The sequence below is a fragment of the Heterocephalus glaber genome, unplaced genomic scaffold (assembly GCF_053883595.1).
Source record: "Heterocephalus glaber isolate CG9 unplaced genomic scaffold, H.glaber_assembly_v1.0 deba00000738, whole genome shotgun sequence".
NCBI lineage: Eukaryota > Metazoa > Chordata > Mammalia > Rodentia > Bathyergidae > Heterocephalus > Heterocephalus glaber.
This window is the reverse complement of record NW_028258161.1, coordinates 8,279,399-8,423,577: the sequence shown is the minus strand read 5'-3', so window position 1 is coordinate 8,423,577 and position 144,179 is coordinate 8,279,399. Positions and strand designations below refer to the sequence as shown.

At 43.4% G+C, this 144,179-nt stretch overlaps 1 protein-coding gene and 1 long non-coding RNA gene across 5 annotated transcripts; both read left to right on the top strand.

Moving 5' to 3' along the window:
* Positions 1-27,458: 27,458 nt before the first annotated feature.
* Positions 27,459-38,990, top strand: LOC147829137 (uncharacterized). Its single transcript, XR_015449556.1, has 3 exons — positions 27,459-31,117; positions 31,231-32,540; positions 33,730-38,990. It is a non-coding gene; the product is annotated as an uncharacterized LOC147829137 (long non-coding RNA).
* A 52,715-nt stretch (positions 38,991-91,705) lies between these two features.
* On the top strand, positions 91,706-143,313 carry Itgb1 (integrin subunit beta 1). 4 transcript variants are annotated; one of them, XM_087206943.1, is made up of 17 exons: positions 92,201-92,334; positions 108,856-108,922; positions 111,013-111,098; positions 113,969-114,191; positions 116,742-116,912; positions 117,938-118,176; positions 120,041-120,196; positions 121,157-121,252; positions 121,555-121,644; positions 122,984-123,124; positions 123,388-123,587; positions 125,429-125,667; positions 125,855-126,077; positions 127,938-128,170; positions 136,192-136,358; positions 137,590-137,670; positions 142,095-143,313. In XM_087206943.1, exons 2-16 carry the CDS (start codon positions 108,856-108,858, stop codon positions 137,662-137,664), a joined length of 2,406 nt encoding a protein of 801 aa, XP_087063069.1. In that variant the 5' UTR covers positions 92,201-92,334; the 3' UTR covers positions 137,665-137,670; positions 142,095-143,313. The 4 variants fall into 4 exon arrangements, with proteins under 4 accessions (XP_021097753.1, XP_087063069.1, XP_004861939.1 ...); XM_021242094.2 differs by lacking the exons at positions 92,201-92,334; positions 137,590-137,670 and adding an exon at positions 91,706-91,828; XM_004861882.4 differs by lacking the exon at positions 137,590-137,670.
* The last annotated feature ends 866 nt before the right edge of the window (positions 143,314-144,179 follow it).

Below are 144,179 nucleotides of genomic sequence, written 5' to 3'. Positions count from 1 at the left end.
CAGTTTGTACCCTCATACAATAGGAGTAACGGAGAATCAGGTGTGTTGGCAAAGGCGGTCCTATTTCTAGGCTGACCACAGAAGGACCTAGCTGAGGATTTGTTGTCAAGAGGAAAGAGCAGCCGAAGACGAGTGTTGGCTGGAGAGCAGTGGTGGAAGTAAGAAAAGAGAAGGAAGCAAGAGGAAGTGGAACGGGGCCGGGAGGGATAGATTAGCTTTGACACATGTGAAGTTTTAAAGACTGAGGAGCCTTTGGGTCAACATTCCCAACGGACAATGAGGATCACAGAACTAGAGCTCAGTGGAGCAAGAGCTCTGGGTAGGCAGGTTAGGAAGTTAGCCACCCAGAACTGAGTTGAAACTCCAGGAAAAAACATCAATGCCCCCACCAAAAAAAAAAAGAAAAAAAAAAACATCAATCCGAGAGAGAGTGGTGTGGGAGGGAGAATAAAAGAAGAAGAACATTCCATCAATGGTTGAATGCTGAGAAACACCCACACCTGGAAGGTGAGAGAAGAAGGGAGACACGGACTGGGCAGCTGCAGAAAACAGGGCAGAATAAAGATACGGTGGGCAGCTTGACCGATTCCGTCTCGAGCTGACCTGCCACTCTTGGGCCTGGTGGGGCTCCTAGATGACTCATTTCATGCCTCGTGGGTTGTTTATGGACACTCGCTGCCTTGGCAGTGTTTCATCTGCAGTAAAGACAAGCCTGGAACTTTCTTTTTCTCCTCCTCCCTTCTTTTCTCTAACCTCGTGGGGTAAGAAACAAAGTGCAAGTTAGAGAAAAATACGTCTACTGTTCCCCACTCCCAGTAGCAGCTGGGAAAGAGGTAGAGCTGGAACCTTGAATAAAGTCGAAAGCTTTGGCTAAGACTCTGAATTAGACATCATAATTACTGATCAGGAGACTTCTCATTTCCTGAATGTGACCATACCAGTCATGGTCATCCAGGAGCAAGAGACTAATTAACTCCAAAGGAGCTATGGGAAATTGCTTAATAATTATACCCCAAAGTTGCACTCATTCAATAGAATGATGATAAGGGGCCAAGGATATTCAGACCATCGCCTTTTTCTTAGGTGGCAGGATGTTGAAGGTATATTTTTTGTTGTCTGGGAATTGCAGCTAAAATCCACAGTTGAAATAATCATGCTGGCTGTCTGCTCACCTGACGCCCCAAGTCCGCTTCCAAGTTCACATGATTGACAACAAAACCTCGTCCCTTGTAGCTATAGAACAGAGGTCTCCACTTTCTTGCTGCCTGTCACCTGAGTGTGGCTCTTCAAAGTCACCACGTTCATCACCACATGCCCCTCTCCATCTTCAACACCAGCAACAGAATTCCCTATTGAATTCCTCTCACACCTCACATCTCTTTCCAGGACGAATCAGCCCTTTCTAGGCACTGTCTTGACTGGCCACACCCTTCTCAGGCACTCTCCCTTTCTTACAGTCAACTGTGCCATGTGACATGACTTAGTCTTGGGAGAAAAATCTACCATACTCACAAGCTTGGGCTTCGTACAGGGTATGCATACCAGGGGCAGGAATCCTGCCTTTCCATTCTGCCTGTCCCAGATACTCCCTCCAAAAGCCAAGCCCAAAAGGATCCTTTGAGGAGAATGAGAGTGAACACAAGAGAATTCCAGGTCCCTCTGTGAAAAAGCTCCTGATGTAACAGCTTTGCTGCTCTGCCCCTAGTGCCTTCAGGACAGACAGACAAATACATCCCAGGACATGTCCAAGAAGCCAACGTGCTATGGGTGAGCCAGAGGGGTGGGTTGAGGGGTGCGGTCAGAATATATCAAGCCAGGTAAGGTCCCCACCCCAGGACACTTCCTCCACAGCACCCATTCTGTGGCCTTCCAGAAAAGAAGCCTTCTGATGCCACCACAATAGAACCATGCATAGCCAGGAAAGGACCCAGCAGCAACAGCAGACTAAAAGCACCAGCCCCTTTGCTCTGATCACACTGCCCTCTCATTCATCTATGCAGGGCTACATGAAGGAGGCAAAAGAAGAGAAAGCCAACCTTAGCCGCTCCCTGCTGTAAGTCCCACAGTGCCTGGACAGCTCGGAGAAGGAGTGATATGAGCCCTAAGTGTGATCATATATTAATTTTAATTGCCCAACTGCATCCTTTTGACACCTGGTAATAACTGAGAAGCTATGGGATCTATGATTGAAAGAAAGCAAACCAAGATTTCACAGAGTCTATTGGAAAGTCCCATTTGGAGCAGAAATTCAGACTACTCCCTGTATCTTGTCCACCAAGAACGTACGGTTTCATAATCAGTTGCATGTACAGATACTCCAGACTCTCAGAGAGAGGTCTGAGCTCTCTGAGGAGTGGACATGCTTGGTTTCAGCTACTGAAAAAGGTGAGAAACATTCAGAGAGTGGCCTTGTCACCACAGCAATGAACGAGGAATCTCAGGAGTGTGTGTGGGAATGTGTACATGTGCACACACCTGGTGTGTGTAAGACAGTGTGTTCACATATGAATGTGCGTACACGTGCATGTGAGGAGTGTGTGTACTTTGGAAAGTGAGTGTAAGTGAGGATGAATGTGTACACAGACAGGAGATGGCCCAAAACAGAAGAGGAAAGAAATGGAGTAAGCAGGACTGTGAATGGTGAGCTCTAACCGGCAAAAGAAAAATTAAAAAAGGAAAAGTGATAGCACTAAATTGTCCCCCAAAGAGCACATGTTCAAAGGATGGAATTTTTGGGATAGTGATTGTGTCACAAGGGCTCTAACTTCATCGGTGGAGTAATCCAGTGATGGGATCCGATGGCATTGCTGGGAGGCGATGGAAGCAGGACCTGGAACCTAGGGCAGTTGAAGAAAAGGGACCGGGGGGAGAAAGCTTTGGAACTATCTCTAATTCCTGGCCTTTTCTCTGCTTCCAAACTGCCACAGAGTGAGCAGTTTTCCTCAGCCACACTTTTCTGCCATGATGTTCCTGCCTTGCCACAGGCCTTTAGCAATGAAGCTGATTGACCATGGACTGCAACCTCCGAAACTTTGAACCAAAATGAACCTTTCCTCCTCTAAGTTGTTTTTCTCGGGTATTTGGTCACAGCAACAAAAAACAGAACTAACACAAAGTTCTAGTGGGAAGAAAACAAACATAAGGTACTATTATGGAGATCTCCGGGGTTACCCACTGTGACAGTTAAGACCACTGTGATTGTCAGCTTGTTTGGCTTGAGAGCCACCTAGGGGATTTGTAAAGCACACTTCCGGTTGTGTCTGTGTAGGTCATGGAGACATAACTTTGGGGACCATATCTAGCTCCTCACCCCTTCCCCTTTCCCTGCTCTGCTCCTGGCCCGTGAACTACACAGCTTTCCTCCACCACACCTTTCCACTGTGATGTGCCTGCCCTGGAGCCTGCTGACCATGGACTGAATCTCCCAAAGGCATGAACCAAAAAAGCCTCTCCTCTTTTAAGTCGTGGATGTCTGGTTGTTTGTCCAACAGTGGGGAAACCGACTAACGTATTCACTTTGTTCTCTCTCATGCCATTTGTCTCTGGTTTTGTTTAGTAATTTTGCATGGCTATTGTGTGCTGGAATAACTGCTGTACTACTGAGCCAATTTCTTCCAGCCGTCCTGCTTCCAGGGAAGCTAATGAAAAGAGACAACACCAGAGTCTTCCCAGCAAACCTGGGGGAGCTTACCCACTGGGTCCCTGTGCTCTCAAGCTGACAGGGCAGCACAAGCATGATCTCATCTCCATTTATTTTTTTTTTTTTCCTTTTCTTGCAAAGAGCACACTGTTCTCTTTGACCTCTGAAAAAGCTTATTTTTCTATTTTTTCCCTATTTCCCTGGATCTTTATGGGAAAAAATAAAGATCTAAAATGTATAGGTACTCATTTTAGGCACAACTCACACAAATGGCTGTACAGCAGGTTTTGATTCTATGAAGAGCACAGCTTCTGTTTCTGTCAGTCTTACATCTCACTAAAACCATTTTTACCATTATTTCTTGTCCTCTGCCTTCCCACCTGGATCACTTAAACACCACTCCTGAGAGGCAGCTGTTTCAAGAATATTGCACTGTTTATTGAGTTCAAGAGAATTGCGATCGTCGGCAGCACTGACCTTTGCAGACAGAATTGGAGGCACTTTAATTCCAATTCACTGACTTACAGAGGAAGCAATTTCTCCTCTTCAGGTCTCTCCATCCAGGAACACGAGCAATCAAAGTGTCACCGACTGGGAGCTGCAAGCATTCTCAGCTACCATTTGCGCCTATCCTCTTGCTTTACACTTGAGGAAACCAGAGCCTAGAGAGGTTAGTTGTTCATTAACTAGTCACCCAGGAGCAAAGCTGCTAGTAACTTTCCTCAGTCCTGATTCCCTGCTAATGCTCTTCTGGCCATGCAGTCTTCCAGACGCAAGTCAGCTCAATCACAAAACACAGCTCATTCATCCAGATGTTGGCCTTGCCAAACATCCTCATTTTTTGCCAAAATAATTTCTAGATTGTCTTCACTGGATACATAATTCAGAAGTAAGATTCATTAAGCTCTAACCAGGTGCTAAACACTGCGCTATTTCATGTCCATGGCCACATGTAGAATCACATTACCAGTTATCCTCTTCCAAGAAGCTGTAAACTGTAAGGTAGTATTGAATGGAAAAGTGGTAGAACACTGATAGAAGAATTTGTTTGTTTTTGCAGAGAACCTGTCCTTCCTTAGTATAACCTTAGAGATTAGCAGTGAACAAAGGATAAAGAGGGCTTAGAGAAATTTTTTCTTTCTTTTTTTTTTTTTTGCCACCAGGGATCCAACTCGGGACCCTGCACTTGCGAGGCAGGTGGCAGAACCACTGAGCTAAATCCCCAGCCCAGAGAAATATTCTTGAAAGCTGAATTAGGTGGCTGGCAAGTGAATTATAGCATAGGTGTGCGAACTTGTGTGCTGGGCGTGTGTTAAATGAAAAGCTAAGTTGCATAGAACAAAGGTGGAGGGCAGGGAAGTGCTGGGGGTAAAAGCAGAGTCCTTCCAGGAGTGCGGAAGAGACAGGGCACAGATGAGGACAAGTGACTCATGTGTGAGGTGTCTTCACCCGGACACACAGGAGGCAAGCCAGGCTTGGACAACCCTCCTACCCTGCTATTGCTGTTTCTCTCTGTAACTTCAGCAAAGTATCTCACCCTTAGGACACCCCTGAAAAATGCTTAGCGCATCTCTTCGTTTTTAGGAACTGGGGTGAATTTTCTAGTTTTGGTGAGTTTGACCAGTCTCAGGGAAATTGCTACTTTCTAGTCCTACCCTGCATTCACCCTGACCCTAGACGTGGAAAGGAATGAGTACCCAATTCATCCTAGAAGGAGGGAGAGCAGCCGCAATCAGAGCCCACCCGCCCACTGGATCCCATGCACCACATCTGCTGTTTAAAGTAATCAAAGCAGCACACCAAAGACGAAGGAATGTCGGCAGGGCCGGGTGACACAGCACCAAGCAGAGAGCCCCTCCGGGAGGTGTGGAAGTGAGTCTGCCGAATCAAGGTATTCTAATTAAACACGTAGTTTGAGAGATGTGTGAAGTACTTGGCAGAGAATCACTGAAGTAGGAAATTAATAAGGTTCAAACCTAGTGTTAAATGAGCCTTCTGAATTCCAAAACCCAACAAAGTCTTTTCAGTTTGTTCTAATTTAGCAAGAACCATATTTGAGGGCCAAGGAGAGGCGAGGGCTCTAGCTGCAGAGATTCATGGGGCTGTTGCCTGGGTCGGGTCCCTTGAGTGAGTATCCGGCAAGGCAAAGATGGGGTGCGGTGAGAGAGGCCAAGTGTGTCAGAGGAGGATCTACTCTTGCTTCCACTGAAAATGTCGATCTTTTGTTCATTGTGGATTTTTTTTTTCCATTACTCTATTAAAATGTCATTTATTTTGCTTGCTGGATTATTTTAGGTCTTCCCCCAAATTTAGCAACCCATGGCTTGTTTCACTCTTGCCTCGTGATGGTGAGGAGACGCACGGATGCGAGTGACAGAAATCCACATGTATTGCGCCTTCAGCTGTGCTCCTGTGTCGAGCAACTTTCTGCCACCGTAACAAACTCCTGAGTAGATCGACTCGGCCCTGTTGCTTCCGGCCGGGGGCCACACAGGGCGCCACAGCAGAGGCGTGAGGCAGAGGAGGTCTGCGTGCTGCATGGTGGCCAAGAAGAAAAAGAGTGACAGGAGGGGGCTGGAGTCCCAAATCCCCGTCAAGGGCATGCTGCTCAGCCCTGGCATGCCCAGTGATCTAACTCTCCCCAGGCCTCACCTCCCAAGGGGTCCACCACTTCCTACTAGCGCCACAAACTGGAGACCAGTGTCACACCACGGGGGCCCGGGCAGACATTCAAGCTCCAGATTATAGCATCCTGTAAAAAAGATGTCGGGGTCCTAACAGGCATTTTCTCCCTCAGAAGTGGCCTTTTTTTGGAAGTAGAGTCCTCAATATGAGGTCATAATGGAGTCAGGTGGATCCCTAAGCTCTTATAATGGTGTCCTTAGGAATGGGGGAAATTGGAATGGGGGGGGGATGTTATCCGAACTTGAAGGTAGAGATCAGAATGATGAATCTATAGCAAAGATTGACAACAAACTACTAGGAGCCAGGAGAGAGACGTCAAACAGTCTTCCTCCCAGTCCCCAGAAGGCCCAACCCTGCTGATACCTTAAACTTGGACTTGCGGCTCTCGACCTGTGAGAACGGTGCCTTCCCATTGTTTACACCTCTCAGTGTGTGGTGTCTGTCATGGTGGCCCTAGGAAGCTACATCTTTAGCGTTTGGTTTTGGTGGTGGTGGTGGTAGTGGCTGTTGTTTATTTTGAGACAGAGTAGGGCTAGTTTCCCAGAATGCACTTGAGCATACCATCCTCCAGCCTTGACCACCCAGAGTCCTGCATTACAGGCTTGTGCCACTACACCTAGCTACCCATGTGTTTTGAAGATTGAGCAGACTGTACGCATCCAACTTTGAGCCCTGCACCAGACTTTGTGCTTTCCCGAAGCTTCTACTGGGTACTGAGCTCCATAGCAGTTGCTCTTATCAGGAAGAGTGTGTGAGTATTGAAATGAGGGAGTAAAGTGACTTGAAGCCAGGCTTGGGTCCAGTCAGAACAAGCCAAAGGTGCACAAACCAACCTCCTGAGCACATCTGACAGCTGGTCTTTATGGGGAATTTGTACTTGATTTTTTAAAAGAAAAAAGCACAGAGGGAGGAAGAGGGGAAGAAAAAAGGGAGAAACAGAGGGGAAGAAGAACAGCAAGGAGGAAGATTTGAAAGGCAGTGTTTTTCTCCTTAGTGTCTTATTTCAGATTTTGCCTGCCCAGGAGCCAACTCCAGTCCACACATTGGAGTCTTCCCGCCCTGACATATACAGATCCCGAGGAAGGAGCCTGGTCCTACAGTGAAAGCCAGGCTTGCAGCACCAAAGTTCAGTTCCCTTGTGAAGCAAGGGAAGCAGCTTTTATCTTCTCTTGAATTTTCTAGATTCCAGATCCTGGTGGGAAAAGAAGAGGATCATTTTCTAGGCTCAGGGAGGAGGGCCTCACACTTACTCTCTGTGCCAGGGGGAGGCCAGCGCTGCCCGGGCTGTAAGCTAAGGGGCCCAGATTGGCCACAGCCTGTCATCGACGCTGTGCAAGAATGAAGTCAGCCAGCATGTGGCAGTTAATTCATTAGAGTCACTTATTTTACTTGCAAAATCTCCTTTTCTCATCTCTTTAAGGTTTCTCATTAATTGCTTGAAACTTGCTGTTGGTTCTACTTTTTACCTTGGAGCACCACAAATTGGTCTCTTGCCTACTTGTTCCTCTACTAGGTCACTAGTGTGTGTAATGGATCGCACTGCATTCACAGGACCCTGCCTCCCATTTCTTTTAGAGGAACAAGCCAGAGATAAATAAGCAGAAACTCAGAGAGGAGGAAATCAAAGGCTAGCCTTTGGGCCCAGCAAGGCTGCCACAGATGTCTGTGCTGGGATACAAGGTCTTGTTGAACAATTAACAATGCCACACTTTCCTTTTCGTCTGGAATATATGGCATGGATATCATTAATTAAAACCTGGGCTAAGTGGTGAAAGAAGCTATGACTACTAAGTGTGAGTCCTCGCTCACAATGGACAGCTGTAGTTTAAATGAAAATAGAAATATTGTAACATTTTCTGAAAAGCTATTCAAAGACTGTTTTTGTAAATTGAACTCAAAGAGTCAGAATCTTCTGGGGTGGAATTACTTAAAATGTACACATCTGCTCTCACTCCACCAGATCAACAGAACTAGAATCTCTGAAAGTAAGTTAAACAAAATTGTACTTTTTTTTCTAGTGCTGAGGGTCACACCCAACAACTCTACCACTGAACTGTATCCCCAGGACTTAGTAAAACTGAAAGGTCAACAAGATCCCCAGGTCATTTTTATGTAGCCCGAAGCTTGTGCCAAAGAAACTATGTAGCACACTACAATATGAGCTGATATTGCTGTAGTTTGGATCTTGAATGACTCTCAAAGGGCTGTAAGGTGAAAGCTTGGTCTCCAGCCCATGATGCTATTGGGAGGTAGTAGAACATTTAGGAGGTGGGGCCTAGCAGGAGGAAGTTAGGTCATTGGAGAGGACCCTTGAAGGGGAGGAAGTTAGGTCACTGGGACTCCAGACCCTGTCTGGCTCTTTGCTTCTTGGCCACAGGAAGTGTACAGATGTCCTCTACTGCATGCTCCCTACCATGATATTCTGCCTCTCCCTACCATACCTCTGTGAACTTCTTTTTGTTTCTATATTTGGCTAACTTAGATAATTTTTGTTCTCTCTGCCTCAGTCTTCCCTAATCCTAGACAAAGGCCTAATATTTCCAAAATTTTAGGGTAGATCCTAGCATTCATGATATTACACAAGTGAAATAATTACTTAAAGCTCCTCAGAGTTAAAAAAGCTTCACACCTAGAGATAGAAACTCAATACCTAAGAAGTTAAATTTAATCATATAGCATTGCTTTGTAAAACTAAAAGAGCGTCATCTGCCTTCTGTCAAAATATCAGTGACCAATAAATCAATATGGGGCAAAGATGGTTGAGATCTCATTATCCTAGAAATCAGTGATTCAACTGGGAGCCTCCCATGGGACAGTTGGTGATGGTCTGAAGGTGTTTTTGGTTGTCATACCTGGGAACCAGGTATGGGTATGGGTATTGACTGGGCACAGGATGGGGGGCTGCACAGGGACACAGGACCCAGGACACCACTCAAAATGAGGAGTTATCTGTTCTGAAATGTCAAGTGCCAAGGTTGAGAAACCCTGCCATAAATCATAAGGCAGTTTTTTAAAAGGTCAACCATATTTTCTAAGATTAGATGAGGACTGGGTGACATTACAAATAAGAAACAAAATAGAAAAACTCTGGGAAACAAGAAGTAGAAGCTAGAGAGAAGAAACAAGAACTTGAGGTTCAGGCTATGAGTATAGCTCCATGGTAAAATGCTTCCGCAGCATGCAGGAGACCCTGGGTTCAAAATGCAGCAAACCACCCCCCCCCAAAAAAGAACCGAGAGAGTTTTTTGGGTAGTTTGACACTCAGAAAAAGGGAAATGAAGCTTATACTAAACACTAACATTATGGGCACTGTTAGTTTTGAATTCATTCTTCCCTTATCCCAAAGTGTAAGGTTTTAGCTGGATGTCTGACCACCCCACCATACACTATATATCCCAGCTGCCCCTGCATAGACATTCCCATGTGACCAGATTCTCACCAATGGAATGTGAGCTGAAGGACATGTGTAACGTCCATCTTAATAAGTAATTGCGTCCTTAAATGTCTTCCCCTTCTTAGAGACCCAAACCACAGAAATGCTCTGACCCAGCCTCGGCCATGCAGATAAGAACAGTGCTCTAGAGCAGAGGTCTGTGAGCTTTTTCCTAAAGATCAAGATACAATCATTGTAGGCTTTGTGGTCCATTTGCTTTTCATTGGAACCACTCAACTCTACCTATTAAAGCAGCTGTGGATAGCTTGTTACCAAATGGGCCTGGCTGTATCCCAATAAAATTTTGTTTACAAAAAAAATCCAAGGGTCATCTTTTGCATAACCCAGCCATCAGGGATGACAGAAGAAGAAGATGAAAGGGTCACAGGTCTCTGGTGCACTTCACTGAGTAAGATACTCCATCCAATTAAACCTTTATCAGGGACTTTTAGCAGAGCAGAAAACTGAACATCTCTGTTTAAATACTATATTTCTGGGAATCTTTGTCACAGCCGTATAACCATTACCCTGGTGGACTGTAATTTTGAGACTGAGTTAGAAACCTTACATATTTTTTCATTTAATCTTTATAAAGACCTGTTGAGATAAGTATTATTCTACTTTATAAATAAGAAACTGAGACTCAGAGAACAAGTCTCAACGTTGTTCAAAAAGGTAAGACCTGACAAACTTGGGATTTGTGATTTTATTTCAGGTCTGTCTTCAAGATCATGGACTCAAAAAAAGGCAAGATCTGACTCTTACCATTTTTGTAGTAGTTGATCAAGACACGTTTGTGGATCTCAGATGGTTTGCATCTTCACTTCCTTCAAAGGAAGGCAACTGTGCCACGTAGGGGTGAATTCTCTCCATGAAGCATGCAGGGACTGGACTTCCAAATCAGACACTGTCACCTCATCCTGCTGCCCTTCAATATAACGAGCACAAATATTGCACAGGTCATGGTATAAGATGCAGACAGGTAGTCAAATGCCTTCTAATCAAGCTGGATCATGTAGCTGAAGTCAAAGATTCTGAGTGTTCTGCTATGTTAGCTTTATATTTAAACACTTAGTGACTACCTGCCCCTCTGTGTGCCTTGAATCATGCAGTGAACAAGTGATTTAAAGTAACCACTAGATTATGCCCAGGAGGGCCTGTCAATATGGCTTCCTATCAATTGCCACTTTATATCAAGGCTAATGGAATGAAATGTAATATGAAATTCTAGTCTGGAGGAAAATAAAAGAGTGGTTGTCCATTGATTAAATCTACCTGAAAGTCTGATGTATTCATTGACCAAATGTTATATTTCCGAATGAGTCATGTGATTTGAAGAGGTTGCCAGTAAAACGCTGCTTGAATTTTAGATGGAACACTGAAAACATTTGTTCTCTGGCTTGGTCCTTGTGATCCTAGGAACAGGCACTACAGGAGCTGCAGGCAGCCTAGGCCATGCTGTGGGCCCAGCTGAGCCTGTCTGTCCAGAACTCAGGACCCCCCAGCCTAGGGGGCTGAGATCACAGACCAGGAAGATTATGGGAATAAACTGGCCCAGCACTCACATTTCCCAAATGAGGAGACCTTTCTGCTGTACCATCTCTATCAGATCCTGATGACCACACACTTAGCGCCTTTAAACAACACTGATTTGTTAGCTCATAGTTCTGGAGTTCCCAAAGTCTCAAATGCATCCACAGGGCTGCTTTCCTCCTGAGGACCCCAAGGGGAAATTCCTTTCCTTTCCCTTTCCAGCTGGAGACCACCTGCACCTTTCCACTTCCCTGCGTCTTCAAAGCCAACAGGTTGGCACCTTCTTTCTCTCTAACATCCTGCCTCCCTCTTACAAGGCTCCTCTGATTGCATGGGGGCCAAAGATAAATGGGGATAAGCTCGCTATCTCTGTCTGGAACCCTAAGTGTCACTTTCAAAGTGCCTTTGGCCACATATGAGGTGGGATTGAAATATACCACAAATGCTTAAACTAAAAAATTTATTACAATGAAAGATACATTACCATTAACTGCCCTCAAAATATTCCCCTCTGCTTTGAATACACTTACTCCATCATTCTTGTCACTTTTTGACACAGTACTGGAAACCCTCTTTTATGAGTGTCGAGCGAGGTATGATATATATATGGTGAATGCTGTTGCTGAGGGCCATCCAACAGAAAGGCAGGTTTGTAAAAACATAATACTGAGCCCTCATTCACTTTATTCACTGGATCTGGCCCTGTGAGACTTCTGGCTCTTCTACAAAGTCAGAAAGGCCATGAAAGGTGAACATTCTGAATAGATTCAGAGTACAGGCAGCCAAGACAATGCAGCTAAAGACTCAAGAAGGAGGATTTCCAGAACTTCTTCAGAAAGTGCCGAGAACCATGGGATAAGTGTGTTTGAAGCAAAGGAGAAGATTTTGAGGGGGACTAATGGCAATGTGTCTTTTACTGTCATAAGGAAGATTTTTTAATTTAAATATTCGCCTTATGTTCCCATCACACCTTGAAAGGTAACAGGTGCATATGTTCTGGGCATTAGAACATAAACATCTTCAGAGGAACATTACTCAGTCTACCAGTCTGTCCAAAGCGGTTGTGCTGTAAACAAACCACTGAAAACATTTGTCCTCGACATCAGTTGACAGACACTCAGGTATCTCATCAATCTCTGGCAAATGAGTAGAGCTCAGGGCATGGGCACAGGGGTGGGGCCTGAGTCTGAGTCTGGCTCGGCCATTTACCAGGTGTGGGCTGAGTCAAACCATGGAAGAGTTGCTGATGTTGCTAACGCATCAAAACCTTAGAGCCATGGCAGGAAATGAGGCAGGGGAGACAGTAAGAAGTGAACTGTCACACTGTGGAGCTGCATGCAAAATGTGAAGGCAGGGCTTTCTTTCCTTTGCCTTGCTCGCCCTGCGACTTTATGCCCAGAATAGGGGCACCGTGGTAACTGTGTGAAGATTGGAAGAATGAGTGTCCACCTTCGTGAGCAGGGTCATGCTAGAACTGACCTTGGCAGAGAAAGGATTCAGTAAATATTCGTAAGTAAGTGAATAAATGAATTCTGCTAGAGATGTGGTTTGTGGTTTTTCTGACTTCCTCTTCAATAAAGATTGCAAACTCAGATGCCTGTGGAGCTGGAAGGCTCTATGAGAGAAGGTGTGGCTGGGCTAGGAGACCAGTTAGTCCTATCGTTACTGCCATGGGGAATTTTGGCCTGGTGCTGTCAGGTTTTCTGATTTTTTTATTTAAAAAGACACCTAAAATCCAGATTTCCAGAAGAGACCACCGGATTTTCAGTCTTTTCTCAAATTATTTTAAAGGCCAACTGTAAGATCTGCCGGCCAAATTCAGCTTCAGCTCTCCATTCTTCCATGTTTCCTCTTCAGTATTTCATAGTTTTTAGAGGTGGGTGATGAAACAGATTTGAATTACTGGCTATCAGAAATAAAAACGGTAAGGGCTGGGGATTTAGCTCAGTGGTTCTGCCGCCTGCCTCGCAAGCACAAGGACCCAAGTTCAATCCCCAGTACCAAAAAAAAAAAAAAGATCAGAAATAAAAATGGGAGAAAAGTATGATTTCAGGCACCCATAAACACACACACACACACACACACACACACACACACACACACATGTGCTCACGCACACAAGCACACCACAGTAAAAATATCCTGTTGGCTTCTTCCCTAAAATAAATGCTAGGAAACTGAGAGGAGAATGATGAGCCTTTGGAGCTGGCAGCTCTGCGATCAGTCTCAGCACCCAGAAACAGGGCCCTCGTGAGGCTGGAGGTGTTGCTAACAAATAAATTAAGCAATGTCCCAGGACCCAGATTCTAGAACTCATTCAAGTCTTCAACCTGCCCTATAAGGTAAGAAACAGCTTAAAATTTGTGTAATCTTCATAAGTGAGTGCACATTTAATGTGCATGGATATATTTTATTCAACTATACATTTTATACTTCCTGAAATTTCTGAAGACAAAGTGTTACCAATCCTCCCATCTGGACTCTCTTTGTACTCTCAGATTTGCAGGCTTATTATGTGGTGGCCGCTCTTTAGGGTACAGGGTTAACCGGACAGAAATTCAGAAGATGTGAACTTCTGTGAGCTGATACCTCGGTTGGAATGGCAGTTCCAGGCTGGAATCTTTTCTTTCTGGAAACTTTCAGTTGACTATGGATGAGGCCATGAATGTGTAGGATAAGGGAGCTGGGTACGAAACAGCTCTTAGGTCCTCCCTGATGTGATGGTATCTCACATTATGACTGAGTCTCACTGGATGAACCCATCCACCTCTTCATGTGTCATTTATGGCCTTTCATGATGTCTCACAGCGTCTTCCAAAAGTGGAAAAACCAGGAGTGCAAAGATCCAACCAAGGAGATGAAAGAATTTGCTACTTCCACATTCTCACTTGATCTGGTCAGGATTATGGGGAATGGCTTCTGCAGCAAATCACCCAACAGATGCACCCAAATATTGGTACCATTTCTGCCCAGTTCTGTGCTCTGGGAAGGATGCTGAGGAAGATTATTTCTGATCATAGACAAACTCAGAAATCTCTTGCTCCTTCATCTTCTGAATAAATGATTCATGGAATGCATGCTTTTTAAGAAATTGAATGCTTCTGGGGGTTTTTTCCTGGAACTCCCTGTTTCTGAATAGTCTCTAAAGACCAGTAATAAATATACTGAGCCATATAGCTAAGTGATTATCAGAATACCCTTATGTGTCTGTTACATTTGTTTCAGGAAAATTCATTAATAAATAATCATATTCCATAAATACGCCAGATAAAAGAAAGGTAATGAGGCTCACATGTAACAAGTCAATACTAAGAATAACAAATGATGACTTTTTATGGGATTTTCCTGCAAGTTTTCTGAAAGTGCCCATAAATCTTTTCCTTCACCTACTTTTATCCATCACTATTTTCTCCTGATTAAAAATTTATCCTCCTAGGGCCAGAGATTCAGCTCAGTGGTTCTGCCACCTGCCTCGCCAGCGCAAGGTCCCAAGTTCGATCCCGGTACCAAAAAAAATTAAAAATTACCCTCCTACAATTAAAAATCAAGTCAATTACCCAGGTTTACAAAAAGGTGAGTCTCCTGACAGTGCAAGTTCTCTTGCTTAGTCAAAGCTGCCACCCTATTCTCTTCTCAGGGCCACTGGGTGTGGCTGAGGTTACCGGGCAGGGATCCGGTGTGACTGGAGGAGCTGGTAAGGCATTATGCTGAAATGGCTCCCCATTGGCTTCCGCTTCCATGCCTTGCAATTCCCACAGGGTCTGGCACATAGGAGGGATTCCAGTGACTTAGCTGAGTCATGATTGGCCAGGGACAGGTCACATTCGTTTTGTACAACAAAAGCTATCCAGCTATCCAAGACAGAGATGAGAATTCACTGGACTTCCACAGCTTGTTGAAAATATCCCCTAAGCTGAAAAGGTATCATGGGAAGTAAAGGAGTTTTGAAATCTTACCGACCTGGTGGAATCCAAGAACCACATTTGCAAACCAGCCACATGGCCTTGCACAATGTACTTAGGAGTAATACCCCTGAGTCCCGGATTTTATTTGTCAAGTGGCTACCATAAATACACTATAATGCAATACAATACCCTACGAGCCGGTTAACAGAACAGCTAAGAGGTAAAATAAAATATCATGTGTAAATAGCCTAGCATAGAACTGTAACCCATGTCCCCTACTAACTCTTTGGCTCTGATTATTTTTACTTCAGATTCCTAAGTAAGACAAGGAGGAAAAAATGTCCAATAAACACCTCAGAACATTTTTTTCTGATTATTGAGTACATTACACAGTGATTTCTCAAAATTGGGTGCTGGGGGGAAAGGACTGAATGGTTAGAAGCTGGAAAATAAAACATTCTAAGCTGCAAAGAGTTCCTATTGGGAATAAAGAGTTGGAAATTTGCATCCATCTTTTTCATAAACTGACTTTTGTTTTAAACCCTTGAATTGTATGGATCTGAAAGAAAGTCCCCCACTCTCCTGCCTGGAGATTTGAGCTGACCACTGACCTGAATGCAGTGTTTTACATTGAGAAGCTAATTTATTTGATTTAACTGAGTCAAAGCCATTTGAGAATTTTTTACATTTTTAACTGACACAATAATTTACCTAATATTGATGGGGTACAGGTGATATTTCAGTACATTAATGCTGTTAGATATGTCTGATCCTAATGGCATAAACAGGCGCCGCTATTTACCAATAATAATAATTCATTTTTGGTTGGTTTTTTGAGACAGGGTCTCACTTTGTATTCCAGGCTGAACTGGAACTCACTGTGTAGCCCTGGGCAGCCTCAAACCCGAAATGATCCCCCTGCCTCAGTCTCCCAAATGCTGGGGTTACAAGCGTGAACCACCAAGCCCCACTACTAATTCATTATTCTTTTGAAACAAAAGTCAAAACTGAGAATTAAGTCTTGCTAACTAGGAAAAATAAGATGTCTTCCCTTTCGATGATTCTGGGGGAGGGTGCAGTGCTGGTGTCTTTGCACTGTGAACGCGAGAGAGCATTGTGCATACTCTGGAAATTATGGACCTAGCAGCGTACAGACAGGACCTGAGTTCTTACCAGAATATTCTTCAAACCAGAGCAGTAAATGCCTCAGAAAGTGAGGCTTGAGCTTCACACAGACCAGCTTCAGCCTGGAATATCAACTATCACGTGCACTGTTATACATGAATAAGCGACCCACCAGGTAATGATATCCAACCATTGGGTTCCCATGTAATTGTCCTGTTGGAGTCACAAAGCAATGTCACACACCCTGTGTGTACAGGAGTGGAGTTCCCCAGGAGGTGTGGGCACCCCTTTGTCAGTTGTTGAAGGAAGAAGTAAATTCTGAGAGAGGAACCAAAGACTTGCATGTGGAATCCATACAAGGCCGCGGGCAAAGTGTTTCCCCCTCTCTGGGCCTCATGAGACCTTCAGCTGACCTCAAGTCTGTCCTGTGTACTCCACAGAGGAGCTCTTCTGAAGGGGCAATGGAAGAGCATGGTGGCCGTGAAGAATCACTGTGCCTGGAGCAATGGCCGCAGTAACCACAGTATTGGGGCAACAGGTAGAAAGACAAGGACCAGTTCAAGAGCACAGGTCAGATGGCACCAGGAGACATCTCTCAGCCACAGTGAAGTGCTTCGTGGACAAGGCTCAAGTCAGCACTGAGTAATACAGGAAGTCCAACCACGTCATATAGTCTCAGATCCCTTAGGACTAAATGCTTTGTTTATTTGTGAGTTGTTTCCTTAACAATGCTCATCTCAACTGACCTAGTTAAGCTAGTTTCCAAACCACCCATCCTAAAGAGCAGAACCTGAACAGCGTAGAATATGTATACAATACCTAATCAACAGAATCTGGCATCTGTATCAGCCTAGTGAACCAACCTTGAGATTTTATACTTGCTTAAAAGATTTATTTCTACATTGTACCTTTTAACACAAAGAGTTAGAAAGGGGAAACATGTGTGGAGTCCAGGGCAGTCATGATATTTATTCACCAGATACCAATTATGTCTTCACTATAAACATGATCCTGAATTATGCCTCGGTAGCAAAACCGGCTCTGTGTTTTATGCATAGAAGAAGCCCGTGAGATTTCCCAAGCTCAGCTCCATTGAAAGGAGGGTTACCCTGTGAGGCTGCTCACTCTGTGCCTGATCACATTTCCAGACACCAGCCCATCAAAATAAGCAGAGGATAAAATGACTCAGAGGCATGGCTAATGCACAGGATAAACACAAGCTACTGGGATGAAGAGCAGGATTAGTAAGAAGCGGGAGGGAGGGAAGAAAGCAGGCCCTGTTGGAACTGAGGAAAGGAATCACGTACCACTCAACGGGGGGACCACTGCTGCTCAACAAGGCAGGTGCATGGGGCATGTTCAGGTATTAAATCATTACTAGGGCTTAGGGGCCTGAGTAAGAAGGCATTTCCACAGACTGATTCACACACTGCTTATAATTCCCTAACAGTGTTTGGTGTTCTGCAGTCAGAAAGATCGTGGAAATAGTCCATTGGAAAAAAAAAACAAAAAACTAAGCATATTTATTTCTCCCCACTAAATGAAATGGCATAACCACCATTTATATTTTTTCCAGTGCCATCAAAAGGTCTTTGTTGTTTCACAGGACATTATATAAAACATGGTGTAAGGAGGATTCTGGCTTATGCAGGCACAAGCTTGGAGAGATGGACGTCAAGCTTCCCACAGACCATGTTCTGAGGTCTCGTCCAAGAATCTGGGAGGAAAAACAAAGAGCAGGGTGATGAGCCTTAGAACTTTCAGTCCCATTCTTTACAGAAGTCCTTGAATCTGGGAAGGGGAGATTCTCAGATTGTCCTTAGCCCTTGTGTCTGAAGGACTAGGCCTTCAGTCTTCAAAGGCCATCTTGGGAATAGAAGGGAGATATTGTTCCTGTGTATCCTTGAGCCCCTCCAAAAACCAGAAGCTAAACCACAGGCTCTGCTTCTAGTGCCATTTGGATCACCAGGCAAGAATTCCTGTGCCTTAAAGAGGAGTCATGTGGGAGGTGCATCTTTGTAATTTTACAGAGATGCACCTTCAGTTTTTTTCCCATTGCTTTGGAAAATGTGTTAGAGCTCTGTACCATGAACTAAGAGCTAAATATGTTAGTCAGCTTTGTAATACTGTAATAGAATACCTGAAACAGTCGATATTAAAAGAAAAAGGGTAATTTTGGCTCATGGTTTCAGCAGTGTCGGTCCATGGCTGCTTTGCCCTGTTGCTTTGTGCTTTGGACAGCACAACACATTACAGTGGCAGCACATGGTGAAGGAGGCTCACCTCACGACAGTTGGGAGGCAAAGACAGTGAGGAAGGAGCTTGGGTCCCCAAATCTCCTCCAAGGATGCACCCACAATGCCCTAACTTCCTTCCACTAAGCCCTACATCTTAAAGGTCCCACCACCTCCCAATAGTACCACAGGCTGGCAACCAAGCCTTTAACACATGGGTCTTTGGGGACACCCATCCAAACCATAGCACTGTTTTCCTATCACTTCTGAAGAGAGAGAGAAAGAATCCCTGCAGTGGTCCCTAGCTCAAGGAGAGATAATGATGTCCACAGATCAGAGCAAGATTGGGGGAAAGCATTTGCTCTGTGTACAAAGAACCACTGCAAGCACCTCCAGTCCCCTTTCCTGGGCCTCTGTGCTGCATTCAACACTGGTTGCCTACTTCTGCTAAGTTACTTTGCTCGGGGTGGAAGAAAACAACCCCAGCCCTCCAGGAGCTCACAGATTGCAATATAAAAGGTAAGAGTAAGCTGTTAGGATCACAGATTAATGTAGGAAAGAAATGAAGAGCTCCAAACCAGGAAGAGGAGCAAGGAGTCAGAACTTAGCAAGGACAGGGGTAGTAGATTAACACTTATCACAATGCCCCAGGTAGAATGTGTACCTACTGTTCACAATGACCTGCACTGAATATACACAGTACAGACCAGGAATATTCCCCTGCCTAACACCTTCTCTTCACTGAAAGTACCCACCTCCTCTCCACACACTACCTCCTAACAATGTCCATGGAGACATAAAAGGCGTGGTTAGCAGAAAACATTGCTGGGATGTGGGCTCAGATTATCAAGGTTTTTGTCTCAGCTGCCACCTTCCCTTGTGAACTCAAACAAGTGATTTACCTTATCTGGGTCCCTTTTTGCCTCTACAAAATGAAAGGAATTTTGGAGGATCTCTGAGTTTCCTTCCAACTTTGGAACTCTGCATTAGTCAGCTTTCTATCACCACTAGAGATGATCAAATTTAAAAAGGGAAAAGTTTATTTTGGCTCACAGTTTTAGCGGTTTCAGTCCATGGTTGGTTGGTGTCTTAGTTACTTTTCTCATTGCTGAAACAAAATACCCAACACATAAAGTTAAAGGAAGAAAGGTTTCTTTGGCTCACAGTTTGAGAGGTTTCCGTCCATAATCAGCTGTCTCCAAGGCAGGGTGGCATGGCAGACCAGGGAGGATGCAGAAGAAGACAAGCAGCAGAAGCAGTAGCAGCAAGCAACTGCAGCAACCCTCTTTCTGTCCCTTATATTCTATCTAGATTACTCGTCCTTAGGGTGAGTTGCACTCACACCCAGGGTGCAGCACCCTTAATCCCAGCATCACACCATTAATCCCAGCATCACTTCCTTAATCCCAGTATCACACACAACCTAAGTCCAGCCACCTCCCCCCAAAGCCCTCCCATGAGGCTTTGGAGGAACATCTAGATACAACTATAATAGTTGACATGCTGCTTTGGGGTCTGTGGCAAGGAAACAGATCATGGTGAGAACACAAGACCAAGAAAGCTGCTCACCTCATGGAAGCTGAGAAGGAGAGAAAGGGGAAAGGCCCCACAATTCCCTTCAAAGCATAGCCCCCAGGATGTAACTTCCTCCCAACAAGCCTAGTCTTAAAGTTTCCACCAACTCTTAGTAACACAAGCTGGTGATCAATGCTTCATTTAACACATGAACCTTTTGGGAATGTTTCAGATCCAAACTACAGCATCCTCTACATGTTAATGTAAAATAAGTGATTTTGAAGACTTTTAAGATCAAAGACATGAGGAATATAAATATGCTTTATTAATCACTGTCCAAGTGCCAGGAATTTCCATGGAGACATAGGCCACAATACAACAGGAAAGAGAAGTAAAGGTGATCACTTCTTCTTTAGGCATTCAGCCATGAGTTCTCCATTTAAGAACTTCTATTCACTTGCAAGCCCAAGGACCCAAGTTTGATCCCTGGTACCAAAAAAAAGAACCTCTATTCAATTTTATTTTGAATTCAATCACATTTTTCATAAGTTTCAGGTTGTTCCGCACATATTTTGCATGCACTTATATAGTTATGCATTTTCCATTAGGTTCTTAGTAGTATTTCCCCCACATACTCTTTGGTGCAGAAAATTAATACATAACTAGAATCTCACCACTGGCTGCCTTCGAAGGGAGGCTGCCTTTGGGGATGATCAGAAGGTGTCTACTACTGCTGCTTCCTGCTTGCATGGCTGAACAAGCACTGCAGAAGCAAGTCTGAATGTGTGCCCACTTTCCAGATGAAGAGAGACAATAGAATCGATAAGCCAGTAATGTCATTCAGAGGGATAGTTTAAAAAAATGGGATGTTTAACTTTATTTAGACAATTATTGCTGGCTGACTTTTTCAGAGTGTTTTTGCAAATGTTTTCTAACCTCTTTCAGGACGATGTCCCACAGAAATGATATTCACCAATTCCAGGCCAAGTCTTTCAAGAAGTAGCCCTTGTTTTGTGTCATTTAGTTGTTAATACGTTTTTCTTGCTACGGTGAATAATGAGATACGGTCTGTGTAGCTGGCACCAATAGTATCTTATTTCATACCACATTCTAGCGATGGTCATTGCTAGCACAATACAAGCCTCTTACCATTATGACCAGCACTAAGCTATTTGACATGTACCAAATTGTAATAATTTTTGTTGTGCTCTGTGGGAAAGAAAGTATTTTCCTTCTGGAAGTGATTTTAAGAAGCCAGACTAAATGTAGTGACCTTGACATCCAAATCAGTGGCCAGAAAGTAAACAAAGCTCTTCCCAGAGGGGACCAAGCTTGCTATTGTTGCTCAGCACTAGATAAGCCTATGCACAAATCTAATTACTTGCTATCTAATCTGCCAGCCTCAATAGGTCACCCTTCATTACTTGGGAGCATTTTAAATTTACAAGGCATTTGGAAATGCTGAAGTCTTGAACATCATGATTACTCACAAAATCCTTTATCACAACATACTCACACCTGAACAACTTGAACATTTCCATTTTCAATTCTAATCCCTCCACTTTCAAAGGAGAAACAGAACATTTCTAACCACAGAGGCCTCGAGTGCAAAGACTTTGAAACACAAATTTGACCTCAAAATCACACATATGAAAGTTGAAAATATTGTTACTTGAGCCAGGCATGGTGTTACATGTTCACCATCCCAACACTCTGGGAAGTCAAGTCTGGAAGATTACAAGTTCAAGCCCAGCCTGGGCAGCTGAACAATTTAGCAAAACGCTGTTTATAAGTAAATGAATGAATGAGTAAACAAATAAAGGTGGCTGGAAATGTAGTTCAGTGTAAAGAGCCTGGTTTCAAGGCCCATTATTCAAAAATAATTTTTTACTTGAGAAATCGTAAAAACTACAACATTAAAAAATGATGAGGGGCCAGGGATTTAGCTTGTGGTTCCACCACCTGCCTCACAAGCGCGAGGTTCGGAGTTCGATCCCCGGTATAAAAAAACCAACAGCAACCAAAAAAACCACAAAATGATGAGCTTAGTAGTAGAGCCTAGAATGTGTGAGGCCCTGGGTTTGATTCCAAGTACCCACAAGAAAGGGGGAGAGAGAGAGAGAGAGAGAGAGGGAGAGAGAGAGAGGGAGAGGGAGAGGGAGAGGGAGAGGGAGAGGGAGAGGGAGAGGGAGAGAGACAGAGAGGAGAGAGGGAGAGGGAGAGAGAGAGAGGGAGAGAGACAGAGAGAGAGGGAGGAGACAAAGCCAAGTAAATGCTAATTCCCCCTATGTCATCAGTGCACACGCTGTGCATGTGTTGAAACTGCACACTGAGCCCCACTAATATGTACAATTAATGCATGTGAATAAAAAGATTTTTTAAAATTTTTACATCATAAAAACTGCACCACAATTGCATCATCCATTTCTCTTTTTGACCTCTGATATAGTCCACTTTCTCAAATACAAAAGAGGGGAAATTAGGAAATTTTCATCAATATTTTATAACAGAAAAGAATGAAACTTAAAATTAAAGGGCATAGGTTAAAATCTGACACTTTTCAAGCTGTAAAGCTGGGGTGCAGCCTTGATCATGTGTAGACTTGTCTTGCTTGTCTATAAAATCCGAATAATAATATCTACCTCATAGGATAGCTACGAAAGTTAAATAATAGGTGTGGAAATGATTATTAGACATAAACTGCAATTATTACACGTGTTGGCCATTATTATCACTTTTCTTCATTTAGAAAGTCATAATGCCAATGTATGTATGGCCTCAAATTAGGTACCTCAATAGATCGGGAAAGTACTCCATTAGGAAGAGCATTTTTTTTTAATATATATATGTATTGGTACATTTTAGGTATAAAATACATTTACATTTATCACTGGGTGTTTGTACCAGAACATGATGTATCTTAGTTTTTATTTTTTCTCCCATTACCTGTGCACCCTTCACCCCCTCCACCCTTCCCTATTAGGAAGAGCATATTTTAATTAACACATGTTATAGTTCCTTGGAACTCTGTCTGTGACACTCAAGGGCACTAATTTTAGATTAACTCATATGGTTCAAACATTAAAAGCCCCAGGAGCCCAAAAATACTGTCGAGAAATCTTGCCATGGTGACTTCAGAATAATTAAATGAATAAGCCAAAGTCCAGCCCAAAGAGGTGCCACAATTCTGTAGAGAGACAGGCTTTGGGGCTTCCTTTCTTTTTTTTTTTTTGGTACCGGGGATCGAACTCGGGACCTTGTGCTTGCCAGACAGGCGGTGGAACCACTGAGCTAAGTCCTCAGCCCCCACCCTGGGCTTTCTTTGTTTCACTGATACTTGGATAAAGACTTCCTACTCCATGAGGAAAGCCCTTCAAAATTATTGAAGAAAGAGGAGACTGATATATATCTTTTCAAAGAAACACATTTTGCATCTTCATTGATGGCACATGTCAAGGTAAAGCAACCCAATATTTTAAGGAAACTGCTCTGTACAACTTCTTTAAGAAATTCCATGAAAGAATAAAAAGAAACTATGTCTCAAAGGAGGGAGGATAAAGGGAGAAAGGCTGTATAATCCATGTTTGGGATAATTTTTCATACAGAAATTTCGGAATAATTTTAATTACAGTGTCTTCGTTTGGGTTATTTTTACTTCTCTGATAAGCTATGATGGTGTCTTTCTAAAATTATTTTTTGATAAGGAGAATTTTTAAGGCATATTTTCCATTACCTCATTTAGGTCAAAAGAGAAAAAATAGCAAGTCAAAGACTTATGGGAAGAGCATGGATAGCAGTTAAGCATCTGCAGCGGTCGGATAGGCTGTTCAAAGGCATATTTTATTTCATTCTGTTGATTATTATTGGGCTGTTAAAATCAGCACTATTCCAAAAACAAAAATGGAACAAAAACCAGAAAGGGCCAGAGATATAGCTCGGTGGTAGTGTTTCTCTAGCATGTGCAAGACCCTTGATTCAGTCCCCACCATCACCAGAAAAACAAAACAAAATAAAACTAAAACCAGCACTGTGTGTTAAATTGGGTTGTACACCATCACAATTCAAGGAAAAGTAATTCATAACCAGCTTTACCATTTATCACTGACAGAGGGACAGGCAGTCCCTTAACATTTTTATATTCACTGTATCCTTAAATCCCCCCCAAAGCCCTTTGAAATGGATGCCATTCATATTCATACTTCCTAGTATCAAAAATTAAGGAATTTGCCCAAGGTCACACCCCCAACAAGGAAAAGGCTTCAGGTCATCTCAGGGGCCACGCAAATGACCTGTTAACATGCACGGATGCTAAAATGCATGTAGAAAGTGCTGATCAGGTATCAGTTGATTGTGGCTTTGATAGAACACTATAAAAGTGTATTTATCTATAAAAGTCATCTGTAGTATGTATTTTTATAGATTTGGGCTTAGAAACTACCAAACATTTAGGCTAAGTTGCACATATGTTATTTGAGTAAATAATGTCAGATAGCCAAACAAAACCTAGAATAGGAAAATTGAGTCTAGGTGTACTTCTAATAGGCGATCTGTTTTGTAACATCACTTTATCTTGGAACAGCTAAGTTACATAGAGGACTGGTATCTAAGACAAGGTAGTAAAGAGAATCTCTCCTATGTTTAATACCTGGTGATTTAAGGGCGAAATAGCACAACCTCCAATTCACTCACAAGCTTAGGTTCGGTCCTGGATGTTACATTTATGGTATAAATTTTTTCATTTTGATTTAATGAAAGAAACTCTTATGGGCAATGCCTTACTGAGCTGGTATGGTCAAATATTTATTTTTAAAAACCTATTGATTTGCAGATTAAAACTGACCACACATGAACTTTTCTTTCCAATGACATTCTTATTTAAGATATTGATTAAAGACTTTTCATGCAGAAAGCATTTTTCTTGTCAGTTCAGTTATGCTGGCTTTTGTAATAAGCTAATTTGATTTCCTTTTTTAACCTTTGTTTGATTAGGGGAACAGACATTTGCATTAAAATTCAAGAGAGATGAAGTCTATCATCGATCTTGACTTCCTCACGGACCTCTTGTACTCAGGGAAAGATGATTTAGAGAATGTCAAGAGTCTTGGAACAACCGTAATGAGATAGGAAAAAAATCACTTCAGACTTCTAAACCAGTGAGGGCTTATTTGACAGAAAGGGCAATTGCATTTGGTAGATATGTTTTAGAGAAATCAAATTCAGGAAGTTTAATTTTGTTCTCAGGCCAAGTCATTAAAAGATCTATGAGATAAGCTACCATTAATAAAGTATTTGCTGGTTAAACCAAAACATTTCATAACAGTTGAAGAGATTAAACAAAACATGCATGTTCTTATTCCTCTTGAAGTGTGTTATTTATTACAAAAGAGGAAAAGTAAGTAAGTTCTTAATTTTTTATAAACATACTTCTGGTGAAACATTAACCTCAGACAAGTTTGTGTGTTAATCCTCTATTGCTTTTTCTGAGAACTGTGGGGATCGAACTCATGTAAGCCCGAGTCTTTCACCAGTGCACCAGAATTAATCCTCTTTAACAATGGGACTCAAAGCTCTTTGCAAATTCTGTAGAATTTGCCCTGGCCTCTGTATCCTTTTCCAAGACTGAAATTGATGTATCTTGTGGTCTGAATAGCATAGATCGATTGCTCATTCTTACAATCACCCTCAAAGATCTCTGTTTGTATGTTTTCCTAAAAGTAGAAGGTCCTTTCATTTTCTGAGGACTCCCTTTGGAATTGGGATTTCTAACTCAAGGGGGATTGAGCGCTTGCAATGAACCCAGTGACATGTGAGATGTCACATAGACAGGGTGTTAGATGCCCCCCCCCTCATTCCTTTTGCTTTATCTGCTCAGAACAGTCTTCAGGGGGTCCCCGTAGCAGGTAGGAAAACTACAAGTTGAGAAAAAGGAACAACTTGTTGAAATTCTATCAAACAATTGGTTGCAAAATTTCTGGTCCCTGGTATAATTGGACTATTCCTTCCAACTCGAATGAATAACTTCTCATGACTCCTGGTTACTTGGAAGAATATTTAGGAGCAGCAGGCCATTGTCAGTTTCTTTGTAACTCTGGATAAATCGTGAACTTTGTTTAATGAAAGTAACTTTCCAGTATCCATTATTCTGAGAGAGATGACACACCTTTAGGACCAAATTTCTAGATTTCACAAGTTGCAGTTGTGGTTAGACCATCTTTTTATTAGTTCTTGTGTACGTGTGGTGCTGAGGACTGAACCCAGGGTCTTTTGCATGCTAGGCACATGCTCTACCACTGAGCTACACCCTCAGCCCTAAGTTTTAAATTAATATAAATTAGTGTACTTCCCCTTTAAGTTAACCCAGGCTAAAGTTCTAGGAAACTTTTTAAAAACTCAGTTAAATCTGGAAGTAGAAGATACTCATACATGGCATTAGACGTCAGTCTAATACTTCATTTCTTCTGTGGGTAATGTTTTAAAATTATATATGTTTCAAGGACAGACTATGAACTAGATTATGCATATGTAAAGTAATTTTAAATTAAGAAAAATAATACAGCTAAAGGTACTTGGAAATTTTATGAAGTTAGGCTCTTTTACAATAAGGATGGCAGTTTTTTATGTCTAACAAATAACTGAGGACAAATATTCCATTTATGGTCCCAAGTTTCCATGCCGGTAGTGGAATAGAAGTATCCATAAAACATGGCTGAGGAATTTAAGAGAAGTATTTTCATATATTCCACATGAGCAAACCATTAACTGTTGTCTGGTGTCCTGCATCCAAAAGTATCTATATTGTTTTATATTGTGTTAAAATCGATATAAGATCATATAAAATTCATCCAGAGGATAATAACACATTTATGTATACTTAAGGCAATTTCAGTTGAGACATTTATTTGGACTTTAATTTTAAAAATAACGCTGCTAAGCCTCAACCCACATTGTTCCTCCAGTCTCGTGGCAGTGTGAATGGTTCCAGGCACCTGGGAAATCCATCAAGCTCATCCCGCTGGAGGTTTAGAGGGCAGGCACATCATTTGCTCAGTCTTTGCTTGCCCTTCAAATCCACTAAACAGAATTCCTTATCTCATAACACAGAGATTTTACTAGAGTGTTTTACGTGCAATTTATCAGCAGAGCTGCCAAGATGTTCGAATGTGTTTTAAAAAGATGGGAGCTGGTGGCAGCCAGGCGGGAGGTTTGGAAAAGCACCTCCTTTTGCGAGCTCTTGTTTTCCCTGCGGTCTCCGAAGTTCTGTTGATTGCAAAGCACCACGTGGCTGTTCTCGTCTCAACCAGCTCCTCGTTACTCAGAGCCAGTAATAATTGCTAAATATGACAAATGTCCCGTGGAAGGTCACAGAGTTCACTGCAACCTTCGTTCCGGCTCCAAATGTTTTCAAGGTTAATAGATTGATTTCGAGCTGAGATATGATGCATTTATGAAATGGAAGAAAATGAAAAATTTGGCATTGCCCACAAGCGGGTAGTTAAATGATTCATTTGTTACATTTGGACGGTAGCCATGAAATTCATTTGATATATATCACATGGTTATATTCTAACCTAGACATTGGAAAATAAATTAATGATACATTTTAACATTAGGCAATTTTACACACACACACACACACACACACACTCCTCACTATTAGGGCTCAGGGATACCAGGAATGGAAAGTGGAGCCCAGCCACTTTCTAAGACTGAGACTCCACACAGATACAGTTAAAGCTGGATTGCTGCTCGTGTTGGCTGCTGATGGCTCCCCTTGGCCTTCTTGCCCAGAGCGGGGACAAATGCAATCTCCGACCTAGTCCATGTGCTGTGTTTCCTGGACTTCGGGGAGCTCAAGTTCCAGTCCACAGAAGCGCCTGTTTTGTCCACCCCCTTGACGGGACCTGAGGAGGACTCTGGATCACAGATGACCTCTCCCACAGCCTGCCTGACCTGCCCGACGCCTGCTCCTGGGCCCACATCTGGTGAGGTTTCTGAGCTTGACTTTCAGGTCGGGTTTGGTGAATCCGGGGTCTCTGCCTGCACTGCTGGCCTGGCCTGGAGTCTCGCCCAGCTTTGCCTGAAGCTGGCCCACAGAGTAGAGGGCAGGGCTTCCCGGAGAGGCCTCCCAAGCTCGGCAGGCTCAGGGCCCTGACACTGACAAGTGACCAAGGCCTGAGCTTTCTTCTTCCACCTGTTCAACCAACTCACTCCTCTATTCCACAGGCCTGGAAAATCAACTTCACCCTCCGGCTTGGTTGGCTTTAGTTGCATGTTCTTCTTGTCTCATTTCTTCATTAATTAGCCCAACCACAGCAAATACCATGCCCATCTTCTTCCAAAAACAAATCCAGTGACTTGCAGGTCCCCTCCCCCCCAGAATGCACACAAACCTGAGGCTGGGGGTTTCCTGCCCATTGTGCTTGTCCCTGTCTCCGGTCCTGCCTTTCCCCGCTATCTCCAGCTTCTTCAGCTGCACAGCTCGGCCAGGCCACTTAACCCAACCTCCGATTTTCACCTCTGTCCAGTGAAAAACAAAACCTTCCTTATGGGTGACTCAGAGGACCAGCCACACATGACAGGAACTTCCTAAGACAGTCCACAGCGACAGCAAGGGCTCTGCGTGCTCGTGAGGAGGCGTCGCTAGCAGCTTCGGGAAGACCCTGTGCCTGCCCAAGTCCTGTCACTTAGGGTCAGGGCAGGTCTCAGAGACTCAGAGATCGAGGTGAATGTACTCTGAACATTTAGGGCTTGGGCACACCCTCTATTTTACAGCTTCCTAGTTTTTAGGTTATGATCATCTTGTTTTCCCGACTGGATTAGAAGTCCCAGGAGAGCAAACAAAAACCTTGGACCCTGTGCCCAACATTAGGGAGATTTGGGCCTCGCCTGCTGTCTTCATGCCGTGAGACTTTCTGGGGGTCCCCAGGGTATTTTCCTCCTGCGGTGGTGAGATCCGCCAAGCTCAAGGCTGATGAACACAGCCTCCTCCTCAGGTCTGCCTGCACCAGCCCCCCCGAGCCGCTCTGCGGCCACCCGTCACCTCGGTCCCTCTGCCCAGCACACCTGCTCCTCATCCTGAAGCTTTCATGTCCTGACTGTCCCCTCACTGCATGGGGCCCCTGAGTCCTGCTCCTTGTGCTCCCCAGGGTCCGGGAGAGCTTTTAGGAGACAGTCCTTATTGAGGAAAATGGTTTTGCTGGGATTTCACCCCATTAGAAGGGACGCAGGAAAATAATCAAGAGTGACAGATTCCACACAACCCAGGCACCCGAAGCCAGTTCTGTATCCCTGCTCTGGTCTGAAAGGGACCGAAAAAGAAATGTGAGAAGAGATTCTGAACTTGAAATGTGAGAATGAGGAGGGAGTTGGAGGAAATTTTAAAATAAAGGAGCAAAAGGTAGGTACTATATTGCTTTCAGACCGATCCTGTGGTTTTTGGTCTCCAAACACAATGGCTTGATTTGGGTACCTTAAGGCTTTTTTAAGCATAAGAGTCTACAGACATGCCCCTACATCAGGGATACATGTACATTCACATAAACTTTCAAAATTGAAAAAATTAAGACAAACCAACAAGGGATCCATTTCACAGTGGCCGCCATTTTCCAGGGACATAAGGTGGAGCAGTGACTCTGGAACTGGTTTTCTAGATGATGCCACAGAACACCAGTCCCAGGAGTGACCTTGGGGATGATACAATTCAATTTCCTCATTTTACAGATTAATAAAAATGAGGGCTTGAGAGGCGAAATAATTTGTTGGGTGCCAGAGAGATGTTCACTGTTAGACCTGGAGTTAAGACCTAGGTCTTTCTAAAATAACCTTTCTTTCCATTCTGAACAGCGATCCTCATTTGCCTCAGGTGTGAGCTTAAAGCAGAATCTGCCCTCTTGAACCCTACTGTTTGTAGCCGGCTGTCTACAAAGAGCCAGCTGGCTTGGGTATAAACATGTTTTGTGGTGTCCATCCCTTCTGTGCTGAGTATGTCACAGGATGACTGAGAGATCTGAAAGGAAATCAGTTACTACCTTCCATCTCTCTGGTATTCAGTACTTTGATTTTAGGATCTCTCTCTATGCACCCCCTGCCTTGGTCCCAATTTCATCCAAGGGCCATTTCTAAAACTTGAAAATCTAGTAACTGTAAGCTACTGTGGAAAGCAGTACAGAATTCTCCTGTTGCAAAACTCAAGTAACAATACAGATTGGTGTCGCTGCCTGCTAGTGCTGTTAAATTTTACGCCTGTTGCTTTCTTGCTGTTTAATTTCATAAGATCACTCACCTTGGGCAGAAATTTATGGAGACAATAGAGGATCTTGGCAGAAATGGAAGAGAAACGGTGGCCAGCAGGTGGGAAACATGGATATAGCTGACAAATTACAGGATTGCCTATTCAGTCATGAGAACAGAAGCACGTTTGTGAATGGATGTATGGGAAGGATATTTAACGGGATGGGAGAAGTCACTTTAACGCCTGCTTCTGCTGCAGTCCGATGCACTGCGCCAGTCGCTGACTATCTGGATTGGCTCTCCAAGCAGAAAATGACCTCATCTCTTATTCTTTTAAGGGCTGGAGCAGCTGAACGGGGTCTCTTTTTAACAGTTCTGGGAGCAATCACCATGGTATTGAGTGCCAGAAAAGTTTGTCTTAGCAGGTCTGGCCTGAGGCTGTGGGGAACCCGGAGCCAGGTCAGAGTGAAGCAGAGAGACTGTGAGCTTGTTTGAGCACAAACACATGAAAGGAGGGGTGCAGACAATGGAAAGGTCTGAATAAAAGGTGAACTTGTTTCACTCTGAAAGTGACTAAACTTGGCGTCATAAATGGCGAGATGATGAGGAAAAGCTCAGCCGGTGCTTGTATTGCAGCCCATTATTACAGGAATGGAAAGTTCTCTTTCGAACTGTAGCTGCCTGAGTGGACTTTGGAAAGCTGGGGATCCAGGCTCGTTTCCTGGGAAAGAAGAATGGAGAGGAAGCCTCAGCTCTGGTCTTGCTAATTCCCTGTGCCAGGATGCTCTTTGTCCGACCGGACACTGAAGTGTTAAATGTAAGCTTCTCTCTCTCCTGGGTTTCTCCCAAACCCTAGGCTTCCTCCGTGCAAGTACTAGGGATCGCATTTCCTCAGCGACCCTCACTCAGCTCAGCCTCCTTTTCTCCTAGGCATCTGCACCCGCACAGGAAGAGGCGTCCAGAGCCCACGGGCCAGGCTGCGTTGGCCTCAGACTTTCTGTGAGCCTGTATATTTCTCCAGGGATGAATGGTGCATCTAGAACATGTTTCCAAATAGCTTTCAACTTTTCTTAAATAGAACTCAGGAGTTTTGCTACACTGTAGATTTCTGGCTTGGTTCATATCCTGCGGGACTCCCCGAGGGTCGATCTCACTTAATTATTTCCCCAGACATTTTACAGCTGAGGGGGCGGAGACAGGAAAACAAATAAAGAAGGTGCCCCACAGTCAGCTGTAAAGAGAGCAACAGAGGGAACATGGAGGGAGCATGAAGGGGGCTGTGATGAGTCTGCCTGGAAGAGGAAGTTCAGGGTGAGCCCTGCAGGAAAGCAACATCTGAGCTGGCTCTCGGGGCGAGGGGAAGAGAGGGGTTTCAGACAGGAAACGACATTTGCAAAGGCCCAAAGGTGTGAACATTTGTGACACATTCAAAGAATAGCCAGGAGTTTGATCTGGCCAGAGTGTGAAGTACCTGGGGGCAAGATGCAAGAGGCGGAACCGGAACTGGAACCAGAGAGGCAGGGCAGGGCTGGGATGTGAGGGGCTCTGCCTCTGGCCCCAAGGACCTGGCTCTTCTTGTGCTAAGAGTAGAGAAACTGCTTGACTTCACAGCTCCCTTCTTCTTCGCAACAGGAGGACGTGCCTGCTTCCTCCTTAGAGGGCTTCTGACTTCCATAGATCTCCTTAGCATGTTCCTCCAAGCCATTCCTTTTCCACTTGGCCACCTGGAAGAGCAGATGGCATCACTTCCTGTGATGGGATCTTGATGACTAAGTCTTGGCCACAGAAATGAGCAGTGTTGTGGACACCACTTCCAGAACCCTTCACTGAAGAGCTCTGAAGCTCTAAAAGCTGGGCCTCCCAGATGGGAGAATCATTGGTCCGGGCTGTCCACCAAGACCCAGTCAGACCTGAGTGAGGAATTCGCACACTGTCAACCTAAGAACTGGAGAGTGCCTGCTACAGTGTTAAAGATCAACAAATTAGGGTGAAGGGGCTCTCAGGGGAGAAGTGGCTGCTTGCCTGATGGTTCATTCCAGGGCACAGGCAATCCCAGCAGCTCCAGCCTGTGAGCCTCGGCGCCCAACTCTGTCTGGCTCTTCGGTGGCAGGTGTTCTGTGGTCCCCTTGGGGCTGACCACCTCGTCCAGGCAATGCAGAGCCAGGTGTCCAAGTGGAGCTGCCCAAGGTTGAAGAATGCTCAGATCCTATCTGCATCAAAAGCACAGTTGATTCCTTCCCGTAAGTGTCCTTAGGGAGTTTCTTCCCGGGTTTCATGCCTGAGGGCAGGAGCATCCAGAAAGGGGCCTACGTGCATATAGACACAACTGAGGCTGAGGTGGGTTGAAAACACCCACTGCTGGGGTCCGGACTGGTCCTGGAGAGAAGGGGCCCTAATGTGACCCGGAACTCATGTGCTCAGGCTGTGTTCCTCCTCCCGTCCTCCCCCACTCCTTACGAGTCGCTCAAGGGTTCACTTGTGCTGTGTGGCTCTTTCCTCATAGCTACTGTTGACTTCATCCTCACTTGACTTCATCTGTGGGTACAAATATTTATTTAGGAAGCGTCTGGGAGCTATAGTATAAAAAAGGACTGAGCTTTGTTTCTCCCAGGAGAGAAGCCTTAATGTAACTTACAGAAATTTCCACTGCCTGGACAATCAGACCGAGTCAGTTCTGAAGAGCAGTAAAAGAATAAAATGTCAAGGTGGAAAGGGAGACCTCATTTGGAAGCTTAACACGTGCCTGTGGTGGATGTGTAACGTGGCTTCGATGGCTGCTTTGCTGGCTGCGTATTTAATAAGAGCTGAGTCCTTTGTGAATCCAGAGACTTAGGCCACTAATGAGAAATCTTTCAGGGCTAGTCCTAAAAGATTTCGTTCTGTGGGTGTAGGAGTCAGGAATGTGAAGCTCCTTCACAACGTGGTGCGTCAGGTTTTCATGTCCCCAGTTCTGGCGCCTGCGTGACGTGGCAGCTCAGAGGACCCAGGCAGCCCTCGGAGAGGAGCCTCCCTATCTGTAGTGCTCCCGCCCTGTGCTCTCTGATCTCACGGCTTACAAAGCATCAATTGAATGAGTGCTTTCTTGAAAAAACTCATAACATCATTCTACAAGTTATAGTATTGCCATATTGTAGTCTTCTACTTCAATTTTTTCATTATTGGTTGTTGAGACTTTAGACAGGAGGGCACCAGTAATTCCATAAAAACAAGAGTTCTGAAGAAGGAATCTGGCCAATGCCTTCACATCGAGGTGTCTGACTCCTTAGAGAAAATCCTACCTCTCCTGCTGAGGAGTTGAAGAACCTTAAGGGACTCAACCTCTGTGTGCCTCAGTTTCCTTCTCTATCCAGAGTTATAACAGTATCTACCTCACGAGGCATGAAGATTGTATCCCTTCTTCAGAATTATTCATTCCCTCCTTTCTTCCAGGTTTTCCTGTAAACAGCTTCACCTCTCTGACTTGGGCATGGCCGTGTGAGTTGCCAGAATGGGGCATGTGCAGGTGGCTGCCTGGCTCATCTGAGCAGAGATGTCTGGGACAATTGCACCTTCCCATCAGCCCTCGGGGTATGACCCTCATCCTGAGACATCAAGTCTCATGAGTGGTGACCTTTTCCACCGAGGGTTCCAGAAAGAGAAGATTTTCGGCAGAGCTGCAGAACATTCAAAACTTTCCGAGCCAAAAAACATAAACTGTTTCTCATCTTTCACAGGTAAAGAAGTTCCAAATTAAGACAGATATTGGACACAGATCCAGACATACCCGCTGTTACGTCTTCTGATTAGATTAATATGCCCCTCAGTAAATTACTCCATTGAGACCAAAGGGCTCAGGGAAAAGAGACTAAAAGTCCATTCTGTCTGCTGAGCAATAAGATCAAAGTACCCCCAATTAAATCCACAAATGGAGTCCTTTCTCACTAAGTGGTGGGTGTGGCTATGTACACGTAGTCTCAAGTTGATTAAAAACAGCAGTTATGTAGAGACGTGGATTGCCGGAAGCACCACCAACCAGGGTTAGAAGGGACCAGAAGGATTCAAGTCAAAAAACCGCTTTGGGATCCCAGGTTTCTACAGGTGCGAGCAATCCCAGATTTTACCCCAAAACCCCTGTCATTACTATATCACCACTCACCCATCAGACCTCTATGAGCACAATTCTCATTCTTAAGTATTTATTGAATGATTGATGATCAATTATTGAAATTTATACCTTGCATAAAGTTAAATATGGTGACCGAAATAGAGACTCACTTCTCCCGTCCTTATAAATCTTAGTGAGATGTCTTCTAACTTGTAAGGGACCTGCTTGTTTATCTGGATTTGAAATCTACCTGGATGAGGAAGCATAGACTGAAGGAGAGTTTAACACAACTGGGTCATATTTTGCCCAATATTCTTCCTCCTTCAAAACAGAAGAGACAAATTTTCTGGCAGAGACGGTGCTAGAACTACAAGAACCTCCCCAGCATCAAGGGGCTCCATCTGAACCCCTTCCTAGAGAAAGGACAGAGCATCCTTCCCTAGCTTTTTACAGTGTTCCTGCAGGCTGACTTTTGAATTCTAAGATAATTTATTTTGGAATTTAAAAGGTTCCTACAAATAATGGAGAGTTGATTTTATAGCTGCAGTAATGAAGATGGAAAGGTGATAAAAATCGTCAGGAATGTATTTGGATCTCTTTGAAAAGAAAGGGCAGATGCTTTTAAGATCTGAAATGTCCCCTTGGAAAAAATGCAAGTCCTAGAATGAGCACAGGTCCTTCATAAACCCCCTCATTCTGATTCCTATAAAGCTTTAAAGCAGCACTAGGATGGGAATTAAGAGTTGAAGAGTTTTTTTTAAATATTATCAATAGGGCCAGGGATTTAGCTCAGTGGTGCCGCCACCTGCCTTGCAAGTACAAGGTCCTGAGTTCGATGCCCGGTACCAAAAACAAACAAACAAAAAAAGAGAACGGAAGAGACCAGGCTGTATGGCATCTCAGATGACAAAGTAGAGGCTCAGAGAGGCCCAAGGACTCCCTCCCCCCGAAAGGTGGCTCCTCACGCCCCAGGACCATTGCTCTTTTATTGGTTTTACCAAACCTTCATAAAAACATACCTATCAACTTCCAATATGTAAATGGAAGAGTGAAGATATAATTACCCCTCTCCTTCCCTCCAGGAACCTGGCAGGCAGAGCTGAATAGTGAATCACCCTCATCCTGTCCACCCAAGGCCGGGACCATGCAGGGCCTCAGCAGTGCTACTGCCCATCTCTCTGGGCAGGGAGAGAAGAAGGGACCCAGCCCACGCCTTAGGGACCGAGACGGTCACCACCCACACTCGTGGCCCAGGAAGCCCACCCGGGGGAAGGCGAGGGCTGGACAGGCAGCATGACCATGGGCTCCACACGAAGATGTGAAAGGCAAGAGAGAGGAAGATGGAGGAGGAGGCAGGGGGAGGCAGGACAACTGCAAGCATCAGCCAAAATTGATGTCGCAGACCAGGTCCGACTGGCATGGAGTAAACCAGGGAAAGGCCCCAGCGCAGCTCTCAGGGGAGATGGGGTGAAATGTCGGGAGAAATAGGAAGTGACTTCCAGAGCTGCACAAAGAACCTGCTGAAGGCAGAGTTAGGGATGGGGGTAAGGCAGAGAAAAGTGAGAATGCAAAGAAACAGACATGAGCGAGAAAGGATTAGGGAAGAATGAGAAATGCAGACGGTGTATTAATGAGAACCAGAATCAAGAGAAGACTTGAATTTAAATTTTAAATGGTCTGTCTTCTCCCAGGAAGTGCATTATATCAAATAACAACCCTAGCAAACTGCTGGGTACCAAAGTTAAGCTTCCAAGGCTGGGGATGTAGCTCAGCGGCATGGCACCTGCCTGGCCACTGGGGAGTCCTGAGTTCTATTCCTGGTACAAAAAAAAAAAGTTAAGCTTCTGGACAACAGAAACATAAAGAACAGAATTCAGAGGAAAGAGGGTTTCAGAGAGGAAGGCTAAATAGGTTGAAAGATTTCCTTTTCTTGTATAGGCAACCATCAGAGCTGGTAAATCAACTAATTTATTTAAATAAACCTCCTCCACAAAAAAAAAAATAATAATGAAAATGAAACCAAATCAAGTAGAAGGAGGAAGTCCGCGGGCACAAGGAAAAATTTACTAATTTCCACACTGATTATAGTAAAGAATCAAAGAATGATGATCAAAAAAGTAGAGGTACTGTATAATTTAGGCCATAGTCTTAGGAATACAGACTTCTAGTGATCTTTTACATTTTCAGAAAGTTTTTCACATCATCAGAAAAAAAGAAAACACAGGCCACATAGTAAAAGATAGAAATTAAAGCATGAATAAAATCAGGTAGTGTATCGTTACTTCCAACAAAAGCAAGATGTCATCTCTACTTCTAGAAATGGATATTATAGATATATTCAGATTGTGTGTGTGCAAAGAGGTGGACTCCTGAGTAGGCTGCGGGGTCAAAACACTGAGAACAATTTAAAATTCCACCAGTAGGAGTTTGGCTCCATGAATATTACATGTTCGTAAAACAACACCATACAGCAGTCAGAAAGAATGAGGCCACTTCAAATTAAGATTGTAGAACTATGTAGAACTATGTGTATAATATCTAACCATTTGATGAGAAGTTATATCCACCTCTAACTTCTGTGTTGTGTGTTGCTGATGTGGGCATAGACAGCCTCTCAGGACAAAGAACTGGGTAAAAACAGATGGAAACTGGATCCATGTGGGATGAGATTAAGAAAGTAACCTTCCCAACATACTCTCTACATTTCCTGAATTCTGTCCATGTGCATATTTTATCTAGTCAAAACCATATACATTAAGTAATTTTTTTTTGGTACCAGGGATTGAACTCTGGAACTTGCGCTTGCAAGGCTCGCACCAGAACCATACAGTAAGTAATTTGTAAAAGGCAAAAACATCCTTACCACCTGGTTGAACTATTGTGCAAGACCCAGTTTATAACGGATTTGGAAACAGAGTGTTTGACTGTGAATGATTCCCCGCCAGCACCATCTGCAAGTACCTTCTGTGTGAGCTGGGCTTCCATGTGGTTGGGTGTTGCTTAGATTTTTGACGCACAATGGACTTGGACAGAGGCCACCATCTTAACAAGAAGTGGCCCAGTCCAACGGCCAAAAGCTTTCTTCAAGAGAAAGGTAGAGAAGGCCCAACACTCATGGCCGTGCCAGTCAGAGTGAAGCACGAGACAAGGGCCTGGTGTGCTCAGGAGGCCACCGACCCAGCCCACAACGCTCCAACCGAACACTCTTCAGTTTTAAACTTTTCCAACTGAACATCCACTCCCATTAAGAGAGCTTGCCTTGCAGATGTCATTTGAAGTTAGAAAACATTCTGGCTTTGCTTGTCATTGTGGATCTGTTCAGTTTATCCCTTCCTGCTAATAGATGATAGTCATTAAACCCAGGCCCAAGGAACAGTTTACAGGAGGCCACTCACACACTGCGATCTCCCTCAGTGTTATTTCAAGACGTGAGAAAAAAGTCACAGCTGCCAGGGGAGAAAATAAAATTAGAAGGGCAGCCTCTCCCTGGAGAGCTGAATTTTGTCCTTTAAGGCCAGCAATTCAATCTTTTGAAAAGCACATCTCTGATCTAATCAATGAAGCTTTCATTTCTCATGGCAATACCCTTGCCTGGGCACTCAAGAAATCAGAAACTAGAGTCTTGTACACAAGAAGTCAATATGGTATTTTTCTACCAAGTTGACTTGTTCTTACAAACCCACTCAGTTTTCTGTCGGTGGGGTGATGTTACATTGTACCACCGGGTGGCCACACCGTCTATCTGTTTAAGTTTGTCCCACTAAGTAGACATTGTCTCGCCTATCTGTGGCTCGAAGATAAGCAGCAGCCTCCAGTGTTCCGACCTCCCATCTCTGTTTGTATCATCTTGTGACTTCCGTTTCCAAGGTACGCCAAATAGATGTTCCAGGCCGTGGGGTTCTGATCCTATTTACTTAGAATAGCAAGTGACTTTGCAGATGTTGCTGGCCAATAAATGGGTCAGAAATCATGAATAAGACTCGATTCTTCTTCTTCTTCCTCTTCCTCCTCTTCTTCCTCCTCCTTTTCCTCCTCCTCCTCTTCCTCCGTATGCTGGAGAATCAAACTCAAGGCTGCGTTCATGTAGGCAACCAATCTGTCACTGAATTATATACCCAGGCTCCCAGTCTTTCCTCTTCTTCATCACCTAAGTTTTATGTAAAATGATAGAAAGATTCAGTAAAATCTGAGTAACTACATGGTAGAGATATAACCCAGTGGAAGGGTGCTTACCCAGCATGTTCAAATCTCTGGGTTCCATCCCCAGAGCCACAAAAAGAGAAAATAAACTAGCTAACTTGTATACAAGGAAATCCACAGCACAAGTGTTTTCTATATAATTTCTTTCTAGGAAATTCATTCAGAGACCACGGAAATATCCACAGGACCAGATGATCGCATTTTAAGCTCACACATTCCCAGGGCTGAGTTTGCAGTGTTACCATGAGTGGTACAGTTTGCGTCGCACGCAGGGGAGTCTTGCCGTCCACAGACAGTGGATTCACAAGGCCTGAACCCTCCCCAAGTCCCTCCTCAGCCCAGCTATGGCCTTTGACTCGGGGCTATGCAGCGGTTCTCCCTCCCCACGGCCCTCGAGTGCAGCGGAAGCGGGCGCGCCCTCATACGTGGAGTTGGCAGCTGCATTTGCCAGTCATGGTGGTGACCACGTCAGACTTTTCATGAGGGCTCTGCGCCTGCCACAGATCGTGGCAAGTTCCTAGGCGACTCTCTCAGTCTTTTTTATTTTAACCTGCTGCAATTATTATCATGAAACTTTTCTGCAGTTTGGTTGGAGACCAGCCTTCTTTGCAGGTTAATTGTGTTATAAAATAATATTATTACAGTGTTTGACACTGTTAGATTTATTCTGATCGTTTCATTAGACACGATTATAAAAGTCACTTGTCACTACCACACGTTTAGTTTTTTTAAAGTCTCCATCTACTACTGTTTCATTCAATTAAAATATACAATTATTCTAAATGAGTAGCGTGGCTCAACAGTCTCGTTAGAGTCTCACTATCTAACAGGACCGCTTTCCTCCCTCCATCCCGCTGGGCCGGTTGACCGAAAGTCGGCCTGATAATCTCACGGCTACGGTGCTCCCTCATAGCAGCCCAGGGCCTCAGGGCTCCGCGGGCACTGCAGGATGCAGGGATCCTGGGGGGATTTCGGCCTGCTGCTTGCTGAGCACATGCTCTGCCCCTCGCTGACGGGATTCCATGCTACTGTTCTGCCCAAATGAGCAAGTCCAGGACAGTGGAAGAAAAATGAATCCATCCTGTGGCCAGAGGAGGAACTGCCTAGAAATTCTCCCAGCTCCTTCATTCCTTTCAGGGGATGGCCGCCCCCAAAGCTGGGTAGTACTTGTCTCTCAGAAGCAAGGAGGGAGGAGGCGGTCAGATCCAAAGCCGTCTGAAGGAGTCAACAGCCTAGCGTAGCCGTTTAATCAGAGGACTGTGCAGAAGACTGTCATATCTGCCAGGGCACCAGTTTGTGGTTTTCAAAAGGGACAAATGGGCGTGGGCTGAGCGAGTGGCATAACAACCCAGGAAGAACTGAAATTGCCACGAAGATCATAACCACACACCTGACGCTATCTGTTGCCTGGCCGTTCCCTACATGAGCCACATCGGCAAGTCCGTCTGCAGATCAAGGACTCAGCAGTGCCTCGCTCTCGGGCCAGTCTGGTGGGTGGGGCACAGGGAAGAGCACTAGACAGGGAGAGGCAAGGAGCTCTGTCCCACTTTATGAACCTGGAGGCCGAGGCCCAGAGCATTCTTGAAACCTAAAGTAGGAATAACAAGCCCCATCACGAGGGGCACTGAGCCGAGGACGGAGGGTTCCAGTCAACAGTGATTTTCCTGAGATCAGTGTTCCCAGGACAATAGGGGCTTGGCAGGGACAGGAAGTGGCATCTGCCCTGGGGTATTTCACAACAGATTTTGGATGAGGCGAGCCCAACACCTGTGTGACAACGGAACCATGTGGCCGTATTTGCAGACTCTCATTATAGACCAGCAGCTGCAATCTCTCCAAGTTTCACCGACAGCAGAGCGGATACGGAGGGGCTGGGTCCTGCAAGATGAGGGGGAAAGGACGAGCATCCCTGAAGGAGACCAGGGCCAGCCGGGAGCAGGGCTTACCACGGCCACGAGGTGACCGGGAGAAGTCCAGGCAGAGTGGGGAAACAGAGCTGCAACAGAAGACCAGCCCAGAGTCAGGCTGCAGTGAGGCCTGGCAGAAGAGAAGGGAGGGCCCATGAAACGCGGAGGAATAGGGTTCTGAGACGTTTTCACCCCATTGAGACTCAGCGCGAGCGACAGCGAGGCTGAGAACGCTATGTGACCTGGTAAGACGATAGAAGATAATGCGAAAAAGTGTCTATGAGCCACTCTTGGGAGTGGGAATAGAGGAATTATTGCTCTGCAGAGTGTTCCGAATCAGCGGATACATTATTGACGGCGTTTGCTCACCACACGCAGCTGTTCGTCATAAACTTCTAAGTGTGGTTTTCTTGATTCTTCCCATCAATTAACATCAACTCCTCTTCTATAGTTTGCAATAAATGTTCACTGTTGTGTGCTTGGTTAGGTTTTTTTCTCTTGTGGTGCTCTAAAGCTCCCGGAGTACAATAATTTGTAGAATCTACCTTATTTGAGTCAGTACGGTATTTTTCCTGAATTTTAGTTTCCGCAGAGCAGCGGAAAGATGCAATTCTATTTTAGTCCACTAGATGGCAGAGAGCAACTGCTTCCTCTCCATCCCGATTCAAAAAAAAAAAAAAAAAGAAAAGAAAACCACGTATGGAAAAATTAAGTACAAGATTCGTACATTTCTGTTTGTTCTCTGACCTCACATATTTTCATACTTCAAATCTAAATTCCAGTGAAAATGGTGTGGGAAGAGTTTTCAGACTGAGACAAGAGTACATGTTCTCTTGAGTTTGTGTGTGTAGTTTTGTCTGTTTGATTGACTTTATGTCTTATGTATTTCCCAAGTAGGAAATGGTGGATGGAACAGATAACGAAAGTGGTAAGCATGGTGTTATGAAATGAGACTATACTGATTATAACGTGTGGATTCATTGAAGCCTTTTAGTGAGTCGCAGTTAAGTAGGGTGTGGGTGGGGAGAGGAGTGGAAATGTCCCGATGTAAGGTGTCCTTAGAATGCACGGCAGTGACGCTGGCTCTCTGCTGTCTTGGTCGCTCTTCCTAAAATGCCCTGGCACCCCAGACAGGGCTGAGGAACATTGCTGAAAGTAATGTTTAAAGGAGGCCTCCTGTTTGTTCAGCTTCTGGATAAGACGGTACTTAGATCAAGTAGGTAGAAAGCACCTGGCTGTGGACTTCAAAGCGGACTCTAACATTGCCTGGCCTTGAAAGGCAATGAGGCTTGGTTTAAGTCGCTGCCCTCTGAGGGTCTGTTTGTTCACCCACGGTGAGCATCCTCCCACTGGAGCATTGTTACCATGCCTACCCTAAGGGGACTTAGAGCCCCAGAGCTTGTGAATACCACGCCTTCTTAAAATAATCTGACCTTCAAATTCTTTCTCCCATTGTCAACCTGTATCTAGAAGGTAAAATAAATATTATTTTTTGAATATGAAATTTTATCTGAGTGTTTCCAATTCCCTCGGTAAAGTCTCTACTGTTTTTAGGTAGCTACCCTGGGGGTGTGGCTTCTGCCACCAAAAAAAAACCCAGAAAGATACAATTATTTAAATCTACTGAGATCATAATCAAAGGATCCAATCTACACACATTTTTGAATTTCTGGTATTCTCCATCACTGGGTTTTTTTGTCTGGTTTGGTTTGGGGTTTTTTGGCGGTACCGGGGATGGAACTCAGGACCTTGTGCTTGCTAGCAGGCTCGGTGCCACCCAGCTACATCCCTGGCCCTGTCACTGGCTTTTTTATGGTCAACCTCACTAGAAAAAACTCTATCGGTTATCTGGAGTCGTGTTTCCACACAGGGCCTCGTGTGCGTGCTCCTCCCTCCCCTGAACCTCCCCTTTGTTGCTGGGTATATTCAGAGTGGAAGGAGCCTTTATTATGTGAAAGCAGAAGGTACCTGGCCCTAGAAAAAGAACCTCAAATGTAGCATGGAGTGGCAGCCCCTGGGTCCTCCTGCTCCACATTTCCGCCCATCTCAGCTTTGTGGCATAGCTGTGTGAGCCTGGGGAAAACAGGAGCGCAAAGCTGCCCGCAGCTTATGGGGTTTGGCTGGGAATGGAACCGGAAGACGGGAGCCTCGCGGGGGGCTGGGAGGAGCCCGAGGGCCTCTGCCTGTCCTGGTCACCCCCGTGTCACCCTGGGGGCTGGGCAGCTGCTCCTTGCCTCTCCTCTAAGAACTTGGAGCTGCTTTTGTAACTGCCTTTGCCACGGCTAGCAGAGAAACGACTGCGGCCAAGAGCGTTAGAGTTACTGTTAGTGTGATTTCACTTTCCAGTTTTCTGGGGAAGCAGCCGCGTGTGCCTGTGAACATCATGACCATATATAGAGAGAAAACCGCTTGGGGAAAGAAAAAGCTCAGGAGAAGCCTGAGTCAGACTGCTGAGGTAGGAGTGGCAGCAGCCGGGCCAGGAGCAATCTGTCCCAGGCAGACTCTTACTAATTGTTCTGTCTGCAGCTGACTCAGAAGCCAGCCCAGAAATGAGAAACCCTGCAAACTCTCAGAAATCTAACTGCCTGAGAGGATCTCAGGTGGTTGATAAAATTCTGTTCAACTGACAAAAGAGATTTTTCTTACCCTTCAAAATAAAAGATGTTACTACTTTTATTTCTAGATTTGCTTATTTTTTTATAGAAAACAAAATTGTCCTAAAGAAAAATAACAGTTATGATCTCAGAAAAAAATCTGTGACCTTGAAGTTTTGCTGAAGGTTAAAAAATAATGCAAATGTAGATCATAGGCATGAAACAAGCTAGCTGGCAAGTCGAAATGCTTGTTAGGTAAGGGTACACTGATTGCTTTGATTTTATTGCAATCATAGTTAGTGGCAGGCCAGAACAATAGAACGATCGCCAGTTTTGACCCAGGGAGTTCAAAAGGAGAGAGAAGACTCTGGGATGAACGTCTAGGAAGAGCCAGAAGTGTTTCCATCTATCCTGACCCATTGTTTTCCCAGCATGGACCTGACTCACACTACCTCACTTTTCTACTCCTAAATGCTCAGCGAATCTGTCTCCACTCTGCTCTCACTGGCTATTAAGATCGTCAGTGAAGATGCCCTTACAGGCTTTTGAACCTCTAAAAGAAATATATTCTTGTTTTTTCAACATGTCTGTCAGAGCCTATTATCATCTGACAATCACTATGTAATTATATACGTGAGCATTAATTATCAGGTGATAGATTATAGCTCTGCAACATGGGAAATTTAAACATTAAAAATAACCAGAATAAGCCCATGGGCTTGCTCTTAGATTCTATTAAGATGGGCAGGGCATAGGTATCATATGGTGTACAGATCCACTGAGAAAGCACCTCTCTGCCGTTGCTCTCACTAAAGACGAAAAGCCATGTTCGAGGGCCTGGGAAGGTAAGCTTAGTGGGGGAAGATTTGCCAAGTATGCTCAAGGCCTGGGTTTGATCCCCAGCACTGCCCCACCCCACCCCCAGAGCGATGTAAGAAATCAAATAATTACACAGTATGCCTTTCCTGTGCAGAGAGAGAGAAAGAGACCATTAAACAAACTCTCTTGTGCTTAAAATAGAAGTTAAGGTTCTCACTGTGGGAAAGTGAAACAATAAAGGGTCACAAAAAAAGGAAACTGTGACTACATCTTTGCGGTCCTATTTTCTCCAAAGACCACAAAGATAATATCCTGCCAGATCTCTTTCTTAGGATAAACACAAGACGGGGAGAAAGCAGGGGACGGAAGATACAGTGTAGATCATTTCCTGCGGCGAGCGATCTTCACTTAATGGATTTCACATCCTTGTGCAGAGCCGTGTTGGTGGTTGCAACCTTGGACTGAAGACAGCACACTTTATCTGACCCGTGTCTTGATGAAAACTTGAGACCCCCACCCCTACCCCCACCCCACAGTGTTTTCCCTTTATAGAAAATGCTGCAGGACATGGCTGAGACTGCACTCAGGAGCAAGTGCTCGATGCCAGAGGAATTTCCAGGTCGGAGTCAGCACCGTGGAGGGCAAGTGTTCTTGTTCAGGCATGCTTCGGGGTTTGATCATCGGTCGCTGTGCAAGGATCGGAAACCCTCCCCAAATGTCTCACCCCATGCAGCGGATGAGTTCTCTTCTCCGGGACATCTACACAGCAGGCAAATAGAAAGCAGTGTCTAATTCAGCCTGAGCTACGGAGGTTCCTGAATCCAGAGCTCTGGGAAAGTTTGCATCCAGAACACGGTCTGAACCTCCCTGCCCTTCCGATGTGCAACTCTGAATCCGGGGTTTTTCCCTCACCTTGAGTGCATACAGAGATAAACAGCCAGCGGGACTCCTCAGGCCCTGTTAGGATTCGACCATGTCCCCTCCAAAGCTCAGGGTTTGGAGCTAGTGGTCAACAGTATTAGTGGTGTTAGGAAGGGGAGGGTTTGAGAGGTGACTAGGCCATGAGGCTCCTCCCTCCTGAGTGGGATTAGGCCCTTGTAGAGGGACTTCCTGCAGCATTTAGCTCCCTTGTTCTCCCGCCTCCCACGGTGTGGAAAAATAGTTTCCTCCCCCACCAGGGTGCAGGCAGGAGGCGCCATCTGAGAAGCAAGGGCAGCACAGGTCAGAGAGCGAAGCAGGTGACCCGTTGGCTTTGGACTTCCAGCCTCCAGAACCGTGAGAAAACACATTTCTGTTCTCTGTCAATTACTCATCTGTACTGTTTTATTTTTTTTTTTTTTTAGTACTGGGAATCAAACTCAAGACCTTGCCACTGAGCTACATCCCCAGCCCTCATCTGTACTCACCTTTTTTTTTCATTAAGTCTATTGGTACATTTTAGGTATACAGTATGCTGACCTTCATCATTGGGATCTGGTACCTTTACATGATGTATCTTGGTTCCTATTTTTCCCCCTTCCCCTGCCCTCCCTTCACCCTCTCCATCCCTCCCTATTTACAAAGACTTTATTTCCATTTTTTCCTTTCCCCATATTTATTCCTTTCCCTTCTTTCCTTTCCCCTACCCCTCCCACTTCCCCTTCCCCTTTGCCCCTTTTCTTCCTAGTTCACATTGTCTATTATACATTTTGATCCTTATTTACACTTTCAGTTTCTCACACCAGAGAAACTATTCGGTATTTACACATGTGTGTCCTATTTATTTCACTTAAGAGTATGGCCTCAGGGCCGGGGATTTAGCTCAGTGGTTCTTCCACCTGCCTCAAAAGTGCAAGGTGCTGAGTTCGATCCCTGATACCAAAAAAAAAAAGAAGATGGCTTCAATGTGCAACCATTTAGCTATAAATGTCTCTAGTTTTTCATTCTTTATGCCTGAGTAGTACTCCATTTTTTTAACATATTTTCTTTATTCAGTCTCCAGTTGATGGACAATTGGGCTGTTTCCAAGTTTTAGCTATTACAAACTGTGCTGCTATGAACATGGATGCACATAAATTGCTGTGGTATGATTCTTTTCATTTTGGGGGGAAGATACCCAGCAGAGGAATAGCTGGGTCAAATGGGACCTCTAATCCTAGTTCTTTGAGGTATCTCCATACTGATTTCCACAATGGTTGCACCAGTCTATACTCCCACCAGCAGTGGAGCAGGGTTCCTTTTTCCCCACAGCCCCACCAGCATTTGTTATTGGTTGATTTCATGATAGCACCCATTTTTTCTGGGGTGAGGTGGAATCTCAGTGTTGCTTTCATTTGCATCTTTTGAATGACCAGTGATGTTGAACATTTTTTCATATGTTTATTTGCTACTTCTACTTCTTTGAGAAATGTCTGTTCATTTCAGATGCCCATTTTTGGATTGGATCTTTAAGTTTGGGAGGTCTGATTTTTTTAAGTTCTTTATAGATTCTAGATAGTAGACCTTTGTCTGAGGAAGAGTTGGTAAAAATTTTTTCCCACATTGTGGGTTGAACTGTTTTGTATTTTTGAAAAAAACCCCAAAACTTTATAAGCAAATAATAAAAGAATCCAGTAGTTATTTAATTGTGTATCATTATCTTCATGGGAGTTACTCAGAGTACAAGACATACACCAAAAAGATTCTTACAAAAAAGAAACCAACAGATAATAACATAATGCTTTCTTTTCAATGAACTAAATACAATAAATTAGTGGCATGAATGAAACCAATTAAAATATATATTTAAATATTTTGAAACAATATAATTTGTAATTTGGAGAAGTATATGAACTTCTCCCTATGGGCTACTTATCTCTCCTCTATTTTGTTATTTGTGTTTCTCATATAAAAGAAACCATGCAGTATCTGAGCTTGTGTGTCTGAGTTATTTCATTTAATGTTATGTTCTCAAGTGCATCCATTTACCTATGAATGCCTCAGGTTTATCCCTCTTTATGCCAAGGTAGTACTCTATTGTGTATAATTACCATATTTTCCTTATCCATTCATCTGTTGATGGATATATACACTGTTTCCAAGATTTAGCTATTATAAATTATGCCGCTATAAACATGGGTATGCATGTATCCCAGTAATATGATTATTTTAACTCTTTTGGGAAAATATGCAGAAGAAAAAATAGCTGGGTCAAATGAAATTTCTATTTTTAATTTTTTGAGAAATCTTCACACTGATTTTCATGGTGGTTGTACTAGTTTACATTCCTAACATGAATATAATACAGTTCCTTTTTCACTACAACCTAGCCAGAAATTGTTATTGTTAGACTATTTGATAATAGCCATTCTTTCTGGGATAAGATGGTATCTCTGTGTAGTTTTAATTTGCATTTCACTGATGCTCAAAGGTGATGAACATTTTTTGATGTATATTGGCCATTTATACTTCTTCTTATGGGAAGTGTCTATTCATTTCAGTTGCCCATGTTTTTATTGGGTCTTTTACCTTAGAGGTATAATTTTTTGGGTTCTTTTTTTGGTACCGGGGATCAAACTTGGGACCTTGCGCTTGCGAGGCAGGCGGTGGAAACACTGAGCTAAATACCCTGCCCTTAGGTTCTTTATATATTCTTTATGTTAGCCCTCTGTCTAAGGAATAGCTGGTGAAAAAAATTTTTCCACATGCTTTACTTTGTCTCTTCAATCTGTGGCTTGTTTCCTTTGGTATGCAGAAGATTTTATGATATTATCTCATTTGTTGACTCTTAGTTTTATTTTTTTATCCATCATGATTCTGTTCAGAAAGTCCTTGACTGTGCCTATGTCTTCAAGAGTTGTACCTATTTTACCTTCCAATAGATTGAGTGTTTCTTTTTAACATTTAGATCTTTGATCCATTTTGATCTTAGTTTAGTACATGGTGAGATATTTGGGTCTAGACTCAATCTTCTGTGTGTAGCTATCCAATTTTCCCAGCATGCTTTATTAAAGAGACTATTTTTCATCTGGTGTATGTTTTTGGCTCCTTTGTCAAACATCAAATACTATATGTTCCTGGGGTTGTTTCTGCTTCTTCTATTCTGTTCCACTGACACACATGCCTGTTTTTGTGCCAGTGCCATACTGCTTTAATCACTGTAGCTTCACAGTGTAACTTCAAGTCTGGGATTGTGACGGCAGATGTTTTGCTTTTGTGACCAAGGATTGATTTTGCTATTCTGGGTCTCTTCTGATTTCATATAAATTTTAGGGTTTTTTTCTCTAGCTCTGTGAGAAATGATGTTGGTATTCTGATTTGGATTGCATTTATGTGTATATCAGTTTTGGAAGGATAGACATTTTGATTATATTAGCTCTGCCGAACCAAGAACAGGGAATATTTTTCTATTTTCTGATGTCCTTCTTAATTTTCTTTCTCAGTCTGATATAATTTTCATTGTAGAAGTCTTTCACTTCCTTAGTTAATACCTAAGTATTTAAATTTTAGATGCTATTGTGAATATTGTTTTCCTAATTGCTTTTTAATGAGATTGTTATTAGTCTATACAAATGCTAATGAGTTTTGTGTTTATATAGTATCCTGCTACACTGCTGAATATGGTTATCAATTCTAGGAGTCTGTTTTTTTTTTGGTATTGGGGATCGAACTCAGGTCCTTGCGCTTGCGCAGCAGACAGCAAAACCACTGAACTAAATCCCCAGGCCCTTCTAGGAGTCTTTTGGTGGAGTTTTTTTTGTGTCTTTTAAGTAAAAGATCATGTCATCTGCAAATAATATTTTAATTTCATCCTTTTGTATACATATCCCTTTTACTTCCTTCTTTGTCTTGCCTGATTGCTCTGGCTAATGTTGAACAGCAGTGGTGATAATGGACATACTTGTGTTGTTCCTGATTTTAGGAGGGAGACTTTCAGCTTTTCCCCCATTTAATATGACAGTAGTTTGGTCATAAATACCATTTATCATGTTGAGATAGGGTCTTTCTATACCTATTTTCTTCAGGGTTTTTATCATAAATGGATTTTAGATTTTGTCAAACATTTTTCTGCATCTATTGAGATGATCATGTGATTTTTGTCCTTGCTTTTGTTTATATGAAGAATTGCATATATTGACTTGCATTTTTTGAACCATCCTTGTATCCCTGGGATGAAGCCTACTTAGTCATGGTGTATGAATTTTTTTGATGATGTGTTGCACTGTTTGCCAGTATCTTGTTAAGGATTTTTGTATCGATGGTCATCAGAGAAATTGGCCTCTTTCATGGTTGGATCCTTGTCTAGTTTTGGGATCAGAATAATGTTAGCTTCTGAGAATGACTGTGGAAGTACTCCATCTCTCTCAATTTTGTTAAAAAGTTGGAGAAGCATTGGTGTTAGATCATCCCCAAAATTCTTGTAGAATTTGGCTGTGAATCCATCAGGTCCTGGGCTTTTCTCATTTGGTAGTTTCTTCTTCTTCTTCTTCTTCTTCTTCTTCTTCTTCTTCTTCTTCTTCTTCTTCTTCTTCTTCTTCTTCTTCTTCTTCTTCTTCTTCTTCTTCTTCCTCTTCTTCTTCCTCTTCCTCTTCTTCTTCTCTTCTTCTTCTTCTTCCTCTTCTTCCTCTTCTTCCTCTTCTTCCTCCTCCTCCTCCTCCTCCTCCTCCTCCTCCTCCTCCTCCTCCATCATCTCTGTTAGTAGATTGTGCAAGCTTTTATTTGTTTGTTTTGGGGTTTTTTTGTACCTGGGATCAAACTCAGGACTTTGCGCTTGCAAGGCAGATGGTGGCACCACTGAACTAAATCCCTGGCCCTGTTCAAGCTTTTTAAATTGTCCATTGTGACACCACCTTTTTTAAAAAAAAAATTTTTTTTTTTTGAGCAGCATCTCACTGTTCACTACATAGTCTCACTATGCAGACCAGGCTGGCCTCAAACTTATGCCAATCCTTCTGCCTCAGCCTCCTAAGTGCTGAGATTACAAGCATGAACCAACACACTGGCTACCTTTTTCATTTCTAATTGCATTAATTTGTATCTTTTCTTCTTTTTGTAAGACTGGCCAAGAGTTTGTCTATTTTATTTATTCTTTCAGAAAATCACCTCTTTGATTCACTGATTTTTTTCTATTGGTTTTTTAGTCTCCATTACATTATTATCTGCTCTAATCTTTATAATCTTGTTCCTTGTACAAGCCCTAGATTTCTGTTGTTCTTGTTTTTCTAAGATTTTGAGATGCATCATTAAGTTATTTGTGCTCTTTCTATTTTTCTGATGTGGGCATTCACAGCTATACAGTTCCCTTGTTAGACTGCTTTTATTGTGTCTCATAAATTCTGGTATGTTGTTCTGGAATTATCATTTAATTCTGGGAACTCTCTTATTTCTTACTTAATTTCTTCTATAACCTATTGATTATTCAAAAGTGTGTTGTTTACTTTCCATATGTTTGCATAGTTTCTGTGGTTTCTTTTGCTATTGATTTCTAATTTCATTGCACTGTGATCTGATATGTCTGGTAAAATTTTGGTCCTCCTCCTTCTTTATAACAAAAAGGAAAGGGGATATTACTGGAACCCCTGCAGTGGGCATTGGTCTCTTGTGAGCCATGATAGTACAAGGTTAATTAGAGAATAAAGACAGGAAATGAGACTTAGAGAAGAAGCTGGGTGTTGCGCCTGATCAATGCTGCTCCAGGCAGCAAAAACTAAGGCACCCCAAGCTTGCCACTATTTATTGGATTCATAGGGAGTATCAGATGACTCAGATGGCAGTGATAATCATAAATTGATGAGAATGTTATAATTGGAGGAAGTATCAGATGACTCAGAGGGTGGTAGTAATCCTATGCCAATGAGGATCTTCTGCTGATGAGGATCTTTGGTTGATGAGAAGCTTAAATTGATTAGAATGATAAGATGAGCATAGAGCAAAGATGTTCTTACAATAGTAGGTGGGATGGCTTAAACTGGTAAGGAATTTGTCCCTCCCCAGGTAAAACCTTTCTCTTTTTCCATTACTTCTCAGTTCTCAAAGAACCAGGATGTCTTCAGCTGATGTAATCTTGCCCTTGAATGTCACAGCATTATGGGACCATTGAGGCCTCAGCTGTGACCGGAGGCAAAATGGAGTTATGTTTTGACTTGCCATAGACAGCTCACAGGCAAAAAGATTAGGCCTCATACAGCCCTAATCATAATTTAATTGTACAATGTTTTTTTCCCTAAAATTATGTAGAATTTCTATACCTGGTACCAAAAAACCAAAAAAAACAAAAAACAAAGCAAAACAAAAATGATAGTTTAAAATTATGAAGAATGGCTCCCAACACTACTTTCCCTTCTCCTTCTTCCTCTTCCTCCTGTTCTTCCTCCTCCTCCTCTTCTTCTTCATCTTCATCTTCTTCTTGATCTTCATCTTCTTCTTGTTCTTCTGCCTTTTTAGATAGGGTCTCACTATGTAGTTCAGGCTGGCCTTGAACTCACTATGTAATCCAGACTAGCCTTGAACTTGTGGCAATCTTCCTGCCTCAGCCTCCCAAGTGCTGAGATTATAGGCAAGCACCACCACACTTGGCAAAATTTTGATTCTTTTTCTTTTTCTTAGACATGCTTTATTAACTATTTGGTCTATTCTTGAGAAAGTACCATATACTGATGAAAAGAATAGTTCACATTGAGTGGATCACTCTGTATATATCTCTTAAGTCACTTGAAGGTTTTGTTCAACTCTGGTATTTTTTTATTGATTTTTTCATTGTTGTTTAGTTGATCTGTCTATTTGCAATAGTAGAGTATTGAGATCCACCACTATAATTGTATTGATGTTTATCTGACCGTTTTTGTCCTTTAGAGTTGGTTTCATGAAGTTGGGTGCACTATGGTTTGGTGCATATATGTTTGTAATTGTTATCCCTTCTAGTTGAATAGCTCCATTAACCAATCTGTTATGTTCTTCTTTGCCTCTTTTGCTCAGCTTTGGCTTCAAATCCACTTTGCCTGAAAATAGGATAGCTACTCCTGATTGTTTTTGGGCTCCTGTTGCATAGAATATTGATTTCCATCTTTTGATTTTTAGTGTATGAATTGTGTTAAATGTGTTTCCTGTGTACAGCATACTATTGGACATTGTTTCTTGATCTATTCTGCTAATCCATCCCCTTTGATTGTTGAATTAAGACCATTTACCTTGATAGTTTGATTCATACCTGTCATTATATTAACTTTCTTTTGCCATTTTGCTTTCTCTCCCTTCTATGTAATTCCTGTCCCTACCTGATATATGCATTTTATTAGATCTTTTGGCATTGTTAGCTTCATTGTCTCCTTCTAGAATATCCTTAAGAATTTTTTGGTTTGGTGGTCATGAATTTCTTTAGATTTTCTTTGTCGTGGAAGTATCTTTTTTCTCCATCAATTTCGAAAGGTAATTTTGCAGGATGTAACAGTCTGTGTTAGAACTTGTTTCCATTAAGTGTTTGAAACATGTCATTCCATGCTCTCCTTACAGTTAAGGTTTGTGTTGAGAAATTTTTTGTAATATTGATAGGTTTTCCTTTATAGGTGATTCATTGTTTTTCTCTAGCAGCCTTTAAGAGTCTGTTCCTGTGTTGTATTTGGGGCATTTTAATTATTATGTGACATTGAGTGGTTCATTTCTTATAGTGATTCAAGGTTCTATATACTTCACTTATCCATATGTCAAATTATTATCTTGTATCTAGAAGGTTTTCTGCTATTCTGTAAAAAAAAAAAAAAAGAAAAGAAAGGTTTCTTGTGTCCTTTATGCTGTCTTCTGATTTTTCATTAATTCTAATTCCTCTTTTGAGTTATCTAGGAGCTGTTGCATGCATTTTTCATGTTCCCTTGTTTTTAGGGTGTCTCTCTTTAACTGATCATTGACCTCAGCCCTGTCCTCTAGTGCTGACACTGTCTTCACATGGGTCACTCCTGCTGCCCATACCTGCAGTCACGTTTTTAATCTCCTAGATTTCTCATTGGAACTTTCCTATGGACTTCCATTCTTTTCTATGCTGTGCACTCAGTTTTGTGTCTCTCTTTAGCTCCGCTAGCTGTTTATTGGTCTCTTCTCTAGAACCGCTGACCATGTTTTTTGTAGGCAACAGGGAAAGGGAAAGTTACTAGAACCTCTGCAGTAAGTCCTAGTCTCCTGCAAGCCATGACAACACAAGGCGAATTAACTTACTATACAGGAAAGGTAGAAAAATGAGACTTTGAGAAGAAGCTGAGCTTTGGATCTGATCAGTGCTGCTCTAGGCAGCAAAGACAAAAGCCTCCCGCTTAGCGTACCTTTTATTCAGTACATCGGGAGAAACAAGGTGTAACAATCCAAGAACAATGAGGAACTGAGTAGATGAAGATTTTGTTCCTCCCAGGATGTCTTCAGCTGGTGTAATCTGGTCCTGGAGCATCACAGCATCACCGGATCACTGAGGTCTCAGTCGTGACCAGGGGCCAAAATGGAATTATGTCTCGAAATGCCATAGCTGGCCTGTAGGCAGGAGAGCTAGGATTTTTTCCCTAAAATTATGTAACATTGCTCCCGACAGTTTTTCATTATAGTCATTATGTGATTGGCTACATCTTCTTTTAATTCACCAAGCACCTTGTAGAACTGTCTCACCTCCATGAGTATCCATCCTTTCAGTCCTATCTGCTCCATAGCTTATCATTTTCTCCCCTTCATTGCCTCCTGTACCGATTTTGGGGAAGTTGGGTTTTGGAGATATTTTGTTCCCTTGTCTTTTAATGTTTGTGTTTGTTTGTTTGTTTGTTTATTGTGCTGGGATTTGCAGAGTTCTTTGGGAATGAGCCACAGTATTGTTTATGACCACCCAGGCAATCCAGATATTGGCATAGAAAATCAGTTCCCAGCCACTACTTTTACCTTCTTTACTATGGTAGTAACTTCACCAACAACAGTGGCACCAAATGTCAACTGCATAGTGACAAAGCCTAGGAGCCTCTCATGAACAGCTCTTCACCAAAACAAAGAGGGCTCCGATTTTAGGGGAGACAGCTAGGCCCCCCTGACACTGACTTGTAGAAATTCAGAGCACTGATTTCTGCTGGATGTCAGTGGCAGTGCCAGAGCGCAAACACACCGCTAGGTTAGATGCCTCCTTCTTCAGGACCGCCCTCTCTGACGATTCCTCCTACCAGTCCTAGGCTCCTGCAATAGAACACAGGCCCTGTGATCGTCCTGGTCAGAGCCCGGGTCTCCCAGCGGATCCCTGGAGATCCCTACTTGCCTCTCGGCCTCCCTCCCCAGGCCTCTCACCCTGTCTCTGTGGAAGTGTTATCGCTTCAGTCCTGAAGCGAGACTCTCCTCTTGGTCGCCAGTCTCTTCAATCAGGTTGGGCTGTTGGTTGTCAACTCTGTAGCCCTGTGCTGTGGAGAACCAATGGACTGAGGGACTGAGGTGGAATAGGCAGGAAAGGCACCTCCCAGTTCCTCCAGCCTCAGGCGTGGGTCTCGCAGTCTCTGGCTTTGGCAGGAAGTGAGGCCATCACTTCCGGTCTCAGGCCAGGTCCTGGCAGGCCACTCCTGCTTTGTTATAGCAGCATAAATGGACTAAGATGGGCCCTGAGGCAGCTTACCCCCCAAATGTGGGAGAAAGAAACCCTGGAGGAGAGAGGGTCTGTCCTACCCTGACCTCTTCTAATACACTGTCTTCCCGTTAAGAGTGCTGCTTCCCTGGAGGACGGGCCCTGGTCAGGGGAGGCCTGGCTTGAGGGCCACCGCAGACATGTCTCCTGTCCTGCCAGCACCCCACTCCTCTCCTGCTGACCCTTCTCTGTGTCACCCGACTGGGTGTGAGGAGGCTCGGGAAGAGGAGGTGAGGAATTTAACTTGCCCTCTAAATAGAATGCCTGCTGACTCCTCTCACAGAAAAAGAATTTTCAGGACTAGTCAGGAAGAGGCATGGGAAGGGTTTTATTAGGAGGCAGTTAAAGGTACACACTCCAAAACACAGAATGCAGGCCCTCGGGAGAGAGAAAGGCACATTCTGAGCCAGCCTGGGTATATTAGGTGCCCTCCAGGGTGTTTTCAGGATAGGTGGCTCCCAGGGCTCCATGTCTGGCAGGGCCCTGTCAGAATGCGAAACATTTACTCGTGTTTGAGGTTGAGCTCTGCTGCCCACTGATACTACCACTTCCGTCAGCTTGGAGAAAGCGCCACTTAAGAGATGAAAAGGACGGGTCCAGAGCCCAGTTTCCAGGCTTACTGGGAGACCCAGTAAGGAACGGTTTGGCATGAGTTTCCTGGAAGGGAAAAGGGCTTGACAACCTTTGTGTCCTGAGCTGACAGCTATTCTCCTGCCTCAGCCTCCCGAGTGCTAGGATTACAGGCCTGTGCCACCACACTCAGCTACCTGTGATTTTTCTTAAAAGCCCAATTTTAAAATCCCAGTTTCCTTGTCTCCTTTCTGCCATTTTAAAATTTCTTCTATCCTACCTCAATTGGACCAGTTCTCATTTGCTCTTTATTTTTTTGATTGATGGAGTAACTCTACATATTACTTTAATTATATTAGTGCTTATTGTTAAATCATAAGATTCTTTTCCAACATCCAACTCTGTTCTCCTCCATACACACCCGCCTTTTTCCAGCTGCAGGTTTCTGTAAGCTTTACCTTTCCCTTCTTCAGCTTTTCCTTCTCACAGCTTTTACTGAATAATCTGCCAAATTTTAACAGCTATTTTCTTGCAAGTTGTCTCTTCTTTTTTCAACATTATTTTAAATTACATCACACTTCATTTATTGAAATTTATTTAGATTTAAGTAAGTTTTGAGCTGGGCATGGTGGCACACACCTGCAATCCTAGGGAGGCTGAAGCAGGAGGGTTGCCCTGAGTTTGAGGCTAGCTTGTTGAAAAACTAAAATGAAATAAACTAAGTTTTATAGAATTTTACTGCCATACTTACTAGATTTTTCTGGGTATTGTGTTTTTTTCCCTTCTCATGGTCTCTACTCATTACTTTTATTGATCTAGAATACCACAAGATATTCCACAAGTAATTATCCAAAATGTTTATATGGTTGGTATACTTCTACATTCTGAATCTCTAATTAGCTCCGATTCTGAGTTATAATTCTTTTCTTTGTTAACCTATTTCTAGAGTAAAATCTCAGGCCCTTCGTTTTTTTTCTTTTTGAGACAGAGTCTCACTATGTTGTAGTTCAGCTGTCCTTGGACTCACTATGTAATCCAGGCTGGCCTCCAATTCACGGCGATCCTCCTGCCTCAGCCTCCTGAGTGCTGGACTTACAGGTGTGCACCACCGTGTCCGACTTTCACATTTCTTGACATTAGAAATGAATTTGGAAAAATAATGCCATTATAAAGTGCCGAATTTCTTTAATATGCAGACATGATACTTTCTTCAGCTCTTGGGGTTTTGTCGTTGTGTTGTTGTTGCATGGTTTTGTTCTGCTTCGTGGCTTCTCGAGACAGGGCCTTTCCGTGTGGCTCAGGCTGGCCACACGGTGTCCACCTTCCAAACACCAGGCTCACAGCAGGTATGGGTTATTCTTTCTCCATTGCATCCCTTTCTTGCATTTGCAACTCTGGTTATTTTTAAATTGCACTTCACATCTATTCCTCCAGATACACAGCTTTGCCACAATCTGCCTCGTGCGAATGCTCTGTCAGTATCATCCAGGGGTTGGAATTGTCTGTTATTTGGTATTGTTATTTAGATTTTCATTTGGCAGTAATGGTTTAAATATTTTTCAGAGTTGTTTGCTCTTTGAGTGTTTCTTTTTCACAAAGACCCTACTCTTAATGCAGTATCCTCTCGATTTTCATTCTGAAGGTGGCTCACACCTGTGGTCCCAGCACTCTGAGAGGCTGAGACAGGAGGATCCAGAGCTCAAGCCCAGACAGGGCAACAGCAGCTTAGCAAGACCCTGCCTCAAATTTTTAAAAAAAATTTAAAGAGTTTGAGATGTATGTAGCTTAGTGCAAAGGCCCTGAGTTAAATTTCCAGGGCTGCCAATAAATAGACAGACAGATAGATAAACACTCACTGTGAATATGAATTAGAATGTTTTTTCCAGACTCTGTCCTGATTCTTGGTTCAGAAGGGTGCATTTGCTGTGAATGGTGGCTTGGTGAACTCCATTTGACCGGAAGGCTCTGCCTGTGTGTCTGATGATCTGTTATTATTGTCTAGCTCATGTGATATTTTTGGCTAGAATGAATCTTTAGTTATTAGACCATTCTGACTCTGCGTCCTCTCCCTTGGAACTGGTATGTTTGTTGTTGCTGTTGTTTGGGTTTTTGTTTCTCTTGATTTCTGAGACAGGATCTCACTATGTCAGGCTGAACCCGAACTTGGGATGACCCCCCTGCCTCAGCCTCCTGAATACTAGGATTACAGACATGCACCACCAAGCCCAGCCCCTGGGAGCTGGTCTGACAGGTGACAAATAGGACTGGTTGGGTTTTCCTCAGGAGGGCTGTGGAGAGGCCCAAAGCAGGTGGAGGTGTTTCCCTTCCCAGTTTTCAGAAAGATGTTGTGGGAAAAATAGCTAGCAGAAGGGTGACTGTGGCAAAGCAGATTGACATACTATCATCTTGCATGGTTTTGTGTGCTAAAATTCAATTATTCGGCAAATATCCCTCGTATCATACAACTTTATTAACTTTAGTCGTCGGATTGGACGCTGGGTCTCTAGACGTGTCTGTCCTGTGATGTAAAGGCTGCGTCCTTTGACCCTAGCTGCCCATTTCCTCTCTGCTTCCCACTCCATCCATGGTGACCGCTGCTCCGGATCCGTCTCTGTGGAGCTGAACTCTTTTCCCTGTGGCATGTGAACCCCACAGAATGCCAGGTTTTACCGTGCCCTTTTCATGTGTGAAGACCTCAAACTTTGATCCTCTCCATCTCCCATGACCCTGCCTTGTCCTGCCCCCATCCCCTTGCTCCTGTCTAGCAGTTGCCCTTCTACTTTCTTGTCTTTTCGCCTCTAGATTCCTTATATGAGAGACAGCACATGGTAGTTGTCTTTCTGCATCTGGCTTATTACACTTTAGTCCATCCGTTTTCCTGCAAGTGATGTAACTTCACACTTCTTTCTGGCTGAATAATATTCCATGGTGTGTATATATCAGGCTTTCTTTATCCATTCATCCATTGACAAGCACCTAGGCTGATTTCATAACTTGATTATTGTTAATTGTGTGGAATAAACATGGGCACGCAGGTATCCCTACAGCAGGCTGACTTAATTCCTTCAGGTATCCTGAGGAGTGGTAGAGCTGGATTGCATGGTAATTCTATTTTTAGTTTTCTGAGAAACGTCCGAGTTGATTTCCATAGTGACTAAGCTAATTTACATTCCCACCAACAGTGTAGAAGGGTTGCTTTTTGCCTGTGTCCTCACCAGCATTTATTATTTTTTGTATTCTTTTTTTTTTTTTTTTTGGTACCAGGGATTGAACTCGGGTCCTTGCATTTGCAAGGCAGGCAACAGAACCACTGAGCTAAATCCCCTGCCCCCCCAGTGTAGTTTTGATTGGTCTGCACTTGAGAGCTAAAGATGTGCAACAGGGGCCGGGGATTTAGCTCAGTGGTTCCGCCACCTGCCTCGAAAGTGCAAGGACCCGAGTTCAATCCCCAGTACCAAACAAAACAAAACAAAACAAAAAGATGTGCAACACTTTTTCCTATAATTTCTAAATTCTACATGTAAGTGAAGTCGTGCAGTATTTTTGTTTCTGTGTCTGGCTTGCTTTAGTGGAGTATAAAGTCATCCCTGTCCGTTTGTCTGCATGTGGACATTTAGTTGTTTGTACATCTTGGCTTTTTTAATATAAATTTTATTTTATCCCTTCACATCTTGGCTTTTGTGAGTAATGCTGTAATGAACATGGAAGTGCAGATGTCTTTACGAGCTATGATTTCATCTCCTTTGGGTACATACCCAGAAGAGAGATGATTGCCCTATGACAGTTCTAGTTTTAATTTCTCAGGCAACTCCATACTGTGTTCCTTAATGGCCGCACCAACCCATGTTGCTACCGAGAGCATCTTAAAGTTCGCTTTTCTCCACGCCCTTGCTAGAACTTGTTACCTTTAGTATTTTTGGTAATGCCTATTCTTTTGGGTATAAGGTGATAGCTCATTACGGTTTCACTTTATATTTCCTTGATCATTCACAATGCCGAGCACCTTGTCATTTACTTACTAGCCATCTCTGAAGAAATACGTGTTCAGATCCTTTGCCTATTTTTTGACCAGTTACTTGTTTTTCTACTCTTGAGTTGTTGGAGTTCTTTACAAATTTTAGAAACTTGTTTGCAAATAGTCTTACAAGTATATGATTTGTGAATATCTTTCCCAGTCCCCAAATTGTCTTTTCATTTTGTTGATTATTTCTTTTGTTGTTATTGTGTTGTCGTTTCTTTTGCTGTGCAGAAACTCTTTTGTTCGATGCTGTCCCGTTTCTTTGTTTTTGCTCTTGTAGCTTGAACTTCTGATGCGATACCTAAAAGATCATCTTCAAGGCCAATGTTGAGAAGTCTTCTAGAAGCTTTACGGTTTCAGATCTTATTTTGAGGTTCTTGATACATTTTCAGTTCATTCTGGGGTGGGGTATAAGATAAGGGTCCGACTTCATCCTTTCGCACGTACAGATCCAGTTTCCCAGCGCCATTTATGGAAAAGAGCATCCCTTTCCCATTGTGTCTTTTCAGGTCCCTTGTTGAAAATTTGTTGGCTGTATATGTTTGAATTTATGGATGCGCTCTTTATTCCTCTCCACTCGTCTGTTTGCCTATTTTTATGCCAGTTCCATGTTGTTCTGATTACTTTATTTTAGAATATAATTTTATATTACAATTTGAGATAGTCTTATGTATTTTAATTAACAGAGTTCATTTTTTAGATCTGATCAGGTTTACAGAAAAAGTGGCCATAAAGTAGAATTTCCACATGCCTCCATCTCACACACAAGCATGGTTTCCCCTACTATTAACATCTCTAGGGCCAGGGATTTAGCTCAGTGGCACTGCGCCTGCCTCCCAAGCACAAGGTCCCAAGTTTGATCCCGGTACCACAAAAAACCAAAACAAAATATCTCTAATTGGTGTATTGCATTTGTTATAATTGATAATCAGTATTTAAAAATTATTGCTCAAGTTCATCATTTACATTAGGGTTCACTGTGTTATACAGTCTATGAGTATTGCCAAATGCACAATGATATGCATCTTCCATCAAACTATTATATAGAACAGTTTCAGCACTATACATTTTAGCAAAGGACTTTAAAAACTATCAGACCTTGGGCTGGGGTTGTAGCTCAGTGGTACCGGGCCTGCCTGGCAAGCACAAGGTCCTGAGTTTGATCCCTGGTACTGGAAGAAAAAACAATCAGATCTCTGTATCATGGATCACTGGATGACTCTCTCAGGCAACTGTGGAGTGTCTAAACAGGATGTCATGAAGATAGTGTATAACAGAGCCTTTTCCAGAAACCCCTGATATTCAGTATTAGTCATTACAGAAGATGTGCTTCAATCTGCTTAAGAAGAGAGTCGGTGGGAAGGGAATTTTAAGACAAAATAGCAATGGTGAGATAGCCTGGCCCACAACAAAGCCCCAGGTCACAGAAGAAAAACGAGTTTCCAGGAATAAAATTAACATGGGATGCTCTGTGAAAGACACTGTGAAGAGAATAAGAAGATGAGCTACAGGGTAAGGGCATATTTGTAAAAGCCTGCTATCCAAATATGCTGAGATGTGATTTAAAAAAATACACTGTATGCTACATTTTAAAAAATTATTACAGTAAAAGATACATTCCCACTAATCCCTTCCAAAATGTTCCCGTCTCTTCTAACACACTCCACCCATCGTTCTTGCTACTTTCTGAAGCAGTTCTGGAAGTGCTTTCTCCTTCGTGAGTGTCTTTAGTTATGCTGTCCCAGCTGGCTCCGTGTCCTGAACCAATCCAAAGCGTTCACTTTTCATGGTCATTTTGACTCGCAGGGTGCCAGATCTGTTGATTAAGGTGGGTGAGAACACACGGTACTGTTTTGGACAGAAATTTCAGTAACAGAAACGATGTGAGACACAGTGTGTTGACACAATGAGGGTGAAACTGATACAGGAATGATATAAGGGAGGGAAACGTAACTCCCAGCATGCTCGATGTCAGGTACGCTGAGTTTGTGTTTCCTGAAGTTGAAGAATGAATTCTAAGAACAATGGAGGTTAAGAGTAGCAGAATGTATTGGGGAGTAGGAATGGGGAATAGGAATGTGGAATAACAAGAGCTCCTGAGAGGCAGGAGGGGTCCCGAAAGCCCACTTCTCAAAGGTAGTTTTTATAGAACAATGCAAACATCCTCAATGTCACATCCTCAATGTCACATTCTCTCCTCATCTTCACAATTCACAACCATTGCACAATCACTTGAAATCTTGTAAGCACCATAAACTAATTTTAACATTTTGTGTTTAGCATTTTTTTTGCAATTTGAAGCAGAATTTCATGTTAATGTGTCGTTTATGATCTATGATTTACAGCACACTTTAAAGCGCACCTCAGCCGGGGATTTAGCTCAGTGGTGCTGTGCCTGCCTGGCAAGTCCAAGGCCCTGAGTTCAATTCCTGGCACCAAAAATAAATAGATAGAACCAGGGATTTAGCTCAGTGGTCCCACCACCTGCCTCATAAGCACAAGGTCCCGAGTTCAATCCCTGGTACCGAAAAAAAAATAAAACACCTCATCTCAGCCATAGCTCACAAATGATGCCCCAGAGCAAATTCAAACTTGTCACTCACTAAGGATTGTCAAACCATTTCTCATATTGATGGCCCCTGCCTTTCCACTGAATGGCAACTGACAGGAGCATTTAGCAGCATTTTGTTGTTGTTTTTGTTGTTTTTTGTGTTTGAGACAGGGTCTCACTATGTAGTTCAGGCTGGCTTTGAACTCATGGTGATCGTCCTGCCTCAACCTCCCCAGTGCTGGGATGACAGGCATGCACCACACCCAGCTTCACCATGCTTTTTATCACACCATGTATACACAAAGAAATATCAAAACTCTGCGTCAGTGAGCCTTCCCATCACTGGGACAAAACCCACATGATCAAAACTTAAAGGAGAGATTATTTGACTCACAGTTTCAGAGAGTCCAGTCTGAGCAGCTGGTTGGCAGCAACGCAGAAACAACATGGCAAAGTGACAGAGAGGAGAGCTGCTCAACTCGGAGAGCCAGGAAGCAGAGGAGGAAGAGGGGATGAGCTGGGGTTAAGCATGCCCCCTTCCGGCCACGCTCCTGGTGACCTGCCCTTTCTGACTAGGCCTCGCTCCTCATGGCATGTTCAGCTGTGACCTCGTCACTGAATGAATCAGTCCCATCCCGGTACTGTGGCCCCATGGTTCCATCACCATCCAAAAGCCTCACTGCTGGACCCAGGAGACTTTGGGGGAACTTTCTAGATCTAAACCATGACATAATAAGAAAACAATTTTCATAATAAGAAAACAAACAATTCCATTTTTTAAATGATCAAAAGAGCTAAGTTGACCCCTCCCTAGAGAAGATCTGTAGGAGGTAAATGAGTGTATTGAAGGATATTCATCATCATATCATTAGAAAATTGCAGATTAAAGTGAGATATCACTGCACACCTGTTACAGTTGTCCAAATATAAAAGCACAGACAGCACCAAAGACTGGCCAGGATGTGGACGGTAGGGACCCTCATTCATTGCTCATGGGGAGGCAGCCTGGGACAGCCACTTTGGAAGATAGCATGGTAGTTTCTTAAAACACTAAATATTCTCAGGCGACACATCTGGCCATTGCATTGCTTGGTATTCACTCAAATAAATTGAAAATGTAGGTACACACACACACACTCATGAGCTATTGAGCCATAAAAAGGATGTGGAGAACACTTAAATGCATACATATTTTTGTTTTTATTTTCTGCAGTGCTGGGGATCAAATCCAGAACCTTATACCTGCTAGGCGAGTTCTCTACTCCTGAGCTCCATTCCCAGCCCTAAGCTCATATTGTTAAGTGGAAGCGACTACAGTATCAGATAAAGCTAAATACTGTGTGCTTCCAACTGTACTACATTCCAGAAGAGAAGGAAGACAGAGACTTTTAAACAACTGTGGCTGCTGGAAATTAGGGGAAAGGGAGTTGAAAAGGCAGCACACAGAGAACCTGACAGACAGTGAAACTATCACATATGTTACCGCTGTATGGGAACATTCTGTATTTTCTACTTGATTTTACTATGAACTTAAACTGCTTTAAAAGAAAATAGAATCTCAAAAGTTATCTCAAAGAAAATGCAAGTCCAAGGTGGTAACCAAGGAAAACCAGAGCCCTGGCATCTATGGCGGACACAGTGCGCAGCTACTGCTGAACGGCCCTGCGAGCAGCCACTGTAGCTGGCACGGCAGGCGTGTGGCAGGCCCCAAGACAGGGAACCAAAGCCTGGGCACAGGGTCGGCCGGCGTGCGGCAGGAGGGCACAGCTGCGGGCTCTCGCCTCCCCCGGGAGGAAAACAGCAGGATCCAGTGTCCAGCCACGGTTCCTGCTCCCTTTCGGTGTAGGCATGAGGCCGGTGACATAATGGGCCTCGAAGCCCAACGGCGAGCTGCAGGTGACCCGGGAAGCCGTGAAAGGGGCCTTAGCTCCTCCGGTATTGAGAGGGTTCCTTTTATTTTGGAGAAATAGAGGAATGTCATTATCATATAATAGTATAATGCCTAATGATATTCTTTTTTCTTTTTTTGGTACTAGGGATCGAACTTGGGTCCTTGTGCTTTCGAGCCAGGCACCAGAACCACTGAGCTAAATCCCTGGCCCTGATACTCTTGATCTAAGAACAATTATTTCTGTTGCTTTTCTGAATGTTTTTTATTTTATGTTCTTAAATTGCTGTATATATTCAGGATTCCAAAGTACATTTTGGGAAATTTTCCATCCATCTCAGGGTCTGTAGAAGAAATGGTTTGGTTAACATTGTATCCAGGGGCTTTTTATAAGATGGTTTCTCTTGAAAATTCTATTTATGGCTCCAAAGAAAAACAGATTAAATCCATAACATGTCTGAGGTATAGCACAAGATCCCAGATGTCCTTATTAGGACACCGAGACCCTGCTGCTGCTGGAGTTTTGGAAGAAGACGTGGCCAGGTGATACCCAGGGACTCCTCTGTGACATAGGGAGGCTGCTTTAGCTGTTGTTTTTTTGTTTTTTGTTTTGTTTTGTTTTGTTTTGGGGGGACCTTGCACTTGGGAGGCAGGCAACGGCACCACTGAGCTAAATCCCTGGGCCAAAACCTGTATTTTTAAAGCAACTGTCTTCTTATAAATGAATTTATTTCAAATACCTTATGCAGTATTTTGTATTTCATTCAGTCTGCATTTTAGTGTTTAATATCCACAATTTTATGACCTATTTCTCACTGACATAATGAAACAGCCATATTTCTCACATAATAGAAAATCAAATTTGCGGCTTCCTTGAATATAGTCCGTTGCTTTTTGATTGAGACTAAAATTACCAGGGCAGAATTGGGATGGCCAGTTTAGGAGCCAGTGGGCCCATTCTTACAGACTGTGCCCTGGCTCCTGGCTAGGAACTGGCCTGTTTCCTAGGCCTGAAATTGGTATCCTGAGTCATCAGGACATTAATTTGACCTGAAAGTGAATTAATTAGTTGGCATGTATCACTAACAGAAAAATAGCTCAGAATGCACCATTCCCCAAGTGTGACTAATAAAACTTGGGCAAAGGGCCTCAACTCTCAGCGAGTGACCACATGTTTACCTACAAATCTTCAGTTCTGCGGTATGGATGTTGTGCTTATACCATGTTGATCATCTCTTCCTAAGACAGAGTGTGAAGATCTTGTTTTTTCAGCAGAAATCTCCTACGGCCCCAGCACCCACAGTTTTGAAATTCTAGTTTGGTTCCTTTTGCTCTTCTTTTCTACTGCATTTTTGCTTCTCTATTCATCTCTCTCCTAATTCTCTCCTTTGCTTCTCTATCGCTCTCCTAATTCTGTTCTGAGAACCCCAAATACTCCTTGGTTTCAACCATGAGAATGACTCATAATGTTACTGTTATTGAGTAGCTTGTTTCTAAAAAGAAGGGGACTAACCACCTGTGTCAAAAGCGCAAGGTCCTGAGTTCGATCTCCGGTACCCCAAAAAATAAATAAATAAAAATAAAAAGAAGGGGACTTGCCAACTAAACATTGCCAGCTTCAGGTTGCTTGCCTCTACTTCTGGAATTAGATTCCGGGTTCTTCTCATTTCAAACGAAGAATTGGATGAAACAAGCAAAAAGCAGTGACAAACTTATTCATGAAAGCAAAAGTTAAGATTGGAAGAGATACTGGCTCTGCAGAGCGAGCTTAGGGCCAAGTAGAGCAAAAGAGGATACAAGCAAAGATAAAAGTGCATGCTGATCTGAGAAACGCGTATGAGCTATCATAGTTATGATAGCTGCTTTAGCTGTTTTAATGTTCGAGGTGCTTGTATTTATCCTATTTTCATCTTCTCATCCAGTTAAAGGGAATAAAAAGAACTAAGATGTATTATGGTCATATGCCTGCTCTCCACAATGACTGTGGTCAATGTGTAGTACAAACATGTACTAATATAAATTTTTTTTTAAAAAGGAAAAAGCTGATAAATCCAAACTAATGTCAAAAGAAACAGAAAATAACAGATGTTGGCAAGAATGTGAAAAATTGGCACACTTGGGCATTGCTGGCAGGAATGTAAAATTGTGCAACCATTGTAAAGCAATACTATGACCGGCCTTCAAAAAGTTAAACAGTAAAGGGCCAGGGATTTAGCTCAGTGGTTCCACCGCCTGCCTTGCAAGCACAAGGACCTGAGCTGGATCCCCAGTACCACAAAAAAAAAAAAAAAAAAAGTTAAACAGTAGGGGCCGGGGATGTAGCTCAGTGGTGCCACGCCTGCCTGGAAAGCACAAGGTCCTGAGTTCGATCCCCAGTACCGCAAAAAAAAAAAAAAAAAAAAAAAATTAAACAGAATCATTTCAGGTTCAGAAATTCTACCCAAAAGATTCAAACACGGGGACTCAAGCAGGTATTTGTACCCATTTCCTAGCAGCATCATTCACAAGCCAAAGATGCACTGCTGGACGAATGGATAAAGTGTAGTGAGTACATACAATGGCAAATAGTAGAATATTATTCAGCCTTTAAAGGAAAGGAAACTGACATATTCTACAATGTAGATGAACCCTGAAGCCATTTGCCAGGTGAAATAATAGACACAGAAGGACAAACCTTGTGTGATTCCTCCTGTGCGCCATATACAGAGCAGCCTGGTTCAGAGACAGAATGGGGTTCGCCAGAGAGGGAAGAACGGAGAGTTATTGTTTAATGAGGCAAGGTTACATGGGGAAGCAGAAAGGCCTGGAAACAGATGGTGATGGGATTGCACAAAGAGAAAGTAGCATCACTCGGCTGTAACTTCCAAGTAAGCAAAATGCTAATTGTATGTTATGCATATTTTGTCACAGGAAAAAAACGTCGTAAGACAACAGAACATGAGGGCAGAGGAAGGGAAGCCTGGCTTCCAGAGGCAGATCTGTCCCTACTGCTAACAGGGTACTCGGGCCTGGGTTCCTCGCATCTTCCCTGCTAGGAACCTAAGTCTGTAGCCATTCACCCATTCACTCCTTCATTCACTCAGCTCGTGTTTATTAAACATGTACTGTATTTTTAAGTTACTGTAAAACCATGCCATGCCACATGTGGTGGAGCACGCCTGTAATCCCAGCACTCAGGTGGCTGAGGCAGGAGGATGAGGCCAGCCTGAACCACATAGCGAGACCGTGTCTCAAAAAAAACAAAAAACAAACAAACAACAACAAAGGAATTGATTGAAATCATCAGTGTATGGGAATTACTGAGTTTCGTTAAAACAATGTAATTGTTTGCTATCTTCATTAGTTTTTTCACATGCAGATAGAAGTTTGATTCTTAAATTAGTGTTCACAAAACATGAAAGCTGGAAGAAAATGATCTAGCCTGGTAAACCGCTCAGTAAAATGACATTTTTTTCAGTGAAATTCAGGAATCACTAATAAAATATTACATTAATATATTAAAATAAAATACAATGTAACCTTCTTATGCAGCCTAAATTTTCACTGTTGCATCAAAAATATGATATTTCATGTGAATGTGTAAGTGCACCCAAGGGTTCCAGAGGTTCACTTGGCGTGGTGGCACCTATAAACCCAACACTCAGAGGCTGAGGCAGGAGGATTTTGGCAAGGTTGAAGGGATCCAGGGCTACATAGTGAGTTCTAGGCCAGCCTGAACTGCATAGCGAGACCCTGTCTCAAAATAAACAAAAAAAAGTCCACAGAGCATAATTTAAAAACTGCGCGCGCGTGCGTGTGTGTGTGTGTGTGTGTGTGTGTGTGTGTGTTGCCATTGTTCTTTTGGTACTGACTATTGAACTCAGGGTCTTCAGCACTAAGCTACATACTCAACCTGTCCCCCTCACTTTTTTTCTAAATTTCTGAGACAGGGTCTTGCTAAATCACTAAATTGCCCAAGGCTAAAATTTATAATCTTCCTGCCTCAGCCACCCAGAGTGCTGAGATCAGAGAAATATGCCACCACGCCTGTCACAAACCTGTATTTCTACCCCTTCGTTTTTCTGTGCAGTTGTTCACTATGATCTTAAGAAAACAGTTCTAAGTGGCAACTAAAACTTGAAAGTTTTTTCTTTTATTCTCAACAGTTTTCAATCTGTAACACAATTGCAGAGGGGAGGGAGCTCTTTATCTCAGAGAAGGCAGTTTGGTTCCCAGGAGTCCAAACCTGCTGGTTAATAGGTGTGAGATTCAAGGGATCCAGCCTTGCCTTTAATATTTGAAGGCAGAGGTCATAATGCCCAACACACCTAGTTGTGAGTCATTGTGTCTTTGTTGCTTTGTGGCCCTGGGGACCTCACAGAGTCACCCTCCGCCTCTGCTTGGATTTCTGAGGAGGTTTCAGCCACAACGTGAGAGGATGCCAGCAGCTACCACCACTGCTGGGTCCTTCGCAAGTTTAAATTAGACGATGTCTGCATTTGGCGCTGATATAAATGTTACAATGTTATATAAGTCCAATTATTTAAAAATATAGAGAAATTATTATTGGTCAGGGGAAAAAAAATTAGACACAACCTCTAGGCAGGTTTTCAGTTCCATGTCTGTCACGGCGCAGGAAAATCTAGACACCTAAAACGGTGGCTACTCTGTTATTCTCCTATTTCCCCTCCCCAAGAAGGAAAATATAATTTATTCCCCCTCAGGTTTATGATTTCTCCACAGCTCAGTTTGCCCTGCTCTTTTTCTTAATTTTACCTTTTAAGTGAGAGGCTTTAAAACATAAAATTTATTTTTCTATTGACATAAATTTAATTTTAATTTCTTAAAATGTGCATGGGGCTGGGATTTAGCTCAGTGGTTCTGCCACCTGCCTCAAAAGCACAAGGTTCCGAGTTTGATTCCTTCCCCAGTACCAAAAAAATAAAGAAATGAGAAAAAATGTGCATGGCCTGATAAGATCATTCCTCTTCAGGAAGTTACAGAAACCCCCAACAGGTAACAACAATACCTATTTTAGACTGATTTTATTTACTTATTTATTTATTTTGAGCTTTTTGAGACCGTTGGGTTTGCAAAGCCAAAAATACTAACTTTTTCTTTGCACAAAAATTGTGCCACTCCTGGCCTGGACCCTTCCTAGAGGGGGAGAAAATTAGATGCTCCCTTTCTTGCTGTCCTGGTACAATTCGAAGATCTCAATATACAAATATTCTGCCCCAAATTGGAAGACAAGCGTTCAGGTCAACCTAACGAAAGCCCTACATTTTAAAGGTCACCCCGCGGTCGTGTCCTCCGCTGCTCCAGGACAAGAAGTGTGGGTTTAAGTTCCTCTGTCTGTGGGAACCAAGAGCTATTTGCTGTGCCCAGATTTATTGGGCAATGCTGAATTTTTCTTAAGGGCAAAGAACAGTATGCAAATAACAAATAACGACATGATGCTGATCCTTTCCACAAAGCTATGTGTGCGTATTTGGACCAAGTTGGCCTTAATGGTACTTTACTCTGAAAAGCTGCTGCTTTCGGACTTCAGGCTTTGAGGTGGAGCAGAGGGGTGGACAGCAGCATGAGAGACAGGCTCACTTCTCTCTTTGCAGTCTTGGGGCAATGTCCTTAGGAAGAAAATGTTTCAATACCTCCTGTGCAGGCTGCAACCCCCAGCCCAGGCTGGTCAAGCTGGTTCTCTACTCCCAGTCCACCCCGCTCCCTCCTCCTACCCACCGGCAGCCACACATCCCCATTTCCACCTTGGCTGGGTTTCTGTCACGTACAATCACAAGCTCTCTCGCCCGGGTGGTCTCCTTCCTTCTAACATCCCACCATCTTCCTTCCCAGTGACATCGTTGAGGGCAGCTGCACGTATTTAATGTCAGATCTGCATTAAAATCATAGTCTTGACATCTTGCCAATGGGACCTTCAGTTCCTACCTCTGCAAAACATAGGCAATATTTGCTTTCAAGACACTTGTGGTGCTCAAAGGAGATTACCTCTGTGCAGAGCATCGGGTGTGGAAGAGATGGTGCAGTCCTGAAGGTGCTCAGCCGCATGAGGAACAGTGGATTGAGGGCCCTGACACTCCCTGTCCTAGAATCTGTCCTATGGCTCCTCCTGGAAGCCTTCCCTTCACTACCTGGAGCAGCGCCAGTTCTCAATGATCTTCCATCCAGAGGTTTCCAAGAGTCTGAGATCAGCACCTACACATTTACCCCACCTTTGCCTAGTTTTTAAGAATTCCTTTCCACTTTATTCACAACAACAATTTAAGTTTGTTATAGAAAATGCAGAAAATATAGAAAAATACAAAAAATATAGAAAGGGCAAAAATCAAACGAATACCCACTTCTGCAAATCAGGCCTCGTTCTCTCTCTCTCTCTCTCTCTCTCTCTCTCTTCCCCTCCCTCCCTCTCTCTACATGTACCTCATTAGTATCCTTCAAGTTTTCCAATTATAAGTAAGAAACAACCTGGACTCAAATGGCATTAAACAGTAAGAAATAATTAGCTCACTTAATAAGAAGGTCAGAGATAAGGTAACTTCCTTTTTTAACAGCAAAACATTTCTTGGTACATTTCAGGCACACGTGATGGTAACTCTCACCTAGAGAATCTGCACCTGTGGGTGATGGCTCAGCCCCTGCTTCCCATGCCCCCTCCCGTCCCTATGTACAAGAGCTTGGTTTCTGTTTTCCCTTCTATTTTCACTTCTTTTCTACTCCCTTCCTTCTTTCTCCCTCCCTCCTCCCTTGTTCCCCTTCCCACGTGAACATTTCCCATTTCCTGATATCCTATACATTTTAGTCCTAGAGACAGATAACTCCTGAATCTGGAGACTCATCAATGGTCAATCTCCAGTTCTAGCAACAAGGACGGGGGCGGAGACAATACTGATGTTAATATTCCCTCCGCCCACGCTGTTAGGAAGAAAAAGTGAGAAACAGCCCATGGGTCCAGGTAAAATCAGTAGAGAATCCAGCACTTCCGCCATGGCCCACAGCCATGGACACACACACACACACACACACACACACACACACACACGTCCTCCGTTTTCCTGGACTGTCAGCCCAGCCCTGGCCACTCACTGTTATCCAACAAAGGGAGGACCTCGTTTCCTGGGTCTCTCTTTTTTTTTTGGTACCAGGGATCGAACTTGGGTCCTTGCACTTGCGAGGCAGGTGGCTGAACCACTGAGCTAAATCCCCAGCCCTCCTGGGTCTCTTTTAAAGCTGGAGGAAAACTTCTCTGGAAGCTGCCCCACTTTCTGTCCAGCTCACTGGCCCAGAATGAATCGCACTGCCCTGCCTCAGCCTACCCCTAGCAGGGGAATTTATCTGCCCGCTGATGATTCACTGCCCCAGCAGGCCCACGGCTGTAGTGACAGTTTTTGAAAACATGATTGTAACTGCAAACATTTGTATGGCAGCATCACAGATTTGTAAGAAGTTCCCTATTGTTGGACACGGGGCAGGGGGGGATTTAATTTGTCCATACCATAAGTCACTCAGTGTTGTGTTCTAAATCTGTCAAATGAATGTCCCCGAACGCATACCTATGAGTAATCTCTCTTCCTGAAATAACTATGAGCATTTACAGTTAAAGATGAGCTCGTGTTTGCTCATAGGTCATCAATAAATCAAGGAACGCTGGACTTGTGATACACATGTGCACTTTTTAATCTCCCTCCTCCACCCCATCCAGAAGAACTAACTCGGGGTCAGTTTATTTCGGCTCCTGTCCCGGGAGCTGCCGGCCGCCTGGGTGAACTAATCAGCATCCCCTCAGCCAACGGGTGGAGTCCGGGCCCCTCCATCCACTGCTGTCTGGTTCGCCTTGTGTTTACCATTTCTTGGGCACTTATTAAAACAGTGCCAGGGGCCGGGGATTTAGCTCAGTGGTTTTGTCGCCTGTCTCGCAAGCGCAAGGTCCCGAGTTCGATTCCTGGTACCAAAAAAAAAAAAAAAAAAACTAGACAGCTAAAACAGTGCCGGGCCCAGTTGTAGAAACCTGGTGCAGGCCCTGCGGAGCTGAAAGCTCCGAGGCACTGAGCAAGAGCCCAGGCCTCCCACCTCCTGTTCCCAGCCCTTTGTCCCTTAGAAAGGAAACACCTGGCCTTGCCGCTTTTCTGGATATTTTGAAAGGATAATTAACGTACATTTCCCACCTTTGACCCTGTCGGTGGTGTCGTAAAGCGCTAACGCGCCGCCCCGAAACAGAGTTTTATAAACTTGACTTCCCGGTGCGTTCGGGCGGGAGCACTGCGCCCCACCCGCGGCCCGGCCCAGCGGGGCTGAGAGCGGAGGGGCGAGGCGGCGTCCTGCCGGCTCCCCGGACTTGGGTTCAGTCTGGGCTTTTTCAGCACAGAATTTTAACCTTATGAATGGCAATTGAAAGATTTCTGTACTCTCCCGGTGAACTTGGTTAAAACACTATAGATAGAATCATTTCGGGTTTTGTCTGTTGGTTTTTGTTTGTCGTGGAGGGGTTTTTTGGTTTTGTTTGTTTGTTTTTGAGACAAAGTCTCACTAAGTTCAGGCTGGCCTCAGACTTGCGGCGATCCTCCTGCCTCGGCCTCCTGTGTGCTGGGCTCACAGACGTGCGCCACCAGGCCTGGGTTAACATTTCTTTTTTGTGAAAATAAAATTATAAGACTCTTTTGCCTTTTTGCAGTCTAATTCCGTGAATGAATTCTTGTCTTGGCTCAAAGGCACCAGGACGGGGCGGGGAGGGGGCTGTCGTTATTCCTACAGTTTTAGGGAAAAGGGGCCTCGGAAACCTCTGGCTGCCAACCAGCAAACCAGGTCGCAGCCGGAGGCCCTGGGTCCCACGCAACACCAAAACGACCACAGAAAACGCGGTTCCCGGGTCCATCCGGACTCGCAGCCGGTTCCGCGGGCCCTGTGTGGACGCAAGAGCCCTGGACCGGACCTCGGGACGGCGAGCAAAGGAGCGGCAGGGAAGGGAAGAAGGCAGGGGCGCCTGGGGAGCCCTGCTGAGTCACTGGGAGGCCGCCCTGACTCAGCCTGGCCGCCCTGCCCCAGGACAGAGAGGAGGCGGTGGCTGGCCCCGCTGCGCCCCGCCCCGCCCCGCGCTGCTGGCTGGGTCCACAAGCCCCAAGGGCTCATCCTGCTTGCTTGCTTTTCTTCCTTCTTTTTTCCTTTTTAAGGAGCTGGCCACCAGCCAGGCAGGTGCTCCACCACTGAGCTACACCCTAGTCCTGAAAAAATTTATTTTGTTTTTTGACAGGGTCTCCCTATGTAGCTCAGGCTGGCCTCAAACTCCCGTCAATCCTCCTGCCTCAGCTTCCCCAGTGCTGGGATGACACGCATGCACCACCACGCCTGGCGAAAAAAATGTATTTTTATTTTATTTTATTTTTTTAAATGCATCTTTAAAATGCCATCTTAAATAGTGTTAAGGAGGCTGAATTGCTTCGGCTGACTTAGCTAATAAGATGCATTGTTAATAGATATTTACTGAGTACCCAGTGGGTGCTGTTCTGGGCCCTGGGGAACAAAAAAGCAAACATCTTTGCCTTCTGTAACTTGCATTTGCAGAATGGACATCAGAACTAGCTTGGTAATTAATAAAATGCGCACGCACATAATTCATGGTCTCCTGAATATGAGCTTTGGTGTGTATGGAGTTGGTCTGTTTGAACGCCTCATTTGGGCTTGGTTTTACTGCAGATCTGGGGCTTGAACCCAGGCCCCTCGACCTGAACTACATCCCCAGTCCTTTTTCAGTTCTTATTTTGAGGCAGAGTCTCAATGAAGATTCCCAAGCTGGGCTCAGATTTTCATCCCCTGCTTTAGGTGCCCAGGGCGCTGGGATTACAGCTGTGCGGCACCATGGCCGCCCAACTGGTCTTCATATTCTAATATCTAAAAGAGCAGCATTTCAACCACCGACTAGGATATCTAAAGACTGTGGCATCCTAGCAAACAGGAAAAGTGAGTTATGCTAATTTCACTCGTGCAAAGTGTGACAGAAAAAAACTCCTCCAAACCATACATTACTGCGAGAGACAAAATTCAGTCAAGTCTGTGACTGGGAATCAAAATCCATGGGCTGCCAACTCCACTTTTCTTTTTCTCTCGTGCTAACCTAAAAACTACTGACCCATGAATTTAATATTACCAGTAGCTATATTTGATTGGGTACCGTGCACCATGCTTGGGTGCAGTTTCTTCAAGTTCAATCTTTACCGTAAGCCTTCGAGGCAAGACTTGTTTTCTCCACTTTACATATATGTGATCAAGTACAGACAGGTTACATAACGTCCAAGATAACAGCTCCCCAGCCAAATGCAAAGTAGTCTGTCTATCTCCGAAGCACTACTATTAACCAGAAGGTCCGGGCGCCTCCTGAAGCCCCTGTCCTGGCTTATGGGTGGGGAAGGCGCACGCTTAGGTGCTTGATTTGGGCCCCTGCTCTGCTGCTCCGTCAGTAGCATCTCCCTTGCTGAGTCCTGCTGGGAACTCCAGGGGCTCGGTGTAAAACCCACAGACAGTTCTGGTCCAAAAGCTCCCAATCCATGTTTGTGAACATGATGGTCACAAAGATAACAGCGATGGTGACAGGAGCCAGAACTTGCTTTGCTTTGAACTCTCTTCGGTGCCTCAAATTCTGAAGTTTATTTTCCTCTTCTTAGCCTACCACCCCAAATTCTGAAGTCAGAGCCTCTAAATCCCTCAAGAATGATGAGAAACTGTCGCCAGAGTGCTGTTCTGATTCTCTCTGGAATCGTCCCCACCAAGGACATCCAAGGAGGTGACAGACAGTTCACGCCAAAGAACAAGGGCTTTGACGCCAGGTAGGGTGGGACGATCCTTCCCACACTCCGGATTCCTCGATGGTGCTGCACTAGCTGTCAGGGCCGAAGTGGGGTTTTTGTCTCCCCCTCCCTCCCTTCTTTCCTTCTTTGTTATTTCCAAACTATTATACACCAATTCTTTTGCAAAATACAATAAAAGCATTTTAGCAACATTAAACTGCTACAATGGACACTTGACTTACAAACTAAATTTGCTCCTGAGGGTTGGTTGTAACTCAAGTTGGTCAATTGAAGGCTCAGGCTCCTCTACACAGCCTTCAAAGTCTCCCATGTATAGGCAGGTCTCCGTGTCCTTAAAGAGACACTGGCCCAGGATTTCTCAATTAATAGGAACAGATGTTGCAATGTTCCCTCCAGAACTCTTTAAGGGTTAAGTCTGTATCAGAGACATCTGGAACCACAAGCAGCTGGCTTTCGGGTCATAACTCAAGACTTTTTCATAAGTCAAAACTAAAATCCCAGTTGTAACCCACGTTGTTCGTATGTCAGGGCGGTCATAACTCTAGGATCCACTGTATAAATGTTCTATTTTTTTGGTACCGAGGATCGAAGTTGGGTCCTTGCACTTGCTCAGCAATATAAATGTTCTTAAATGCTGTGATTTCTGTTCTGGCTTCACCCGGGACTGTACACATCCGTGTTTTGCAGTTTGAGTAGTGCTGCTCTATGCTTCTGTTCCCTAATCTGTAAAACCCACCCCGTATGCACCAAGCTTATGTGGCTGTTGTGGAAAAATCTAGCCTAACTAGTGCAGGAAGAGTGCTGGGCACACGCTGTGCCTGGGATACTGTGACTCCTGGAGAGTTAGAAGCCACTGAGGGGGCCAGGCCGGAAGCGTGGATAGAAAGACAGGGCAGCGCTGGCGGAAGTGGGCAGACATCTGGAGTACTCAGAGCTGAATCTCACCTGGGTTCCCAGTGATACTTCGAGGTGGCTCTTTTGTTTGTCGGTGCGGAGCTGAGCCCAGGGCCCTCACCTGGGCCTCTGGAGCCTGCTTTGACTCGGGGCTGCCCCAGCCTCTGTGCCGGCTGAAGGGGCTCCGTGAGCGGCTGCTCTGGACTCAGCCGCTGCTCTGTTTTGCCCCGATATGGAGGACCCCAGACCTTCGCTACAAATAAGCAGCACAGGCTTGAGTAGGGCTGGCTCAAAGAAGGAAGGCGAGCGTAGGATCGGGACTTCCACCCAGCTCCCAATCTTAACGCTTCCTGTCATTTGCAGTCAGGAAATGGGAAACGCCGCACAAGGTCCCTGTTCTGACAGCACTGTTGCCCCATAGGTGGGACTGCCCGCCCGTCCTCAGCCAAAGCAAGCAGGGCAGGGGCCGCCCGCCCTACTGATGCCCTCAAGGGGATCTCGTATCACACACTGTGGTGGCACAGCCGGAGTGCGCAGCTGAGCACGGACATGGTTGTCCACACCTCCGGGCCACATGCAGAGGTGTCCTGAGCATGGATTGGGGGGCAAGGCAGAGACAGGAGGGGCCCCTGCTCCTAAAGCTCACTGGTGCTGGCACAAGTCACAGACGACAGCCAGGTGGATGCTGCAGGGTTGTACCTGAGGACTCTCACCTGAGTGGCAGCCTCAGGGTGACACGTGGCCTTGTGGGGTGGCTCTAGCACCCAAGCCATGCCTGACATAGGGGAGCAAATGCTTCAGAATCCACACTACACCCAAGTTCAGCTCCTATCAAGCTTTATCCGGTATCAAGGATTAAAAACTTTTCATCCCCAGCCCTGCAAGAAATAGAGGAAAAAATAAAAACTTTTCAGACATTATTTGCATCAGATATTGACAAATCCCTCACGTGTTTACCCTTTCAGCCTTGACATGGGCCCTCCAAAGCATCAGAAGCATAATATCTCAGTCCAGTTCGAAGTGGCTGACAAATATTCCAGGTAGAGGCTCACACAGAAAATACCCGGTGGAGACAGAAGATGGGAGGCAAAGCTGCTCAGCTCTGCAAGGAGAAAAAAAATCAGTACGTTGACCCATTGTGTGGCTCTGTAACAAAGCCAAGTGGCGTAGAAAGGGTCCAAGGCCCTTGATAATCAGGTCTACGGGGAAGAAGGCACAGACACCACGAGGCCACCGCCCAGGGGCTGACGTGGAGCTCAGAGCGGAAAGAAGGAAAATTCCAGGTTTTGAAGCAACTGGGACTAGGCCAAGGAACAGCAAATAAAGCGGTCTGAGAAAAGAATGATCCAGTAGGCGCAGGTAGACCACTGGCCAAGTGGATAAGGGCGGGCTTTCCCACCGGGTGCCATTCCCAGCACCATTAACAAAACAGAGGGAAACAAACAGAAATCACACGCAACAGCAACAAGGATGCCAGGACCACAAGAGTATGAGCTTTCAGGTGCAAATGTGGGCTGAAATCTGTTATAAAACAGGGTTAGTTCATCTTATGAAAGAGCTTTTGCACAGCAAGAGAAACCACCAGCAGAGTGAAGAGACAACCCACACAGTGGGAACAAATTTTTACCAGCTATTCAGATAGAGATCTGCTATCTAGAATCTATAAAGAACTCAAAAAAATCAGACCCCCAAATTTAAAGACTCAGTGCAAAAATGGGCATCTGAAATGAACGAACATTTCTCAGACAAAGAAGTAAAAGCAGCAAAGAAATATATGAAAAAATGTTCAACTTCACCAGTCATTCATGAAATTCAAATTAAAACAACCCTGAGATTCCACCTCACCCCAGAAAGAATGGCTGCTATCATGAAATCAACCAATAACAGATGCTGGCGGGGGTGTGGGGAGAAAGGAACCCTTCTCCACTGCTGGTGGGAGTGCAGACTGGTGCAACCACTGTGGAAGTCAGTATGGAGATACCTCAAAGAAGTAGGACTAGAGGTCCCATTTGACCCAGCTATTTCCCTGCTGTGTATCTTCCTCAAAGAATTAAAGGAATCACACCACAGTGATATATGTGCACCTATGTTTATAGCAGCACAGTTTGTGATAGCTAAAACTTGGAAACAGGCCAAGTGCCCATCAACTGGAGACTGGATCAAGAAGATGTGGGTTTTTTAATAAAATGGAGTACTACTCAGCTATAAAGGATGAGAAATTAGAGACATTTATAGCTAGATGGATGGACACTGAGGCCAAACTCTTAAGTGAAATAAATTGGACAGACATGTTGTCTAAATACCACATTGCTGCTCTGGTGTGAGAAACCAAAAGTGGAAATAAGGACTGAGATGTATAATGGATGTTGGGAAATGGGAAGAAAACATTCAAATGGGAAAAGGAACAAGGAAGGGGGGAGGGAGTAAGGAAGAAACAAGAAAAAAAGTGAAAATAGAAGGAAAAATGGAAAGCAAGCCTTTGTACATGGGGAGAGGAGGAGGCCTGAGATAGCGAATGGAATAAAAGAAAATAAAATCTATTTTTAAAAAACAAAAAAGTAAAATGGGATTAGTGACTTAATGAGATAATCCAGAAAAAGCGGCTGGCAACCTACATCTAGGTTACAGAAGTGAGAGTCATTACTATCAGCAAGAACAATAAGGAAGCAGGAAGGAGGTTTGGTGGGTTCAGGGTTCCAAACCCTGTGACAGCGAGGAATTGAGGAATTACCTTCCGACGGGAGAGCACTCTCAAAGGACAAAACGTACTCGGAATGAGGGACAATGGAGACCAATTTGGCAAATTCGCAAGGGCCTCTTTTATTTTATTCCTTTTGTAAGTCAGAATGCAATAAATGCTCTAAGAATTAATTTCATCTGAGGTAATAAAAACGTCGAGGGCTTCAATTGCTTGGCAATGTTCCAGGGGCCTTCTGCGATACTGCATTCCCAGTCTGCCTTTAGACCATGTGCTTAAAGGTAAACATTTCTACTGGATAACTGACCTTGCTTTTGCAACAGCCTACCAGCTTGAGGGAAAAAAGAAACAGAAAGAAGTTAAAGCTGAACTCTGTAAGACTTAAAAGATAGAATAACCACAGGTCACATCGGGTTGGATTTTGTTTGGGTATTTATTTATTTACTTATTTATTTATGGCTGTTATTTGAACAAACCAACCTGTAAAAAGTAGATTTTTTTTTTTAGCGAATCAGGGAAATGTGCTTATGGATTTAATATTAAATATTAAGGTGGAAATTTACCTGATATTGGTTGTAATGGTGATGTGACAGCTATATCACGGGATGTCCATATTTTTAGAAAATTGCGCTGAACAGTGTTGGCATGCAATAGGTTCCCAATGACAGGGCTTTGCTTCCAAACATTTCAAAAATCAGAAAATAAGTAACAAGTGAAGCAGAGATGGCAAAAGCCTGATAGCTTTTAATTCTGATGATGAGTCTATGGAGCTTTATTGTACTCTTCTCTCTACTTTAAATATCCTTGCCATTTTAAATAATGAACTAAATAAAAGCACTTAAACAACAGGCAATTGATTTTTGTCTCAATATATATATAAAAAAAGATTCCTGCACCTGCCGTGGTGGCACATACCTATAACCTCAGCACTGGAGGCTGAGGCAGGAGGACTGACTGCAAGTTTGAGCCCAGTGTGGGGAATTTAGCCATTTAGTGAGACTCTGCCTCAAAATTTAACCTAATAATAATGTTTCAAGGGTTGGAGCCAGGGCATGGAGGCGCATGCCTATAATCCTAGCAGCACTCAGGAGGCTGAAGCAGGAGGATCACTTCGAGTTCAAGGCCAGCCTGGGCTACACAGTGAGACCCTGTTTTAAAGAAAAAAGAAAACCGCTAGGGAAGTAGCTCAGTGCTAAGGCCCTGGGTTCAATCCTCTGTACCCCCTAAGAAGGTTCTTGGAAATGAAAACTCAATTTATTCATGTTCGCTCTTTTTCTCTGAAGAAGTTAGATCATGTCTTTTTTTTGGGGGGGGGGGTTACTGGGGATTGAACTTGGGTCCTTGAACTTGTGCAGCAGGCGGCAAAACCACTGAGCTGAATCCCCGGCCCTGAAGAAGTTAGATCATACCATGTCTCTGACATTCTGTCAGAAGAAATATGACTTGAAAGTTACATACAATATCAGAACCTCTAAGTCTTTTTATCTGCTTTCTGAGGTCTCTTTGGCTTTTACTAAGAAAGTTTATGTATTCTAGAAGTTCTACCAAGATTGTAAAAGTATTCATGTCATAACAATATGGATGTATTTTTTGTTTGAAGAATAAAACAGAATATATGATCTTCCTAAATAAATGTATTCATCTGTGTATATAAAATATAAAGAAGAAATTAAATGTCATGATCCTAAAGGTCACTTTTGATTTTTAAATTGGGGGAACAATCCTCTCTTAGTTCTTGGAACAAACCCTTCCATATACTCAGTACTTTTTATTCCTAGTGTCCCTTCTTAAGGACAGAGAGAAATCACTGAAAATATATTAGAGCCCAGTGCATTGGGACACACCTACAATCCCAGCTACTTGGCAGGCTGAGACAGGAGCATCAAGAGTTCATTATCAGCTTGGGCCACTTAATGAGAACCTGTCCAAAAATAAAAAGTACAAAGGGCTAGAGGTATGGTTCAGTGGTATGGTAGCCCTGGGTTTGATCCCATTACCAAAAAACCCCAGAAATTTGCCAATTACGCCTTGTTCATATAGGTGTGTGCGTGAATCTCACTTGTTGTTGTTCTTCTTCTTGTTTTTGAGAGAAGGTCTTGCTGTCCCGGCTGGCCTCAAACTTTGTGGCAATCCTCCTGCCTCAGCCTCCCGGGCGCTGGGATTACAGGTGTGCACACCGTGGCCTGCACTTGCTCCTAACCTGACCCTGACCTACCCAGCCCCTCTCTGCCCAGCACATTAAACCCCTCGGGGCAGTTCTGCAGCCCTCACCGCAGGCTTCAAGTCCAAGTGACTCCTTCAGACCTCATTCGTTTTTCCTGTTTTTCTCACAGGAATGCCTCCTTTCACCCTCTCGGTGTCTGGCTTCCGGGCCAACCGCTTATGTCTTTTCTGCCTTGGGTTTTGGGTCCATCATCGATGTCATTTCCTTCCTTCTGGACCAGCCCTGTGCTCTTTCTCCTCGCACCTTGTCCAGCTTCCCTCTAGAAGAGGCGAGTGATGGATACCTGTGTCGTCACCAAAATCCTCTCAAGAGAAACAAATTCTCACCCTCAAAATGAACATCTGTGAAAGAATTCCAACAGGTTTTTAAGTAACTGGAAATGCTGTGCACAAATAAACTGAAACGCTTGGAAATCGCACACCATAGTTTACTAGGGAAACACTCCCCACAGTAAAAGATTTTATAATGACATTTAGAGTTGAAAGCCTTTTAATTTCACTGGCAATGTAGCAAGCTCAATACCACCCTCCAAATCTACTTGTAAATAGTGGTAGCAGTGTCTTCTCTAAATCTTATTAAGATTTAGACTTCAGTCCCCGGGGGGGGGGCACACACACAGACACACACACACACACACACACACACACACACACAATTAGATTTAGATTTAGAGAGAACAGAGAAAAATGAGTTTGTTTTCAATGCATTATAGAACGTTCAAAGTTTCAAAATACAAGAGCCAGTATTCAGCCTGACAGCAGAAACATCAAAATCTCATCAGGATGGAATAACAGTAAAGGTTGTTTCCTTCCCACCTATTTTTGCATAACATCCTGACCCTGCAGCTGCAAGACTTGTAATGTGCTTCAGATGGCGACGCTAATTTACATGGCAGGCCTGACTTGGACTAGTCATTCTGTTCAAAATCCCCCTGCCTCAAAGATAGGTAAACTCTTATGCCAATAGTTTCAATCACATTATTAAGTGTTTCTTATAATATCTGATGAAATCTGCCTTCAGCTTTCTTAGCCTAGTGCCAGACAAAATAACTTTCTCTCCTTTTCTTTTCTTTCTTTTTTGAGACAGGCTCTCACTATGTATTTCAGGCTGGCTTTGAACTCACTATGTAGTCCAGGCTAGCCTCGAACTCTTGGTGATCCTCCTGCCTCAGCCTCCCAAGTGGTGGGATTACAGGCATGATCCATCATGCCCAATTTTTTTTTTTTTTTTTTTTTTTTTTTTTTTTTGAGACAAGGTCTTGGTATTTACCCCAGGCTGGCCTCAAACTCACAGCAATCCTACCTCAGCAGCTGCCCACATGCTGGGATTACAGGTGCTCGCCACTATGCCTGGCTTATCTTTCTCTGTAATAAGCCAAGGAAAAGAACACGCATAGTTTTGAAAATCAAAAAGTCTAAGGAAGGATGAGAAATCAATTAGCATGTTCCTCAGCTTAAAGTCTGAAGTAAGGAAATGATTTAGTGGCAAGTACGAATACAGCCTGTTTGTAAAGCTCTCCGGAGATGACTGCACCACAACTTCACTGACTAATTGCTCTTCAACAGCTGTGTTTTAGCGGGGCGTGGTGGTGCACACCTATGATCCCAGCACTCTGGAGGCTGAGGCAGGAGCATTCTGTGAGTTCAAGGCCAGTCTGAACTACATACCAAGATCCTGTCTCAAAAAATAAAAAAACAGTTGTTTGTTTTTTTCAACCAGAGTCCAAAGGCTGAGTTTATCCTCATTTCCTCCACCCAGAAGCAAAAGAGCTGGTCCCAGCGTCCCACCCCTGACTGGACTGGACGCACCAGACGCCTGTCTGAGCTGGCCTGCGTGCCCCAGGCCGACTGAGGCGCTTCGTTTCCACAGAGCATCCGGTCTCCTATGCACACACACACACACAGGATCGCCCCTGTTCCGCTGGCCTGAAGTGGCACCTCTCCCCTGAGCAGCCTCACGCTGCCTGGCGCACCTGTCCGCCTTTCCCCGCGTGGAAATGCCACTCCGGGCCCTTACTTCAAACTCCCGCTCAGTGACAAAGGAGAACACGCAGGCTGCGCAGATTCGTGGCTGCTTACGGTCACTCGGTCCTGACCGCCCCAGGAGCCCGGTCCCCCTGGCAGGGACACCAGTGGCTACTTCCATTTCTGAGGGGCCTGCCGAGGGCCGGCAAAGGCGAGGCTTCGAGTGCTGAACGAACGGGGCGCGGGCCAATTTCCCGGGTGTCATAGGCGGGCTGCAAACAGCAAAGCAGCCCCGAATTTAACGCCCCCTCCTCTTATTTCTCTCTCCTCTCTCCTATTTTGAGCTTCTTGGTTTGCTAACTCGGAGGCATCGTCTCTAATTGCAAGTCCTGTTCCTCCCATGGAGCTCTGCTTTACATAACAGCCTGCTGCTGGCATCCGCAGCCTCTCATCAGCACCGGGCCTCGGGCCTCCCTTTCAGCAACCTCTTGGTTTTTATTCTCCTGTCCTTTGACCTCTGCGGTTCTTTGAACCCTCACTGACTCAAACAGGTCTTTCTGCTTTGGGCAACCGGGGAGTTCCCGGCTTTCTTGGAAGGGTCTAATCAGTCTGCTCACATAACCTCCTGCAGAGGAGATGGAAACGTCTTAAACGTTCAGGGAAGCTAGCAAGGCCCCAGGAAAGGGGTCTCAGCATACCATCTCCAGTACGTGTGCATTTCAGTTACATCGTCTGCACATACTATTCACATATATTGTCTCGTTTAATTTACAGCCCAGGAGAACCCGAGAAAGAGGTCATCGCTATCTTCATGTAACAGATGAAGACGTCCAGGCTCAGAGAGGAGGCGCTGAGAATCAGAATCCGGCAGGGGCAGGCAGTAGCTCGGTGGTAGATAGAGCCCTTGCCTCGCATGCTACAGGTCCGGGTTCCATCCCCAGCACCATTGAGACAAATAGACAAAGACTCCTAACGGTATCAGGCTGATCTGACTTCAGAGTGCAAGGTTTTACAAAAAATCTTGCTGTTGTGCAAAATACAGTGGCCAAGAAAAGACTCCTGCACCCACGAAGTGCCCATAGAAGGCCTCGGGTCCCACTGAGATGATCCAAACGGCACATGAAAACCTCAGAACTTTGAAGAAACCAGCAACTTCTGTTTTGGGGAGGGGAAATAGGAGGAAAAAGTACAGTGAAAGTTGACATGATATACCAAAGGTACTATGTGGAATTATTTTTAAGAAATCAACTCCAGAAGCCGAGCGAGCGTGGTGGCACACGCCTGTGATCTCAGTACTCGGGAGGCTGAGGCAGGAGGATTACCTGAGTTGGCAGCCAGCCTGGTTTACATAGTGAGTTCAAGGTCAGCTTGAACTGCATAGCGAGACCCTGCCTCAAAAAAAAAAAATCAGCTCCGAATAGGAAGGGAATTTTATTTGTTGAAATAGCAACATTGTGTGCATAAAATTGGTGTGCTTTTGAAAACGTAGCACTTTAGTTTATAATTTTAACTCTATATGTTGTAAATTTATAAACATATAAAACAGTAGAGACTCATGTAATGGACCATTATATATCCACCTCCAAGTCAGCAATCATCTTGTCCTACTTACTTTTTTTTTTGTAGCAATGTATTTTAAAACAAATCCATTTATTCTCAAATGTTCCTCAAAAAATCAGGATACTTTCTTACATACTTATAATCCCACTGTTAGGACAGCAAAAGAAGAAACATTTCCTGAATAAAATGTAAACCCGCATTCATATTCAAAATCTCCTCAATTATCCATAAATGTGTTCGTATGGTTGGTTTGTTCAAATCAGGATGCAAATAGATTCCGCTTACATTTAATAGTTACATCTTTCTGTCTTTCTTTCTTTCTTTCTTTCTTTCTTTCTTTCTTTCATTCAGGTTTTCTTCTCCAGATTTTATTTGTTGTATATTAAAAAAGCAGGTAGTTGTCTTATAGAATCCTACATGTTCTGAATTGTTCTGATTCTTTTCATGGTATTTAAATTCTTCCTCCATCCTATTTCCTATTAACTCAAAGTAAGGTCTAAATGCTTGACTCAATCCTGACTTGATTCCTTTTTGCACAAACATTTCACAGGGGGCAGTCTGAGCTCCGCAGTGGGCCACACCAAGAAGCGGGGATGTCGTTGGGGGATTCTAGTGATGCTGAGGTTGTTCTTTGAGTGAAGGAGGTAGGCCCCAGGGCTTCTACAGTGAAGCTTCCCAGCAAGGTGCATCCCGGTTTTTTAGATGAATCAGTAATTGCAATAGAGATCACCAAATAGTAAACTTTCTACTTTGATCATTTGTCTCCAAATGGTTTAATTCCTGTGTGAAGAAGAGCTTTGGTTAGCCAAGTACAGCTACTTAGAGATTTGCTAATTTGTTCAGGAAAGGCAGGATACACAATTATGTAATTCTTTCCATCTAATTAAGTTTTTACAGCAAAACGTCCTTTGTCTCCTTTTTTTTTTTTTTTGAGGCAGGGTCTCACTATGTAGTTCAGGCTGACCTTATACGCACTATGTAGCCCAAGCTGGCCTTGAACTCCTGGAAATCCTCCTGCCTCAGCCTCCCAAGTGCTGAGGTTACAGGTGTGTGCCACCACACTCAGCTCCTCCTCTGGCTACTTTCCTTGGTGACCAAAGATGATTTTTTTGTTTTGTTTATTTGGAGATTGTAACTTTTTCTATACGTTTTTCCTTTAAAAAAAAAAAAAAAAAAAGAATAGCAGAGGAATTTTTATAAATTCAATGTGCCTGAATAGATTGCAATCGTTTTTCCTCTTTGATGCTCAAATTGTCCCATCTCAGACAGTGAGAGGTTCGGGCAGACTTCAGTGTCCTTTTCATATTAACCAGATTATTACTCTATCTGCTTTCCTTTTCTCTGGTTTTTCTTGTACCTGCCCTCAATCCACCCTGCACATTTCCTGTTTCAGATTGGAATCAATTATTTTCCAAGCACAGGGTTGGGCGGGTCAGTATTTCCAATGGGCTAGAGGTGCTCATCACTTTGGGGTTCTCATTATTTCTAAGTCTTTTCAGTGTACCAAAGTGGGAAATGTGTTTTTAAAGATGTGGCAAAGGCCAATAACATAAAATGTACCATCCTAACCATTTCTAAAATTTTTATTTTGGTACTGGGGATCAAACTCGGGACCTTGTGCTTGGGAGGCAGGCGGTGGAACCACTGAGGTAAATCCCTGGCCCCATTTTAACCATTTTTAAATGTCCAATTCAACAGAGTTAAGTACATCCACACTGTTGTATAGCCAATCTCCAGAATGCTTTTCATCTTGTAAAATCCATTAACCAATTCCCCATTCCATAAGGCCCCCTAGCCCAACTGTGCTTCCACTCCTGCCTCTATCTATCCCAGGTGCCTCATTCGAGTGAGTCATACAGAATGTGTCTTTTTCGTGACTCACGTTTCACTCAGGGTAATATCTGCAGCTTCACCCCTGTTGGAGCATTGCCAGAATCCCGTCCTCTCAGAAGACTGAATGCTGTTGTGCCGAATGTCTGCAGCATCCATTCATTCATCTGGAGACTGTGCTGTTGCTTTCACCATTTGACTGTTTCATACAGTGCTACTATGAACATGGGTGAACAGGTATCTCTGGGAGACACTGCTTTATACCCTTTTATGCCCCAAATGGGAATGTTGGATCCTAGGTTAGTTCTCTGTTCAGTTATTTGAGGAGCCCCTGCCACATAGCACCATCTTACATAGCACTCGCACCATTTCCACTCCTGCCAACAACGTGCCAGGCTTCCACTCTCTCTGCATCTTCATCCATTCTTATTATATTCTGGATTGTTATTTCATTTTGTCTTTTTTTTTTTTTTTTTGGTACCAGGGATTGAACTCAGGACCTTGTGCTTGCGAGGCAGGCGGCGGAACCACTGAGCTAAATCCCCAGCCCCTCATTTTGTCTTAAGAGCTGCCATCTAAGTGCGATACTTTAAGATGAGGTCAAAGAGGTCTTTACATTTTAAATGCAAAGAGAAGCTACGTAACCACATCTATAAAACTGTTAAACATACAAAACTGGGAGGGGAAGAGGGGGGAAGGGAAGGGAGGGGAGTGGGAAAAAAGAATTAAGATATATCATGTACAGATACAAATTCCCCATGATCAGTATGTACGGCAAACTGTACTAGTAAAAAATAAATATTTTAAAAACCCATACAAACACGTGAGAGATGGTCACCACCCTTGAGAAAGACAGAATCTTTTAGTTCTCTAATAGAAAATATGTAGCTGACAGATTCTGGAATGATTTAGTTGAAAACTGTAGTCACATCCCCACGCCTGTTTGCACTGATAGAAACAACCATAATCCTTTCTAGATATACAGGTGTGTAATGGTGCTCTTATGTACACCCAGTTCTGCATCAGTTAAGACATGGCAAGTAACCTAGACATGAAAATAAAATGTTGCCTATCGTTACGGTAAATGCTGACATTGGAGGGTATGGCTTGGATAAGCTCACTACATTGCTAAGTTGCCCAGTGGGGCTCACTTTACGTCCTCCTGCCTTCGCCTCCCAGAGTGCTGGGATTGCAGGCATGCGCACCTCGCCTGGCTCAAGTTCTTACCCTTATCAGCAGAGTCACAGGCTGCCTGCTGTAGTGGTGCTGGAGCAGAACAGTACTTTCTCTGCAAAACTGCAGGCGAGATCAGAGCCAGGGCAGAGCGGTGAACACACGCCCGCCCTCTGCAGTCGCTGTGAGTCCAGCCTGGGTTCTGTAACTTACTACATATGCAACTTAACCTCTCTTATCTCATTTTCTTGCCTATAAAACGTGGATAATACTAATACAATTTCACATAAAGGATTATATTACGATGTGTTCTGCATCTTGTTTGATTTGTCTGAATTTTATTTAAAACTGCTGATAAGGATACATTTGAATTTTTTCAACCAATTAGAGGGGAGTTTCTTAACTGTAAGAATTCCATTCTCTCTATTCCGGGAACTACTGATTGTACATCAGCACATTCATCTAGGAAATTTTGATTATAGTGTTTCATTTCCACAGTCAATATTCTGATGTAAGAGAAAAACAGTTTCCTTGACATTTTAGGCATGTGGGAGCTACTGGAAAGTTTATAGATGAAGGGGATTTGTTTTATCATACAAGGAAAACAGCAGTTAAAGACTCCAGTATGAACTTAGTTACATGAGGGGGAGTCAGGCATACAAACATATTGAAGAGCTAACCCATCAAAATCTTTCTGACTGAGATTATTTCATTCTAATGCATTAAAATATCACAAAATGCAAATTCTTTTGCATGTAAAACGTTATCCAGCTGGCAGCAGCCACAAGCAATGCTAAATAGGGAATTCTTGCCATCACCGAGGGAAAAGCCAATGACATCAGCTGACAACCACGCAGAGCTCTGAAGGCAGCAGTGTCACAGGGTTTGTTCGTTCAATGCTATAGGAAAATATAGTTAGGAAACATAACTTATTAGAACTGTCCTCATCTAAGTAAAAATTCACAACAGTTTTTAACCTGTGTAACCTTAAATATAATTTGAAGGCACTTAAGTCCAAGTATAGAAATTAAATTTTATCTTTTTCTTTCTTTCTTTTTTTTTTTTTTAAATTTTAGTGCTGAGGATTGAACCCAGGTCATGCTAACCATGTATTCCCCAGATTCTAGTTTCTCTTTGGAGCTTATTTTGCTTTGAAAAGTAAACACAAGCAGCATTCTTTAGTTTAGTTTGATCAATTTTTTTGTTCTACCTCCTGCAAGTTGAGTACCACAAAGTGAAAACCTTGCTAAAACAAAATGCATATTTGAAATACTAGCTGATGTTTCGAAAGTTGTTTCAGAAGACTAATTAACATACAATTCAAAATTCCGTGGTAACAACCAAGACATTTGTTCAGGCACTTAATCTACGAAGAGGTACTGACCATAGATGTGCTTAAAATAGTGATTCTTTGTGAGTTGGGGTTAAGATCCAGTGGAAAACAGAAACTTGAAGAGATAGATAGACAGATACACAGACAGACAAAGACAGACAGATGAAATTCTGTCTACAATTTCACAGTATCCATGGATAGGCATGGAGCAAGAACTTGGTGTGGCAAGAACTCTGTTTTAAATGATATATGAGGATTATCTGGGGGTGGGAGAAGAGATTTCTTACCAAGCATACCTAAAAACATACAGGAAAGGGCAAGGAAACCTATCCTTATTACTCCCTAATGAATCTGGCTTGAAATCAAGCTGTTCCTAATTCTTTTCTTTTTTTTTTGACACAGGGTCTCACTTTGCCGTTCAGGCTGGCCTTGAACTCACTATGTAGCCCATGCTGGCCTCGAACTCGAAGCGATCCTCCTGCCTCAGTCTCCCCAGTGCTGGGATTATAGCCGTGCACCACCACACCCAACAAGCTGTTCCAAATTCAAAATTGCAACTGCTAACTTTCCTCCAGATACTCAGAAGTAGTTAAAAGGGGAAAGAAGTAATGTTTCACAGTCTCTAGCCAGAACTTGTCGACACTCATTTCCTGTACTGAATGACCCTAGTTCTCAAAATAACTGCGGCGCTATTCAACTGCTTATACTTGGCATATTCTCTATTCTTATTTGGGAAGGCACATTCCCTTCTACAGCTGAAGAAACTCAGCATTTGAAAAGAACTGCTCCAAAGCACTTCCCTCTAGTCCTTTAAAAATGTTCAGCATCTGAATATTCGCTGGCAAGGAATGCTCACACCCAGGCTTGGCGGAGCTGTGTGGGCTGATAAAGAGAAGAAATGAGCATACTATAAATGGAAAACAGGAAGCTGAGCCATATTCATTTGTGACCATGTCCCACACCATAAGCCAGCTGCCATTGCCATTATCTACAGAAGGCACAGCCTGAGTGGCCAGCCTAAGCTCTAAGAGCCATTGCAAGTTAGGTCAGATTGTGCTGATGTTTTCTACCGGTACTTTTTTAAGTAAGCCAAGAAATGAAGCCGAGTTACTGCCTCAAGACACACACTCTATCTGCTCAGTTGGTGGCTGCCCTGTAGGAGTTTAACTTTCCTCAGTTCCTCCCCAAGCAGACTGAGTTTGAGGTATGACTTTGTGGAAGCCCCTAAGCCCCAAATTAAAAAAAAAAAAAAGGCAAGATACATTAACTTTCAGTTTCTCTGCATTATATGACTATTTGTGTGTTATCTGTGTATCTGGAGACAGAAAAAGGAGGAGCTGCAAGGATTATCTCATACTTTCTTGTTTTTCAGAATGTCAGTAATTCCCAGAGTCTTACTTTAGAAGAGGGATTTCGGGATCTGAGGAACCAGAGTTCCTCATGCTTCTGAAGTCAGTCACAGGAGCATCCCAGGATCTTATCAAAGGCCTCCATCCTTTGATCCCAACCATTCATCTTTGTTTTTTTTTTTTAATGCTCAAGGAATGAGTTACAGTCTAAGTAGCTGGAGGTGACAGATGAGAAAAATATATTTAGATCACTCTGTAAGAGTTCTTTAAAAGTAGCCAAAGACTTACCTAGCCTTGGTGGATGGGCTTGCTCTGGAAGCAGTCACCACTAACAATACCACCTACAGTGGTACTTAAAACCCAAGGCCGTGACCAGCCAGGCTACTTTCAAGATTTTCTTCCTTAATTAAATCTTTCAGTACAGCATTTTCATCACTTAGGAACTGCCTAATTCTGAATGTTTACCCCTGTGTTTTCTCTTTACTACCATCAGTGTAGGAATCTGTCCCTACCCATAACCCCAGAGCCTGATTTGCAATGTATCCCAATGAATCTCTCTTGCATTTCTAAAATTATTCTTTCTTTATTTACACAGTGATCATACAATTTATATCCATGCCAGGACACACTTTTGAGAATCAAAAGGTTGCTATTAATAATTATGTTTCAACAATAGGCACCCTGGGGCTATCTTGGATATAGAATTTAAGGTCACCTCCACTTACTTAAAAATGATCTTGTATGGATTGTCCTAGTCCGAGGAAAAACTTGCGTTCAGGTACATGTCTATTCTCACAACACATGTATTCTCCCATTGATCTAACCCAGTGGGGTTTTGCCTTTTGGTGGCTCTTGTTCTTAGAGATGATTTATAAGTGACTGTGTGGTAAAGAGCCTTCTGCATAGCGTGGTACCAAAACTGTAAGAAAACCAACGTTAATTACGTGACATAATTAGGACTTCAAAGATAGTAGAAAACAATGTATAATAATGGAGAGACAGTGTGGCTAAGTGTGTGACCAAATACGTGAGAAAAACAGCTTAAAGGAGGAGGCTCAAGAGGCTCATGGTGTCAGTCCATGGCCAGCTGTCCCCAGGGAAGGAACAGCACAGTGCAGCAGAGGACTGCTGAACCCAAGGCAGTCAGGGAGCACCTCCAGGGAGGAGGGGGCACCCCCAGTGGCTTCTTCCTCCAATTACGCCCCACTTCCTAACAGCCCATTGCGCGATGAACCCATCAGTGGATTCATCCAGTAATGAACTTAAGAGCCCTACCCTCTGGGATTGCCCCTAAAGCCCAATAGCTGACAATCAGGGTCCAAACAATGAGCTTGTCGGGGGACAGTCTGGATCTCAACTACAGCAGTAGGCTATGGATCTGTATGACTCAAGATACTAATACATGTTTCATCACAATTCGACCCAGCAACGCGACTCTACTATTACTACTTCCTAGGATTTCCCTAGGGTTGGGCTGACCAACTCCTGCCTGGAATATTCGTAAATCTACTAGTAAGCTCACTGTCCACCTATCCAGACTTGAATGAAATCACAAGTACACTCAGTCACCTGACCGTTCACTGGTTTTCTCATAGTTTTTTCCTTAAAACTCTCAATTTCTGTATGCAAATTGATACTCTTATCTCCGTTTAGGCAAACGCTCTAGCCTGGTGAACAAGAAGACCCACTTAACCATCAGGTAGAATCGGCCTGTGTGTCTTGGAACAGTGTCAAACGAAGATGGTTAAATTGTCCTCGAGGAATCTAATTGAGCGCTGTGCAAATGTGAACCTCCTTAAGGGTCTCGTGGCAGATTGCTCAAGCCTCCCTAAATCACACAGAGGGAGGGAAATCCTGGGAAATCGAGAGTGGATGATGCTTCACCCTTTGAGCTACCATACTTTCCTGTGCAGAGACGGGGCCCAGTATGATTAATTTGGGGCCGTGGCAAACCCAGTTACCATTCGATGCAAGAATGTTGAATTTGGGCCGGGATTTAGCTCAGTGGGGCCAGGCCTGCCTGGCAAGTGCAAGGTCCTGAGTTCAATTCCCGGAACAGACAAACACATATTGAATTGGAACAGCTCTAGCTCCGGGTGTTAATAGAAACACACCCCTGCCCTCTTGAGCTTTGTCATCTCTTCCTCGGGGGCAGGCTGCTTAGCTCTCGGGGACCATCGCGGCCTCCAGTCTCCTTCCCGGTCTTGGCCTGGGGAGTCAGCTCTCCCCCCACGGCCTGCAGCTGGGGGCGCAGCGAGCCCGGCCCACAGTGCGCCCTGGATTCGCGTCCCAGCCCCGACTTCAGCTCACTAGAGTGGGGGGAGGGGCAGCTGCGCCCCGCAGGAGGCGGCGTCCCACGCTCACCCACGAACGGACCGACCTGCTACCAGGCCCCAGCACCGGCCCCAGTCTCTCCGCGGCGGCCCCTCTCTCCCGAGCACCCCCTTTCTCTCGGACCTAGGCCCAGCGCGCTGACACTGCCCAGACACGACAGGTTCCGGCCGATTCCCCGCCCGAGGGACAGCGCCGTTCCCGACCCGGGAGGCCCGCCGGGTGGTGGGGGCCTCAGGGTGCTGGGCCGGGCGCTCCCCGGAGGCGGGGTTTAGACGATCAAATAGGAGTCCGGCTTCTCCGGGTCGTGGCGCCGGTACCGCTCGCACCCCAGCGCCCTCCCACCGAAGCCGGCGCGGGGAGGAATCGGGGCGAGGCGGGGGTCCGGGCGGGTCCCTTTCCCGCCCCGCGCCGCGCGCCGCTCCGTGGCTCCTTTGTCTCGGCGCGGCCTTCCTGCCTCTTCCTCCTCCTCCTCCCGCGGCTCCGCGCCCAGGGGCTGCTGACGCGGCCGGCAGGAACGCGCTTCCGGAGGGAGAGGCGGGCGGGCTTCCTGCGGCCCGGCCCCTCCTCCGGGCCGCGTCCTCCTCCTTCGGCCAGGGGAGGAGCCGCGAGACCCAGCGAGCGACTCGGCCGGCGGGGAGTGGAGCGGAGCTTGCGGGCGCCGGGAAGGTAGGGCGGGTCCGCGGGGCGCGGAGCGAGGCCGGGCCGGGGCGAGGCCGGGCCCGAGCGGCGGTTCCCAGGGCCGCTTTGTCCCGGTCGCCGTCGCCTCCCGCCCCGGGGGCGCCGTGCGCGCTCCCGGCCCGAGCACTGCGGCAGCGGGCGCGGCGCCGCGGGGGAGGCCGAGGGGCCGGGCCGGGCCGCGATCGGAACCCGGAGCGACCGGAACCCGGAGCGGGCCCAGCAGGCTCGATCCCTGGGCCGGTGTGAGGCCGCAGGGGTGGGCTTCCCGCGGCGAGTCCCAGAGCACGTTCACTTCGTCGGTCGCGTGCCGCGATGGGAGCGAGCGCAGGGGACCGGTGCTACCCTGGCCGGGCCGGGAACGGCACCGGGCCCACGCCGAGTGGAGCCCCTGCCGCGGGCCCGCCAGAGCAGGCTGTTGCGGTGCTGTCTAGTGCGACGCTCCGGCTGAGCCGGGAGCTGGAGGTGTGGTTTTATCCCCGCTTTACAGATGGGGAAACTGAGCCCCAGGGAGCCGAAGGACTGCCCGCGGTCATGCTGGAGCCGCGTTGGGCCCCAAGTAACCTTCCCAGCAGCAGTGTGGTCCGGAAAATCAGGTGTCAGACAGCTAAGTTAGAGTAGGTGCCCGGGACCCGCGGCCGCGTCCCTGCCTTCTTGCAATGTTAGGTTTCTGAAAACAGCCCTCCGTGCTACTGATGGCATCGTCCTTAAGGTTCTTTGGGGCGGCATTCCGCCTAGATGCTTAGGTGGGTGGAATTACTAGGCTATTTTGTATTGTTTTGATGGTATAAAAATAAGTGCGGGGAGAATTGTGATTAGACTTCTTTCTTAAACCGTCTACACCCTCTAGGGCATATATTTGGCCACTTTTATAAAACGAGGAGTTTGGTTGGAAGTTACCTAATCCGTATTTGTGGACATGAAGAGAACAGGACGTAATGCTCCCATTAATCGCATTTTAAGTAATTTCGGCCCATCGATCCATACTCAATGGGTGACTTCGATGATAAAGTAAGAAAACAAATGAAACAGATTAGCATTTGATGTCGGGCATTTGGGGAAAGTAGACTGTTATTAGAATCCTAATTAAAAAGGCAGGCATTAGGGGTAATACTTAAGTAAACAGCAAATAAATTCCAGCTTAACTCACTTTATGACTTCACAGACGCACAATTTTAAGTGCTTGATTTTGTTTTTTTTTAAGAACATAAAGTTCTACAATCCTCTCAGCATTCTGTTGCATGAAAAGTACGGAATCAACAGCTTTGAAAGCCAGTGGATTTAGTAATTTTGACACTTGGGCAGGTTCCTTCTAACTTTCTTTCTTTCTTTTTTTTTTTATTGGTACCGGGGATCGAACTCCCGTTCTTGCGCTTGCGCAGCAGGCAGCGAAACCACTGAGCTAAATCCCGGGCCCTTGTTCTTAACTTTCTGGTCAGTAGAGTTTAATACTGCCCCCAGTTCCCGTTTCAGAATAAAATGTGGTTCTACATCGATGTCGATGAATTCCTAACTCCAGGAAGGTCGCTGGGAGCCGAAATGAATCTCACGGTTTGGCCTGGTGCTGGTTTTCTTGAGAATATTTTGCCTTTATTGTTCAGCTTCTTGCTGAATAAACCGGGGCTTATTGACGTGGGGGTGTGCAGGGGAGTATTTTACCCCAGGAAAATATCACTCATTAATATTTTGTGAGTACGCTGGTTTGTCCGGAGCTATGCTGCCAGAGGGATGAGGTAAGCATTTGGTGACTGCTAAGTTTTAGAGAATGTTTGAGTTCTGAGAATTTTCAGCTTTGCACGTGTAAAAAGCTGAATTTATCTGAGCATTCATAGGGACTATTGTGAATTTTAGAATTCCCCACTTGAGGTCCCGCTTCTTGGTCGAGATCTGTGAGTCTGTGGGCAGAGTCTGAGAGGACTATACTGTGCCAATGTGTAAGAAGTCTGTATTTTTATTGGCAGTGTTTATTCTGACCTGTTTTTTGAGGTTTTTGTCCTTTATTTATTGCCGTAGCGGAGGGCTTCTTGGAGAAGGGGGAGGAGTTGGGGAGAAACAGCGCCTTGGCCTCTGGCTTCTGAAATAGCAGCATCCGTAGCTGTAGAAAGTTGAAAGAATGTTACAGAACACACTCCTATAAAGAGCTACAGGCCTGCAACTCAGAATATCGGTGCCTTAGAATATTTCACTAGGTAGCTCAGGAAAACATTACCTCTTTTTTGGGAGCTGTTGCCTAAAGGAGCCAAGGAGCCAAACCAGACTTTGTAAATTTCGCATTGATTTTAAAAATGGCTACTTAGGGGAGACCTTTGCCGAATGAAGTTTTCTTTATAAATTAACGAGGGGTTTTAAGAAGGCAGTGAACTTTAGAAGGTAGGTTAACCATGCTGTATTTAGCAATATGCTTAGGGTGTCTATCCCCTCATCGTGAAATGTATGAAAAATCTGCTTCAAATTACATATGTATATAAATGGACATGTATGTATACATATACCATGTAAGTATACATACTTATTTCTTATGGGGCCGGGATTGTTATACAGGTCTTCAAATACAGGTTCCTAACACTTAGGGATCTGTAAAATGACTCGCTGGAGTGTGTGTGTGGGTGTGTGATTTCATGAAGCTTAAGGATTTTATGATTATTTTATTATGATTAATATCTTACTGTATTGCTATAGAAGTATATGTATTCTAATCTATAAGTAAATGTGCATATATTGAGCATATGCATACTCCAGGTTTTTTTTTTTCTTTTTCTCTTTGTCATACCGGGGACTGAACCCAGGGCCTTTGCACTGAGCTACATCCCCCCCCCCCAAGGTTCCCTGAGTTGCTTAGTTACCCTTGCTGGGCTCACTTGTGATCTTCCTGCCTCAGCCTCCTGGAGTCCTGGGATTACACACCAGGGCCAACCACACCCAGCTACTCCAAGGTTTCTAGTGGGAAAAGTGGGTACCCAAGGGCTTTGGAGACCCTGCAGTAGGGGATGAGAACTGGTCAGATTTGGTGTCTAAAGTCCGGGTCCTGGCTGGGTGGTGCGTCCACGGGGCTGGCAGCGGAGCGCAGGGCTTGGCGGCCCTGGGGGGTGGGGATTGTGAACCCAGGGGTGGAGATGTCTGAGGCAGGTGAGTGCCGGGCAGGAACCGCGGAGGGAGCTGCGCCTGAGGTTGAGGCCCGGTCTTCTTGGCCTGCAGGCCGCGGGCGCAGACTGGACAGTGAGACCCGGCGCTCACTGGGCCAGGGGTGAAAGGGGTGTGATGTAGGACAGTGCTTCCCTCTCAGCTGCTTCTCCTAACTGCTGGTCCTCTGCGGGACATTTTCTTGCCCCATTTCCTGGGGTGGCTGCCATTGGCCACATTGGAGAAGCGCTTGGATGTAGTGAGGAGCAAGCCCGGGTTTCAGTGCCTCCGGGTGACCTCTGTCCAAACCCTGCACCTCCCGGGCTTTGGTTCTCGCACCTGATTCGGTCACCTGACCCAGGCGCTGCGGAGTCTGGTTCTCTCCCGTGAGCGCCCGCGCTCTGCGGGCTCCCAAGTGCACAGTGCCCGTGCGGCGGCCCGCAGTGCGCGAGGGTGAGCCTCGCAGTCCAGTTCGTCTGTCCGCAGGGTCCGAGTCTCAGGCGGCGAAAAAGTCGAAAAAATCCAGCACTGAGTGAATATAAATCAAGAAGTTGGCATGGTCGTTCATGTGCGGTGAATCGTCTGGTCGGGACAAGTTCTGTCCCGTTCAGGAAAACAGAACAAGTACCAAGAATGTTTTACACAGTGTGCTGTGATGCATCATAGGAGGTGTAATCCAAAAACATGCTGCATGCTGAAATTTAAAAATCTGTGACGGTAAGAGAGCCATTGCCACTGACCCCCTTAAAATCTCCCACCTCGCTTCAAACCCGTGTCCTGTCAACCTACTCCTCTCTGAAGCAGTTCTGGAAGTCCTCGTTCTCGAGTGTCTTTAGGAGGTGAGATCAAAAAATACATCGAGTGCTGGTGCTGGGTGCCATCTAACAGAAGCACTGTGGTGTCCCCCTCTTCATTTTGAACGGATTCAGGCCATCAAGGCTGCCACACCTGCACAACTAAAGACTCAGTAAAGAGTGGGGTATTTTGAGAGAGATGAATGGCATTGCAATTTATTATTACTGTAATAAATTTACAGAAATTAAACATTTGCCTTAGTTTTGTCATACTTCATATTCTCTTAATAATTTCTAATTTTTTTTTTTTGGAGACAGGGTCTCACTATGCAGTTTAGGCTGGCCTTGAACTCACTATGCAGCCCAGGCTGGCCAAGAATTTGCTGTGATCCTTCTGCCTCAGCCTCCTGAGTGTTTGGGATCATAGGCATGGATCACCACGCCTGGCCCTCTTAATAGTTTTTGAGAAAAAAGATCAGCATTGGCCTAAGAGGTTTTGGAAGACATGATGGAGATACAGCGGGCTGCCAAGCTTGGGCCGGTGTGAGTGAAGATGTGGAGGATGCAGGGTGATGTATTCAAAGTACTCTATAGCCAGGGCAGAGTCCCGTCCAATTAGCAGATAGTACTTGCCCATTTGGTTATCTATTAGGATGCGTGAGGGGTATGTGTATAAAATGAGGATTGAAGTCTTACCTTTGTCTATCGGGACACAGACATGATACAATTAGTTATAATAGAAGTTGGAGTAAAATTAACACCCTGTTATTGTGCATCCCTGAAGGTTTGCCATTTACTTTGGTAGCTAGGTGCTACCTAGAAGTGGTTCCCACCTGTAATCCCAGCTACTCAAAAGGCTGAGGCAGGAACATCGTGAGTTCCAGGTCAGCCTGGGCAAGTTAGTGGAACTTGTCTCAAAGTAAAAATAAAAGGTGTGTGTGTGCGTACATGCGTGTGCATGTGCTGGGGATATAGCTCAGTGGCAGCCCATCCCTGGGTTGGACCCCCCCCACTCTGAAAAAGTTTTGAAGACCACAAAGAAAGGAGTATTCTGTTTATTAGGGTTGTTGAATATACAGTTAAGGCCAAAAAAGGTCAGAAAGTGAGAAGAAAAATTAGCATTTTTGTTTTGCTTAGGGGGAGTATAGTTTCAGTCAAGGGATAAGGAACATACTTATTTGTAAAATCAGGCTTGTACCATTTGAACTATGGAAGTCACATTGTGGCATATAAATGTTGATTGAATGAATATCTAAATAACTTCATACTCTGTATAAAGTCAGAAATAGCAATTTATTAGCTCTTTCCCCACATCTCGTATTTTATGCCTTACGTATGATTTATTTCATATTATAACTTCAGTGCTTCTTAAAGAGCTAGTGGTGGTCATTACAGGAGGAGGTTGTAGTTTAGAAAAAGATGAAGTATTATAATGTCATCTTAGGGGAAATATAACGAAACAGTACACGAGGGGCTGTCCCGTGTTTAGAAAAGAGAAGAAGAAAGAAGCACCTGTTAGAGAAGCATTGGTGGCCTAGCAGGTGCGGCTGGAGTGCAGCTCGGTGTAGAGTGTACCTAGTAGGCAAGCAGGAGACCCTGGGTTTGTCCCCGGCACCAAAGGAAGAGGGATCGAGGTGACTGCTGGTCACTCCGGTTCGTATTTTAGAAGCCCGTGACCAGTGAGTGACTCGGTGAGCAAGAAGATCCAGTGATGAAGGCATCTGTGGCTGAGAGTTTTCCCATTCGCGGCCATGTTTTCTTCTTCCAACAGTTCTGAAGCAGATAGTCCCAGCTTATGGGCCAGTGACATGAGAGCTTAGATGACTGCTCCCTGCTTAGTTTCAGAACCCTAATGATGCTGTGCGCAGACCACACACCTGGCACTCTGTCCCTCTCACTTCTGTGGCGGAGGCGGGAGGCAGAGCTGAAGGTGGTTCAGAATTAGCTGGGTCAAGGAGGAACTTCAGAATGGGCTGCTCACAGAGTGGCTAAAATTATACGCTTTGGGGACATGACTCACCGTTCTCTTTAATTGAGCTCAGGTAGAACAAACGTGCTTGTTGTCATTGTTGATGTACCTTGGCCTGAACAGACTTCGGGCGCCCGCTCTGCCGCTGACCTACCTCCTCAATACTTTTTATTTTGAGACAGGGTCACGCTGCGTTGCCCAGGCCGAGCTCAGATGTGGGGTCCTACCCGGAGATTTTTTTTTTGAGACAGGGTCTTGCTATGCAGTTCAGGCTGGCCTTGAACTCACGGAAATCCTCCTGCCTCAGCCTCCTGAGTGCTGGGACTACAGGTGTGTGGCACCACACCTGTCCCGGAGATATTTTTTTACCCCCCCCCCCCAGTTGAAGTCTATCCTATTGGATCCCTCTCACACTTGTGAGGAACTGGGTGGTGGTGGGGGTTGGTGTCCACACTCTCATTTTCCTGGAGATGGTGGGTAGTCACTTGCGATGAGTTTTATTTCATTCGTTGATGCTGTAATTTTGTTTGAGTATCTGGCTGTGTTGTGAGCTGTCTGCAGATTTCATATTGTTTTGTGAACCAAGAGCTTTGGAGCAACCAAATCGTTGGTGGGAGTTTAGCAGCCTCAGGCCAGTGTCATCATTGGGTAGAGAGAGGTTCAGGTTCCTTAAACCCGTTTTTCTTCTGGGTGGGAGTAGTGAATTTGGGACGTTTTCTAGCTTATCCTGAGGTTGTCTGTCCATTGTGTAGCAGGAGTGGCAGGGACTGCCTTGAGCTGCTAGCTCTCAGCCACGAGTTCCTGAGCCTCTTCTCTTCCCATTGTTTTTTTTTTTTTTTTGGTACCGGGGATTGAACTTGGGTCCTTGCACTTGTGAGGCAGGCGGCAGAACCACTGAGCTAGATCCCCGGCCCCTCTCTTCTCTTTTCTAACCCCTCTTTATTTTATCCTTCCTGCTAAATTTTGGCAGTCATGAATTCTTGCTTATTATTTGGGTGATAAACACCTCAGTCATCACCACCAGACCTCTTCCTGCCAGACAGAAAGAAATGCTGAGCTTTAATCATCCGTCCTGTAAGGAAAAGATGCTTTCTCTGTGGTATGAATTCATCCCCGCTGTCAACCTCTGCTGATACAGAGCTCAGCGTGGTTTCTGTTTCTTTGTTTCTCGCTCTTCGCGTTTTATTATCCTCTATGAGAGGCAAGCAGGGTGAACAACATTCTAATTCCTGGATTCCTTCAGTTTGGCTGTTCTTTTTCTGGAATACACTCCTTTTTAATATTAAAATGTTATTGACAAAAAGATGTTGCTGACATTTTTTTCCTTTTTAAAAGCAGATGCAGAAAGTGGTGGTGGAACAACTTGAGATAAATCCAGCTTTATTATATCTTTAGGGGAGATTTATGATATACCATATATAGGTATCAGAATCTTTCCCACCACTAAGGTGAAAAGGTTTACGAATGTTATAACAGAAAAGCAAGTATTTGAAGAATAGGAACTTTTAGCTTTTCATGTTAGAAATCTAATTATATTGAAAGCTAGGGATTTTCACTCAGATCTGGATTCATATTACAACTCCGTCACAGGCCTAGTGATAAATATTTGTTGACTTTATTTATATTGAATACAAATGTGACTTTGTATAAAGATTTTATTGGAAGAAACCCAGTGGATACTTTTTTCTCTATGAGTTGGCTTATAGGGACCTTCTTTTAAAACTTCGAAATAAACCCAACTCTCTACTTTTTTTTAAAGTGATTTTTTTCTAGAGTGTAATTAATTTCTCAAAGATAGTATAGGTTGAACATCCCTAATCTGAAAATCTGAAATGCTCCAAAATCCCAAACTTTTCAAGCACCAACATGCCACACATCGAATGACTATTCCACACCTGACCTCCTCTCACACGTCATTTTCAGTTGCAGGCATAGGAAAAATAATGCATCACGGTCCTTCAACTAGGTGTATATGGTGTATATGAAACATACATGAATTTCATTTTTGGACTTGAGTCCCATACCTAGGATATCTCATTTTCTATGTGCAAATATTCCAAAATCTGAAAAAAAAAAAGCCAAAACATTTTTGGTTCCAAACATTTCAAATAAGGGAGTCTCATCTGTACATATGAAGGGTTTTTTAAAAAAGATTTTATCTATAAATGTAAAAGGAAATGCCAAGTGAGTTATTTATAACACAGCTTGAAAATATTAATAATGAGTGTATATTTAAAAATTTGGAGAGGTTGTAAAACCACTGTAACATCTTTATGAAAAGAGTTTACTGTGAAGAGTAAAATAAGTATTCACTCTTTGATAGAGGGAACGATTGCATATATTTGGGGATGTTAACTACTAAAATGAGTTTTATTTGTATGATATCCTTAAGAATATTTTTTGGTCAAGGAATGGATTGTGACTCCTTATATAAAATTAAATATGGTTAAAAAAAATGATCTTAGCGTGAAGTTCTTTTGTAGGAACAAGACATAAGACCTGTGTCTATACTTAAGAAACATGACAATTAAAATAACTTTTGGCCTCCACTCACTTTGAATTCCCACGAAAAAAATTCATAGACCATTACAAGCCTTTTCCATTTTTGTGTTCTGAGTCAGTTCTAATACAAGATGGGTGTTCTTTCTTTTAAAATAGTGACTTAGTAGGCCTTCAGAAAATACAGTGTCATGAAGAGCAAACCCGGTCAGAATCGGGTGCTCAGGCTTTCATTATTTATTTATTTTACCCCTGATACTGAGAATGGAACTCAGGACCTTGTGCTTGCTGGACAGGCACGGTGCTACTGAGCTAAATCTCTGGCCCTTTCAGGTTTTAATTCCACCTTTACATCCTTTGCTTCCTCCTGTGATTTGGTTTCTTCATCTGTAGAATAAGGATATCATTCCCAACCTCATGGCGTTCTTTGGAGGAGATTACATACCATCATTTCTATAATTATCTTTATCATTAGTCTTTTGAAGGTGTTGAGATCAAAGTCTGATGTGTTAAGGTAAATGAAGTAATGTTTTGTTACTAATTACCTTAAAGCATCCGAATTCAGTGTGCTGTAATATCCTTGTCTGCCTCCTATCTGCTTTCCTTCTTCCTTTTTCCTGCAGTCTGCAGTGGATAGCAGTCCCTGAATGAATTCAAGCTAGTAATTTTGTTTGAGTAATACAGAATTCTGATTGAACCTTACTAGGAAGCTCTATTTTCAGGGTGGTTTCCTTCTATTATCTGCTAGGTTTGCTTCCCCAGGACCCAGGACTCCTCAGTTGCTCTTCCTTATTTCATTTTCTTTTCTTTTTTTTTTTTTCTTTTTGAGACGGGGACTTAAATGCAGTTCAGGATGCCCTGAACGCACGGTGATCCTCCCGCCTCCCAAGTGCTGGGATCACAGGCGTGCTCCACCACACCCAGCTCTTATTTCTGTTAGCTGTGTTATGCCCCACCCTGCTGATTCCTTAAGCTGTTCTGTGATGTTAGTTTTTAGACATAACTGTGTTGTGTGTAACAAGATAATCCCAAACACCCAGGTTTGGCTGCTTTTATTGTTCTACATACCCATTGTTAGGAATCTAATAGATAGAAAGCACATTAAATAGAACAATCCTACTTCGACATAGAGCCTGAAAACAGTGTAATAACTGCATATTGATACTGAAGTTGTCAAGCGCAACATGAGTAATGGATGGCCACAGTCTGCAGGCATCTCCTTTTGTAGTTGTGTTGTTTCTAAGCCTCTCCTTTCTTCGCATCTTGTGTCTTTCCTAATGTGGATCCATCCATCCAGGGTTATCTGGTTATAATTTCAACAGAAGGAAGCAAAATGCTCAAACATTTTATTCATATTGTATTAATAATCGTAACAAGTAACACTTAGGGAGTACTTATTATCTGCTAGAGTTTGTTACAGATATTACAGGTGTATCAACTTAAATGTCAAGCCTCTAAGGTACATCGGGTGTTTCCCTCTGCGGGGAGGAAGCAGGTGCAGGCTGGCCAGCTGTGCCAGGCCTCCAAGTGCCCATTCTCAGCTCTGTGCTGTTTTGTGCAGTGTGGCCTCGAGCTGCCTTCCTTGAGCTTCGGTTTTGTTTGTGATCCCCGAGGAGACTCCTTTTGTCATCATTAGCTCCTTTGTTATCGTTTATTTCCAGATGTCCTCCAAAGCCTCCTGGGCTTCTAGGTGGGGCTTTTGCAGGTAGAGTCTGGGGGTTTGGAGCCAGGGGACTATGGGTTGAAATGTGCGCCAAAACACGCCTCTCCTCCCTTTAAGTAGTGGATGTCTTGTGTGCGTAAGTGGTCCCAGCAATGAGGGAAGTAACTAAGATGATCACATTATCATTTATTATAGTAAGACTTTGTGGTAGCCACAGAGCTCACATGAAGAAACGACTTGCAGGTGATGACAGTTGTCAGGCAGGTCAGCCACATGCGTCTCCTGTGGGGGCATAAGAGCTGGATATGCCCGACACAACTCTTCCACGCAAGGCATTTGCCTTTGTTCTCATGAGTGTGGGTGTCCTGCCTGGGGGTCACCAGCCTTGTCTTTCTTTCCTTCCCACTTCTTGCCTCACCGAGGAGGTTCAAAAATGCCTGCAGAAAACACCTCTCGCGCTCTGTCCAGCAGATTCTACCCCTGCCACCACTGTGTCAGGGGCTCCTGTGCCCCTCCTTGGCCTTCGAGGCACAGTGTGGGGACGTCGTCCATGAGGGCTGGAGCTGAAGAGCCCACTTCTCCCGGTGACCCTGCCAGTCCTTTCTGCATGCTTCTCGGAGGTTCTCAGTGAGATCCAGGCCCAGGCGCACCCTGATAAACGAAGCATCTTTCTAGGCACTGGCCTTTCCTTTTCTTTGGCCCACCGTATTCACGGTACCCCTCTTTCTGGAGTCGCCCTGGGATAAACTGCCTCCCAGCCCCGGGCTGGGCTGTGCTGAGCCGCGTGTGTGACCCAGCTCCCTGTCCATCTCCTTCATGTCCTCGGCCATGGGGCCCTTCTCCCACCTCCCTCTTCCCTGGTTGCTGGGTCTTTCCTCCTCTTTGTTGCAAACTTCCTGTCAGCAGTTCCTTTTGGTTTCTTCCCCTGGGCCTGCCCTGCCAGGGTGAATTCAGCGATCCCAGCTTCAGGGGCTGGGACCCCAGCATATACCCCACGAGATTAAGCCGCTGCGATTTCAGTTCTGAGTTTGTGCTTTTGTGCAAATTAATAATAATAAACATCCGGATTATCTGGTTGGCCACCTTATAGATGAGCAGTTATTATTTCAGGGCCTTTTATTTGTAAATTAATTTGGGTTTCATAACGTTTTGGCTTCAGGGACATAAGCATGAGGCATTTTACAGCCAGGTTTTGGTTGGGTTATATATAACTTGAAAGGACTGAAAATTGCCCACTAGAGTATCTATAGTAACTTTTCCATTTATAGAGCGTCTGCAGATTAATTTTTTTCCTGAATTTTTTTTTTTAAATGTTGAGACTAGATCTCATAGAGTCACCAAGTTGCCCACTCTTGGGCTTGAACTGGTCATCCTCCTGCCTCAGCCTCCCAGAGGAGTGCTGGGATTACAGGCAGGTGCCATCACGTCTGGCTACACATTGAGGAATTCTGAGACATTGTTCTTCTGCCAGTTCCTGAGTAACGTCAGAGAAAAGTGTCATGTAATTTAATACAGTTTAGCATAAAGCTTGAGCGGTGACTTTGTGCAGTACTTGGAGGCTCGATCGCTGATCACTGACACCGGGCCATTTCCCTGGCGCCTGCAGCCTGTCCTGGCACCCACAGGTGTGCCCGTGGGCGTTAGGGCACAGAGCAGCACTGTCTGCACCCCAGCCTCCCCTTGTCTCCCAGCAGTTGGCCTGGGCCCGGTTCGGTTTGTGGCCCCTTTCCTCCTCCCTGCTGTGCGCAGAGGTGGAGCCCAGGGGCCTGGTGGTCCCTCCGTGTCACCTCCTTTCCCGTGCACGCCCCTCTTCAGCTCTGCCCTCAGCCCCGGCTGCTCTGAGGCAGTTACAGCCTAGACAGGGTGCCTCCCTGCAGGCACCACTTCCCACAGCTCTGCGCGCGCTTTCTTCTGTATGAAAAGCGATGGCGCCTCTCGGTTCCCTTTTTCTCTCACCCTTCCTTCTCCAAGCAAATTTCAGTCCACGCAGCTGCCTGCCTCCTATTCGTGTTCTTGTCATTTTGTCGGTTGCTGTTTTCTTGTTTTTGTGGTGCTGGGATCAGACCCAGGATCTTGTACACTGCATCCCAGCCCCTCCCTCCGCTGCTGCTTTCTGAGCTCACACATAGGTCGCCCCGTGCTTGAACCTTGGCGGTGGTTTTTGTGCTTCTTTCCTAACTCCTGTCTGCCAACCACCCTCTTCCTCGTGAGAGTCCTGCCACGTGTGCGACCTCCTGTTACTGTCCTGCCCCAAGTTGCTCGGTTTCTCTCCTATTTATAGAATAAACTCTAAACTCTTTCTGCATGGACAGCACTTGGTGACCTCCTTCCTGGCCCCTCTCGGTTCCTGCTATTTCCAGCTCAGAACTTAAATCTCTGAAATATATAAGCACTTCAAGATTCTTTTTTGGCCTTTTTAATATTTTAAGTTTGTAAAATAATAAAATTTATATTTAGGGTAGAAATTTATGAGGATAAAATAATAACTCATTTTACCAACAGGGTATAACATATGTTTTCTTTCTTTTTTCTGTAAAGAGAAAAAGTAGGACAAAGGATTCCAGCTTGGGAGCAGAGGAGACCGCAAAGCATAGCGCTAGAAAAGGTCACTACAGTCCTTCCCAGGGCTCCGTGGTGCTGCACATGCAGACCCTGGCGAGGAAAGTAGCTTCCCGCCGCCTTCGCTGTGCCTTCAACTTTAGCTGAAATCCTTGGTCTCCATGGAGCCTCCAGAGTTGGCTACGCAGATTTCAGGGTCTCCAACGCACCGTGTCCTGTCTTCTCTGCAGAAGCCGTCACGTTTCTGTACTGATTTGTATTTTCGTCTTTGAACTGAACTGACAGTTCCTTGAAGCAGCAGTCATTTGTGTTTCCAGACAGGACACGAAACCCGAGCTCACTCCCCAGAGAGAGGGAGCCAGCCGCAGAGTCCAGGGGATAGTGTGTGAGGTAGGAGGGAAGGTGCGCAGTCGCCAGGGCTGCTTGTGGAAGCTCTTTGGTGGTAAACGTGAATTCTATCCAGGCCAGAAACGAAGGAGCTAGCGTGAATGAGTGAAAGAGTGGAGGCAGACAGGTCAGGCAGGGAGAGAGTGCTCTTGCAGGACTGGTAGGAAGGGGCCGCCCGTTGTAGCACGCTGAGGATGGAGAAGGCGGTGTAGCCGGCTGGTGGTAGACCTCCGACCACACTGCAGGGACGCGGGTAGGGTCAGGACAGGGCCCCACCGACACCTTTCGCCAGGTCCCCTCCTCACGGGCTGGCTCGTGTCAGTGCCCCGGAAGTGCACCGCCTGGCAAACGACCCGCCCCCGGCCCCCCGAGGTTGTTCCTCTGGGGCGGGAAGGCGTCTGGGGATCTGCCGCGCCGCTCTTGGCCCGGGGCCACAGCTCGTTGTCACGGGCGTGTGGAGGACGGGCCTCTGCCTGTCTCCAGCCGCTCCTCACACGCGCCAGGGCTCCAGGGCCTTCCGGAGACGGCCAGGCTCACGGGGAGGCTCTGGAGCCTTCTTGGCTGCTCCGAGAGCTTCTTCATTTTATATACTTCTTAATTTTTATTTTTACTGCGCACATTTGCAGTGCATACACGATTACATGGGCGTCAGTCCATTACCTGACACATTTCAATTCTTTTGCCTTGTCTTCCCCTGCCTGTCTCCGGGTTCGCACCCTCTTGGACCCCTCCTCGTTACTCTTAAACACGCTTCTGCTCCGTGACCTCTCCCTTTCCCTGCGGCTGGCCTCCATGACACCAGCCAGTGCCTCCTCCGTCTAATGCCAGCGCCGGTGTCTCTGTGTCTCTGTGTCTCTGTGTCTCTGTGTCTCGGTGCCCAGCGCTCGCGGGACGGTTGACCTCCGTCCTTTAGTCTTTCCAGCGCTGCCCTTGTCCCCGCAGCTGCTCTTCAACACCGGTGGCTCCTTTTGCTGGCCCGTGGGCTTGGAGCTCTCCCCGAGGCTCAAGGGTTTCCCATGTCTTTGTTTGGCTCGTCCAGGCCTAGAGGGAAAGGACGGTGGCATTTGAAGTAATATTTTAAAGCAACATAGCCTCCGAATATTAGGTAACATTTTTTGTTGCCTAGTGGGTTTATCTCAGTGAGATGCTCTGAATTGTATGGTATTTTGCAAGCTTTCCCAAGGTAGTCCAGTGGTCGTTAGCATGGCCTGGAGAAATACGCAGCAGTCCTTATATGGGACAAATATTTGTTCTGCTCGCTTGGTGTGGAAGCCGGCCAGACGCACACTGGGCACAGGGATGCGCTTCCTCAGGGCCCTGCTTGGTCTGCGGGCTCCTCGGTGTGGCCTGGGGGATGGCTTTCCACCCGTGGGTGGACCCCGCACCCCACCTGTCAGGCAGGACCTGAGTGTCAGCCTCTGCGGGTCCCTTGGACGCATTACAGTGACCCTAAGCAGCACCGTGAGCAGGGGCAGCGCGGGGGTCCCGGTGCCCGAGGTCCGCAGCCTGAGCCCTGGAGGCCGAGGGCGTTGAGGGAAACCGGTTCTCTACCAGGGAGTCGCTGGCCTTGTTTCTTACCAAAGGAAATTTCCCAAGGGGAAAATTCATAGTTAAGCTGGGACAGAATTGTTTTCATTAAGAAAGGGAAAAGAACAGTACAACAATTTTTTTTTTTTTGGTACCAGGGATCGAACTCGGGTCCTCGCGCTTGGAAGGCAGGCGGCGAAACCACTGAGCTAAATCCCCGGCCCCAGTACAATTTTTTAAACAAACAAAAACCTTACTGTCGTACAACTGTCTTCTCCAAGTCTCTTTGGTTATTTTACGTGCTTCTGAACTGATAACTGGCATTCCTATCTCGTTAATGTACACATTGCTTCCAGACTTATTCTGTGGGTCTTTTAATGTTGCTGTATTGTTATTTTTATGACTAATAGTCCATAAAGTTGCTGCAGTTGGATTGCCCTAGTATACCACCGAATAGGATGCTTGCATTTTTTGCCTGTTGGAAATAGAGAACCATACTAAACCTGGGTGCATGTATATCACCTTTTATATATATATATATATATATATATATATATATATATATATATATATACTGGGGATCGAACTCTGGTCTTTCCGCTTGCAAGGCAGGCGGCGGAACCACTGAGCTAAATCCCCGGCCCCACCTTTTATATTTTAATTATTTTCTCACATAGTTTTGATTATTCATTCACCTTAGGGTGAATTCCCAGTGATTGAATTGGTGAGTTAGATAGCAGAAACCTCTTTTCAATGTCTTTTTTTTCATGATGTTGCCACACTATTTTCAAATAGCTTCCAACTGGCTTCAGCTATTGAAATTGATTGACAACTACCAGTTGGTTTCAGCAGTATGAGAGCAGCATGTTTCTGTTGGGTTAAAAAGCTTTCCCCCGCTCATTGCTAGTTTACTTATATTGCTGCAATTTATTTATTTTGTTTCTGAGACAGGGTCTTGCTTTGTTGTTCAGGCTGGCCCTGAACTCTCAGCCATCCTCCTGCCTCAGCCTCCAAGTGCTGGGATCACAGGTGTGTGCCACTGTGACCGGCTGAAATTTACTACTTTTGATAACTGGTAGAGCTAAACTGTTTTGAAATGTACTTGGTGGGAGGGGCAGGTACTACTCCTTGTTAGATTGGAAATGCTGCTGGGGCAGGAAGTAGTTAAGAAGTCTCTCCAGGAGCTCGTGGCCAAGGTACACAGATCTGGTAAGGTGCAAGTTGTGCAACTCTGAAGACTGAGAAAAGTTATATACCGAGCCAGTTTCGTAGCAGAATGTTACCTAATTTTATCTGTAGGGATTCGGAGAGATACTCAAGGCTTGCTCAAGGTTTTAGGCTCTTTGGGGGCCTACTTTGTAGATCTGGAAAGTGTGGAGAATTAACTGAATATTTTGCTAATTTCATCTGTAGTTGATTTTCTTAGAAAAGGAGTAACAGGTCAAATAAAACAGCTGGGTTGGGGAAGGAACACTATGGGAGGGCTGTAAGCTGGGGTGGGGACTGAGTCAGCCGCGGTCGGGGCGGGGCAGGCACCTTGATGTGGATGTCAGTCGCGGAGATCACGATTCCAGGGGACAGAACCTTCCTGGCTTGCCAGTGTTAGGGGACACTTAGTCTTGTTATTCTTTTTTTGAGCACTTTTAACTGATGGCTTTTAGCATTTAGTGAAACGTTGAAACACTCAGTTTGGAGAACACCCAGAATGGATTTGCGGGATCTAGGGTAGAAGCTACTCCAGGGGTGTGGGTGAAAGGTGAGGTAACAGCTGAGGAAGAGAGGCAGACAGGGCGAGGAGAGGGCCTGGGGGGAACGGTTTGAGAGGGCGGAACACTGTGTATTGAAAGCATTTGTTTTTGTTTGTTTTGTTACCTGGGATTGAACTCGGGACCTTGTGCTTGTGAGGCGGGCAGTGGAACCCCTGAGCTAAATCCCTGGCCCCTTGAAAGCATTTTTGACTTCCTTATTGTAACGATGCACATTTTGTATTTCAGATGAATTTACAACTGGCTTTCTGGATTGGACTGCTCAGTTCAGTTTGCTGTGTGTTTGGCCAAACAGGTAAAAAAAAATTATTTTCCTAGTTATCGTTTCTTTCAGTGTCTTGAGCCAATCTTTGATCAGTTAGAGGCCCCGGAAGACCCGAGGCAGGGACTGCAAGGCGGTCGGGATCAGGCTCCGCTCTCGGAGGGTGCTGGCTGAAGGGCAGTGGTGAATGCTGCCGTGAACGGGGGACCCAAAGGGGGGACCTGAAGGGGTGCCGGTCTTCTGACAGTGGGAGGCCATTAGGGAGGGCAGGTGACACATTCAGAAGCACATTAAGTCTGTGTGTGGAGCAGAGGACTAGAAACTGTACCTTATCTGAAAGATGAAGATGTCCTTGCCCTTTTGAGCAAAAAAGTCTTGGAAAATGTTGGCATCCTTTAGAACAGCAGTGAAAAGGTTTAAGGTCTGTATGATCCCTCTGTGACCGTGTTTCAGCCACATCTGGAATAGTGGATACCCATTTTTTTCTGCAAATCTCAAATATTTGTTCTTAGGATGGGAAAGACTTATTACATATACAGATGACGGAAGCAAACCTTAATGAGACTATTGATAAATTTAAATTATGAAAAAACCCCCAACCCAGTATCTGTATGATAAGAGCACCATAAACACCTTGAGAGGCTAAAAAAGGTTTAATTTCCTTAATATATGTAGAAATCTAATAAGAACTGATGAACTTGACCACAGAAAAACTTGTAAACGAACTAAGAAAAAATTTAGAAAAGAAATGGTTAGTAAAATAGGAAAAAATGTGAAATGCTAAGTAGCTGACCCTTAAATTTAGTATTCTAATTTATACCTGTTAAATGAATACAATCTTTTTATATTAAGAACTCAATGTTGTTAATTTACCCTTCAATTTGGTAGTCTTTTTTTTTTTTTTTTTTGAATTTGTTAGAAGGAAATAATGAGATGTGTACTAAGGGTTAAACGTAAGGAGCCATCAGAGTGCCTGTATACGTGTGTGTGTGTGTGTGCACGCACACTTGGGGTGCTTGCGTGCACTTGGAGTGTTTGTGTGTGCATGTGAACAAGCTTGTGTAAATTCCACAAAAGCAACTGGAAGCCATCTAAGTCTGTCCAACATTAAATAGGGTACATTTGTATAACTAAATATAATCAATAAAAGTCATATTTTTGACGAATTTGAAGTGACATGGATAAAATGCTTAAAGTTTAAAAAGCAATATCCAAAACTGCATGTATAAAATGTATCCTCAGTTTCAATTTCAGTTAAATAATAGATGCATATATGCTTATTTCCTTGCTATTTCTTTCTTTCTTTTTTTTGGTACCGGAGATTGAACTCAGAACCTGGTGCTTACCACACAGCCACCATGCTGCTGAGCTAAATCCCCGACCCTCCTTGCTATTTCTTGATCTCTCTATTAAAGGAGAGACTAGAAAGAAACATACAAAACTGTTAACAGTGGTTATCTCAGTGAACAGATTATGGGTGACTTTGAGTTTGCTTGTTGCTCTTCTGTGTTTTCTGAATCATCTTTATAAAGCATTTGTTAGGTTAATAATCACAAAAGTTACATTGTAGACAGTCCTTAATTAATGTTTACCACATGTCCTTAGGTGAATTGAGAGAAATTTAAGGGATATTTTGAAAACGGAATCTAAACTCATGGATAATGGATCGGATGATTATGGACTCTGTGCGGTTTTCAATTATTTAATATATTGAAAATGAGAAGAAAGCCCTAGAGATGCATATGGTGTGCTACCATGTGTCATATGGAAAGAAATAACACATTACCTAATTACAAACAAATGCATGACATTTGTAACCATTCAAAATGATAGATTCTGAAGTGATGCCTTTGAAAAAATGAGAAATGTGTAAGTAGATTAATAGTACCTAGTCTTTGATGCAAAAGATAAGAAAGATAATTATGATATGGCTTTCACTGCCAAGATGATCAAGGACTAGTCTCTTTGGGGCAGGTCTAGTGTAGCTTGGTAGCTAGGTCAGAGTATTCACATTTATCATTTCTGTGTATATTGCATAATTTGTCTTTAGAATCCGGATTTTTCATTAATTTTTTTCTCTGACACTTTACATAAGTAGGTCTTTTATTTCTTTTTCTTGACAGATAAAAATAGGTGTTTGAAAGCAAATGCCAAGTCATGCGGAGAATGTATCCAGGCAGGGCCGAACTGCGGGTGGTGCACAAATTCGGTGAGTAAGATTGCTCGCGAGCTTCCTGTTCATACTCTGGTCAAGTGTTGCCCAGTGCTCTGTCCCTCGGGAATACCAGCTCGGACTTCTCGCTGAAGTCAGTGTGTGTGGAGTCCAGGACTGGGCTGTTAAACACCAATGCCACCAGGCTTGTGACCACTGAGCACTTGAGATATGGGCGATACACATTGAAAATTGCTCTAAGTCTGAAATATACGCCAGAGTTTGAACTCTTGAGGGTAAGAGAAATCGTTAATGTTGAAATGATGGAAACATGTTAAAATTAACTTTCCTTATTTCTCCTTCGCTATTCCCCCTAACCCCCGTGTAGCTACTAGACAGTTTAGGAATGTGTATGTACCTAGTTCATCTTTGTGGTACATACTATATTTCTGTCTGAGAAATTTCCCTAGTCATTTAGACTGGTTGTTTTAGATAACCTCGCCCTTTTTTGAAGGGCGTGGTGGAAATTAATCTTCTTAGTTACTTTAGTGTTAAACTAACAGAGAGTTGATTTGTACCTCAGATTAAGCTTGTTGGGTTAGGGTTTAAATTTCATTCACTTTCAACACCTCTGTACACTTTCTAACATGGTGTCTTCTACAAACCTCACTGATTTTTGTTTTTTGAGCCTTACTAAATTTTCAATGAGTGAGTGAATGAATAGACCAGAACAAGAAGAGAGGAGTCGGAATAGTGGTTTTGAGGTCATATAATTTATTCAAAGAATGAATGAGGGTGAAAGCTTTTGACTGATTGTCTTCACCAAGGCATCTGGGCCCAAGTTGCAAACCCAACTGCAGGCAAGACAGTCGGATGTCAGATGTGTCATCGGTCTGATCTCATGCGAGCTAAAGCGAGAGGTTTTTGTTAATTTATATTTTTTGTAAAGGCGCTTTGTTCCGCTGGGATTAGGCACAGTGGAGGAAGGAAGGAGCGGTGTGAGGTTGTCTTGGGCAAGGCTGACTTCCGGATGCTCTTGGGGCTCCTTGGCAAATGAGGGTAATACCTGCTTCCTCTGTCACCATCACCACCATGAGGCTTTTCCTCAGTAAAATTTTTTTTGTTTTTTGAGACAGGGTCTTGCTATATCGCCCGGGCTGGCCTTGAACTTGGGGTGATCCTCCTGCCTCAGCCTCCCAAGTACTGGGATTATAGGCATGCAGCACCATGCCCACCTCAACAAAATGTTTTAAAAATCTTTTAGCCTTTTACCTTTTGGCATAATTCTTTAATTATCAAAGACCTTTTTGGAATATGTTCAGTGAAATTTTATTTGGCTGTTATAAATAAGTTTCCTAGGTTGGCTGGTATTTAGAAAAGTATAATCCTCCAGGATCTTGTGCTTTGGTAGAAGTTTAAGTTTGATAATAAAGAAATGTTGTGCAGCTTTGAATCATCTGGCCCTTGGTGTTTCCTTCCAGTTTCAGTCATTTCATAAATGCTTTTATCATTATGTAACCCTGAATATCTTCATTTCCTATTAAGTTATATAGTACCGTGAATAAACAGATAACATTATAATGTCATATTTTCCCTTACTCTTACATTTCATGAAATACTTTTACCTAAATGTTTACATCGGTCATGACAGTGCTTTTGTCTTCCTTAAGGTAATTTTCATTCACATAAAATCTTTATTTCTGACTATGTTGTTTGAGGCATAGCACATTTTGAGTTTATATCATTATTGGAAATTTTATCCCAAGCCACAAATATTCATTCATATATAATTAGTACCTTTTTTTCCTAAATTTACCATATAAATATATTCATGACCCTTGTCATATAATCACGTACTATTTTTTTTTTTTTTTTTGGTACTGTGGATCGAACTCAAGACCTTGCACTTTTAAGGCAGGCACTGGAATCACCGAGCTAAATTCCTGGCCCAATCACATACTATATTGCTTTTTATTATCTATTTATTTATTTATTTTTCTGGTACCGGGGATTGAACTTGGGACCTTGTGCTTGTGAGGCAGGTGCCGAAACCACTGAGCTAAATCCCCTGGCCCCTATATTGCTTTTTAAAATAAAAATTTAAAAGGTCATTTATAAGAATAATCAGTATTTAAAATTTTTTAAAAACTTTAGGAATACCTATTAAATCTGTGTTAGATTTCCCTTGTCTCCTTTTAAAAAAGACCAACATTAATTCAGATTTATTTTGACTAACATGTTTTCCCTAAATATTAGGTGGTTTAAAATACTGTACTGGGGATTTGCCAGACATGGCAGCACACACCTTTTAATCCCAGCACTCTGAGAGGCTGAGGCAGGAAGGTCACAGGTTTGAGCTAACCTGGGCAGTTTACGGACTTGGCAAGACCTGTCACAAGAGACAGAAAGGGCTGGGGACATAGCTCAGTGTGAAGGCCATGGGAGCAGTTCCCAGTAACACGCACATGCGCGCATACGCACACACATGCGCGCATACGCACACACATGCACACATGCGTGCCCGCACACACACACACCTATAAGGATTTGTCTAAGAGAATAAAAAAAATATTATCTGATACTTGGGTTTATACATAATTAGCTGTTAACTATGCTGAATAAGTGATTTCACTGAAGAAATGTACTTATTTGAACATGGGAGTTGAATTTGAACGTGGGAAATTTAAAATACATATGTGTAGACCAGTGCTGGGGAAGACACTGCTTTCTTAAAATGGATTTTGCTTGTTTCTAAACAAGAGCGCTTATTATGGTTCAGTGAAGGGAACAATTTATGAAAAGCCAGAAATGAAGTACATTAGATGTAACTAGGTTTTTTTTTTAATTTGCAGTGCAATTATGTTTAAGAAGTTTTTGATTGTTCCTTATTTTTTTTATTAATGTCACTGTCTTCTGTTATCACTTAGACGTTTTTACAAGAAGGAATGCCTACTTCTGCACGATGTGATGATTTAGAAGCCCTAAAAAAGAAGGGCTGCCACCCAGATGACATAGAAAACCCCAGAGGCTCCAAAACCATAAGGAAAAATAAAAATGTGACCAACCGGAACAAGGGTGCAGCGGGGAAGCTGAGACCAGAGGAGATCACCCAGATCCAGCCTCAGCAGCTGACGCTGCAGCTGCGCTCAGGTACCAGGCCCTCTTGACTGCCCCTGCCAGGTCTCTCCCAAGTGTGTGCTGCTGGGGCTGGAACCTGGGGCTCTTTACAGATTTCTTCCCGGAGCATGTTTGTGATGAGGGTTGTACCTTCAGTTGGGTTTTGAGGCATGTACGTGTTGCGACTTGATCATTTTCCCTACTTCCCTGCCTTCCCTGACTCCCCTCTCCCCCAGATATCTGTTTCTTAATGTGTCACTCCTATTTTACTCTTTAAATTATTTGTATTCTACTTGCCGTTTTGATACCAACTTTAAGCAAGCTCATTTTCATGGAGGGCTCTTTCTCACCTGTGGCTTGGCACTCAAAGAAAGATGTGGAATAGGTTAAGTTTTAGAATTTTCTTTTGCAGACATAAGTTTTGTTCCATTTGCTTAAGACAGGCCCTCATTATATAGTTTGGGGTGGTCTTGATCTTACTGTGTAGCCCAGGTTGGCCTCAAGCTCAGTGATCGTCCCGCCTCAGCCTCCCAAGTGCTGGGATTACAAATGTTCACCTCCGTGCTTGGCTCAGACACAACAATTTGTAAAACATATTCTTTGAATAATATGTTGCCTAATTTCAGAAGCAAATTCTGTGAGACATTCAACAGGTATTACTTAGACTTCATGGAATTTAAAAATAATAGTGCCCATGGCCTGTTGTAATTTCTTACCGTGAAGGGAGCCTTCTAACCCATTAGTTTCCTTTGTCTGTGTTTCATATTGCTCACGTATTCAGAGCTCCCTAGGTCCCCGTGACAGTCCCGCATGTAGAAAGGTGCTGCCCAGCCCTCCTGCTTCCCGTCCTTTCTCTGGGGAGGGGAGTGTGCTGCCTGTCCCCACTCCTTCCTGCCTCTGCAGCCAGCCACCTTGATCTTCAGTACCCGGGGGATCCTTGCCAAGGCTATTTATTCCATCATTTCTTTGAAACCTGCTTCTTTTTTTTGTTGGTCCTGGGGATTGAACTCAGGCCCTTGTGCTTGCGAGACAGGTAGGGCACCACTGAGCTCCATCCTTGGCCTTGAAGCCTGCTCCTGCCAGGCGATGCTTTGAGTTAATTGCTGCTCCCCCCGCTGGGCTCCCGTGACATCACTGAGGTGCTCTCCTCTGGACCAGTGCTTTCCAGTCTCCTCTGTGTATCTGTTTTCCTCTTTCCTCTCTGCAGTCCACTTAAAGGTCACTTCTCCTTTTGTGGCTTTGAGAAACATTTCTGTGCTGTAACCGCACAGAATTTTCCTCTTGAGGTCCATACCTTCTCTCCAGCTGCCTACTAGAAATTCATGTAAAGAAATGTGCACATTAAAAGTTAATGATTTTTCATCCAAGCCTTCATTCCCCACCTCCTTTGGGATGCGGGGTGCTGGGGATCAAGCCCAGGGCCTGGGACGTGCCAGGCACGGCCTGTACCGCTGAGCTCTGTCTCCTACCCCTGGACTTCTAGGTGAATTCCGTTTAGCATCTCTGTCTCTCTTTCCTCATTGTTTCAGTTCAGAGCTTCATCATATTCCCCTTGGATTTTTTCCATAGTTTTTTTCTCTATAATTTATTTATTTATGTGGTGCTGGGGATCAAACTCAGGACTTTGTGCTTGGGAGGCAGGTGCAGCGCTACTGAGCTACCTCCCCAGCCCTATAATTTATTTTGAAAACTTTTTGCCAGGTTTCCTAAAATAAAAAAGAGATTATTTTATTCACTTGCATTTAGTGGCACCTAAATCTGGGAGAACAGATCTATCACTTACAACTTTAATCTCTGAAGTGTGCCTAGCATTGCCCTCCCCAGTCTAACTTATGATATTTTACTTGTTTCCCTCATAGTTCTAAATATGAGTTAGCTTTCTGTTGCTGTAAGGACTACGGAAATAATCACCTGATAAAGAGGGTTTACTGGGTCTCGGCTTTGGAGGCTTCGCTCCATGACTGAGTCGAGTGGCCTATTTCGGTGGGCCTGTGGTATGCAGGCCCGGCATGGTAGGGAGCTGACATAGTGGAGCTGGAGACAACCACAGTGCTCAGTTACTTCTGGGTCAGGACACAGAGAGAGGGAGGAAGAGACCCCAGGCCTAAAGACCCCCTCCAAGGGCGCCCCCAGTGGCCAAAGCTCCAATGGGTCGCATGTTGAAGTTCTCGCCGCCTCCCACCTAGCACAGTGTTACCAAGCTTGAACCTGGCCTTTTCACACTTGGGGTTTTGGGAGGAACACTCCAGGTCTGAACTGTCACAAAACTGACTGTTCATCTGTCTCGTTCAGTGTTGGTTGTTGTCTTTCATCTTTGCCTCCTTAAGATCTGATTTTTAAGTATTTGTTGAATGGAACTTGAGTACTTATGTAAATTGGGCTACTTGTAACATTTTCCAGAAAATTATATACCTAATTATAATATTAGGTAACATGGGTAATGCCTAATTATAACATTGTAAAATTATATACCTAATGCATTTCGTTTTATGGAGTTTATCATGTAAATCAGATTTATTTGGTTATTCTTACTTGCACAGTTCTGGATTTGCTAATTTTCTTTCTTCTCACCTGTGTAATTAGGAGAGCCACAGATGTTTACATTAAAATTCAAGCGGGCTGAAGACTACCCCATCGATCTCTATTACCTTATGGACCTCTCTTACTCAATGAAAGATGATTTGGAGAATGTGAAAAGTCTTGGAACAGATCTGATGTATAAAATGAAGAGTATTACTTCAGACTTCCGAATTGGTAGGAATGTTGGGAAAATTCATAATTTTCATGTGGCTAAGTCTTGTCAGGTCTCAGAGGCCTTTTATGTGTTTTTCCTTTGTTCTTCACAGCATACATGTGATGTAAATAGGCCAGATTTTAGTATTTACCTGTTCATCTATTGGCTTATTTTATAAACCTGTTGAGTAGCCCAGACTGCATTTCATTACTAATTAGAATGACCACATGTCTGGGTTTCACTTCATGTCTGGGTTTTTCTTACTAAAATGATCACTTTTAGCTTTATTTTCCCCATTTCATGCACCCCCAGGTGAGCCCCTCTTCTGCCTTCTTCCCATTCCTGGCCCAGCAGAGGGTTAACAATAGAATATTGGAAAGACACGACAGCCTCCTTGAGGCCTAAAATTACCTTTTACAAATTAGCTGTGTTTTAAATGGAAACACTTTTAAAGAATAGCACTTGATTAAAATGCCTTTTTATTCAGTAAGCATAATTGACGATGGAAAATAGAAGCTTTTACTAAGACTTTTTTGAAGTGATCAGAAATCCAGAACATGTATACATATATTCACTCATTCATTCATCATGCCATTGTTGAGAGTCTTGGTGCTAAGATGATGAATGTGGGCGAACCTATTCTTAGTCTGTTTGGTCTACTTTAAAAAACATCCTGAACCGGGCAGCTTATAGACAAGAGAAATTGATTTCTCTCTGTGCGAGAGGCTGAGGTGTCCGTGGTCACGGCAGGCTCGAGTCTGCTGCGCTCTCATTTGTGGGTCCTAGTTGATGCCTCAGAAGCGTCCTCACACAGTGGCGGGGGGGCGGGGTGGCCGCTCTCCGGGGCCTCCTTACGAGGTCGCTCTTCCCAGGGCTCCATCTTCATGACCTGACCACCTCCCAAAGGGACTGGTTTTCGACCTGAGAATGTGGGAGGGCACAGATATTGTCTGTAGCAACTTACATGTGAAAACATGCTTGACTTTCAAGAAATGCAAGTTTATCTTTCTGTCTCTTAGCTGCCCGTGTGTATTTTTCTTCTCAGGCTTTGGCTCGTTTGTGGAGAAAACGGTGATGCCTTACATTAGCACAACACCAGCCAAGCTCAGGAACCCTTGCACGAGCGAACAGAACTGCACCAGTCCCTTCAGCTACAAAAATGTGCTCAGTCTTACCGACAAGGGAGAAGTGTTTAACGAACTTGTCGGTAAACAGCGCATATCTGGAAATTTGGACTCCCCCGAAGGCGGTTTTGATGCAATCATGCAAGTGGCGGTTTGTGGAGTAAGTGGGCCCGTTTTCTCTGGGGTATTCTTTGTAATATTTGGCTGTTTTAAGTGTGATTTTATCACTTAGTAGAAAGAACGAACTTAATTACCATATCACTAGTTTACCCTTGAGAAATACAGGTATTAATCCCTTAAATTCTCTCCAACTGCAAGTGCTATAAAAAGTGTTTTTAACCCTGCTGTCCCTGTTTAAACCAGGCAGTTAGTTCATGCGTAATTTTAGACACCAGAGTGCCAACAGTCAGAGGCAGTGGGCCCATGCAGCAGGGCTGTGGCCGGTGTCCTGGGTGTTCAGGCTTAATGGGTCTGTACCAGAAGTGGAGTGGACGTTTTCCAAGGCATCACTGGCAACCTGGAAAGCGCTCGGATGGAAAAGTGCCTCGTGCCATTTTCCCGTAGTCAGTTTTCTTCTGCCCATTTTCTTTCAGAGGTACTGTTGTGTAATTCAAAAAAGAAAGAATGTCTTAAGCCTTAGTTTGTAAGCTATCCGACAGCACGTGTTCTGAGAAGTATTTGGTGTTCTTTAGGGAAGATTTTTAGTAATATGCATTGTATGCCCCAGGTCCGGCTGAGTGTTTTGTGATGACCTTTTCATGATAATAACTGAGGCTGAAAGTAGCAAAGCTTTTAATGATTTAGCTGAGGCTGAGCTGTAGATAAAGTGTGACTGGGATACCTACTGTTGTCTCGTTCTTTTCTCCTTAGTAAGGTGCTCCTGGTATCCAGGATAGTCAGTGAAGCAACATGGTAGTTAGTGTAGTAGTTAGGATTTTTCCATGCCCCAGATCCTAGGGGATTTATTTGGCCTCTCTGGGGCCATTTCCTTCTCTTTTCAAAAGGATGATAATAGTATGTAACTCATAGGTGTATTGTGAGATTTCAGTACCATTTTCATTAAAAGTACCAACAAGCACTCAGTAAATACTAACTGCTGTCTTGTTACTTTTTGATTTCTCTAGAGTTTTCGCAGTTTAAGGTGGTCCCAGCTTTTAAAGCTGAATAGAGCTTCCAGGCAGTATTGGGCTTGGTATTTCTTTTCATTCCAGTCATTTATTTGTGATCGCTGGGGAGAGAGCGTGCTCTATGCTGCCTCTACCTGTCCCTCAACTAGTGGATGAAACCAGCCCTGGTACACAGTCATGGGCATCTCCGAGTTCTCAGTGCCCCTTCTCTAGAGGAGAAAAGAGACAGTCAGTCCCCTTTTGAAAGACTGTCAGCATCACTAATTCTGTCCTTCAAGGAATTTATATAGACGTTTTGAGTCAGTTTAAATTTAGACAAACATAATTACAAAGTAGAAGAGGATTTTACTGATACTTTAAATTCTTTGTTAAATAAGATGGAGGATAGACGAATGAACAAACCAGCAGTGCTGATTGATGAGTTAGAATGGGTAGAATTAAGCAGGACAAGTCTTTGGATGATATTTTTCTGTAGTAAGAGAAGGTCTCATGCGGAGGGCTGACAGGAGTAGATGGTGTAGAAGACAGCGAGCAAGGGTGGGTGACAGGATGGCGACAGGACACAGCGGCAGGTATTGGAAGGGGTGGATCGAGACCCACAGCACATATTCACCAAGGCGCTTCTAGAAGAGCTCTGCTAAGTGCTGCAGAATAAAACCAAAAAGTTTTTGAAAGAGCTGAGAGCCATTGGGAACTTGGCAAGAAATAGCTATGTAGTGGGGCCGAGGAGCTTCATTCACTGGGCTGTCAGTGTTTATCATCAAGATTATTAATGCTATATAAGGCAAAGACACAGAATCAGGTTAACGGTACAGTTGTAGCCTGCATGAAAATCAAAAATGCTATGCTGACTCACTGTGAGTGGCATTCTGAAAGTGAAATACCTTTCTCTGCAAGTCGTTGATTGGCTGGAGGAATGTCACACGCCTGCTGGTGTTTTCCACCGACGCCGGGTTCCACTTCGCCGGAGACGGGAAACTTGGTGGCATTGTTTTACCCAATGATGGCCAGTGTCACCTAGAGAATAACGTGTATACCATGAGCCATTACTACGTAAGTGCCTGAGTTCTCACCTCGTGAGCGGTTTAATGTTTAGCGAGTTTTTCGGGTGACCGGCTCGAGATTGTCAGGGCTTGGGGTCGCGTCGCTCTGGTAAGAGTACGCCCTCACCAGTGGTCAGGAAAGCTGGTCTCGTGGTCTGGGATGATGCAGCTGTGTGCTTGCTTCCTCTTAGACAAGGGCTCACCGGGTGGACACCGTTTCTGCTCCTCGGCCCATAGCTGTCTCCTTTCTCTTGCGTACACCAGTTAGTAGCAAAGTTGCTATTATTTCTAAACAAATAATGCATCTAATTTTATTTCTTTGTCTTATTTTATATGAGTTTGAAACATACCCTGCCTTTAATGAAAATAAAGACAAAGTACTCAGTGTTGGTGGATCTTCTTTTTCTTTTCTTTCCTTTTTTTTTTGAGAAAGGGTCTTGCTGTGTAGTTCAGGCTGCCCTTGAACTCTCTATGTAGTCCAGGCTGGCCTCAATCCTCCTGCCTCAGCCTCCTGAGTGCTGGGCCCCCACGCCTGGCTCCCTTGATCTTTTTCTTAAGTGTTAGATCATAGAACCTTTAATTACTTGGAGTTGTTCAGTTTCATTGTCCTTATATTTATTGTATATAGATTACCTTATTATTTAGGATATTTTTAATAGAGAAATTGTTTCTCATACAGAAAAGTAGAGAAGATTAGAAACCAGCATATAAACACTACCAATCCCAGTGATTATTTGCATTTTATACTTTTAGTAGAAAGCACTTCAGTGTAAGTTATCCAGTTACATGTGCAAATCATTATTTTCAAGAAGTATTGGGGCCGGGGATTTAGCTCAGTGGTGCAGCTGCTTGCGTTGCAAGCCCAAAATGCTAAGTGCGATCCCTGGTCCCAAAAAAAAAGAGAAGTATTGAAAAACTGAGATACAGGAAGGGTGTGTTATGTACTAAATTGTATTGCTTAATTTCTTAGGATTATCCCTCGATTGCTCACCTTGTCCAGAAACTCAGTGAAAATAACATTCAGACGATTTTTGCAGTTACTGAAGAATTTCAGCCTGTTTACAAGGTAAATAGTGTGAAATAAAAAGTTCTAAGCCCTTTTGTGTTTTGTTATTAGAGGCAAAATTATGTGTCTGAAGTGGAGCGTAGGAAAATGCTACCAGGTAGGCAGACAGAACTTTACAAGAGATTTATATAATTTTTAATCATACATCGTTAAACTAGTTGTCTTTTTTTCAAGTTTGGGGCTTCAAGTTTAGGAAATGTGTAGGGAACTGATAGTTAAAGATAAATGTCACTTGCTCAGCGGATTCTAAACAGTTCAGTGACCAGTGTTGGTATTTTACACGTTTTATCTTTTAATTGCAGGAACTGAAAAATTTGATCCCTAAGTCAGCGGTAGGAACATTATCTGCCAATTCGAGCAATGTAATTCATCTGATCATTGACGCGTACAACGTGAGTACACTTTAAGTAAGATCAGTTTCAGACAATACCTGGCTGAGGGTACTTTACTTACAGAAGGTAAAACGTCTTCATATACAATTTGGTAAGCCAAGAAGGCAGCGGCAAAAACAAATGGTGTATCTGAAGGAAAACTTGATATTGTCTTTACAAAAATATAGCCAGAGCAAAGCAGAAGTATGATCAGGGCATCTGGGGAAATTCCTGAATGTCTGTCTGTCAGTAAGCAATGGATCTCCTTGTTGGGGAGCTTGTATAAAATATAACTTACATTTAGGTGTGGAGGATTCCTCCAGTCTTCTCTGTCTTTCCCAGAGCATCCTTTGTAGCTTGATATACTTTGCATCATATTTCTAGCTGGAGAAGCTTTTTTGCCATTGCCTTTCTTGACATAGTTCCAGAGGATTTGTCTTTCTAATAGATATATATAATAAAATACATAAAATGTAAATATATGTGATCTGCCTGCCTTAAGATTTGTAAGATTGTTTTATCCTAACCTGTGGAAGGGAGTTGAAATCAAAGAGGAATTGTCTTCCCCTCCTCAAGCTGAATTTAGAGCATCTTCACTGATTACCCATTGAGCACTGGTCAGTAATCATTGTATTAATCCAAAGACATTTGTAATATGAGGGTAACTGTCCTGCCCTGCACACTCACTCCACTTTCTTAGCCCCCTCCCAACCCTTTGGTAGGTTGAACTTTGATTTTATGCATATATATAAAATATATATCTATTTTACCCCATGCCGTGGGGATCCCCTAGTGTTTTAGAAAGACCTGACTCAGGGAAAGGAATTTTGCGGTGGTTTTTGAGATGCCAGTTGTTTGACGTCTTCCCATAGCTGTCCTCTGTCTTACAGGATGTTTTCTAGTGCCTGTCCTTGTAGGGGTATGAGCAGGAAAGCGTCTGCCCTGGCAGCCTCCTCCCAGGTTGCAGCCAGTTTGTTCCCAGGTTGTATAATAGATTGTTTACCTTGGTTCCTAGCTGGCTGGAAGGGGTAGGGCCAGAGGAGAGCCATTGCTGTGGGGAAAGAGCATTTGTTCTGCATCTTATGGCTCCTCACAGTTAACGTTAGGTCACTGATATTATAACTGAATAAATAAAACTGAATAAATGTTATTTTCAATTGTGTACATTAAGATTGGACCCTTGTTAGTTAGAGCTTGTTTCTCTGGGTTTTTGTGTTTTCTAGGCACTCATTTGGATTTGGCCTCACAATATTTTTATTGAAATGACTTTATTTTCCAATGATCTATTTTATCCACTGGTTTTATGCATTCAGGTACCATTTTATTTGGCTCACCTGTTCATAATTTGTCTTTCTTTTAGTCCCTTTCTTCAGAGGTCATTTTGGAAAACAGCAAATTGCCAGAAGGAGTGACTATAAATTACAAATCCTACTGCAAGAACGGGGTGAACGGAACAGGGGAAAATGGAAGAAAATGTTCCAATATTTCCATTGGAGATGAGGTATGTAATATAAACATTCACTGTAGAAAAGAGATTGCTTATACATAGTAAAATTTACTTTCTAATTTGAGAAACATTAAAAGAAACAAGTAGCTTCTTATCTTTTTTTTTTTGGTACTGGGGATCGAACTTGGGACCTTGCGCTTGTGAGGCAGGCAGCGGAAGCACTGAGCTGAATCCCTGGCCCTGGCCCACGAGTCGCTTTTTGAAAGACTTCTATTCATTGCTGAATGAATCTAGTTGGGTTTTTTTCCCCCTTCAAGGTTCAATTTGAAATTAGCATCACTGCAAACAAATGTCCAAATAAGAATTCAGAAACCATTAAAATCAAGCCTCTGGGCTTCACGGAGGAAGTGGAGGTCATTCTTCAGTTCATCTGCGAGTGCGAGTGCCAGAGCGAGGGCATTGCAGACAGCCCCAAGTGTCACGACGGCAACGGGTCGTTCGAGTGTGGTGCCTGCAGGTGAGCTGTGGTGTGGGGCGTCGCGGGCAGGACAGGCTGGGGCTGGGGCGCCCCAGGAATGAGCCCAGGACCTGCTTCAGCCACTCTGCTCCGCGCAGGAGCAGCTTGTGGCCCCTTCCCACCTGTCGTCAGAAGGCTTCCACCTCACTGTAGAACGAACGAACGAATGCTCTTGCAGTCTCGCCGCTCTGTTCAGCTGATGTTCAGGTGGCATCTGGGCCTTTTCCCTCCTGGTACCATTCTCAGTTTTCCAGGCAGAATGAGCCTACACGAAGTAGTGTATAGGAAAGTGTTTAGAAAATTGTGTCAAACTGACAGTAATTTTTTTACCTGAAAAGTAGAATTAGGAAGCAGTAAAGGATGTTTACCCTATATTCCATGAATTGTGCATTGTTGGAATCATTTTTTTTTTCTAAAGAATATGTTGTAAAATGAAAAGGAGAAAATGGGTTTTTCAGAATGTAGAATCTAAACCAAATTATTTTAAGTATTTTACACATTTTTTTTTTTTCATTTGACAGTACTGGGGATTAAAAACTGGATCTTTGCACTGAGCTACATCCCATGAAAAAGATTTTCATGTTTTATTTATAGTTTTTTGAAACAGGGTCTTGCCCAAGCTGGACTCGAACTTGTGGTCCTCCTGCCTTGGCCTGTCAGAGTGCTGGGATTATAAGTGTGCGTGTACCTCCACACCCATTGGTTATTTTTTAAAGCAAAAATTAAAACTAATTGTACTTTGAATATGAGTTTCTCCTTAAAAGAGTAGAAAAAGTAAAGGACATTTTGCCATAACTATCAGCCCCTGCTAACTGTGCTTAAAAAGGTTATCATAAGAAAAGTGCATGGCCATAGTTCACTGTCAACTGTTGTCTATTCTAAATGGCAGTTGTTAGTTTTATTTCCATGTCATACGTATCTTGTTTGAATCATGAAAATCTATTTTTAGTGAAATCATGTAACCAATAAGATTATCTTGAAAAGTCTTTGCTTTTCTTCCTGTTTTTTACCACTTACAGAATCAGAATACCCAGTGTCCACGAGCATGGAGTATTCTGAAAATGTATAGGCTGCCTGAAAATTCTGGACCTATAGGATATTTTTAAACAGTATGTTAGTTATATTTTCAGTTGATGCACTCAGTGTATTCTTTTCAGCTTCTCTGCACTTTTTGGGATGTGTTTTTTAATGTTCACAACTGGACCATTGCTTGAAAATTTAGCCGTAACTCATCTATAATAGAAAAATAATACTATATTATTTGAAAATATATTTCCACATTCTCTTTAAAAGTAAGTGTATTGGGCCGGGCATTTAGCTCAATGGTTCTGCTGCCTGCCTCGCAAGTGGAAGGACCCGAGTTTGATCCCCGGTACCCCCCCTCCCCAAAAGTAAGTGTATTGTGTAGCCAGGCATGGTGGTGCATGCCTATAATCCTAATACTTGGGAGGCTGAGTCAGGAAGATTGAAGTTGAGGGCAGCCTGGGCTACATTGGAAGATCAAAGTCAGTATGGACTATGTAGCAAGACCCTGTGTCAAAATAAATAAAGGAACTTCTGTTTTTCTAGGTGTTTTGTTCACCTGTTCATTGCTGCATCCGATTTTCATTTTGATCAGAGTGGTTACTTTCTGAGCTCGGGATTTCCCGAGCCGCTGCATAGGTCCCGCAGGAACAGACGGCTGCTTTACCTGTGTGTGTGCACGCCTCCCTCAGTGTGGCGCACGCAGTCCTGCCCGCTGTATTGGTGGTGTGGAGAGATTGTGCACTGCTCTGTCTCCTCTCCCTTGACGTGTTACTGCAGATGCATTTATGTGGCTGCCGTTCTGGGATTCTCTTCAGGTGCAACGAAGGCCGTGTTGGCAGACACTGTGAGTGTAGCACAGATGAGGTGAACAGCGAAGACATGGATGCCTACTGCAGGAAGGAGAACAGCTCCGAGATCTGCAGTAACAACGGGGAGTGCGTCTGTGGACAGTGTGTCTGTAGGAAGAGGGATAACACGAACGAGATTTATTCCGGCAAATTCTGCGAGTGTGATAATTTCAACTGCGATCGGTCCAATGGCTTAATTTGTGGAGGTGAGAAAAGCCTCCGAGCTGTCTGCACAATGGGCTCCCCTTTAGTGCGATACAGCGTCTTGCGAATTTCCTTGGTGAATGAGAAAAGGGGCCCCTTCCTCTAGGTCGACGCTTAGTTTGCTTCTGAGTCAACGCTGTGAGTTTACATTTTTTACATTACCTTGAGCACTGATGCTTTTCGTTGCAGGCAACGGTGTGTGCCGGTGTCGCGTGTGTGAGTGCTACCCCAACTACACTGGCAGTGCCTGCGACTGTTCTCTGGACACCGCCCCCTGCGTGGCCTCGAATGGGCAGATCTGCAACGGCCGGGGCGTGTGCGAGTGCGGCGTATGCAAGTGCACAGACCCCAAGTTTCAAGGGCAGACGTGCGAGACGTGCCAGACCTGCCTGGGAGTCTGTGCCGAGCATAAGTACGCATTTCCTGGTTGCTTGCAGTGGTACTCACCCTCTGCTAAGTGCTGCCGTGATCGGAGCACCTGACAGTTTATGACACGTAACTAAAACAGGGGAGCCACAACAGGTACAGTGTATTACACCACAAGTAAAATATTGGACACAAAGAAGCCCGTTCTTTATTCCTGAAAAAAATCCTTTCTCCAGAGGTAATGTATGCTGTGATATTAAATACATCGTATGAGAGCTGCACTAGTATTTTGATCTAGTTTGCTATGTCATTGAAATTGAATGCCAGTTTCCTTACATTGGAATTCCTGCCCTTTTTCCTTTTGGTGCTGGAGTTGGAACAAGGACCTGTGCGTGCTGCGAAACCCTTCTATGGCTGAGCCCCACCCAGCCCCATCGCGGTCTTTTGACTCAGCAGCATTGAAGATTTTTCTTCTTTTTGAATTATTACTGTATCAGTAATGCAGTATTTAAATTATGGCTTATGCTTCATTTCCTATGTGATAGGGCCAGTTTTATTACCTTTATTTATTTATTGGGGTTTTAATTTGAACTCTAATAAAACTATCATTTGGGAAACTAGTGCTTTTTTGGGCCATCTACAACGAATTCACTTGTTTCAAAAAGATCCAAATGCTGGCATTGTCCAGCAAACTTCATTAGATTTATTTAAATTCACTATAAAGTTGGATGGCTAAAATTAGTTCCCTGAAATGTTTTGACTGTTCCTGCGTTTATATTAAGAATTAACACACGGGGCCGGGGATTTAGCTCAGTGGTTTCGCCGCCTGCTGTGCAAGTGCAAGGACCCGAGTTCGATCCCCAGTACCAAAAAAAAAAAAACCACAAGGGCCAGGCGTGTACCTCAGTGGTGCAGCACCTACCTGGCAAGCACGAGGTCCTGAGTTCAATCCCAGGTACCAAAAAAAAAAAAAAGAAAAATTCTTGAAGAATTAACACACAAATGAAAATGGGGAAGTAATGAACACCTGATTTCTGTGCCTAATTTTTCCATTCATACTCATATGTAGATACTTTTTGACTCCATAGCAAAGGAAATAGCTAATGCTCAGAGCCACCAATATAACAGGAAAAAGAGAAGAGTGGTTGGTGAGGAAAGTTGCGCTATGTGAAATGCTTCCCATCGTAGAGGACTGTTAGGCGCAATCGCTGATGTCTTCGGCGCAATTGCTGCATATATGGCGTGGGCAGCGTCCGCTGGTGTCTTTAAAAAGGCCTGGGAGCCGGTTGTGTTTCAGTCCTCAGCAATTTCCTGTCCCAGACACCGGGAAGACATTTGGGAATCCGAGGTTGGGAGGACTCTGGTAACTGCGACTGTCACCCAGCCCCAGGGCGTCAGCCTGCCACAGCGAGGCAGCCCATGCTCCACAGAGCGGCACCTTTGGTGACCTGTTGCCTCCTGGGTGCCTTTCCCGCGTGCTGGGACCGTCTTGCTTCTTCCGCTGGCCAGGCTGGGCGAAGGTGCAGCTGGTATTGGCAGTGGGGGTCCACTGCTGCCAGAAACCAGCATCTTCCACCCAGAAATGTGGCATGCCCCTTCACTGCTCTACCTTCAGTTTGGCCATGAGTTTAGCACACAAAATAATCTTTCAGCAAAATTCACCTTAAATAATAACTTGTTTTTGTTTTTTTAAAAAACATTTATTACTACACATTTCCCGTATAGAACGATCACATTCATCCTAGGGAATCTGTACCTGTACATAACATATATCCTGATTCTCCTTTTTCCCACTCCCCTCCCTTCCCTTCAACCCTTCTTCCCCTCCCCATTTACCAAAGCTGTTTCCATTTTGTCCCTGGCCTTAACTAGCCCATTTTAAACCAAACGGTTTGTGTTTTCACAGAGAATGTGTTCAGTGCAGAGCCTTCAATAAAGGAGAAAAGAAGGACAGGTGTGCCGAGGAGTGTTCCCATTTCAACCTCACCAAGGTGGAGAGTCGGGACAAGCTGCCCCAGCCCGTCCAGGTGGACCCGCTGTCCCACTGCAAGGAGAAGGACGTGGACGACTGCTGGTTCTACTTCACGTACTCCGTGAACGGCAACAACGAAGCCATTGTGCATGTGGTGGAGACCCCAGGTAGCGATTTGATGGCAGCTGCAGTTCCTTTCTGCTCACTGCTGCCCTCTAGGCCTGCTGTCCAGAAACTGACCTCAGCTCTGCTATTATTTCAGGTTCAAATTGGAGAATTTTTCCTCTCTCACCAGTTAAAATAATATTTAAAAGACATATATATGTTCATTTGTGTTAGTTTGTTTTTTGCTTTTTTTGAGGCAGTGGCTCACTTTGTAGCCCAGGCTGGCCTGGAACTCCACCGAAGTCCTTCCGCCTCAGCCTCCCGAGTGCTGGGATTACAGCGTGTGTACCACCACGCCCGGCTGTTAAACGCTATTACTAAGTATTGAAGTTTTTCAACTTCTCAGAAGATGAAATATTTTTTTATCTTGGTTCTTCTCTTTTTTTTTCCTTTGGTACCAGAGATCGAACTCAGGACCTTGTGCTTTGAGGCAGGCACAATGCCGCTGAGCTAAATCCCCAGGCCCTATCTTGCTTTTTCTAATAGCTGTTTTTGTAGATCCTTTGAAGTTTTTCCTGTTGGTGTGTAGGTTTTCAGACATGATGGAGCACGAAGTGAGCACATGTTTAACTTTGTAAGAAATCATTCTTTAAAGTCTCTATAGTGTTTCCATCCTCAGATGGCATTTTATAATTATCTCCCGGGGTGTGCATCCTTGTCTTTTCATCTTCTTACTTTTTATTTGTTTTTGTGGTACACCAGGAGTCAAACCCTGAGCCTTGTGCCTGCCAGGCAAGTGCTCCACTATTGAGCTACCCCTCAGCCCTGGGAGTTTTAATTTGGAGAAAGCACAGTTTACCAAGGTTTTCTTTTCTAGATTTTGATTTTATTGTTGTACATTAAGAACCCTTTTTTCCTAGCCCAAAATTATAAAGGTATTTCTCCTGTGTTTTCTCTGGGAGTTTTACAGTTTTGTCCTGTAATTAATATGAGATAATCTTAATGTATGGAGTGAGTTTCTGGGTTTTTTTTTTTAGTTGTTTGCACCTGACTAATAGTTCCAGTACCATTTGTTGATGACTTTTTTCCCCTCTACCTCTGTTGGAAGCCAGGTGACCTGATGTTGTGTAGGCCTTTTTCTGACTCCATGTTCTGTTCCATTAATCTGTGTCTCTACGTTAGCCATACCACACTGCCTTATGCTTTATAAATAGTCTTTTTAAAAATTTAAGTTAATATCTTGATGGGTGAGATGGCACACACCTGTGATCCAAGCACTAGAGGGGCTGAGACAGGAGGATTGCCCTGAGTTTGAGGCCAAATTTGTATCTTCTTTGCTGCATAAAAACAAAAAATTTGCACACATTAATGGTGTTTCAATATACATAGGCATTTTGCAATATTTAAATCAAGTTGAACATATCTCCTCACGTTTATCACGTCTTGCAGTGAAAGCATTTAAAATACTTTCTTTTTTTTTTCCATTAAGTTTATTGGTACATTTTCGGTATAAAATACAGTTACATTCATCATTGGGATCTTGTACCATTACATGAGTCTCTTGGTCCTTATTTTTTTTCCCCTTCCCTTGCCCTCCCTTCACCCCCTCCACCCTTCCCAATTTCAAAGACCTTGTTTCCATTTTTTTTCCTCTTCTCATATTTTTTCCTTTTCCTTTTTTCCTCTGCTCTTTCAGACCTTTCTTCCTGTTACACAGTATCAGTTATACATTTTTTAAATTACAATATTAAGATCTAGGAGACATTACCATAGATTTTACAGAATTTAAAAGGATATAGAAAGCATATTACAAAAATCTTTTTTTGGGGGGGGGTAGTGGAAATCCTGTATTTGCTTCACAGCTTATACAAGATAATCACAGTAGTAGGTTGTACATATTCTGAAATTTGGGCTATACATTCTTAAATTTATACCTTTACAGGAAAATAAGTCATACTCCCTATTGGGTTATCTTGTTCTTTGGGAGCTGTTTTACAACTTTGTAAATGATTGATAATAGATAGAAATGCAAAGCATTTATTGTTTATAAACACCAAATTATTTCCTGTCTGGCAGAGGAGAGAAGCTCAGTCTCTCTCTGTTATGATGGAAAAGCCAATCTTGTCTCAATTTGGACATTCATTTCACTGTTCTTCCCTATACATTGGACCCTCAAGGTACGACTGGCCTGACATACGAACATCTTGGGTTAATTAGGTTAATGGACCTAAGTCTGCCTTTTGTTATCTATAGTGAGTACCCAGGTAAAAATTCAGATCTCAGCTGTATTGACTTACAACCAACTTGAGTTATAACCAGTCCTTGGAAACAGATTGAGTTTGTAAGTCAGGAGTCCATTGTATTTGTGTCTATTCTTTGTTGTTTTTTTTTGGGTACCAGGGATCAAACTTGAGTCCTTGCGCTTGCGCAGCAGGCAGCAAAACCACTGAGCTAAATCCCTGGCCCTTGTATCTATTCTTTGGATTCTCTTTTATTTTTTTATTTTTATTTTTATTTTTATTTTTTATTTTTTGTATTAAATTCTTTTATTTACATTGTAGGTATACAACACAATTACATTTCTCATTGGGAATTGTACCTTTATATAATGCATCTTGGTTCAAAAATCTTTTTTGAAATAAATTTGACAACTTCTAGGAAGTACCTTGGAAGACAAATTAATGTAACTGACTCTGGAGGAAATATAAAATTTGAATAGTACCTATTAAAGAAAGCATACTCCTAGCTTGAAAACCTACCTATATGAAAACAGCAGGCTCATAAACATTTTAACTGATAAATTATATCAAACAATTAAAGCAGAAAAAAAGAAAGAAGACTTCTCCCCTCATTTTAGGAATGCAACATTGTGCTAATCCTAAAACTGGATAAAGATAGTAGAAGAAAAAAGGATGAACATAGATAGAAATTTGTTTAACAAAACAAACTATTGGAAGTCAGATCTGGCAGGATGTAGAAAGTGGTTTTGTTATAGGGATGGCAGTGTTGGTTCAGCATTGGAAGATCCACCCCCAAAAGTCATCATTTTAACAGAGGAAAGGAAAAAGCCATATGATCCTGTCACTAGTTGGAGAAAAAGTATTGGACCAAATTCTACAGCTGTTCATGGTAAAAGCTATCAGGAGACTAGAAGTAGAACAGAAACTTCTCAACAGATTAAAGACATGTACTCCATACTTCCAGCAAGAACGCCTTATATAAATGGAGAAGATCCAATGCTTTCTCCTTAAGGTGGGGAACAAGGGCAGATATGCTTACTCTTTTATCTGTCCATTAAACTTTGAAACCTAGTTCCCATCCCAGGCTCCTAGGGCAGAGAAGCTCAGCTGGTCCCAGCACTGAGAAGGAAGCTCCCCCGCTGCCATGCCAGGCTCCTAGGGCCAAGAAGGTGAGCTGGTCCCAGCACCCGGAAGGAAGCTCCCTGCCTCTATCCCAGGCTCCGAGGGCAAAAAAGCTCAGCCAGTCCCAGCACCCAGAAGGAAGCTCCCCCACCGCCATCCCAAGCTCCTAGGGCAGAGAAGGTGAGCCACGTGGGCACCAGAAGCACCCCCCCTCCCCTGGAAATGAGAAAACACACAAACAAGCCTCAAAACCAGAGTTCCAGATCACCTACAGCAACCCCAAAGGGAAACGAGATGGAACAATCTGATACTCAACCACCTGGACTCTCTGAACTGGCAACAAAAGAGGATCTGGGAAAAATGAAATCAGAAATAATTACTCAGATAACAGCAAATATTTTGCTCATGGTGCAAGACATGATTAATAAATCTAAAGAGGACACAGATAAAAAAATAGAGGATCTGAGGAACATGATGGAATTCCAACATAGAAAACAAATGGAATCCATAATACAGATACAAATAGATTTCCAGGAGATTAAAAACTCCCATCAAAAGTCTACACAGCAGAATGAACCAATGTGAGGATAGAATTTCAGATATAGAGGAAAAGATTGCAATTAGTGAGGAGGGAAAGAAAAATTGCTTTAAAATTGTAAGGGAACACGAGAAATCAATCCAACAGCTGCTAGACGATGCAAAGAAGAATAAGATAAGACTGATTGGAGTCAATGAAGAAAGAGGAGAGAGTGCAGATGACATAAAAAAACTGTTCACAGAAGTGATGGCAGAAAACTTCCCAAGGAGGGGAAAAGAACTTGACATACAGATAAATGAGGCATATAGGACTCCAGCTAGCCTTAATCAAAAAAAATCTACACATAGGCATAATAATAGTTAGGATTCCAGAAATCCAACAGAAGAACAAAATTCTACAAGCAGTGAGAGAAAAGAAACAAATCACATACAAAGGAAAGCCCGTCAGAATCACAGGAGAGTTCTCAATGCAAACCCTCAAGGCAAGACGAGCTTGGAGTGATGTATTTCAAGCTCTAAAGGAAAACAGCCTCCAACCCAGATTGATGTACCCTGCAAAAGTATCTTTCAAAATTGATGGAGAAATAAGATACTTTCATGATAAAGAGCACCTCAGGAACTTCATGAATGCCAAAGCGGCACTCCAAAAAATTTTAGACAATACCCTAGAAAAAGACAATGAGGATCACAACCCCAGGAAACCCAGCAGAATGAATCCATTGGGCGTGACAAATTAAATGCAAAGGGGGAGAATCCAACTAAAAGAAAAAGTCATGACAAGGCTTTTAAACCTTTTGACTTCATCTCCCTAATGAGTGTATAATTCAATCTTATTATTGTACTGATTAGTATTTTCTGATTCTAGAATTGCACACCATTCCTTGTACTATATTGGCTATTTATCATCTTCTTATGTCTACATTTAATTGGGTTGTCTATTAATGAGCTCTAAGAATTCTTTATATATTCTGGTCATAGGTTATATGCATTGTAAATATGGTCTGTTTAAGGACTACTTTTCATTTTAATGATGTCATTTAAAGTTCTAAATTTTGGTGGAATCTCATTTATCAATTTTTTTTCTTTTATACATCATGTTTTTTGTATCCCAGGTTGTTCTTGCCTACCCTGAATTCATAAATATTTTCCCTTATAATTTCTTCTTAAAGTTTTATACTTTTAAGGCTTTCTTATTTAGGTTCATAGATCCCTTCAAGTTATTTTCATGTATGGAAAAAAAGGGTTGAGGTTAATTTTTTATATACGGATACCAGGTGTTCTAGTGCCGTTTGCTGAAGACACTATCTCTTCCTCGTCTCTTGAATTGAGTTTATATTCTATAAAATGCTAATGTTAAATAATCTTTCAAAACTCAGTGGACCATATATGTGTGGTTCTATTTCTAGAGTCTGTTTTATTCCAATGATCTATATGTCTTTCCTTACACCAACACTACCTTGATTACTGTAGCTTTAGAAGAAGTTTTAAAATTAGGTACTAAATGTCTTCCAACACTGTTTTTGTTTTTAACTTTTCTAGGTCCTTTGTACTCCTACAGAACTTTTTTAAATTTCAATGTCCAATTCTTCATTTATAGCAAGTATACACAGACCTGAATTTTTGTATATACCTTGTGTTTTCTAATCCTGCTAAATTCAAGTGCAAGTTCTAGGGGCTCCTAGAGATTTCTTAGTATTTTCTCTGTAGATGATCATTTCATCTACATATAAAGATTTTGCTTCTGCCGTGCCAATCCTATCCTAGTTGTGTCATTTTATTGCTAAAATACTTTCTTGTAGCTTTTTGAAAGGTACAGGTCATAGTCACTGTGTGTGTGCACACACTAGAACTTTACACTTCTGCCTCACTGTAACTTAGAATCCCTTACCTGTCACCCTCACCCCTTTTCGGACACCCTTCCAGCCCCCGGGAACCACTGCTCTCCTCTCAGCTTTTATGAGATTAACTTTTTTATGTTCCACATATGAGTGAAATCATGTGCTACTTGTCTCCTGAACCTGGCTTATTTCACTTAACACAATGGACTCCAGCCGGGTGTGCTGGCACACACTTGTAATCCCAGCACTCAAGAGGCTGAGGCATGAGGATTGCTGCCAGCCTGGACTACATAGCGAGACTCTGTTTCAGGAAACCATAGTGAACTCCAGTTCCATCCATATTGTTGCAAATGAGAGGACTGCTTTCTTTCTTTCTTTTTTTTTTTTTTTTTTGTGGCTGAGCACTATTCCATTGTGCATACACCATGCATCACATTTTCTTTATTCATTCACCACTGGATGGACACTTAAGTGGATTCCACTTCTTGGCTAAGGTGAAGGGTATTTTTGCAGTGATGGAGGCTGAGACCAGGAGTTTGGGCATAATAGGCAAGCACTTTGAACTACACATTAGTCCCCTGTTTTTAATTTTTTGAGCAAACTTCTTGCTCTTTTCCATAATGGCTGTAATAGCTGTTCTACCAACAGTATACAAGGGGTCTCTTTTCTGTAGTGCATCTGTCTTTGTGGTTTTATTATAGCCATTGTTACTGGATTGGAGTGACATCTCACTGTGGTGTTGATTTACATTTTTCTGATGATTAGTGATGTTCAGAATTTTTTTTTTTAATGTACTGTGGTTATTTGTATGTCTTTCGAGAAAGGTCTGTGGGCTCTCTTTTGCTATGGGGTTTTGTGAGTTCCTTATATATTCTAGATACTACCCCTTTGTCAGATATACAATTTGCAAATATTTTCTCCCGTTATGTAGATACAAGGGATGATCAGAACATATGGTTGTGTCTAAATAAAGATGCCTTGCCATTAATTTCCCATAAAGTACTCTTCTTTCTTTTTGGTACCGGGATGGAACTCAGACCTTGCGCTTGCGAGGCAGGCTGTGGAACCACTGAGCTAAATGCCTGGCCCAAAATATTCTCCTCTTTGAACACACATTCCCCTCCTTCTTGCCACTCCTTTGTGAGGTCCTGTGAGCTGATAAAATGTGAATGCTGCTACCCAGTGCCATCCAGCGGAAGGGCAGCTCATGAGAACATTACTGCTCGCCCGTGTCCACCTCATTCACTGGATCTGGTACTGTGGGATTTCTGGCCCTGACCATGAAAGGTAAATGTGCTTAATCCACTGAGAACATTTAGGTAGCCAACTAAATGCACAAGTGAAGGCGCTCATTAAATAGGACTCACAGAACAGCTTCTAAGAATGGCAAGAACGATGGGATAATTGTGTTCAAAGTTGTGGGGGGCATTTTGAGAAGTAATGGCAATGTGTCTTTTACTGTCATGAATTTTTAAAAAGTTTTAAATATTCACTATTTTGTTTTTATCATATGTTATAGTATTAAGTTTTTAAAGATTGTCTCTCAACTGAATACTGCTTTCTTTCCTGTGTAGAAGGTTTTCAGTTTGATGTAGTCTTGTCTAATTTTGCTTCTGTTTCCTCTCCTTTTGAGATCTTTCCCCAAAAATCCTTCCCCATTTTAGTGTCCTGAGGCATGTCCCCATGTTTTTTGCCTAGTAGTTCCATAGTTTCAGGTCTTACATTTAAGTCTTTAATCCATTTTGATTGATTTTTGTAAGTGGTGAGATACAGGTATTGAATTTCACTCTGCATGTGGATTTCCGGTTTTCTCAGCAGCGTTTATTGACGAGATTGTCCTTTCTCCAGTGTGAATTGTTAGCACCTTTGTCAGAGATCAGTTGGCTGTAGATGCGTACTTTTCCTTTCTGCTCCCACTTCTGTGCCATTCATTGGTCAGTTTGTATTTTTATGCCAATATTTATCTGCTTCTCTGCTTGCATGTCAGTTTTAGAATTAGCTTGCTGGTTTCTACAAAAATCCTTTCGGGATTTTAATGGGGATTACATTAAGTTTATAAATCATATTGGGGAGAACTGACATATTGACAGTTTGTCTTCCAATTCAAGAACACGGAATCTCTCCATTTATTCAGATCTTCAGTTTATTTTACCACTGTTTAGTAATTTTTAGTGTGTAAAATCCTGCATGCATTGTGTTAGAGTTATACAAGTTTGGATGACTTTTGATGTTGTCACCAATGACATCCTGAAATTTGTGGTGAGATACTGCTCCACTCTGTGGCTGCGGCTGGACCCTGCACATTGCAGTCTCTCTGTGCTCACTGTTGCCCTTCCTGCTCTGCAGACTGCCCCACAGGCCCGGACATCATTCCAATTGTTGCTGGTGTGGTTGCTGGAATTGTCCTCATTGGCCTGGCGTTACTGCTGATTTGGAAGCTTTTAATGATAATTCATGACAGAAGGGAATTCGCTAAATTTGAAAAGGAGAAAATGAATGCCAAATGGGACACGGTAAGTTGCAAAACATCTACAAAGCAAGGTAATTTCTAAAATAAATATAACACTTGTTTTTAGCAATAAGACCAGTTATTTTTATCTGCATTTCCCTGATGATTAGCTATGTTCACATTTTTTAATATACTTGTGGCCTTTTGTATATATTCTTTTGACATATATCTTTAAACATTGCGTTCCCTAGAAGTTCATTATTCAAAGAAGTTATATTTAGTGGAAACCAGAAAACACCTTTAATATAACCCTTTGAAACAAAATGTGAGAATGTATGGTCTGGTTATAGAGGCCAGTATTTTTAGTTCTTTTTTTGGTACTGGGGATTGAACTCAGAACCTTGGGCTTTCAAGGCAGGTGTGGTGCCACTGAGGTAAATCCTTGGCCCTATTTTTAGTTCTTTTAATAGTTTTGATCCTACATCTACTTTTTTGACTTTCTGTCTAACATAAAAAAGAATCCTAAATAACATTATCTCTGTAGCAAGCTATTTATTTGAAAGCCTGCTCCCTTAAAACAAAAAGCCAGATTCAAAAGGCTATACACAGTATGGTTCCATTTTTATGACATCCTGGAAAAGCTGCAGCTGCAGGGGCAGAAATTACATCTGTGCTTGCTGGGGACTGGAGTTGGGGAAAGGACTGACAGAAAGGCATCACAAGGGATGTCTTGGGATGATTTTGATCATCTTGGGTGATCTCAACTGTATGTGTATTTGTGCCTTTGAAAACTCATTGAACTTTATAGTGTAAAAAAGATGTATTATACTCAATGAAGATCTCAAACTTGCTTTAAAATTTTTTTAGAAAAGCTCATATGAAAGGCTGGGGATTTAGCTCAGTGGTTTTGCTGCCTGCCTCGCAAGTGCAAGGTCCCGAGTTTGATCCCTGGTACCAAAAAAACCCCACACAAACAAACAAGAAAAGCTCATATGACTGAAAGCTTAGGGTAGCATTTAGATAAGGGATGCTTTGAGATCAGGACTCAGAGGCGGGTGGCTGAATGGTTGGGCCTCATGTATTCATCTTTTGATACAAGAAGGCAATGACAGCTTCAGTATTTTTAACTCTGTGAAGTTTAGTCATCTGTATTTACTACAGTTTGCTTGGGTTTCTAAAAAATTATGAATTTTGTGAGTGTAGAAATAGTAAAGATTCCCTTTTATAGTGCTTAAACACTATAAATATCACTTTTATTTCTGATCAAATCATAGAAACTGTTTCTTTTACTTTAGCAAGAAAATCCGATTTACAAGAGTCCTATTAATAATTTCAAGAATCCAAACTATGGACGTAAAGCTGGTCTCTAAGTTGCCGTTCGTATTTCACTTTCTGTCTTTGCATGTAGACTTTTTTTTCTGCACTGTGTGTCCTTTATCACTATTGCTATTTAAAAAAAAAAGTGTGGCTTTATTTATATGGCTACTTTATGGCTTTTCCTTTTGCGTGTTAACTTAGTGTTTAGAAGGACTGAGTTACATGGTCTACAAGTAAGAGCTGTGCCATAGTGAAAAGAATGTGGTCTGCAATCAGGGTGATGAAGGGGCGATCCCAGGTCTCGCAGTTAGTAAGTCAGGTGGCACCAGGTCGCTGCCCTAGTGGGTGGTTTTGGCAAATGAACTACAGTCAGCTGTAATCCCCACGACAGTCCTGTGCTGTAGGCGGTGTTATCCTTATATGGATGTAGATCACTATGTGTAAGCTTAAGGCTAAATAATAAAAACCGAATGTGACATCTGAATTGCAAAATAGAAAAATAAATATAATGCAGTATAACTTTATACAGTTAAAAGATTTTGAGATTCTTCAGTTCTTGTTTGTAACTTGAAGTTCCCCTGAGAGCCAGAAGACTGTGTTTGTGCAATTTTATTACTGCATATTGTAATTTTCAAGTCTAGGATCGAAATTTTCTTCAGTAACGCAGTCTTTAAAAAGGAAAGTCTCAGTTTTAAATAAAAACCTAGTTGAAACTTTCACAGTTGTAGTTAGGCTTACTTATCCTGTTTTCTAGCTTGGGTAGCTTTCTTTTGGTATGTTTTTCCTGGATGACATTTTATAAGTAGTGGACACAATTTTTTCTTATATAGTTTCAAACTGTTCACATCTGAATTTGTGTTAAATGTTACCAGCATATTTTAGTGTGATCATGTGAGCCTTTAAAACTCTTATTAAAAGATAATTTGTGTTGAGAACCAAATTCTCCTGATTGTGACACAGAACTTTCTTTTCCCAATTGATTGAATGCAGTAAAGCCTGAAGGATTCAGCCTTTCTCACTTCCTGCCTTATTATATAGATAATGACAGGTTTGTAATAATTATTGCACTTGTGATATCTGAAATGTACGTAGTACTCCTGTGTCTCAAACACAGTTCTCAATATTTAGTATATATTTATTTCATGCTAATAGTGAGAAATAGGAACCGTTTTGATTCCTGTCTCATACACGAGAAAATAAGCACAGGGTTAGGTCACTTGACCACATTCACAGAACTACCACAGCATACTTTGTAATGGGGAATTTGCTTTAATATTAGGAATTCCAGCGGCAGTTAGGGCTATTTATTGTATTGGAAATGATACCAAAGGGGTTGGGGACGTAGCTCAGTGGGACAGTGTTTGCTTAGCATGTGTGAGGCCTTGGGTTGCATCCCCAGCACTGCGGGGAGAAAAGATACAATAAAAGCTGAAAATACAGGAATGGTGAGTATTTCTAAAGGATCTAGGAAGTACCAATAATGCTAGGAATCATGACTTTCCAGATCTTTATCATTTCTAAGCAAATGTTATTTAAAGTCAAATTTGTTAGCAGAAAATTATAGTCAAATTCATATATGGATAGGTCGGTACTTTTTTTTTTGGTACTGGGGATCGAACTTGGGACCTTGTGCTTTTGAGGCCGGCAGCGGAACCACTAAGCTAAATCCCTGGCCCTTGTCGGTACGTTTTTATGTTAGCCTGAGAGGTGATACTTTCTTTTCTTGCTCACCTAAAGCTTTACAGAAAGTCACTTTTGGAGGAAAACTCATTAGCTAATGAAATTATTGGAATTTTTTTCTTTAAATCTGTAGGTCAAAAACAGACAAATACTGATAATTTCATGTGGTTCTCATGAGAGAAAAATTTCTGTTTGTTTTACTGAGGTGAAAATTTCACCTTTGTTATGTTTACGTGTACTTTCAAGGAAATTTATAAGTGATTACATATATATATATATACATACATATATATATATATATACACCTAGTGTATATATAGTTGACTTAATTTTTAGCTAAAAATCTCACTTCTTCAACCAAAATAAGCATCTCCTGTAACTCAAGAATCAAAACTAATGAGGACTGAATCCAAACCTTACACATGCTAGACAAGCACTCTAGAAAGCTCAGGTAAATTCATGGCTATAGATTATACTGAGATGTTTTCTCAGGAAAAATTACATTAGAAATTAACAGTAGAGGGCCGGGGATTTAGCTCAGTAGTGCTGCCGCCTGGCTCACAAGAGCAAGGTCCCAAGTTCGATCTCTGGTACCAAAAAAAAAAAAGAAATTAACTGTAGAAATTAATGATTATAAGGCATTTTTCTGATATGGGGCCTGTTAATTCATTACATGATTAGTACACGCTATAATTATTTTGACACATACAACTACCAGATAGGTACATTTTTTAAAAACCAGATTATTAATTTATAACTGTAAAGTAGGTTGGAAAACACTAGTCTGTTCGGCAGATTTCAATATGGATTCCAGATCTCCCAGTTGTGTCCCATATAGGAACATATCATATTACAGCAGTGGTCCTGCAGCTGCCACTCCCACCCTTCCCAGAGAGAGCACAGCCTGAGGATGTCAGGGTGGAATAGATCCCTGTTCTCCAGATTTAAATTAGCTCTGCTTCTTTGTGGGGTGGAGTTGCACTCTGAATGATGGAAACTAATCTGGATTACTTCAGTTTACCTCCATTTAAACTGATGCCTAATACAGATAGATACTTTTACCTCTAACCTTGCATGTTAAACTTTTGTTTGGATGGACTTTGAAATAATAGATATGTTTGTGTGTATAGCAAAGCAGACCTTTTTCCAAAGGTAAGTTCTTCCATATAAATTATACTTCGGACTCATCAATATTGGGCTTGATATTTTGTTTTCTTTTTTCTTTTGGTCCCTCCCCTATTGTTCTTATATTGAATTTATCTAATGTATCATTTTAAAGAAACTTAATTAAATGGTGATTTATTACCCTAACATATTTCAAAGAATGGACATGTTAGCCCTATATGCCGATAGGAGGATGGAAATATGAGTAACTTGTTTACACTCTGACTTTCTAGGAAGCTGGTTGCTAAGATCTAGTTTCCTGACTCCCATTTCAAATGTTTATATAAGAACCTATAAGCCCCAGTTGGGATTAGAATCCAAGATTCTTTATACTTCTGTTATCCGTATTTGTCTCTGAGGAATCCTGGAGGAATCCTGAATTTCTCCACGTTCAGAAATAGCTGGTTAAGTTGTATTTAGAGGGTGAGGGCTTAGGTGGGCTGTGTCAGTATTATTCACACCGACTGGAGCTGAAGTCACCGCCTTCACACGGTGTCCTTTCCCTTCGGGGGTGACTGGGTGTGCCTTTCTTCCCTCCCTTCCCCTCCCCTTACATATACGCCTCTCTACCTATACTTAAAACCTTCAGAACTAGAGCGATTTCTACATAAATGTGCCATTTTGTCCCTCTGTACCTGACTTTGTATCTGTTTCTATTTACATTTCAGTAATTTATCTGTAGTGTCTCTACAAAAACATTCCTATTCTTTTTTTTTTTTTGGTACCTGGGATCGAACTCGGGACCTTGCATTTATTTGCAAGGCAGGTGGCATCACCACTGAGCTAAACTCCAGGTCCCTACTCTTCTTGAATAAAGTTCATCTGTCTTTTCTGGCACTGTTCCTGAATTATGTACATAATTCTCTTTTGGACTTTATCACAGTGCCTTCTTTTCATATCTGTCACCCACCCCCCAGCTCTACCCTCCTTGAAGGTAGAAATACGGTTATACTATTTTTCTGCTTGAAATATCACTGTCAGTATATTTTTGGGTCTTGAAAGATTTCTTGTGTTTATTGCTTGGGTCTGTAGTATTCTGTAGTAGAGTACTGCAGTAAAACGTCAGCAGTATGCTACTGAGGAGTAAAGAGAGTAATGATGATTTCTTGAAGAATGGCGGTCAGTTAACATTCTAAGCACATTTGGTGGTATGACTTGGTGAAGACACAGGACTCCCAGTGACACTGGCAGCCTTACCCAGAATGTTCTCATCAGTGACTTTTGTTGCAGAGACCAGAGGACAGGCAGCTCCTCGCCAGAGATTCTTGTTGTGATTATCCAGCACCTTGTGTGTGTCATCAGGTGATAGGAGGCAGGTAGAGTCCAGGCTTCCTTAAGATGGGCATTGGAAGCTTGTTCACAGGAGAGACACAAGAGCAGCGTATTCTATGCCATGGAGGAAATGCTATGTCAGCCTTCTAGAGGAGCAGTGGCAGCTGGAGCACATCATGTGGCTTGCAGACAAGCTTGCATTGTGTATCTGTGTATAAGCTGCTAGTAATGCCTTCTAAAACTGCTCCCTGGACAGATTAAGTGGAATGACTTCTTCAAATGGGCATAACATTTAGTCTTTTTTTTTTAATTAATGACTCATGATTTTAATTCTGTAACTGATAATTTCTCTCTCTCTCTCTTTTAGGGTGAAAATCCTATTTATAAGAGTGCCGTGACAACTGTGGTCAATCCAAAGTATGAGGGAAAATGAGTACCACCTGTGCAGATTTCCCAACACTGAATGCAAAGTAGCAATTTTCATAGCCACAGTAAGGTAGCTTTAGGGCACTGTTGCCATGGTTTTATTCATGTGCAAGTTTTGAATATGTATAATATGTATAATTTAAAAATTTTTTTTTATTATTTTGAAAATAATGTTATAATCCATGCCAGGGACTGACAGAAGACTTGAGACAGGATCATTATCCTTGTCAGCTAAGGTCACATTGTGCCTTTTTGACCTTTTCCTCCTGGACTTCTGAAATCAAGCTCTTACTGAATTAAGTGATATTTCGAGGGTGATTGGAAGGTCAATAGTTAATGACCTCGATGAGAGTTTCTGTTAATCATGTATTAAAACTGATTTTTAGTTTTATAGATATGTCAGTTTTCAGTTATACAGAATCCAAAGGAAATGTCTTGCTAGCTAGTTTAGGATTGTTTTCAATCTATTATTTTGCTGTTTGCCTATGAGACATGATTGGTGACATATCTGAAAGATGAGTGTGTGGAGGGTTACTGGTGTAAAACCCTTTTGAAATCTGTACAGGCCATGGGGAAAATTCAGAGTTAGGAAGGAAAAACAAATAGCTTTAAAACCTGTGTGCCATTTTAAGAGTTACTCAGTCTTGGTAACTTTTATGCCTTTTCTTTATAAATTCAAGCCTTGGATAAAAGTACTGGGAAATTTTCTGCTGAAGAGTCCTTGATTTAGCACTATTTACTGAAAGGCCATAATTCACATAGTATTTGCTGAATGGGGACCTTTTGAATTGGATTTATTTTATTATTATTTTTTAATACCTGGTGCTTTTTATCACCCCCTCTAACCTCTTAATGTCTTTGCAGTTTGGGGTAAGACTTTTTTTTTTATCAGTTCTTTCTCTGAGTTGCAGCTCTACGTTCGCCTTTTCCATGAACATGTGAAGCTGTCCCTTAGCTTGTGCAGTGCAGTCACTTAGGCGACCTCAATTCCTGTAGGCCTGAGCGGACACTGTGTATTCACTTTTTACTGCTGGGGTTGCTCATCTTGTTTCATACTAGTCACATTCTTATTTTAAGTGCCTTTTAATTTTAACAGTTCACTTTTTACAACGCTGTTTACTGAAGTTATTTATTAAATAAAAATGCCTAAAATACTTAAATTGAATGTTTCAGTTCTGTGTTGACTTACCAGTTTGTGTGCATGAGCTTTTCATGAATTAAAAAAGTTGAGGAAACACATTTCTGGTTGATTCATATTCTACTTAACAAGCTACAACAGTTCTTTATTCAGGAGGGAAGGATTGGTGAAATAAGGATTTAGATCCTTGTCCTCTTGTGTTGGGGGATAAGTATCATCCTTACATTAAGCAGAACTAATTCCTTAAGAACATTACATTATCTGAGAGCTGCTACTAGAAGCTGGAAGTTATATAATTTTATTTAAGATAAAGGTAGGATTATCATTCTCTGAAGCAAAACCAGAGAAATTTTTGTTTTCATTTGGCTTTGGTTTATTTTTGGACAAAAGTATATGTCCGTAAAGGAGTGGTAGCTTGATTCACGAACTGACTTTGTTCATGACTTTGGAAAAGATGGCCATGTTTGTGTTTGTGGGGAAAGAGGACAGCAGTCGTATTTGTCACCTGCTGTAGAGGTTGCAAACAAAACCAGAATTTTGCCAAATGCTTTTTGCTCACAAACCAAATTGTTCACAAACAAAAGCGTCCTTTCATGAACCAAGGCAGCACTGTGCTGGTGTAAAGCTTATTAGAAGAAATACGTACTCCTTCCTCGCACATGCAGCACATCTCAGATTTGTGGGTGAGGACGACCCAGGGTCTCCACTTAACCAGCCTCTGGTGTTCAGCACTCTCTCTTTCACATCACTGTTGATTGATAATCATTGTATTTATTCCACTTAAATCTGCTTCCTGGTTTTGATCAAAGTATCTTTTAGGTGAGAATTACATATTTTTACTGGTTTAAAATCCATGAGAGAAATGATCTTGCTCATTTACTACTCCAT

What these genes read in the sequence shown, in the direction of transcription:
- Itgb1 (XM_087206941.1), top strand. Translation starts at nt 93,334, where the DNA reads ATGGGTGACTTCGATGATAAA. An exon ending in TACTTCAGACTTCCGAATTG is followed by an intron (nt 116,913 to 117,937) that starts GTAGGAATGTTG and finishes TTTTCTTCTCAG; the next exon opens with GCTTTGGCTCGTTTGTGGAG. An exon ending in GCATGTGGTGGAGACCCCAG is followed by an intron (nt 128,171 to 136,191) that starts GTAGCGATTTGA and finishes CCTGCTCTGCAG; the next exon opens with ACTGCCCCACAGGCCCGGAC.